This window comes from Budorcas taxicolor, chromosome 24, assembly GCF_023091745.1.
Source record: "Budorcas taxicolor isolate Tak-1 chromosome 24, Takin1.1, whole genome shotgun sequence".
In the NCBI taxonomy this organism is placed as follows: domain Eukaryota; kingdom Metazoa; phylum Chordata; class Mammalia; order Artiodactyla; family Bovidae; genus Budorcas; species Budorcas taxicolor.
In genome coordinates this window covers 36865384-36977177 of record NC_068933.1, presented here as the reverse complement: position 1 = coordinate 36977177, position 111794 = coordinate 36865384, and the positions used below count along the sequence as shown (strand labels likewise).

The following is a 111794-nucleotide window of genomic DNA, read 5'->3' as shown; positions in this document are numbered from 1 at the left end:
AACAGCCTCAACTGCCTGCTGGGGCGGCAGAAGTGAGGTAACTGAGGACCGGAAGGATGGTACAGTCCTGTTCCGCCTACGGCTGCAAGAATCGATACGACAAGGATAAACCCGTTTCTTTTCACAAGTAAGGACCCCGCGTAGCTCGCGGGGCTGGGCCCTAGTGGGGCCGCGGGGGGCGCGCGGCCGCGCTCGGGGGGCGGGGCCAGGCGTTTTTCCGCGCAAGACCTGTGAGAGGGGCGGGGCCGGGCGCGGGCCTGCGCGAGACCCAGTGCTAAGGCCACGCTCGGGGAGCGGAGCCAGGCGCGTTTCCGCGCGAGACCGGTGAGAGGGGCGGGGCCGGGCGGGGCGTGCGCAAGACGCGGTACGAAGGGCGCGCTCGGGGGCGGAGCCAGGCGCGTTTCCACGCGAGACCTGTGAGAGGGGCGGGGCCGGGCGCGGTCCTGCATGAGACCCAGTGCGAAGGCCGCGCTCGGGGGCGGAGCCAGGCGCGTTTCCGCGCGAGACCGGTGAGAGGGGCGGGGCCGGACAGTGGGCGTGTCCCCAAGCCGCCGCCTCAGGCTCGAGTTGCGCGTCCCCGCGGCTGCCCGCCCTCGCGCTCAGGCTGGCGCGCTTCTCCGGGTGGCGGGTTCGAAGTTCGCGGGCGCTGTGTGGAGCCCCCGCTGGTTGTGAAGGTGCCACACCCGGGCCGCGGAGAAGGCAGGTGGTAATAACTCTTAGAAGGGAAGTTGAAGCAGAAGCAAAGTCCCGCGTTTCCCACCCTGCTGGTCCGGCATCGGTGAGGTGAGAACTCACCTTGCGGTGTCAGGGAGCACGTCTTGGACTCAGCTTCTGGGACCCCACCGTTAAGGACAGCTCAGCTCCGGAGAAAGCCTCAGGGACTGCCAAGATGCGCAGTGTAGCCCGGGCGGTGACAGTGCGTCTTGCGTGGTGAGGGGGCCCCTCAGGGTCAGGGTTAGCGCGACCCCGCCCTCGGGGCTGCTTCTCCTGGAAAGAAGCCTCAGTGAAAAGAGCCGCACAACGGAATAATGATCTGATGTCCGCACGATGCCATTTTCAATCGGCCAAATTCAATATTTAAAAATTCTGTTAGGTTTAAAGTGTCTTGCAAAAATTTCCTACTGTAAATGGATGATAGCTAACGGAGAATCGGTGGTAGAGTATACAAATTGTTTGTAGGTGGTTGTTAAGTTGCTAAGTAGTGTCCCACTCTTTGCGACCCCGTGGACCGTAGCGCGCCAGGCTTCCCTGTCCTGCACTGCCTCCCGGAGTTTGCTCAAACTGATCGCCTTTGAGTGGGTGATGCCAATCAACCATCTTATCCGCTGTCTCCCCCTTCTATTACAGTCTTTCCCAGTATCAGGATCTTTTCCAGTCAGTCAGCTCTTCACATCATGTGAGCAAAGTATTGGAGCTTCAGCTTCAGCACCTTCCAGTGAATATTGAGGGTTGATTTCCTTTACGATTAATTGGTTTGATCTCCTAGTCCAAGGGACTCTCAAGAGTCTTCTCCAACACCACAGTTCAAAGGCATCAATTCTTCAGCGCTCATCCTTCTTTATGGTCCAACTCTCACATCCACACGACTGCTAGAAAAACCATAGGTTTGACTAGACGGACCTTTGTCGGCCAAGGGATGTCTCTGCCTTTTTATATATTGTCTAGGTTTTGTCATGGCTTTTTTTCCAGGGAGCAAGCATCTATTTTTTCACACCTTTTAATTTCATGGCTGCAGTCACCATCCACAGTGATTTTGGAGCCCAAGAAAATAAAATCTGCCACGATTTCCTTTTTTTTTTTTTTTGCCTCATCTATTTGCCATGAAGTGTTGGGACCAGATGCCATGATCTTAGTTTTTGGATGCTGTTTTAAATTAGCTTTTTCACTCTCCTCTTTCACCTTCCTCAAGAGGCTCTTTAGTTTCTCTTCACATTCTGCCATTAGGGTGGTATTATCTGCATTATCTGAGGTTGATATTTCTCCTGGCAATCTTGATCGCAGCTTGTGATTCATCCAGCCTGACATTTCACATGATGTATTCTGTGTATAAGTCAAATAAGCAGGGTGACAGTATAACTCCTTTTCCAGTTTTGAACCAGTCAGTTGTTCCATGTCCAGCTCTAACTGTTGCTTCTTGACCTGCATACAGGTTTCTCTGGCGGCAGGAAAGTCTGGTGGTCTGGTATTCCCATCTCTTTGAAAATTTTCCACAATTTGTTGTGATCCACACATCCACATATTTATAGGTAAATAATTACTAAAGCAAAATCTTAAATTTGGGGGGAATAAGGACCTTCCATGTTTAACAGTGAATGTGGGTGCATTTTTATACATTTGTTATGAAAACAAAAATCAGAGTGTGTAGGGTATAGAGAGGTCTCGAGAATGTTGATTTTTTTTTTCCCCTTCTAAGAAACAGATAGAACACTTAACACTTCCTAATGTTGCCTCTTGATTTATTAGAATTTCTGAAAGCTAATGGGGGAACTCCAGCACTTCCAAAGTGAAGGAACAGGTCTGGAGATGGTGACGCGATCACAGACTTTCAGCTCCTCCCCGCACCCCGCACCCCCATTTCTAATGATGTGGCTGAGGGAATCCAGACATAAGGAAAACCCTTCATTGGCCACTGGTTAAGGATGACATTCACATGTTTCAGAAATACTGAGTTTCTGCTTGCGGTTAAATAATTGATTTGACCAAAAGAAGAGCTAATCTGCATCTTATCCCTTATCCAAAAGAACAATTTTGGGAAGGATCTTGACCTCAGAAATAAGCTGCATTGTAATCCTTGGTCAGGAGGCCCTGGGTGTTGAGTTTCCCAGCAGTTGCTGCTGTGTCTACTTCTAGAGGCACTTCCAGCAGGAACATTCTAGGAGTCTTTCTCAGCTTCTACATGGTAGTGGGAACAGATGTTCTGGGCAAAGAGAAGGGTAGATTAGGGCTCCACGACCACAGCAGAGTCAGGCTCGAGCGTATCTCACTTGGTAGAGAAACTGGGACACAGAGTCGAAACACCCTTTTTTGGCTTTTTTCCAATCCCCCCCAACTCACTGAATCTTTTACCTGGAAAAATAAAATAAGTTTAAAAGCTTCGTATCTCTCTTTATCTGGGCCTAATGGATGTATTTCAGTCAATTAAGAGGTAAATTAAAATGAATACTTTTTTTCCTTATCATTATGATTTGGCTACAGTTTGATTCATATTTGTCAAGATGCTTCTCAAGAAAACAGAAAGCTTCTTTGTCTCGGTACATAGTTATAAAGGTGCAGTTTTGTTTTACAGTACACAGAGGATCACTGGTAAAAAATAATAATACAAATTCAGTCTATACCATGTGTATTTTACCCCAGATTTTAGTGTCTTCAGTATAAAAACTTAAGCATTAAAGACTGAGATAGGTGGATGGTGGAGCTATATGGTTTACCCTTGTATCTTAGATGTGTCTGTTTGTGAAGGTTATTTACTGCAAAAGAGGGGAAAACATCACATGGGCCCTTGAACCTACCCTCCTATCACCTGCTCTGCCAGCTGCGTGCATCTGTCCACGTGGCTGCCTTTTAATAAGTATGTTTTTGCATAATGTAAATCCTAATGAGCCTGACATATTTAGATTGTATACATCATTATATCTGACATTCTTATAACTGCTTTGTGATCAATAAGATTCTTATAAGAAATCCTGCTTTAAAAAAAAAAATACCATGCTAGGAGGGGTGACTTATTTTTCACGCTAGTGATGCTCACTTTAGTTACAGGATTTTAAAACAAGTCCATTTTTTAAAAAGTTTACTTTAGGTATAGTTGATTTACAGAGTTTCGTTGGTTTCTGCCGTAGACCAAAGTGATTCAGTTATACATAGCTCTGCATTTTTTTTCCATGTTCTTTTCCATTTGGGTTTATCTCAGGATTTTGACTATGGTTCACTGTGCTACACAGTAGGACCTTGTTGTTTATCCCTTCTCGTATGTAACTCCAAACTCTCAGTCCCGCTCTCCCCAACTCCCCTCCCCCTTGGCAACCACAGGCCTGTTCTCTATGTCCAGACAAGTACATCTGTAACATCTAGGGTGATAAGGGTACACCTGAAAAACTGTCGAGAAAGGATTAGTGGGAGCAGGTGCGTTAAGCAAACGCCCGTGGCGTGTGAACACCGGTGGTTGTAAGCTAATTCTTTTCTAAGCAGGAACGCCTGGGTGTGCCTTTTTGTTTCTGAGTAAGGCTAGAAAACGGAATCATTTCATCTTCTTAGGTTTCCTCTTACTCGACCCAGTCTTTGTAAGAAATGGGAGGCAGCTGTCAGAAGGAAAAACTTTAAGCCCACCAAGTACAGCAGCATCTGCTCGGACCACTTTACCCCGGACTGCTTTAAGCGGGAGTGCAACAACAAGCTGCTGAAAGAGGATGCTGTCCCCACGATATTTCTGTGTACCGAGCCACACGACAAGGTGAGGGGCGTGTAAAGTACTGGGCGGGTCTCTTTCCATAAAGTTAATGTGTTCAGTGGAAAATCTGGAAAAGCCACAGTAGTGTTAAGAATATAAATGTTACCTGGAACCCATCCCTTGTAAATGACCCCTGTTCACAGCAAAATACTTCAAAAAAATACAGAGTGTTTAGTAAAGTTAAATATTCTCACACTAAGACACTTCAGCCTAGCTTTTAACTTACTTTAAGATCAGTCTGTATTCCTGCTTGTGTTTATGTAGCCCACCAGGATCCTCTATCCATGGGATTCTGCAACCCAGGAGTGGGTTGCCATTTCCTTCTCCAGGGGATCTTCCTGACCCAGGGATTGAACCCACGTCTCTTACATCTCCTGCATAAGCAAGCAGATTCTTTACCGCTAGCACCACCTGGAAAGCCCCACGTTCCTGCTTGAAAGTGAAAGTGAAGTCACTCAGTGTCCGACTCTTCGCGACCCCATGGACTGTAGCCTATCAGGCTCCTCCGTCCGTGGGATTTTCCAGGCAAGAGTGCTGGAGCGGATTGCCATTTCCTTCTCCAGGGGATCTTCCCTACCCAGGAATCGAACCCAGGTCTCCCGCATTGCAGGCAGACGCTTTACTGTCTGAGCCACCAGGGAATCCTGGTGTTCCTGCTTATATGTTGATAAGTTTTGATTTTCCTTTATGATGATAGTTAACTTTCAGAGTATTTTCCCCCTCAGTTTTCAGTGCTAGTGTTTAATTAGATCCGATTAATCATTTTGTCTTTTTCGCATCCCATTTCTACTTCAGGTAAAAAAGGAAAATTAAAACTTCTCATTTTAGACTGTTTCTATGCCAAGGAGGCAGAACTAAGGCTAACATTCTTATATTGCACAGGTGCGGAATTTAGTGTGTTCTTTTAATCTGTTACTTTTAATAATGAAGCTGAAACACGCTCTGCGTCTTTGTTCCAGAAGGAAGATCTCCTGGAGCCACAGGAACAGCCCCCGCCGCCTCCTTTAACGCCCCCCATTTCCCAGGTTGATGCTGCGATCGGGTTGCTCATGCCTCCTCTTCAGACCCCCGATAACCTCTCCGTCTTCTGTGACCACAACTACACCGTGGAGGACACCATGCACCAGCGGAAGAGGATCCACCAGCTGGAGCAGCAAGTGGAGAAGCTCCGGAAGAAGCTCAAGACTGCGCAGCAGCGGTGCCGCAGACAGGAGAGGCAGCTGGAGAAGTTGAAGGAGGTGGTGCACTTCCAGAAGGAGAAGGACGGCGCCTCCGAGAGGGGCTACGTCATTCTCCCCAATGACTACTTCGAGATAGTCGAAGTCCCAGCGTGAAAACGTGAGATTTGTATTGGTTTTTCATGGGGCAATACCACCTACCCTCTTTTACCCTAGAGAGGAGTTTCATTTGAAAAGAGATTACACTTGATAACTTGTACAAAAGCAATTCAGAATATTTTTTTAAAAGAATAAATTAGATATATACTGTAAAACTGTAAATTTTTTGTTTGTAATTTCAGGGTTTTTACATTTTAGCAAAATATTTTAAAAGTGATAAACTAACCTCAGAGCTTCAGTGTCAGTTGGTTTCAAGATTGGGGACTTTTGTTTTTCAATTCAAGTATTTATAGATACGATGTGAAAATAAAAAGTAAAGAGAATGAGAACAGTGCAGTAAGGATGATTTAAGTTTCAAGTTAAAAAAATTTAGTGCAGTTTATTGAAAGAACTTCATCACGTTTTAAATCAGAAGCATAGGACATGATGTCTCAGAATATATATATTTACACATTCTTATTTGTAAAGTCGACAGATTCATTTACCTTAATCCCTTATCAGAGTTAACTTGGCAAGTTGTGTCATACCTAATCATAATGGTTAAATTATGTTAAAGAAGGAATTTTTTTGAAGAGTGGGCCCCTTCCTTTCTCACCCCCATCCAGCATTATAGAGTTAGAAGTGTGTCTCCAGGGGAAGACACACTCTACAGTAAGCACACTGTACATCGTTACCAGTGAGCTGAGCAGCGGCCACTGGGGCTGACCCCGGGCTCACCTTCTCTCTCACTGCTCTGAGGTCGGGCATCCGGTCCCCACTGGAGGTGTGTGCACCCACCCAGGTCTCTGCCAGCTGTGTCGTGTGGGTAGAGTGTGACTCATTGCATCAGGTGGGAATCTTGCTCTTGACGAATTGATTGTCAAGACATCACACAAAAGACAATTTCTTCACTTTTACCACAAGCAAGAAGTCACATCCTGTTTACCTAAATGAGTGATTTGTATTCAGAGGCATCCTAATAGGTAATGCTTATTTTACTCAAAATTGAGACTGAAATGCTGCGGTTTCTGTTCAGACTGAGTTGTACTCTTAACTTTGTGAGAAATTTTACATAGGTTTGAAATGAAAACATTTCTGAGTAAACAAGCACTGCCATAGGAATTACCTACTTAGATTTAGAATAACTGCTCCAACTATAATTATTTTGTATTTCAAAGTGCTGCACAGACCTTTGAAGGCAGTATTAAAGATTGGCAGTCATCAGTCCAGGAGTGTCTTTTGTAGACCTGATTCTCAGTGTAGTTCACTGCCATCTTGCCAGTGCTTTGATTCATGGAGATTTGATTTTTTTTTTTTTTTATGAACCAGTATTTCAAAAGTAGAAAATTATGACTACTTGAAATTTTATCATCTGATAAAACTTGGAACTAACTCTAAGGAATCAGAGGACTTTTTCTAGTTATTCATGTGTCTCATCACTGATTTGGAAGCTACAAAATCTCTTAAGTAGTTTGTTTTTACATTTCATCTCTCTAGCAATTCCTGGAGGATATGTGGGTAAATATTTTACAAAATATATATGTGAAAACTAAACTGTCATGAACGTAAAAGAAACCTCTGTGTATGTGTGTGTGTGTCTGTGTGTGTGTGTGTGTCCCTATGTCATCAGAACCGGGAATCCAACATTAATTGTATAAGTGACCGTCATAATCAGTTAGCATCTTAGTATTATGAATTAACCTGAAGCTACTTTTTTTCATGGGACAGACATCCCTAATTGGAGAGAACTGAGCAACAGCATGTGTACCAACTATTTGCATTTAGATCACTTACTATGTTTAACACAGAATTTGAAGTACAGGTGCTTATTTCTGAATTTGAAATGTAACGTTTGTTGAAATGTTTTAAAAATTCATTTTGTCTGTTGTAGTGTTTATGACATTGCCAAGAGAAGGAGAACATTCAGGCTAAAATAGGTCCTGTTTAATCACAGTGACACACGGTCAGAAACAGCAGGCAAGGTCTCCGTCTGGAACAAGTGGGGAGAAGACTGCTGTGAGTTTCATCATAGTATGAAAGATGACGTTTATTTTAAGCACAGATAGTAACATCCTGAAGTTTCCATCTATGAATGAAATAATCTGGCAATAATAGAAGAAATAACTTTTTCCTGATTAGAACTACTAGGAAAACTGTAGAATTTTAGACTTAGAAGGGAGCTAGAAATGACTGAACACTTGCATCACCTCCAAAGCCTGCAGAATCCCCTTGTGAAATATCCCTGACAACTGGACATCTGTTCTCTGTATACCGTTGATGTGTTAAGCAGTGCTGTTTAGATTCTCTGAAATGAGTTTCTGGAATAGAGTAGCATTTGTTGCCACTTTTAAAAATACTTGTTTATAACGCAACTATAAACTTCACTTTGAACTGCTGCATAGTTTGAACTATCAAATTCCAAATTAAAGAAGTTTTAAAATTTTGTAAAATAATTTAAATGTTTATTGTGTGCCTGCTACATGTGCTAAAAATAATTCTGTCATTGCAGTTAAGAAACAGTGGTGTCTAAAGTTAACTAGCAAAACTTTTTACTTGGAAACCTAAATACATGAGATTGTCTCTTTTAACTATAATTTGTGTAATCCCTTTCTTAGAAGGTATAGCCATAATGGTGAAGGCAGATGAAAGTTCCACTTGACACGGGTTTCGTCGTCGTCGTTTTTTTAAAGCTCAAAGTCCTATTTTCTGATCATCTTTAGTTATTTAAAAAATTATGTACACACACATACCCCAAACCTATGGCTTTTATAAAGTCAGTCGTGACCCTTAATATATAAAAGTCCCCTTGATCTATAGAAGGAAAACTTGCAGTTGTGTTCCACACTCTTAAAAGGCCAACCATGAATAGCATTTAAAGGAGAAAGAACAGTTTTGCCTGTTTGGTTATTACTCTTCTGGTACTGGGGACCATGTGAATCTGATACCACTGAATGAAGAAGTATTGCTCTTGATATGGTAACCAATGTTTCTGGACATTATTTTTTCTATGATTGTGTATTAAAATATCAATACAGTCCTTGATGTGGAAGAAAAATATCAAAGCAAACAGTGATTTGCACACAAGCAAAAAAAGAATTGTAAGTTTGTCCTTAAAATAACAATAATTTGCTTGAAGTAATAATATTCTCTTTCAATTCCATGTCAATATATTATTTTTACCTTGGATGTGGCGTTGGTTTACTCAGTTTTCTCCTGAAAAATATTTGTTTAAACTCTCAGAATCTTCAAAATTTTTATTCATCACCAAATTCGTAGCAGTTTGAGTTTTAAGATGATCATAATTTCATTTTTTTAATGTCATAAGGGATAGGAATAAACTTGGATTTTTTTAAACTATTTTTGGTGAGAGAAGCTACAGTATTAACGATCAGTTCAGTTCAGTTCAGTCGCCCAGTTGTGTCCGACTCTTTGCAACCCCCTGAATCGCAGCACACCAGGCCCCCCTGTCCATCACCATCTCCCGGAGTTCACTCAGACTCATGTCCATCGAGTCTGTGATGCCATCCTGGGTCGTCCCCTTCTCCTCCTGCCCCCAATCCCTCCCAGCATCAGAGTCTTTTCCAGTGAGTCAACTCTTCGCATGAGGTGGCCAAAGTACTGGAGTTTCAGCTTTAGCATCATTCCTTCCAAAGAAATCCCTGGGCTGATCTTCAGAGAGGACTGGTTGGATCTCCTTGCAGTCCAAGGGACTCTCAAGAGTCTTCTCCAACACCACAGTTCAAAAGCATCAATTCTTTGGCACTCAGCCTTCTTCACAGTCGACCTCTCACATCCATACATGACCACAGGAAAAACCATAGCCTTGACTAGATGGACCTTAGTCGGCAAAGTAATGTCTCTGCTTTTGAATACACTATCTAGGTTGGTCATAACTTTTCTTCCAAGGAGTTAAGCGTTTTTTAATTTCATGGCTGCAGTCACCATCTGCAGTGATTTTGGAGCCCAAAAAATAAAGTCTGACACTGTTTCTACTGTTTCCCCATCTATTTGCCATGATGTGATGGGACCAGATGCCATGATCTTCGTTTTCTGAATGTTGAGCTTTAAGCCAACTTTTTCACTCTCCTCTTTCACTTTCATCAAGAGGCTTTTTAGTTCCTCTTCACTTTCTGCCATAAGGGTGGTGTCATCTGCATATCTGAGGTGATTGATATTTCTCCTGGCAATCTTGATTCCAGCTTGTGTTTCTTCCAGTCCAGCATTTCTCATGATGTACTCTGCATATAAGTTAAATAAGCAGGGTGACAATATACAGCCTTGACGTACTCCTTTTCCTATTTGGAACCAGTCTGTTGTTCCATGTCCAGTTCTAACTTGCTTCCTGACCTGCATACAGATTTCTGAAGAGGCAGGTTAAGTGGTCTGGTATTCCCATCTCTTTCAGAATTTTCCACAGTTTATTGTGATCCACACAGTCAAAGGCTTTGGCATAGTCAATGAAGCAGAAATGGATGTTTTTCTGGAACTCTCCTGCTTTTTCCATGATCCAGTGGATGTTGGCAATTTGATCTCTGGTTCCTCTGCCTTTTCTAAAACCAGCTTGAACATCAGGGAGTTCACATTCATGTATTGCTGAAGTCTGGCTTGGAGAATTTTGAGCATGACTTTACTAGCATGTAAGATGAGTGTAATTGTGCGGTAGTTTGAGCATTCTTTGGGATTGGAATGAAAACTGACGTTTTCCAGTCCTGTGGCCACTGCTGAGTTTTCCAAACTTGCTGGCATATTGAGTGCACCACTTTCATAGCATCATCTTTCAGGATTTGAAACAGCTCAACTGGAATTCCATCACCTCCACTAGCTTTGTTCGTAGTGATGCTTTCTAAGGCCCACTTCACTTCACATTCCAAGATGTCTGGCTCTAGATGAGTGATCACATCATCATGATTATCTGGGTCGTGAAGATCTTTTTTGTACAGTTCTTCCATGTATTCTTGCCACCTCTTCTTAATATCTTCTGCTTCTGTTAGGTCCAGACCATTTCTGTCCTTTATCGAGCGCATCTTTGCATGAAATGTTCCCTTGGTATCTCTAATTTTCTTGAAGAGATCTCTAGTCTTTCCCATTCTGTTGTTTTCCTTTATTTCTTTGCATTGATCGCTGAAGAAGGCTTTCTTATCTCTTCTTGCTATTCTTGGGAACTCTGCATTCAGATGCTTATATCTTTCCTTTTCTCCTTTGCTTTTCACCTCTCTTCTTTTCACAGCTATTTGTAAGGCCTCCCCAGACAGCCATTTTGCTTTTTTGCGTTTCTTTCCCACGGGGATGGTCTTGGTCCCTGTCTTCTGTACAATGTCACGAACCTCATTCCGTAGTTCATCAGGCACTCTATCTATCAGATCTAGACCCTTAAATCTATTTCTCACTTCCACTGTGTAATCATAAGGGATTTGATTTAGGTCACACGTGAATGGTCTAGCGGTTTTCCCTACTTTCTTCAATTTAAGTCTGAATTTGGCAATAAGGAGTTCATGATCTGAGCCACAGTCAGCTCCCGGTCTTGTTTTTGTTGACTGTATAGAGCTTCTCCATCTTTGGCTGCAAAGAAAAGTAGGAAATGATTTTTGGAATGACTCTGAAAGGAGCTCTAACCTCCCCACCGTAACTACCATAAGTGGAGAAAAACAACCATTTAATGTCTGCCTGTTGTCCTAAGGGCGTACAGCACATGAACCTTCAGGAACATTGAATCTCATAAGAAAGTCAAGACTGGCGTTTATGTCTCCTCTCCAACCTGTTCCCAATTGTGGCCTACAGTATGTGTCTCCCAGGAGGGGAGGCTGCCAGTATTTCTTAGGACCCTCTAGTGTAGCAAAGGCTAAATAAACTCCAGGGAAGTACAGCCAAGAGATCAGGAGTCCCCTCCTCCACCCAGCTCCCATTTACAGGATGGAGGCTCCACCCCAGGTCCCCGGTGTAGCAGGCCAAGAATCCCAGGACCCTGATGCCGTTCCAAAGGGCGAAGTTTCCATGCCAGGAGAGGCAAGTCAAACTGAGCTCTACTCCTAACGCAGGCATATCAGTCCTAGAGAAGCAGGCCTTGGGGCCACTTGCCAGCTCCAGAACAGCGATTCAGGTGTTTTTTTCCCCACTGATGTGGCGGGCTGTGAGCACTCTGAAGTTCTGCCCAAAGGAAACTATTTTATTTGGAGGAGTGTCGGGGGGAGTCCAAGCCTCAGGGTGCTCTCAAGAGTGGGGGACCTGGTGGTTAGCAGCTAGGAGGCTGGTAGCACCAAAAGGGCAGTGAGCCAAGTTGTACCAGCGAGAGCCAGGCAAAGTGCCAGGTAGGAAGAGCCCTCCTGGCATCCTGACTCAAAGACTAGCCTCACACATTGCCTCTGCAGCTCTGCAAAAGGGACCCAAATTAACTGGATCCAATTGCAGAGCAATTCATGCCCCAGGCCATCATCAAAAACAAAGCAGTCCACCAACAACTGGAGCTGATTTCTGAGTATGCCACCATGAAAGGCAGATCATTGAACAGATCGGGAAATTGTTAAAGAAAGATCGGTTAAAATCTGTCACCCCACCTGACTGCCCAAGGCTGCACCTTCTAAGGAATGAAACCAGAGACGTCACTAGAGAGACAGGAACAGAAAGAGAATTTGAAGAAATATTGGCTGAAAATTTCCCAACTTTGAGGAAAAACACTAATCTACCTGGTGACGCATATAGTAAAGAGTCTGCCTCCAATGCAGGAGACCTGTGTTCAATCCTTGGATCGGAAATACCCCCTGGAGAAGGAAATGGCAACCCACTCCAGTATTCTTATTGAAGAATTCCATGGAAAGAGGAGCCTGGTGGCCTACAGTCCACGGGGTTGCAAAGAGGCGGACACAACTGAGTGATGCTTTCTTTCACACACACGAGAAGCTCAACAAATACCACTAGAATAACACAGAGATGGACACCCAGACACGTCATAGTAAAAATGATCAAAACCAAAGATAGAAAAATTAGAAAGCAGCAAGAGAAAAATGACTATATACAAAGGAACACAGCTAAATTCTCATTAGGAAAAATAAAGGCCAGGAGACAGAGGTGGAAGAAAAAACCTATCACCTTCCTGTACAGTAGAAGCTAACACAACATTGTAAAGCAATTATATTTCACTAAAAATTAATTTAAAAAACTTTTAACCAAGAATGTAATTATGTAACTACATGATGTAACAAAACTATCTTTCAAAAATGAAGATGAAGAAAGAGCTTTCTGGGAAGATGGTAGAGTAGGCAGAACCAAGAATCAGTCTCCCAACCAAAGCAACTATAGTACTAGCAGACTCTGATATAAGCGATCAGAACTCGAATCTGATAAAGGCCTGTAACTTCCAGAGGAAGGCTTGGATGGTAAACAGTGGTTCATTTTGGTCAATTTCAACTTTAGTTTGTTATGCCCAAGTCGCGAAATCTCCCAGTGGCCACCAGGGAGCCAATACCCGACGCAAAAGCAAGAGAGTTTTATTACCAAGCTCGAGCTGGGGCTCCCACCGTTACCGACGCAGCGGCTAAGGAGAGGAGCCCCGAGTTTTGGGCTACACTGCTTATATAGGGAATATCCAGGTAAAAGGGTAAAAAGGGGGTGTTCAGGCTGAAGAACTACTGATTGGTTACCCTCTTCTATAGGGTTGTGTGGGGATTTCTGATTGTTTTTTTTCTTACTTCCATGGTAAATCACAAAGGTAAATCATTACTTCCAAGGTAAATCACAAATTCTTGAACTTAGGAGGTTTAACCTAAGGGCTGATTGGCTCATGCACAGTGGGGCAAGTTTAGGCAATATCCAAAGTCTGTTTGCCTGGTACCTTTGCAAAATGGAGTTCTTTTACAAGATGGAGTAGCTTAGGCTCTTCAAGTTCAGTGAAGACTACCCGTGTCACTCCCCCAGCCCATGCAGGTGGAGGAGGAGCTGCAGGAAACCTGGCAAACAGCTTGTGAGAGGTGGGCAAGAAGGATCCTTTCCTCCAAATGTCGGAAGTCTGTGTTCTGACTGCTGATTGCTGCTTCTGATCACGAAGGTGCAGGAACAGAAGTGGGCAGCCATCAGTGCACGCACCTCACTGCTCTGGCAGACGTGCCTTCAGAGGATTTAAAAGACTGGTGTCTTCTCTCCACTTCATTTTTTCTCCCCTTGGAGCCAGGCATTAAAGACTAAGGCACTCAAAAGCAACCTCACATACAATGAAATCAGAAAGTTACTATGCATACCCAGGGAAAGGTTCAGGTTCAGAAAAGACCTGAAAAGACCTTAGGTTTACATGTCATGCTAATCCTTGGCAGATCCTTAGAAGACCGCCTACAACAATAAAAAACAAAAACCGTAAACCCTGAGGAGAGAGTACAATTGATGCTGTGCAGGGCCCTGTGGGGCTTCCAGACTTGGAGGTCTTTTTGTCCCCCATTTCTTGTAGGCAAGACTTCAGCCTCCACGACCTTCTCTGAGCTCCAAAGAGCAGGTTTGAACAGTTGCTGATGGAAGGAGCAGACAACCAGGAAACCACCTGAGGCAGGATTAAAGGGATCAGAGAAGTGAAAGTCGCTCAGTCATGCCCAACTCTGCGACCCCATGGACTGTATGGTCCATGGAATTCTCCAGGCCAGAGTACTTTTTCCCTTCTCCAGCGGATCTTCTCATCCCAGGAATAGAACCGGGGTCTCCTGCATTGCAGGCGGATTCTAGAGAAGCCCATCAAAATTAGAAGACCTGAATAAAGCAGAGCAAAGGCTAAGAGAGTTTTGCCGAGAGAATGCACTGGTCATAGCAAACACCCTCTTCCAACAACACGAGAGAAGATGCTACACATGGACATCACCAGGTTGTCAATACCAAAACTAGGTTGATTATATTCTTTGCAGCCAAAGATGAAGAAGCTCTATACAGTCAGCAAAAAACAAGACTGGGAGCTGACTGTGTCTCAGATCATGAACTCCTTACTGCAAAATTCAGACTTAAACTGAAGAAAGTTGGGAAAACCACTAGACCATTCAGGTATGACCTAAATCAAATCCTTTATGATTATACAGTGGAAGTGATAAATAGATTCAAGGGATTAGATCTGATATAGAGTGCCTGAAGAACAATTGACCGAGGTTTGTGACATTGTACAGGAGGCAGTGGTCAAGACCATCCCCAAGAAAAAGAAATATAAAAAAGGCAAACTGGTTGTCTGAGGAGGCCTTACAAATAGTTGAGAAAAGAAGAGAAGCGAAAAGTGAAGGAGAAAAGAAAAGATATGCCTATTTGAATGCAGAGTTCCAAAGAATAGCAAGGAGAGATAAGAAGGCCTTCCTCAGTGATCAATGCAAAGAAATAGAGGAAAACAATAGAATAGAAATAGAGGAAAATAATAGAAAACAAAAGACTAGAGATCTCTTCAAGGAAATTAGAGATACCAAGGGAACACTTCATGCAAAGATGGGCACAATAAAGGACAGAAATGGTATGGACCTAACAGAAGCAGAAGATATTAAGAGGTGGCAAGAATACACAGAAGAAATATACAAAAAAGATCTTCATGACCCAGATAACCACAATGGTGTGATCACTCATCTACAGCCATACATCCTGGAATGAGAAGTCAAGTGGGCCTTAGAAAGCATCACTACGAACAAAGCTAGTGGCGGTGATGGAATTCCAGTTGACCTGTTTCAAAGATGATGCTGTGAAAGTGCTGCACTCAATATGCCAGCAAATCTGGAAAACTCTGCAGCGGCCACAGGACCAGAAAAGTTCAGTTTTCATTGCCACCCCAAAGAAAGGCAATGTCAAAGAATGCTCAAACTACCACACAGTTGCACTCATCTCACACGCTAGCAAAGTAATGCTCAAAATTCTCCAAGCCAGGCTTCAACAGTACATGAAGCATGAACTTCCAGATGTTCAAGCTGGATTTAGAAAAGGCAAAGGAACCAGAGATCAAATTGCCAACATCTGTTGGATCATCAAAAAAGCAAGAGAGTTCCAGAAAAACATATACTTCTGCTTTCTTGACTACGCCAAAGCCTTTGACTGTGTGGATCACAACAAACTGGAAAATTCTTAAAAAGATGGGAATACCAGACCACCTGACCTGCCTCCTGAGAAATCTGTATGCAGGCCAAAAAGCAATGGTTAGAACTGGACATGGAACAATAGGCTGGTTCCAAATCTGGAAAGGAGTACGTCAAGGCTGTATATTGTCACCCTGCTTATTTAACTTACATGCAGAGTACATCATGGGAAATCCCAGGCTGGATGAAGCACAAGCTGGAATCAAGATTGCCAGGAAAAATATCAATAACCTCAGATATGCAGATGACACTACCCTTTTGGCAGAAAGTGAAGAAGAACTAAAGGGCCTCTTGATGAAAGTGAAATAGGAGAGTGAAAAAGTTGGCTTAAAGCTCTACATTCAGAAAACTAAGATCATGGCATCTGGTTTCATCACCTCATGGGAAATAGATGGGGAAACAGTGAAAACAGTGACAGACTTCATTTTGGAGGTGTCTCCGAAATCACTGCAGATGGTGACTGCAGCCATGAAATTAAAAAACGCTTACTCCTTGGAAGAAAAGTTATGACCAACCTAGATAGTATATTCAAAAGCAGAGACATTACTTTGCCAACAAAGGTCCGTCTAGTCAAAGCTATGGTTTTTCCAGTAGTCATGTGTAGATGTGAGAGTTGGACTATAAAGAAAGCTGAGAACCGAAGAATTGATGCTTTTGAATTGTGTTGGAGAAGACTCTTGAGAGTCCCTTGGACTGCAAGGAGATCCAACCAGTCCATCCTAAAGGAAATCAGTCCTGAATATTCATTGGAAGGACTGATGCTGAAGCTGAAACTCCACCTGATTTGGCCACCTGATGTGAAGAAGTGACTCCTTGGAAATGCCCCTGATGCTGTGAAAGATTGAAGGCAGGAGGAGAAGGGGACAACAGTGGATGAGATGGTTAGATGGCATCACCAACTCGATGGACATGAGTTTGAGTAAACTCCGGGAGTTGGTGATGGACAGGGAGGCCTGGCGTGCTGCAGTCCATGGGGTCACAAAGAGTCAGACAAGACTGAGCGACTGAAATGAACTGAACTGAACTGACTATATAAACTCCCTGTTCTTCAGAGAGTTCTCCCAGTTCTTGGGGCTCTAGCCTACTGTGATCCCTAGCAAAGAAATAAGGTCACTCTTTCTTCTCCATAACTCTCTCCGCATTTCTGTTCAGCATTGGTGCGCGGAGAGCCAAGATTTTGTCAGCAGAATCTGATTCTCATAGTTACCACATCGTTAGATTCAAATGTCCAGTTTTCAACAACAACAAAAAAATCATTTAAAAAGTCAGTGTAATGAATTAATGCCATTTGCAGCAACATGGATGTTGAGTCACTCAGTTGTGTCCAACTCTTTGCAGCCCATGGGCTGTAGCCCACCAGGCTCCACTGTCCATGGGATTCTCCAGGCAAGAATACTGGAGTGGGTTGCCATGCCCTTCTCCAGGGGATCTTCCCAACCCAAAGATCAAACTGCTTCTCTTGTGTCTCCTGCACAGGCAGGTGGACTCTACCACTAGCACCACCTGGAAAGCCAAAAAGAAAAAGAAAAAAAAGGCATTCCAAGCAAAGGAAAAAATAAACCTATATAACTCCCTGAGAAGGACAAGAAAGCTAACCTACCAAAGACTTTACAACTGTGTTAAAGGTGCTCAAGAACTAGCAACGAAGGTATGGAGAAAGTAAGACTATGTCTGAGCGAAATATAAACGTCAGGAGGTAGAAAACATTCACGGAGAAGGCGATGGCACCCCACTCCAGTGCTGTTGCCTGGGGAATCCCGTGGGTGGAGGAGCCTGGTGGGCTGCAGTCCATGGGGTCACTAAGAGTCAGATATGACTGAGCGACTTCACTTTCACTCTTCACTTTCATGCACTGGAGAAGGAAATGGCAACCCACTCCAGTGTTCCTGCCTGGAGAATCCCAGGGACGGGGGAGCCTGGTGGGCTGCCGTCTATGGGGTCACACAGAGTCGGACACGACTCAAGTGTCAGCAGCAGCAGCAGCAGAAAACCTTCAAAGAAACCGAACGTAAACTCTGTTGCTGAAAAGTACAATAAGAGAAATGAAAAATTAACTAGAGGAGTTCAAAGGCAGATTTAAGTAGGCTAAAGAAAGATTCAGCAAGCATGAAGCTAGGACAATTGAAATGACCCAAGTCTGAAGAAGACAAAGAAAAAAGACTGAGGAAAAGTGAACAGAGCCTAGGAGACCTGTGAGATGAGAACTATTAGACCAACATATGCACAGCAAGCACCCCAGAAAGAGACAAGAGAAATCAGGCCTGAGACAGAGAGAAAACAGAAAGCAAAACGCTGGCCAAAAAAATCCAGCCACATCAATAATAGAATTTAATGTGAATGAATGGATTAAACAACCCAGTCAAGAGGCAGAGGTTGTCAGAGTGGATAAGAAAAATAAGCTCCAGGTACAAGCTGTCCCTGGTGGCTCAGATGGTAGTCTGCCTGCAGTGCATGAGACCCAGGTTCGATCCCTGGGTCGGAAAGAAGATCCCCTGGAAGAAGGCATGGTGGACAGTATAGTCCATGGAGTCGCAAAGAGTCAGACATAACTGAGCGACTAACCCTTCACTGTCATAGGCTGCCTACAGGAGACGTGCATGCGTGCTGAGATGCTTCGCTTGTGTCCGACTCTGTGTGACCCTGGATATTTTTGTGCACTATAAAAACATGCAAAACACCAACATCACGTGTGTGTGTGTGTGTGTGTGTGTGCACTGTAAAGTGCGTTAGGATGGCATACATATGAATCAAGCTAATGAATACTTCCGAAGAGAAGGGAGATGCAGTCTGGGAGGGGGAGACAGGAGATTTCAAGGTTTACTGATGGTATTTTGCTTCAAAAGCTGGCACACTAGTGTTTGTGGTGCTTTAGTCTTAGATTTTTCTTTAAATTGCAACCAACAACCAGTAGGTGGCAGGGGAAGCCTGGTATCTGCAGCCTCTGAAAGACACATAAAGATGCCTCCTTTAAAGGTCCCATAATCAACATGTCGCTCTCCAGAGTAAAATGAATTAGCTGAAACCTTTATTTTCCTTTTAGTTTTAGCTGAAACACTTGCATTCTGGTATGTGCGGGCTCAGTCACTCAGTTGTGTCCGACTCTGTGCGACCCTATGGACTGTGGCCCACCAGGCTCCTCTGTCCATGGGATTCTCCAGGCAAGAATACGGCAGTGAGTTGCCATGCCCTCCTCCAGGGGATCTTCCCAATCCTGGGATTGAACCCAGGTCCCCTGCATTGCAGGCACTTCCTAATAATAACACTTTCTTTCAAAACTTATTTAACTTCTCAAGGAGGCCACTCTGGCTTTTACTCTCCTGGTGTCATTGCTGCAATGCGTGGGTGAAACAGGCTCGCTTGGTCCATGCTAACAAGGGTGTGGCAGCAAGCGCGTCCTGCGTGTACACACGCGCAGTGACACCACACAGACACACAGCCCACCCATACACACACCACATGCTACATATACACACACACTGCAAACACAGCCCACCACACATACACACACACACATACACACACCCCACCCATACACACACCACATGCTACATATACACACACACACACACACTGCAAACACACCCTACCCATACACACACCTCATCCTATATACACACACACACACTGCAAACACACCACACCACACACACACCACCCATACACACACCACATGCTACACATACACACACACACTGCAAACACACCACACCACACATACACACACACACCACCCATACACACACTACATGCTATGTATAAACACATACACACACTACAAACATACCACACATGCAACACACATGCAACCACACACACACACCACACATACACACACCACATGCTACACATATACACATACACACACTGCAAAGACACCACACCACACCCGCAACACACATGCAAGCACACACCGCACATACTATACACACACTGTGCATATAATACACACACCACACATACACACCACATGCTACATATATACACATACACTACAAACACATCACACATGCAAGCACACACTACACACACACAGCACATATAATACATACACATATTCACACACTATATACACACAATAACACCACACATACACACACACACCACCCATACACACACCACATGCTACATATATACACCTACACACACTGCAAACGCAACACACCACACATGCAACACACACACAACCACACACCACACATACTACACACACACTGCACATATAATACATACACATATTCACACACTATATACACACTCATACCACACACATACAACACACACTGCACATACCACACACACACTACACACACACTGCACATAAATACATACACACAATACACATACACACACTCATACCACACACACACACAACACACACTGCACATACACTGCCTATACACACCACACACAACATGCAGACTCACTACACACAGAGTAAATCTGCAGCTGTCTTATCACCACCAGTTTCTCAGCACCTTCCTCTCCCCAGGTGCTGAAATCTGCTTTCATGCTCACTTCCAAGAGCTTTTCTTCTCTCTGTTTCTTGGCTCCCAAACTGCACAGAATTCAAGCTTTTATCTTACTTGGTTACGAAGGGCAGCCAGGCAGTGCAGCCTGGCTCAGCACTGCAATCCAGATGTGATTTCTTGAGTGACTCAGCAAACCTCCCCTTGGCTTCCCCCAAGAGCAGAAGTGAAGAAATCGAGGGTTACATCTGATTCTGCCCAGCAGGTATGTTTTGTGGGGCCAGAAACTGTTTTACATGTTTAACATGTCCAAACTAAAAATCAAGAGTGATCATATAGAAATGGCATGTGGTGTTTCTTTTGAACAATCAGAAATACTGACAACTTCATTCCATGTGACCCAAGGGACAGGGCCAAGGAGGATGGTGTGCAGCCTGGCGGGGCCAGAACAGGTCAGTCCGGCCCTTTGCCTCTTGGCTCTAAAGGTGTTTGTGTGGCAGCCCTTGCCTAGAGCAACAGGCTTGAAAACTAAATGTTTTTACTCAGCCATAGAAAAGAATGAAATGATGCCACTTGCCGCAACATGGATGGACTAGAGACGATCATACTAAGTGAAGTAAGTCAGAGAGAGACAAATATAACGTGATATCACATATGTGGAATCTAAAAAAAATGATGCAACTGAAATTATTCACAAAACAGAAGTAGACTCTCACAACAGAGCAAACAAATCTATGGTTCGTTGGTGTTGTTCAGTCACTAGATCATGTCTGACCATTTGCGACCCCACAGACTGCAGCACACCAGGCTCCTCTGTTCTCCACTGTCTCCTGGAGTTTGCTCAGATTCCTGTCCATCGAATCGGCCATGCCATCCAACCATCTCATCCTCTGTCACTCCCTTTTCCTTTTGCCTTCAATCTTTCCCAGCATCAGGGTCTTTTCCGATCAGTCAACTCTTGACATCAGGTGCCCAAAGTATTGTAGCTTCAGCTTCGGCATCAGTCCTTCCAGTGAATATTCAGGGCCGATTTCCTTTAGGATTGACTGGTTTTTCCTTTAGGACTGACTGGTCCTTGTAGACCAAGGGACTCTCAAGAGTTTTCTTCAGCACCACAATTTGAAAGCATCAATTCCTTGGCGCTCAGCCTTCTTTATGGTCCATTCTTTAAAAAGAATGGATTATACGTGTATGTATAATGAGATCACTTAGCTGTATACCTGAAACTAACATAACATTGTACATTAACTATAAGTAAAAATTAAAAGCCAGTAGAAAGGTAGATATCTGCTTGCTTTTAAAAATAGTAAGCATTTTCTCCCCACCACCATACATTTCCCTCAAGAACCCTGTGGAATGCAGCAGGTGGATTCTGTACAGGCTGTCCTCTGTCTTTCTGTCTCTATTAGCCAGGATATGAACAGCTGAAGAATATCGGATCAGGATTTTCAACTGTCTTCCAGTTTTGTTGCCTTAAAAGAAACTCATCTTTTTCAAAAAAAAAACACCAAAGAGTGTAATATAGGTTTCTGCTTTTCTCAGATCACCCATCAACTTTAAAAGCTTAAGAGATTTCCTGTATTCTTTTCTTCTATGAAACTGTGAGTCAGTTCCCCCAGGATGAGGCCTTAAACTCATCAGTTTGCTGATGACAGCAGCATATTTAGGAATGCCTTATTTTGTTGTACATAAAAACTTGGATGTTGCAGAAAAGTATATTTTAACATCAAGGTAAGGGACATTTGTGGGGAAAAGTACTTAAGTGTTTGCACTACTTTTTTGTGTGTAATTTAAGTGTAACCTATTGAGCACTTCTTTTAAAAAAGGAGCCTCTTCATTTCCTTATATTCTTTCTCAATCTACAAGGTTTTTATAGCAGGCAATTCAATAACTATGCCCCTCCATGTTTTTTTGCTTGCTTATTTTTTAAGGCAGTTTGACCATGTTCTCTGTTTAACAAATTGGCCTTCTCTTAAGACTTTATATTAAGTCCAAAGCTTAATGTATGACAAACTTTAATTTCAGACATAAATGTCACTTGATTAAGTTTGTTAGAGGGTCTACTTAATGTCTTATAGAATAAAACTGCATGTGCTAGGTCGCTTCAGTCATGCCTGGCTCTTTGCAACACTATGGACTGTAGCCCGCCACACTCCTCTGTCCATGGGATTCTCCAGGCAAGTATTCTGGCGTAGTTGCTATGCCCTCCTCCAGGGGATCTTCCTGAAAACCCAGGGAGTGAATCTGGGTCTCCTGTGTCTCCTGTGTCTCCCGCGTTGCGGGTGGACTCTTTACCGCTGAGTCACCAGGGAAGCCCATAGAGTAAAATCGGGGGTTTTCAAATGACTATTTCATATACATCTCACATGCACACACACACGCACGCACATGCACATATACGTATATATATATATATGAATTCCACAGTAAACCAAATAACCCAACTTTTTGGTCTAGTCCATTTTGGCCATTGTTAGATCAATATGACTGTAAGACTGGAGTCTTTGAAGTGTTTTGATTCAGTATTTAGCTTGAGAGCTATCCTAAGCCTGTCTTGTAGCTCCTTAACAGTTAAAATGCCTCTTTACACAGAAGGAAAGTGTCACTGGCCCACTCAGCAGGATTCAGGCCATGTAACCACAAGCTCTAAAGCTTTCTTCCTGTGATTCCAGGTCTTGTCTGGGTGGAGCACCTTTACAATTATCTTACCTTTACCATCTCTCTGGTTTATGCATGAATGTAATCTCCATACATTGCATTTACACATTAGATCTTTCCCTTGGTCAAATAAACACCCATGCTCACTGCTAAAGGCAGAGCTGTGAAACATGACCACAGCGTTTAAAAGGGTGTCTTCTAGTTTGGGTAAGTGTTTTGAAGTTGGTGTTTCCAAGCCCTAATTAAGGTTCTTGAGGGTGGATGCTGTGATCTCAAACACCCATCTTGGATTAGGTTCTGAGTCACTAGTCAGTTCCACCTTCTTTGCAGTGATGGGTTTAGGGTTGGGTGGGTGACTTGGTTCTGATGGCCAAGGTGAAGGGGGAAGCCTGCTGGGGGGTGGGGATCTCTCCTCAAGAGTCACGGGAAACAGGCCTCTGAAAGTGAAACAAAGTGAAGTCGCTCAGTCGTGTCCAACTCTTTGCGACCCCATGGCCTGTAGCCTACCAAGCTTCTCAGTCCATGGGATTTTCCAGGCAAGAATACTGGAGTGGGTTACCATTTCGTCCTCAAGGAGATCTTCCCAACCCAGGGATTGAACCCGGGTCTCCCACATTGTAGGCAGACGCTTTACCATCTGAGCCACCAGGGAAGGCCTCTCAGTTCATTTCAGTCGCTCAGTTCAGTTCAGTTCAGTCTCTCAGTCGTGTCCAACTCTTTGTGACCCCATGAGTCACAGCATGCCAGGCCTCCGTGTCCATCACCATCTCCCGGAGTTCAGTCAGACTCATGTCCATCGAGTCCGTGATGCCATCCAGCCATCTCATCCTCGGCCGTCCCCTTCTCCTGCCCCCAGTCCCTCCCAGCATCAGGGTCTTTTCCAATGAGTCAACTCTTCGCATGAGGTGGCCAAAGTACTGGAGCTTCAGCTTTAGCATCATTCCTTCCAAAGAAATCCCTGGGCTGATCTTCTTCAGAATGGACTGGGTGGATCTCCTTGCAGTCCAAGGGACTCTCATGAGTCTTCTCCAACACCACAGTTCAAAAGCATCAATTCTTCGGCGCTCAGCCTTCTTCACAGTCCAACTCTCACATCCATACATGACCACTGGAAAAACCATAGCCTTGACTAGACGGACCTTAGTCGGCAAAGTAATGTCTCTGCTTTTGAATATACTATCTAGGTTGGTCATAACTTTTCTTCCAAGGAGTAAGCGTTTTTTAATTTCATGGCTGCAGTCACCATCTGCAGTGATTTTGGAGCCCAAAAAATAAAGTCTGACACTGTTTCCACTGTTTCCCCATCTATTTCCCATGAAGTGATGGGACCAGATGCCATGATCTTCGTTTTCTGAATGTTGAGCTTTAAGCCAACTTTTTCACTCTCCTCTTTCACTTTCATCAAGAGGCTTTTTAGTTCCTCTTCACTTTCTGCCATAAGGGTGGTGTCATCTGCATATCTGAGGTGATTGATATTTCTCCTGGCAATCTTGATTCCAGCTTGTGTTTCTTCCAGTCCAGTGTTTCTCATGATGTACTCTGCATAGAAGTTAAATAAGCAGGGTGACAATATACAGCCTTGACATACTCCTTTTCCTATTTGGAACCAGTCTGTTGTTCCATGTCCAGTTCTAACTGTTGCTTCCTGACCTGCATACAGATTTCTCAAGAGGCAGGTTAGGTGGTCTGGTATTCCCATCTCTTTCAGAATTTTCCACAGTTTATTGTGATCCACACAGTCAAAGGCTTTGGCATAGTCAATGAAGCAGAAATAGATGTTTTTCTGGAACTGTCTTGCTTTTTCCATGATCCAGTGGATGTTGGCAATTTGATCTCTGGTTCCTCTGCCTTTTCTAAAACCATCTTGAACATCAGGAAGTTCACGGTTCACATCTTGCTGAAGCCTGGCTTGGAGAATTTTGAGCATTACTTTACTAGCATGTGAGATGAGTGAAATTGTGCGGTAGTTTGAGCATTCTTTGGCATTGCCTTTCTTTGGAATTGGAATGAAAACTGACTTTTCCAGTCCTGTGGCCACTGCTGAGTTTTCCAAACTTGCTGGCATATTGAGTGCAGCACTTTCACAGCATCATCTTTCAGGATTTGAAACAGCTCAACTGGAATTCCATCACCTCCACTAGCTTTGTTCGTAGTGATGCTTTCTAAGGCCCACTTCACTTCACATTCCAAGATGTCTGGCTCTAGATGAGTGATCACATCATCATGATTATCTGGGTCGTGAAGATCTTTTTTGTACAGTTCTTCCATGTATTCTTGCCACCTCTTCTTAATATCTTCTGCTTCTGTTAGGTCCAGACCATTTCTGTCCTTTATCAAGCCCATCTTTGCATGAAATGTTCCCTTGGTATCTCTAATTTTCTTGAAGAGATTTCTAGTCTTTCCCATTCTGTTGTTTTCCTCTATTTCTTTGCACTGATCGCTGAAGAAGGCTTTCTTATCTCTTCTTGCTATTCTTGGGAACTCTGCATTCAGATGCTTATATCTTTCCTTTTCTCCTTTGCTTTTCACCTCTCTTCTTTTCACAGCTATTTGTAAGGCCTCCCCAGACAGCCATTTTGCTTTTTTGTGTTTCTTTCCCATGGGGATGGTCTTGGTCCCTGTCTTCTGTACAATGTCACAAACCTCATTCCATAGTTCATCAGGCATTCTATCTATCAGATCTAGACCCTTAAATCTATTTCTCACTTCCACTGTATAATCATAAGGGATTTGATTTAGGTCATATGTGAATGGTCTAGCGGTTTTCCCTACTTTCTTCAATTTAAGTCTGAATTTGGCAATAAGGAGTTCATGATCTGAGCCACAGTCAGCTCCCGGTCTTGTTTTTGTTGACTGTATAGAGCTTCTCCATCTTTGGCTGCAAAGAATATAATCAATCTGATTTTGGTGTTGACTATCTGGTGATGTCCATGTGTAGAGTCTTCTCTTGTCTTGTTGGAAGAGGGTCTTTGCTATGACCAGTGCATTCTTGGCAAAACTCTATTAGCCTTTGCCCTGCTTCATTCCGTACTCCAAGGCCAAATTTGCCTGTTACTCCAGGTGTTTCTTGACTTCCTACTTTTGCATTCCAGTCCCCTATAATGAAAAGGACATCTTTTTTGAGTGTTAGTTCTGAAAGATCTTGTAGGTCTTCACAGAACCATTCAACTTCAGTTTCTTCAGCGTTACTGGTTGGGGCATAGACTTGGATAACTGTGATATTGAATGGCTTGCCTTGGAGACGAACAGAGATCATTCTGTCATTTTTGAGATTGCATCCAAGTACTGCATTTAGGACTCTTTTGTTGACCATGATGGCCACTCCATTTCTTCTGAGGGATTCCTGCCCGCAGTAGTAGATATAATGGTCATCTGAGTTAAATTCACCCATTTAGTTGCTCAGTCGTGTCCAACTCTTTGCGACCCCATGAATTGCAGCACGCCAGGCCTCCCTGTCCATCACCAACTCCTGGAGTTCACTCAGACTCACGTCCATCAAGTCAGTGATGCCATTCAACCATCTCATCCTCTGTTGTCCCCTTCTCCTCCTGCCCCCAATCCCTCCCAGCATCAGAGTCTTTTCCAATGAGTCAACTCTTTGCATGAGGTGGCCAAAGTACTGGAGTTTCAGTTTTAGCATCATTAGTGGTGGGTTAAAATATGCCTCTCATCCAACTGAAACTCCATTAAAATACTAAAAGGGGTTAAAAATTATATAAGCTCATAAGGGCAAAGATGATGGGAGAAAAGGACAACATTTTAGAAACGAGAAGAGAGACAGATGGGTGATAACTGAATTCATGAAACCCAAGCCAGCAGTGGAGAAAGCCCTTGGTCGGTGGCATTGGCAGGGCCCCACAAAGGCCAGGAATTGGAGGCACTGGACACTTCTGAAAGGAGAGGTGCACGTGAGGTAAAAACAGAAAGATTTCTGAGTGTCTGCTCCTCACCTAGCTTAATGGAACAGGAAGTCTATTTCAGAAGGGTGGAGCCAACAAGTCAGGGCCTACGTGGAAGTAAAGTTCCTATATCACTAGAATCACGTTAGTAAAAATCTGAATAGGTTAGGACAAGTTAAATTGTATGTTATAAGCTCTAAATCAACCACTAAGAAAATAAAATATAGCTTCAAAATCATTAAAGGGAATTAAGTGTGACATTAGAAAAATTCACTTAATATAAGATACGACAATGAAGGACATGATAGAAACAAAAAAGCAAATGACAGATGTAATGCCAATAATAACATGAGGTCTAAATGGATTAAGTAATCCGATCAAAAGGCAGAGTGTCAGCCTGGATGAAAAAGAGCACGATCCAACATGTGCTGTCTATAAGAGATGCATTTTAGATTCAAAGATACAAATGGGTTGAAAGCAAAAGAGAGAAAAGATATACTCTGCAAACAACAATCAAAATACAACTGGAGTGGGTATGTTATCATTAGACAAAATAGATTTTAAAACAAAATTTTACCAGAGATAAGGAAATTTAAGAAAGAGAAACTGGCCAATCCATCATGGAGCTCTAACATAAAAACATATATGAATCTAGTAACAGAGCATGAAAATAAATGAAAAAAACTGGCAGAAACAAAGGGAGAAAGATATATATAATTCAACCATAATACTTGGAAACTTAAAATCATACCATGTTTATTGTAGTCCTCTGATGGAAAAAAATATTTCTTTCTTCAAATATCAACACTAACGTCTTCCTTATGAGAGTTTTGAGGGAGCTCATTTTTTCCTGTTGACATTATCCATCTAAGTGTTATGTAATCAAAATTAGTCAAACGTGAAAACACTTTGAGAGATATTTGGCTAATTTTCCAGAGAAAATTCTGGCACCTCTGTTAAGGTCTCCAGCCTTTGACACTGAAATTTTAAACTGTACAAAGTGGTAAGTAGTCACGCAATCTACATGCAACTTTATTCTTGCCTCAACAGACTTATTCTATGTATTTTCTCAAGAAATGTTATTAACTTTACCATGATTTAACATACATCTCAAGAGAGTATTTGAATTAAATGATAAAATTCAGGATTTAAGGTGGCTGCTCTAAGACGTTAAAAAAAAGGCAGAGCCAGATAAGGGATATACCATGGTGGTTGATTCATTTCACTATGTGTGTGTGTGTGTTTACTTTTAGCTTTTCTGGGCATCTGGATGTTACCAACTGATAGAAAGTATGCTCTTACGATGTTCAGAACCTGCTTGGATGGCTTCTTCTCTTTGCTCACCCTGCAAGGCCATGGTGGGGTGGGGGGTTTGGGAATACTTAAGCCCAACCATAATACACCGGTAATATCGCTCATTTAGTTTGCTGACACTTTTGGACGGTCTCATTCTGGATGTGATCCGTGGCAGCTCTGTTGCATGGCTGACTCATATAGCTAATTCTTCATAAGTCTCCAGTATCATTCCCTCTCCAGGTAACGTTTAGGGAAGAGTGTAAAGCATTAGGGCAACCCCATAAACTGCAGCCCACCAGGTTCCTCTGTCCTTGGGATTCTCCAGGCAAGAATACTGCAGTGGGTAGCCATTCCCTCCTCCAGGGGATCTTCCCAACCCAGGGATCAAACCTCATTGCTGGCAGATTCTTTACTGTCTGAGCCACCAGGGAAGGGAAGAAGTGGAACTGATATGGTAGTGCTCTGATGCCTTCTAACAGTAGGCCGCTTCATTAGGCTCTACCAAGGTTACCACCAAGCATCTGCTCTTGTCTCTGCTGGATGCAGCTGAGAGCGGGACAGGGCCTTGTGTCCACTGGCTGTGTCACCTCGTCTTAAGGAAGAAACGGCAGCCTGGACAGGTAAACTCACTCCACCAGGGACTCCCTGCGAAGGGGGCCAGTGGTAGACGTCAGCAGATCTCTCAACTCCACCCGATAGCCTCTAGCATGCTGCATCGATGGCCTCTTTTGGACCACAGTCCACTTCCTTTCCCACAGGTTTGATCTCCTTTAAGAGTTCTGAATATTCATTGCAATCCTAAATATTCAGAGTCCTGAATGTTCATTGGAAAGACTGATGCTGAAGCTGAAACTGAAACTCCAGTACTCTGGCCACATGATGCAAAGAGCTGACTCATTTGAAAAGACCCTGATGCTGGGAAAGATTGAAGGCAGGAGAAAGGGAGGACAGAGGATGAGATGGTTGGATGGCATCGCCGACTCCAAGAACATGAGTTTGGGTGAACTCCGGGAGTTGGTGATGGACAGGAAAGCCTGGTGTGCTGCGGTCCATGGGGTCGCAAAGAGTCAGACACGACTGAACTGAAGAATTCATCTGTGAGCTGGCATAGTGAGTGAGCTGGCAGGGGCCTGCCATCCACCCCGAGAGGACTTCAGTGTCTGCCGTGGATACCCCCTCCTCCCGCTCATCCCTTCCAGTCTCTTCACACGGCTCCCTCTGGACATGCGTCTCCTGGCAGCCTCCCTCTGCCCCAGCTTTCCCAGCCACAGACGGGTACTGGGGCCTCTGCCTTTTTGGGGTGACGAAGAGGCAGGAGTTCTGCTGTGGGGCTCCGGAATAGAAGGTGCCAGGCTTTGCAGATGGAGGCTGCCGCTGGGGGCCGGGGCAGAGGGGAAGGCTCTTTGGGCACCCCTGGCCCGGCCTCCTCCTCCCTGCCCCATCCCTCCAGCTGTCTCCCACGGTCTCAGACTCAGATCTTCTCTGGCTTTGGGGAAGACAGTCGAGCTCAGCAAAGCAGCAGAAATGCCCAGGACGGCTGAGCTCCCAAGGGAGCATCGACAGCAGCCGGGGTGACAGGCTTGAGGGGCACGCTGCCCTCTGCATGGCTGGAGGCAGGTGTCACTGTGCCATCGGGACCTGGGGTTAAGACGATCTCAGTTATGCTCCAGCTGGTGACACCTGAGACCTAAGGGCTCTGTTCCTTATTGGTTTCACCTGCCCCAACCTAAAAAATAAAAGGCTGAGATGATGTTTAACACCTGCCAGAAAGGGACATTGAGGGTCGATGATGGAGTCGATGATGTTCTATTTCACTTTTTCATGGACAGAGAATCTTCTGTATGATGTATATTCTTTGTTACTTGTTGAGATGCTTTTGGTTCCTAATAAGAGGTCATTTTACATTTACATTTTACATTTAAAGTCACTCAGTCGTGTCCGACTCTTTGCAACCCCTTGGACTATACAGTCCATGGAATTCTCCAGGCCAGAATACTGGAGTGGGTAGCTGTTCCTTTCTCCAGGGGATCTTCCCAACCCAGGGATTGAACCCAGGTGTCCCACATTGCAGGAGGATTTTTTACCAGCTGAGCCATAATAAGAAGTCAGTTTTTGTGAATGTGCCATGGGTACTTGAAAAAATAAATATGCATTTTCTATAGGTATATTTCAGTGTCTGTCACTGTGCCCAGAAGGTAGTAGGACTTGGTCAATGCTGAAGTCAAATGAGCCTTTTTTTTTTTACCTCCAACACAGGGCCTGTATGGCAACTTCAGAATAGGTTTTTGCTTTGTGACATACAAATTTGCTGGGATGTGTCTGTCCCAGAAATGTCTGACTCTATAATATCAGAGATGTGTTCTGAGGATCGGCTGTGTGGGAACCTTCCGGCAGCTCTCTGGAGGACTTCCTCAGGGGAGTGGGGTTGACCACCTGCATCGGGATCAGCTTGGGAGCTTTTTAAAGATGCAGCTTCTGGGCCCGACCCCAGGCCTGTGGATCAGAATATCTGAGGATGAGGCCAGAGTCCGACCTTTTAAGACTATCTTCCCACCTGGATTCTGAGGCACTCCGACATTTGAGAACCATAACAGAGGGGCTTGGCAGGCTGCAGTCTGTAGAGCTGTGAAGAGTTGGACCCGATGAAGCGACTTAGCATGCAGTTAACATGCATGTACATCAGGAACCGTCATCTAAGTGACTTCTCAGATTTTCTTCTTTGAAAGAATAAGAAACCTGTATCCCTGTGGGAAAAAGCACTCTTGCTTCCTGGGTCTTCCCACTGCTCCCCCAGGTCTGTTGAACACATGGAAATGTTGCTCTACGAAAGAAGAAAGTGAATGTGCGTTGCCCCTATGGTACATCAGTAGCTGCTATTACATACAACTTCTGATTAGATCCTCATCACAACGCTGTGAGATGCTGTAGTGGGGTACACGGTGGCCCCTAAAACAATGTGCCCATGTCCTGACCCCAGTACCTGTGAATGCGACTGTCTGTCTTTGGTGGGGTTTTTGTTGTTGTTGTTGTTAGCTATAAATCATTAATCTGAAAACTTCTTGAAAATTTATTTATTTTTATTAAAGTATAGTTGATTTGCAATGCATGTGTTAATTTCTGCTGTACAGCAAAGTGAGTATATATACTCAGATATATATATATATAACTGAATTTATTTATATTATATATTCTTTTCTGTTACAGTTCATCACAGGATATTGGATATAGTTCCATGTGCTATACAGTAGGACCTTGCTGTTTATCCATACTCTGCATAGAAGCTTGCATCTGCTAATCCCAACCTCCAACTCCTTTCCTCTCCCAACCCACTTCCCCTTGGTAACCCTTGGTAACCACAAGACTTTTCTACGTCTGTTTTCTGTTTCCATTTCATAGATAGGTTCGTTTGTATCATATTTTAGATTCCACATATAAGTAATATTACATGGTACTTGTCTTTGTCTGAATTACCCCATTTATTATGATACTCTCTAGTTACATCCATGTTGCTGCAGATGGCACTGCTTCGTCCTTTTTATGACTGAGTAGTATTCCACTGTACACATGGACCACATCTTCTTCCTCCATTCATCTGAAATGTGACCTTTTTTTAGAAAGTTTTTACAAGATGTGATTAAAGTGAAGGATCTGGAGATGAGTTTAGCCTGGACTACCCAGTAGGATCTTAATTGTATGACCACTTTCTTTACAAGAGACCAAAAGGGGACAGCACAGTCAGACAGGAAAAGGCCATGTAATGATAGAGGCAGAGGGGGGCGTGCTGGTGCCACAAGCCAAGGAGCACCTGGAGCCCCCAGAAACTGGAAGAGGAGAGGATGGATCCTCCCCTCAAGCCTTCAGAGGAAGTGTGCTCCTGGCCATATCTTGACTTTGGACTGCTGGCCTCGGGAATTATGGAAGAAAAACTTCCGGTTACATTAAGCCACCTAGTTCGTGGTAATTTGTTATAGCAGCCCCTGGGAGACTAATACTGATTGGTATTGTTATTTCTATTTCTAATCATAGAGCTGGGTCTTCTGTAGTGGAATCTATTCTATGACCATAACTGCTGGCCCTTAGACAATGGTCACCTTGAACTGATTCTTCCTCTGAGGGCATTTATGATTTAAGCACATTTCTTTCTCCTGTGTTAGACCCAGAGATCATTGCTACCCATTTAGTGCAGTGAAAAGTCTGGGGAAGTTAGAAAATTCCCAATGTCCTGGGCAGGAATCACTCTGGCTGGAAGAGCATGGTACTTAGTGATGTTCACAGCATAGCCAGCAACAGCACCCCCAAACATGGACGTGGCTGTACCCACGCTCCTGGAGTAGGGAGCTCACCTGAGCCCTAAGCAGGGCAATCCCCTGGGCTTTCACTCGTGTCTGGTCCTGTGTCCATCATTTCAACTCCCTGCACAAATTAGCCTTGACCTTCCCAGCTCACAGGAGGGATGCGCTGGGAATAATAACGAAGTTAGTGCTAACCATGGCCCATTTCAGTAACAACCCTCTAAAAATACATCAGGTTTATAAAGTATTCATGAATCTAAAAGCACTTGAGTGTAGTTTTAAGGTGAAAGCATTACCTCTAGATTTAGACAGACCTAGACTGGAATCCTAACTCAGCCATGTGGCTGCTATGATGGACTGTCTGAGTGCCAACATCCTCACTTAACAAAACTGGGTCTCACTTCTGCTGAATGCCATGTGGATTAAAACAAAACAGAGATGATACAGGGCTTATAGCCTCATGACTGGATAAGAAGTGCTGAGAGAGAGCCATCATTATTACTCAATGTCTGAACATTGCAACGAGGTTCCTGCTTTTACTGCTTGACCCCAGCCCAAGTTCTAAGGCTTTCTCTATTTCTTAAAATTTACATGGACAAAATGTGGGCGATGTACAGTTCATTTGAGCCTCTCTTATGAGCTGTTTATTAAAAGTTTCTCTGTGGTCTAAAATGACCACATAATTTGAATATTACCCTTTAGCTATTTTATTTTTCTTGTGTGGGAAATGTCAAGTGGGGTGGATTTGAAATGCTACTGACTAGGGATATTAAACATGTGAGTGTTTAATGACAGTTTAAAAAAAAAAGTAAAGCCAAGCATATGGGATCATTAAATTATTGAAGATGTTTTGCTGCAGTGGATTTATAAATAATACATGTTTAAAAGGTTATTTCCTTTACATTTCTTTAGGGAAAACTGAAGAGTCTTCTCATTTGAGTTTAAAGAGAACTGACAGCGGGAAAAAGGTCAATGAAATGTTCATTCATGCAGTTTCTATGCCCCAAATCCCTGAAACTTCAAATAAGAACATAACCAATTTTACAGAACCGTATCAAATAGTCTCCCTTATTTGTAGAGCAGAATGAGGCAATAGCTTTAATTTAGCAGCTAGGGAGGGAAAAGCTTAAAATATATTAATAAAAAAGTTTCATATTAACCAGTATCACTTTTATCCCCCCTGAAGAAAACCTCCAAATTGAAGTTTACTTCTATGGATAAAATCCAAAGAGGAAGCCAACAATTAGTCTCTGAAGCCTGTCAGTTTCCTGACACATTAGCTTTTTAAGGTGCTAACCTCTTTTTTTCTGCACCATGATGAAAATCCCAATGACCACAGATTAAACCCCTGCCCCCAGGCATGGAAGCTTGATGTCTTAACAGCTGGACCACCAGGGAAGTCCTAATTTCCTGACACAGTAGCTCTTTAGAATATGTTATTCTGAAAAAAGAGGATGTGTAGATGTTGCATGGCTTGTGGAGTCATGTATATTGTTCAGATAAACTGCCATTTTTTTTTGAGCCCTTAAAACTATTTTGCTCCAACCAAGACCCGCAATGATATTAACAACAGTGCTCAATACGGTGGCACACATGCTATAAGGAGAATATTAATAAATATTTTATTTCTAAATAAATTTATTTATGAATAAAATTAATAAATATTAATAAACATTTAGATCTGCCTGCAGTGCAGGAGACCTGGGTTCAATCTCTGGGTCAGGAAGATCCCCTGGAGAAGGAAATGGCAACCCACTCCAGTATTCTTGCCTGGAAAATCCCATGGACAGAAGAGCCTGGCCTGCTAAATAACATGTCACTAAATAATCAACAACCCAAAAAAAGAAAAACGGAGGATGTGGAGTGACTGGGGACAGATCCTGGGAAGACGATGGAACCAGTTGCAGTTGCTCCCACCCAGGACTGCCCTCCAAAGCTCTGGAACCCCCGGGAATTATATGACACATGGTGTTTGACACATATGGGGGCACAGAATCCATAGTCTTTATCAGATATGGTCTTGAAGAAAGTTAAGATCCACCTCTTCTTCCTTTTTCCCTTTGGAACTGGCCGAGAGGAAGGAGGAGGTGATAGGGTGCAGGTTAAGTGGGGGAAGGAGAAACACCCCAGCTCTTCCCATGTTAATTAACCTCTCACCTCCAGGGAGCCTTTCCACCTCCATAAACCATGATCAGTAACATGAAACATTCAGCTGGTTCAATAAGGCGAAGCAAAAACTAATCACAGAATGTGAAGCTGAAACAGTACAGCAACATCAGAAAAAGACACACTGTCTTTAAACTTTTATTACTTGAATTAAAAAAAAAATTTCTTTGAAACTGTGCTTGTTTTCCCCTGTATGCTTGGTCTTAACCTCTTTCTCTGTAATTTTCAAAAATGGTTTGAAGTCCATAATTCAATGACAAAATTCAAGCATTTTTCTGATAATAAGGGGATAGTTTAAATATTTTCTTTGAATGGGAGAATGCATTTACTTTACAAGCTTTTAAAATATACTCTTCCTGAAAATATTTAAAATATATTTTAAACTATTTTAAACATTTTAAGAAATATTTTAAAAATATGTTCAGGCTGTAGATTCACTTAATCATGTTACTTATTTGTACTGGTAAGAGAGTGAGTAAAAATTCCGTGAAAAATTGGATAGAGAGAGATTAAAGGATTTCTGTTGCCAAATTTAATCACATCTGTCTGATAATGGCAGGTCTCAGGGGATGCTAAGTGCTGGGGCCAGAATCCAAACCTGTCTGACTCTAAAGTCCATGTTCTTTCTTCTGCCTCCTTCACCTCTGGTGAGGTCCCTCTGTGACCCCCTCCCACCCACAAAGTCCCCCCATCCCCCACTCTGCACCTTAGCACCGGGGACAGACATCTGCATGCTCCTGGAAGGAAGAAAGGCCAATTCTGGATGAATCCCATCAGAATCCTTCCTCTAGAGGGGCTCTTTAAGCTGACAGGGGATGGCTACATAGAAGGGTGGTTGGACAAAACAAAAGACATGAGATACCAGCTTTCCTGCGAGGCTGCAGTGTGTGTCTGTTAGAAAGTATGGAAGACAAATCCATCAAAGCCTGAGAAATAGAAACAGTAGAGAATGTTGTTGGTACTTTGAAAATAGCCAACCTGGTTTGGATTCTACCCTAAAAACTAGAGAGGCGTAGCCCCGTTTCGGGGTATGTGATGGCTTTTCATCCATCACGGTAAAGTGTTGTCCAGATACTCTTTCTGCAAACTCCTCATGACATTTTGGCAAAGGACAAAAGGCCCTGTGCTTCAAGGAGACTGACTAACATCTTAAGGAGACATATCTGAGACACCCAGCCCAGTACCTGGTCTAAGTCTGGTGCTAAATAAACGACCGTTCTTCCTGGAGATACAAGGCCAGTGTAATTGAGAGGGAAACCGTTAGTCTGAAGTCTGCACAGTTGCTGAGTGTAGTGGCCGTGATAACGTCATGGAATGCTTGGATGGGAGGACCCTGGGGCATCATCTTCGGTCTTACTCCTTTTCTTTCCCCTCAGCTTTAGCGAGGTGTAATTGACCAATAGAAAGTGTGTATACTTCAGGTGTTCCAAGTGACGGTTTGACATATGTTATATTGTGAAATGAGCACCATGGTTAGCCTAATGCATCATTCACATCATCATGATCCATTTGTGTTGAGGGGGTGGTAAGAACACTTGAGATCTATTTTCTTCGCAAATTTCAAAGATATGGTAACTGTAGTCACCGTGCTATAAATTAGATCACCAGCACTTACCCATCTATGACTGAAAGGTTCTGCCCTTCGACCAACAGCACGTCATCACCCCTGTCCCACTTCCTACCAACATGCCATTCTACGCTCTGCTTCTGTGAGTCTGGAATTTTTTAGATTCCACGTGCACATGAAATCATACAGTATTTGTCGGCCTCTGGATTATTTCACTGAGCTTAATGTCTCCAGGTTCATCCGTGTTGTCGCAAACGGATTTCCTTCTTTTGCATGGCTGAATAATATTCTGTTATATGCACACAGGTATGTGTATCACAACTTCATTCATTCATCCATCGCGGGACAGCAGGTTGTCTCCATATCTTGTGAATAATAATGCTGCAACGATCATGGGAGTTCAGATATTGCTCTGAGAAACTTCTTTCATTTCCTTTGGATGTATTCCCAGAGGTAAGACTGCTAGATCGTATGGTAGTCCTAGTTTTAATTTTTGAGGAACCTTTCTACTGTTTTCCAGAGTGACTGCACCAATTTACATTCCAAACACTGTACAGGGATCCCCTTTTCTCCACTAACACTTATTATCTCTTGTCTTCTTACAACATCATCTTGGTAGGTAGGAGGTGATACCTGTTTGTGGTTAGATTCACATTTCCTGACAATTAGTGAGCTTGAGCCCCTTTTCATATACCCATTGGCCATCTGTGTCTTCTTTGGAAAAATGTCTATTCAGGTCCTTTGACCATTTCTCAACTGGGATTTATTCATTTGCCCTTGAGTTTTATGAGTTCCTTACATATTTTGGATAGGAACCCCTTTTTTGATTTGCCAATAAATTTCCCCATTCTGTAGGCTGTCTTCTCATCTTGCTGCTAACTCACCCTTAACCAACACCAAAATCTGGCCAGAAAGCATAATTCATCAGAGACTTATTGACATAACTTACAGAGGAAAGACGCAAATGATAAGGAAATGAGCTGGTGACAAGGATGTCTAAATAAACGTAGAACAGTCCAGTTGGCATCCTGTGTTCAGTATTCATTCGTCTCGTTCTCAGGAGGCTGATCTCTAGTCCCTGTAGGATGATCTCTGAGCTCAGAAGGACCCAGCACTAGAAGTCAGACAAAACCAAATTAATTCTGTTCTCCCAGAGCCACACCTAACAGGGACTCCTATTTTAGAACGTTTTCTGGTAACAAGGTTAAGCCCCGATGGGCTAGGGAACTCAGTGAATCAGAATACACACACTGGGACCTGGCAGGCACTTTACCTACAGCTGCAGCTCAGGAAAGGTGTGTTCACTGCCCTCAGGACCGTGGCTGGGAAACGATGCTTGGCAAAGATGCACTAACCACGACAGTTTTCCATCCCTGCTCGGGGCTGTCCGCCCAGCCGCCCCTCCCGCTTCTCCTCCTCTTCGCTCCTGCACGAGAAGCAGTCTAGAGTGTCAGGAGATGAGATGACTCATCTGCTATCAGACTGAGTCCTTTGGGTTTGCCCTTTTGGTTGGCTTCAGCCTCTGATATTGGGAACAACTGTGTTATATTTGTGAAGGTTTTCATTTCATGGAAGACACTGGGACTGCAGTGGACTGGTGATTTAAAGTCCAGTGTGAGTGGCTGGCTGAGAGCTCTTTGTTTTCCATAATCCTTTGACTGGGACAAGAAATCAGAGTGTTTTCATCATGCTGCCCTGCGGGGGTCAGGGAGTCCTTCGCTTTGCGCTGTGTGTCTGGTGGTGTGTATTTGCACTGTGCTTTAAAGGTAGGTTTTATTTCTGCTTTTTCTCGTATTCCCTTTTTAGCTGTGTGTATATACGCTTCTATTTGTGTGCCACTGAGCAGAGATGGGATACTCTATGGATAAATATGGAGAGTGTTTGTACAGGAGTTACTCCTCAAACAGCTGTTAATTAACCTATTCATTTTTAATTGATTGACTTAACATGCAAAATGAGATTGGAGGGAATGGGGAGGAGAGAACAAGAAAACTTTGCAAACCATATTTTATTTTATTTTCCCAATGAAAATACACAACAGTAATAGTGGTACAGTTTCCTGTCTATCTTTGCCATGGATGTATTCAATTTCTTTTTCTGTATTTATATGTTTTTTCAGAACTGTGGTTTATTAGCTGATACTATTCCTCAATCTATGGAACCTTTCGTTTTGTAGGTAATTGCCTTTGTTTGGGGAAATATGTTATATTCCTGTCCTGGGGTATGTCTCAAGAGGAAGGTCATTCATTTTCAAAGTTAGGACTTAGACAGCTGCTCCTCTGTCCATGTCTGCAAAGCCACACCTCCACGTATGGTTTCCTTTGCAGGGATTTGCTTGTCAAGACTCATGGAGGGTTCATCTGAAATGTCTCAGAAGAAAAGTAAAATCTTAAAGGAGGAAAATAGGGAACAGGAGGATTTTTGTATTACCTGTTTTATGGAGAAATATCTTTATCATTATTAATAAAGATGGCAGGCAATGTGGTTGCCTAGAGGAAGGGGGAGTTAGGGAGTTTGAGATGGACATGTACACACAGCTGTATTTAAAATCGGTAACCAACAAGGATCTGCTGTCTAGCACATGGAGCTCTGCTCAGTGTTGTGTGGCAGCCTGACGGGAGAGTTGTTTGGGGGAGAATGGGTACGTGTATATGAATGGCTGAGTCCCTTCGCTGTTCCCCTGAAACTATCACAGCATTGTTAATCGGTTATACCCCAACACAAAATAAAAAATTCAAGAAAAAAATTGTTCTCTCCTGCTGAAATCTCAATGTTTCCATGGTTCCAAATGCATTTGGCAAAGAACAGTTTTTATTTAGCCGTGTAACAGCTACCATTCCATTTGCTTTTGCCTAGTAAGTTGTGCAACCCCTTAAATTTTTTTTTCTTTCAGGGCATAAATCCCTTTGGGAAATTTTAGCCTAATATCTCAGGTCTCAAATTTGACTTCTATGAGGAAAAATAGGAAAAGGGTATTAATGAGATGAATTATGTCAAATGAAGGCAAGTAACCTACATTTAATGCATTCTTGGGAGAATACAAAGAAATATGATTATGTTATAGTCTGAAACTGAATGACTGAAAGAGCTATTGCTTAAGAACTTTGGGGGTTCTTTAAAAAACATTTCCAGCAAAATTTCCCTTAGAAACGTTGCGCTCTCACACATCTCCAAGGTAACTGAAGTTGAAAGTTGATTTTTAAAAGGAGGAGGGCTTAAGACCTTAATAAACTTGATAGCTATTTGAGTTTGTTCGATGAAGTTGCCCCAGCTACACACCCTTCTGGTTGTAGAAACAAAGGCCAGTCAGATCAGTCCTTTGTCAAGAAAGAGCAGGACTTTTTTTTTTTTTTTTAATTTAATTCATGAATTAATTTTTGGCTGTGCTGGGTCCTCACTGCTGTGGGTGGGCTTGCTCTAACTGTGGGGCTTCTCAGTGGCTTCTCCTGGTGTGGAGCACAGACTCTAGGGCTCACAGGCTTCAGGAGTCGTGGTGCACAGGCCTAGTTACCTCGAGGCATGCGGGATCTTCCCGGACCAGGGATTGAACCCACGTCCCCGGGATGGAACCCACGTTCCCTGCATTGGCAGGAAGTCTTACCACTATACTGGACCACCAGGGAAGTTCAGGACTGTAGTTACTAGATCAGCGAGCCGGTGAGTTCTATTCAGTGATGGAGCCGACCACCCACTTGGAAGCACTCTTCCCAGCATCACTTTGTTCACCCTCTCACCAGTCCTGAGACACAGGCCCTAATCTTGACATCTCCATGACAAAGGCAAGGAGCCTGGCCAAGAGGGCCAGGTGACCAGGTGACGGTGTCCCGGGGGCCGTTGATGCCCATGCCTGCCTCCTGGGGAGGGAAGGCCCTGGAACCTCCCCATGGGCATGCTCTCTGCTTCTCTAACTCCTCCCTCTGTTTGGCCCAAAGGCTGTGCAGGCTGCGCATCGGAGGAGAGGCTCTTTCACAAGCTGTTCGCTCATTATAACCAGTTCATCAGGCCCGTGGAGAATGTTTCCGACCCGATCACCGTGTATTTTGAAGTGGCCATCACACAGCTGGCCAATGTGGTAAGTGCGAGGGGGTCACCATGTACCACGTGGCCTCAAGGGGCTCCAACTCTGAGGGGTCCGAGCAATTGCCACTCACTGCACGGGGGTAAATAAAGGGATTTAAAGGAATTCTCTGGCAATCCAGTGGGCAGTACTCCATGTTGGACTCCAAGGGCCCAGGTTTGATCTCAGGTCGGGAAACTAAGATCCCACAAGCCATGTGGCTCAGCAAAAAAAAAAAAAAAAAGCAAAAACTTAAAAAAAAAAAAAAAAGAACCAACAAGAATCTACGAAGTACCGGCCCTTCAAAGCTGGCCCATTGCAAGGGGTCCACTCCCCCGAGGATGCTGTCATTATTTCTGTTTAGTTCAGTTCAGTTACTCAGTCATGTCCGACTCTTTGTAACCCCATGGACAGCAGCAGGCCAGGCCTCCCTGTCCATCACCAACTCCCAGAGTCTACTCAAACTCATGTCCATTGAGTGATGCCATCCAACTATCCCATCCTCTGTCATCCCCTTCTCCTCCCGCTTTTAATCTTTCCGAGCATCAGGGTCTTTTCAAATGAGTCAGTTCTTTGCAACAGGTGGCCAGAGTATTGGAGTTTCAGCTTTAGCCTCAGTCCTTCCAATGAATATTCAGGAGTGATTTCTTTTAGGATGGACTGGTTGGATCTTCTTGCAGTCTAAGGGACTCTCAAGAGTCTTCCCCAACACCACAGTTCGAAAGCATCTCAGTTCTTCGGCACTCAGCTTTCTTTATGGTCCAACTCTCACATCCATACATGACTACTGGAAAACCATAGCTTTGGCTAGATGGACCTTTGTTGGCAAAGTAATATATTTGTATCTGTTAAGGTAGTGTATCTCTGGGAATGTTCTCAGAACCAGTTTATGAAGCCAAGAGGCGAAGGGGGGCAGTTGAAGGGGGAATACAAAAGGAGTTGACTTCATTGTGCACTTATTATGTACCAGTGTCTACACTTTGTGGCTGTCCTTTGCATCTTATAGCTGGGGAGAGAGCAGCTCAGGTCAGCCACGTTCCCAGTGACACATGATCACAGATGGCAGCGCTGCAGCTCAGTCAAGCCTGGTTAACCCCGACGCTCACGCCTGCTTTACCCTACAAGCGAATTGCTCTAAGCCTCCTGTGTTACGGGATAAAGAGGAAGTTCACTGTCTTTTATACAGGGTTCCATCAAGTCCTGAGAAGCAGAGGGCTGTTTGGAGGTCTTCATTTAAATTAATTGGTACCCTGTTCAAGGACAGGGAGGATGAGAGTTCTTCGTTTTGAACAATCTTGGCACCTAGGTGCTGGCAGAGGAGGTGTGGGGCCTGGTGCCCCAGTACCGGGTGGGTTCTGGGCTCCAAGGCGTGGCAGGGGCAGGCTGGCCCGAGGCTATGGACGTGGACCAAATTCTAGGAATAGGCAGGCTCCTGAGGGGCATGCGAAGCATCTGTGAGACGGTGGTGTACAGACAGATGGCACATGGATGGGGGTGGGGAGGCAGCCGCAGACAGAGGAGCCCTCCTTCTGCTCAGCTTTGCTTGGGAGAAACGGTGGTGGCTCCAGGCGTGCCTAGGGGGAAGGCCTCAGAGAAGGATCTGAAGTCTTGGGCCCACCCACCATGTTTCTCCAGCCCGTGCTTCCCAGGGGGCCGGGCTGACCCTGGCCCATCCTCTGGCTTCTGGCCCAGGCTGGAAGTGTGTATACGCTGGTAAACACTGATTTTAAAAAAATCAGCCAGATGTTTTCTCCCACCTAGATGGGACCACTCATTTTTATTTTTTTAAATTAGCATTGAGTCCATTGGTCCCTTTTTTAAAAATAATTTTATGCACTTATTTATTTCGGGCTGTGCTAAATGAACTTATTCACTTAGGCTTCATTGCTGCTCGAGCTTTTCTCTAGCTGCGGCTAGCAGGGGCTACTCTAGTTATGGTGCGAGGGCTTCTCAGGGGGTGGTTTCTCTGTTGCGGAGCACGGGCTCTGGAGTGACTCAGCTTCAGCAGCTGTGGCTCACAGGCTCTGGAGCACAGACTAGGTAGCTGCGGCGCATGGGCTTAGTTGCTCCACAGCTTGTGGGATCTTCCCTGATCAGGGATCAAACCCATGTCTCCCGCACTGGCAAGTGGATTCTTTACCACTGAGCCACCAGGGAAGCCTCTGCTCATTTCTTTAGTGTTACAATGTTGTATTAATTTCTGTTGTACAGCAAAGTGTTCAGTTAGATATATATAATATATATACACTTTTAAAAAAAATTCTTTTCCACTATGGTTTATCATAGGATATTGTGCTATACAGTAGAACCTGTTGTTCATTCATTCTATATTGAATAAATTACTTCTGCTAGCCCCAACTTCCCACTTTCTCATTTCTAATGTAAGCATTTAGCTACCAATTTTATTCTCAGAACGGTTTTTATCTGTGTCCCTCATATTCTGATGTCTTATGGTCTTGTTCCCACTCAGTTTTATGTATTTTAAAAGCTTCCCTTTGAGACCTTCTCTTTGACTCATGGCTTATTTAGAAACTTAATTTCCATGGATTTAGAGACTTTCCTGTTGTCTTTTTGTTATTGATTTCTAGTTTGATTCCATTATGGTAAGAAGCACACTATGATTCCAACTTTTTAAATTTTTTGAGGTCTGTTTGATGGCTCATGATAAGGATATGATCTATCTTGGTTAACAGTCCATTCGTGCTTGGAAAAGGGTGTGTTCTGCTGGTTTTGAGTGGCGTGTCTGTATACATCGATTAGATCCTGTTGTTCAGATTTTCCCTATTTTTGCTGATTTCTGTCAAGTAATTCTATTGGTTGCTGGGAATCTCTAACTGTAACGGGATTTATCTGTTTCTTCTTGCAGCTCTATCAGTTTCTGTTTCATATAATTCTGTTTTCGGTGCATACAGTTGGGATCATTATGTCTTCCTATGGGATTACATCTTCTGTCATTACTTAATGCCCCTCTTTGTCTTTAGAAATTTTTTTCCTCTGAGTTACTTTGTCCGATATTACTATCACAGTCCTAATTAGCATTTTGGAGGCTACCTGTTCTCAAGCGGAGCACCAGAAGTCCCTGAGGGCCATATGCATGGTCGCCCCTGAGTCGTGGTGAGGCCTGGGGGTGACTGTGATGCAATAAAGCCCAGGTGTGCAATTACCAACTCCCTTCTAGAAGATTCGAGGCCATCTGCTGCTGTTTGAGCCTCACACTTGGCCTTGGAGCACCAGAGAACTCTACACAGAGGGTGTTTGCTGCTGCAAGGAATGACCTTGGCCGCAAAGTTTACTGACTGAAGGATCTTCAGAGTAGGAGTGTTTCTATGGCCCCCTCTCATGGAGCCAGGACAGAGCCCCTGGCCTGTGTTTTTGGTGGCCTGGCATACCTGAAATGACAAACCGGAAGGCTTTCAAAATGTAGCCCACCTGGCCTTTCTGATCTCAGCCTCTGAACCTGTTGCTGCTGCTCCAGAATCGAGTCCACTTAAAACTGTAATTCCAATCCTTTAATTCAATCAAGGTGTCAACTCACTTATTTTCCCAAGAGAGAGACACAGGGTGATGGTTCCAAGAATGGGGGGTGGCACTGTGGGGGTCTCAGGCATCCTTTGCCTGCACTGTCTGATAGCAGTTCCCATGGCCGTTGGTGTGGTCTGACACTGGATGGAGAATGAGATTTCCCGACCAGGTCCTCATCCATAAATTTGGCTGACATCTCTGGGGATGTCTACCCTCCATGAAACAGGTCCACACCACCTGGAGCTCTGCCAGGCTGTGGAAGTACAGATGGGGAGAAGGGATACTGGATGCTATTGCCAGCTGATTTTAATCCTCTGAACACAGCGTTCTAGCTCACAGTGTGCTCTGGTTCTCTGAGCAGTATATTCGTGGACAGAGAGGAAGAGTCTTTGGAAGATGTTTATAACTGTTACCTCTGAGAGCTTTCTGGGCTGCAGAGCTAGTCTGCTCCCAACTGATAGCCGATGGATTTATTGACAAGGCCCCTGCTGGAATCTGCAGGTCACAAGGTGACCCTCCTATGAACAGAAGGCACTGTCCTTAGACGTGGGTAACTGTAAAGTCATGGACAAGCATAGTCCATTTCTTTGCCTGCTCTGACCAATAGAAAGCCATTAAGGAAACTTTTGAAAACCCTGGGGCTTCCCGTGACTTGACACAAACCTGTTTGGAGGAGGAAGCTGATGAGGTCTCCAGGGAGCGTTTTCTGGGGGCCGTGGAGCCGCAGAGCAGCTCAGCGAAACCCAGTGGGCTGGGGTGCGACGCGGCTGCCGCTCCCCAAGCTGTGAGCTGTTCTCTCTGGAAGGTGCTCATGTGTCTGGGCAGAAACGTTGGTAGGTGCTGGGAACCCACGGCTGCGCTAGTGACCATCAACAGCCTCCTAGCGTTGCACTGTGAGGCTGCTGAAGGTTCTGGATGTGTCTTCAGTATCTACTCCACTGGGAGGTGGTAGCTACTTAGGAGCACATTACATTTGGGATGTCAGCCTGGAATGCATTTCTTCCAGAGAGCTCCGTGACCCTCTGCAGGTCATTTAGGTACTTACTTAAACCATCTCCTCAGAGAAGCCTTCCTGCTTCACCCCGTTTAAAAGGAATGTGTATGCACGTGCGCGCGCACACACACACACACACCACTCAATCCCTCTTTATTTTTTCCCATTAGACTTATCACTGCCCTACATTATGTGTGTGTGTATTGCTCAGTTGTGTCTGACTGTTTGTGACCCCATGGACTGTAGCCTGCCAGGCTCCCCTGTCCATGGGGATCCTCCAGACAAGAACACTGATGGGTTGCCATTCCCTTCTCCAGGGGATCTTTCCAACTCAGGGATCGAACATGGGTCTCCTGCATTGCAGGCGGATTCTTTACCATCTGAGCCACCAGGGAAGCGTCTTACATTGTATCATATATCTATTTTTGATTTTCTGTCTCCTCAGCTAAAAGCTTAGATACACATGTGTGTGTTAGTCACTTAGTTGTGTCCGACTCTTTGCATGGACTGTAGCCCACCAGGTGCCTCTGTCCATGGGATTTCCCAGGCAAGAATACTGGAGTGGGTTGCCATTCCCTTCTCCATTAGACACACGTAGGTAGGGGTACTTTCCAATCCTGGTGATTTCTGTAACCCCAGCATTTATAGAGCACATAGTAGGTACTCAATAAATATTTGTTAATGAATGAGTGAAGCAATCTGCAGTGGCTTGGCTGGGAGTGAGAGATGTGTTGTGGGGATGGCAGGATCCAGCTGGAAGGCTCCGTGGTGAGCTGAGCTGACACCTTGAGGAGTGGCTGGACTCAGGACTGAGAGCCTAGAGGGTGCTGGGGCAGAGCTGGGGAAGAAGATCACGAAAACAGTGATGCCCCCCACCATCTGCTGGATGTCCCCTCCCTCCTCCCACTCTCCATTCTCTCCCTTCTTTTCTTTCATGAGATCAGAAGGCTTTGTGGGCTGCAGAGGTCAGAAAGCCTTCACAGAAAAAGTGAAGCTTCAATCAGATTTGAAAGACAGTAGTAAAGCCACATTTCCTTTCGAAGTCAACAGGGTGGGGACCAGTGTGGAAATATTGTATTTTTGGTTGGTTTTTATAAGTTGCCTGTTCAGTCTTCTTTGTTTTCCTCCATTAGCATGAACTCAGCTCAACTCCTTTTAGTTGTGATTTTTGCTCTAAGATTCACTTCTCTTAGCAGGTACATTTGAGGCTAAAAAAAGCATTGTTTCCTCTTCCCAGGATGAAGTAAACCAGATCATGGAAACCAACTTGTGGCTACGTCACGTATGTGTCTATGTCATTTACTCTTCTCTGGGAACTATGTCACTGACATGCCAGTTCAATAATGTCCAGGGGATAAAATCCACTAGCACGCCCGCTTTCCATCTCCAGTTTATGACAGAGTATAAAATATTATCTATCTCCAGAGCCCAAAGCTCAATCTGGCAACAGCTGCCTGGCTGCAAGCTTCAGGGGCAGAACCTAGGGATAAAGTTCTCATCGACTCTGTCCTTTGAAGGTTTCTGCTCTTGGGTCTCCGATTTTCGTTTGTATCTTGAGCTCCAGAGCCAGATGCTTCCCCGCTCTTTGATTCTGCTGTGGCTTATAGATTCCCACTATTTGGTTTAATCAGTCATGCCATCTTATTCTTCCTTTTGCTCTTAATCTTTTGTGCAGATTTTGTAATAAACCTATCATCCTAGTATCTTTTTATTATCAGAGATGGATTGCTACTAGAGATTGAACATAGTCTATGGAACTTGGACACTGAGTCTATAAACTTGACCAGCTAATCAATAATCAATAGATACATATCTAATATCCAGTGGATAACCTATTTTTGCCCCAATCAGCTGAACCACCTTGTTCCCCTCGAGTTTAATCCACCAGCTTTTGGTAGAAACCAAAGTAAAGTGAAAGTCGCTCAATCATGTCCAACTCTTTGCGACCCCATGGACTATACAGTCCATGGAATTCTCCAGGCCAGAATACTGGAGTGGGTAGCCTTTCCCTTCTCCAGGGGATCTTCCCAACTCAGGGATCAAACCCAGGTCTCCCACATTGCAGGTGGATTCTTTACCAGCTGAGCCACCAGGGAAGCCCAAGAATACTGGAGTGGGTAGCCTATCCCTTCTCCCAGCGGATCTTCCCAACTCAGGGATCAAACCAGGGTCTCCTGCACTGTGCATTTCTACATTCCAAGGACTATGTTCAAACTCCAGTAACAATCCACTTCTAATAGTAAAAGATAGTATGATGATAGGTTTATTGCAAAATCTGCGTGAAAGATTAAGAGCAAAAGGAAGAGTTAGATGGAATGACTGATTAAACCATGTACTCTCCAAATAAAAACCTTTTCAAAAAACTGTTGAGCCAATATAGAATTAACATTAGAAGAAAGTGAACGATTTTTAAAACTTGACTCCTACTTCCTTCAGATCTGGAATGATTATAAACTGCGTTGGGACCCCACGGAATATGACGGCATTGAGACTCTCCGTGTTCCTGCCGAGATGATCTGGAAGCCCGACATCGTTCTCTACAACAAGTATGTGCACCCGACAGCCAGTCTTTTTCCTAAGTTGCCTTTGGCGCAGGCGGACCCGAAGCACGGGGGAGTCACTAACAGTGTCTGATTTACTTTGCAGTGCGGTCGGCAACTTCCAAGTCGAAGGCAAGACAAAAGCTCTTCTTAAATACGATGGCATGATAACCTGGACTCCACCAGCGATTTTTAAGAGTTCCTGTCCTATGGACATCACTTTTTTCCCTTTTGACCATCAAAATTGTTCCCTGAAATTTGGTTCCTGGACTTACGACAAAGCTGAAATTGACCTTCTAATCATTGGCTCTAAAGTGGACATGAATGAGTTTTGGGAGAACAGTGAGTGGGAAATTGTCGACGCTTCTGGCTACAAGCATGACATCAAGTACAACTGTTGTGAAGAGATATACACAGACATCACCTACTCCTTCTATATCAGGAGGCTCCCGATGTTTTACACCATTAATCTGATCATCCCCTGCCTCTTTATTTCATTCCTCACTGTGCTGGTCTTCTACCTCCCTTCTGACTGTGGTGAAAAGGTGACCCTTTGCATTTCAGTGCTGCTTTCTCTGACTGTGTTTTTGCTGGTGATCACAGAAACCATCCCGTCCACGTCTCTCGTGATCCCCTTGGTGGGCGAATACCTGCTGTTCACCATGATCTTCGTCACCCTGTCCATCGTGGTGACGGTGTTTGTGCTGAACATCCACTATCGCACCCCGACCACTCACAACATGCCCACGTGGGTGAAGGCGGTCTTCCTCCGGCTGTTACCCCAGATCCTGATGATGAAGAGGCCTCTGGACAAGATGAAGGAGGCAGGAGCTGATAGAAACCCCAAAGGAGTCTCCAGTAGGCCTGCCAAAGTCAAGTTTGAGCACCACAAAGAGCCCAGACTTCTTAAAGAATGCTGCCACTGTCACAGATCCGGTGGCCCTGCCACCAGCAAGAGAAGATCAAGTCATCAGCCTTTACAGTGGACGGCTGAAAATTCGGAGCTCTCGCCTGAAGTCGAAGACGTCATCGATAGTGTTCACTTCATAGCGGAAAACATGAAGAACCAAAATGAAACGAAGGAGGTAAATGCGTGAGCCCTCTAGCCTGTCCGCCCGTGGCAGTCCTAGGGGCCCTGCGCAGAACCCTAGTCAGAGCTCCAGTGTGAGTTCTGTTTGCAAGACAGTCAGAGAGTGGGTGCCCTGAGATCCAGCTCTGTGAGGCTGCAGTTATGGGTGAACTGCCCTGGTGAAGGGATGGAGTAAGGGGAAGCCTCAGAGCAAATCTTCGCCTCCAGAACTGTCAACTCAAGTGCCATCTGCTTAAAATAAACACTCAGGGAAGTCTTGGTTTAGTTAGACTGAGAGCCCCTGCTTAAGGAAGGCTGGGAGAAGGAATAGCCAGACGAGGGACAGGACGGAATGCTGCAGCTCCAATCACACTCACTAGACCTGATGGGGATGCAGGTGCTGGTTGAATGAGCTTTGGGGATACTTTTAGCATCAACTCAGTTGGCTCCTGCTGCCCAGGGCCTAACTATAGCAGGACAGGCCTCCCCATCCTCCAGAGAGAGAGCTCAAGAAATGTATGCCAACTTTCCATCCCATCACGATGACTAGCTAGGCGCCTCTGGAAACTCATGCCAGGGGTCTGGGTCTGACCTGATGGCAGCTGCCAGCATCCATATCTCCTAACAAAAGGACATCGCAGACCTGAAGTCTGCCCATTGGTGCCAGGGAGGACAGTGAGTGCGTGTCACACAGGTGGAGGGGGGTTTGTATCAGCAGCAGGTGAGCCTGGGACTCCCTTCTGTGAGGACACCTTCGTCAAACCTAGGGGACAGTTGCTCGGACTTCAGCACCACCCGGTAGGGCTTTTGGAGGTTGGGAACAGGAAGGGCAGGAGAAGTGTAAGGAACTCTCCACTCTAGAGTGATGCCAGGGTCTAGAGGGCTGCTGGCTCCTGATGGGGGACCATCATCCTGCAGGGCTTATCCCCCACCCTCTGCTGCCTCAAACCCAGTTCCTGGACTTGCCGCAGGGTCAGGAGGTTCCACGGTGCTCATGACAAGAGTGGGTGAAAAATGTCCCACTCTATCAGTTAACAATGGATGCTGCAGCCGTCAAGCCTTCAGTCACTGCCGTCAACCCCAGCTGTGCACCCTGAGGGGCCTCAGGATGGAGAAAGTGGGATACTGGCCCTAGACAGTTAAGGTGCACATCCAAGGAATGATTTCCGTAGGCCCAGACTCTTGCCTCTTCCCACCTATAGAAAAGCAGTAAATTCATTAACTTGAGATGCCTGATTTTCCTTAATTAACAGTAATCTTTTTAAAAACTTAAAAAACAATTGAAGGATAGCTGATTTACAATGTTGTGCCAGTTTCTGCTGTACAGCAAAGTGACTCAGTTAAACATATACATATACATTCTTTTTAAGTATTCTTTTCCATTATGGTTTATCCCAAGAGATTGGGTAGGGAGGAGCTAGGATATATAGGAGGTTTTGCAACAAAAACTAGGCAGTTGAAACATCAAAGGATGACTGTGGCAGTCAAATGCAACAGAATGTTCTGCAACATCATCTGGTATTCTGACTACCTGGTCTTTGTTGCAAACGTGAACATGAACATGAAGTCGCTCAGTCGTGTCCGACTCTTTGCGACCCCATGGACTGTAGCCTACCAGGCTCCTTGGTCCATGGGATTTTCCAGGCAACAGTACTGGAGTGGATTGCCATTTCCTTCTCCAAGGAATCTTCCCAACCCAGGGAACGAACCTGAGTCTTCCACATCATAGACAGACGCTTTACCGTCTGCGATCTCAGCCAAAAGGCCAATCCCTTATTATCCTGGCTCCTCCCTTACCTCTTCAGGGCAGTCCTTCAGAGCGATCTCAGAGGCTGCCTCCCAGGCTTGAAGTCCTCATAAAATCCACCGAATAAAACATAACTCTCGAGGGGAGGGGAGGGAGGCTCAAGAGGGAGAGGCTTACATTCATATAATTATGAGTGATTCGAGTTGCTGGACGCCAGAAACCAACACAATATTGTAAAGCAATTTTCCTCCAATTAAAAATAAATTAATTCTCAACTTTCAGGTTGTGCTTTTTTCTCAGTTGATGCAAGAATGGAGCAATCTGAGCAGCTCTTTCATTGCTGCTACTTGCAGCCAGGCTGGAGAAGGGAATGGCAACCCACTCTGGTGTTCTTGCCTGGAAAATCCCACAGACAGAGGAGGCTGGGGGGCTACAGTCCACGGGGTCACAGAGTCAGACTTGACTGAGCGACCTACACACACACACACACACACACACACACACACTTGCAGTCAGAAGAAGCCCTGTGTGCCCTGCGGGAGCCTGCTGACTGCAGCCTTCTGCCCCAGGACTGATGGCGCACACGCACCCTCCATCTGCAGGCAAACGGTTGTTCTCTGTGTGCACTACGGAGGAGACACGGGTTAACCAGAATTGTAGGGATACTTGCTTTAAAAATCGTCAGCGAATCTTCTGTGCAAAGGAGGCAGCTTATCTCCCATGGTTTTCAGTTTTTACAGATGCTTGATGTTTTGCCTTTCAGGTAGAGGACGACTGGAAGTACGTGGCCATGGTGGTGGACAGGGTGTTCCTGTGGGTGTTTATAATCGTCTGTGTCTTTGGAACTGCAGGGCTGTTTCTCCAGCCGCTCCTGGGGAACACAGGGCATTCGTAAGCATGGATTTTCCCCTCATCTTCAGAAATGTACGGACGCTGTGTTTATTCCCCCATCACCAGGAAATGGAAAGAAAACCTCCCACCAGGTCCCCATCTAGATAGAAAAAGAGGGCCTTACTGCCAATGGCAAGCCTGGATGGCCCTCCCTTGGGAGTGCAGAGGGGTGCTTTAAGACCCCAGGGTCTGGGACCTCATACCGGAGCCCAGAGCTGGCAGCCCCCACAGGCTTCTCTTGTCTGTACACATTTGGCTTCCAGGGACATGATTGACCCACAGTCCAGCAGTCCAGTGAGACATGGAATCAATGTTGAGCCACGCTAAGAGGTGTTCTTCTGCTTCTCCGGTTTATATACTTCTCAGTATAACGACACCTGCCAGACATGCAACTTTGGATCTTGGACTTGCTGACGCCGGCAGCACCCGTGACCTTGTGTGTGCTTGCTTTCTCGTGCTTGTCTCTGTGACGTGGAGCCCACGCTGCGGCATCATTCGACACAGTAATTGGTAAAAAGGAACAGCGGGTAGTCGGTCTACCCTTTGAAAGAAATCTTATTGAAGTATAGTTGATTTTTAATGTCGTGTGAGTTTCTGCTACACAGCAAAGTGACTCGGTTATACACACACACACACACACACACACACACACACACACATATCTGTTCTTTTGCAGATTCTTTTCCACTATGGTTTATTGTCGGATATGAATATAGCTCCCTGTGATGTACAGTAGGACCTTGTTTATCCATTCTATATATACTCCATTTGCTAATCCCAACTCCCAGTTCTTCCCTCCCCTCCCACCGTTCCCCTGTATGTAATTCGATTCATCTGGCAAGAGACTTCAGCGGGGACCAGCACTGTGGGAGGCATGCCGTGGACTCAGAAATAGGCTCTGTCCACACACAGAGCTTTTTAGGAAAAGTCATAAACACGGAGATCTCCAGGGCCAGGGGTCACGCGGGGAATGTGACCAGAGCAATGCAGAGCATGGTGAGCTCTGGCTGGCGGACCTGGAGCCACCTTTGCTGTGGGTCCAAATGGTATCTCTCCTCCTTAGCCGTTTCCACTTGCTCTGCGTAGCTGAGACTGAAAACAAACGTGTTTCTTCTCGAAGGAATGGTGATCTTGTATCTTTCGGAGTATTTCCTTTCTGTGAGAGGGAGAACCTTGGATATTCTGTTTTATTCTACTCTCACTTATTATTTTATGTTTTGTATACACTTATCATAACAATTTTAAAGATGCATTTTAAAGTAGAAAAAAAAAAACTACCCTGACCCAGGAACTAATTTCATTTTGCCTTTTCCATTGGAGTCCCTGTCTAAAGGCACACGTAATTGGACACCTCAGATCTACCTTTCGGTTTTATATTTCGCTATTTTCTCAACATCATGTCAGCAGCCTTTCTCCGTGATGGTGTGCAGTCTTAAAGTACAATTTTTGTGATTGCATAACCTCTGTTGTGTTGATACACTACAGCTTCTATTTCTGATATCCACCAGGGTTCTTGACCTTCTCTTAATCAATGGAAATTGATGGGAGGCCGGACGAGAAATTTGGGCAAGGCTTTATTGAGGTTTCTGTGGCTGAGGAGGGAGCGCAAACCAGCATCAGGCCCCTGGCTCGCTCCTGGAGGCGCGCCAGGCAGCCGTGGGGGTCCAGGGCTGCTCCTGGTGGGGTGACTTCAGTGGTCTGCCCACCTCTTTGGTGGTGCTGAGTGCGGGGGCAGAGTACCCTGCTTTTGCTTCCGACTCTTCAGAAGTGTCAGTTGAGTTTCTGGTCTGTGTATCTTGTCCAGAATTGGCTCCAACTGCTCACGCATGCAGCTGGTTTTAGTCCCTTGTGTTTTGTTGCTGGAGGAGACGTTTGTCCAGGTGCCAGCCCTACAGCAAAGGGTCCCGGGTCCCAGCCTGACTCATTACCTTGTGCCAGTTCTTCCGTGTCTATCTCATCCCGGGGCTTAAGGCCCGCTCTGGAACCCAAGGCACAGGTCACTCTGTTTGAAAGTCTTTTAACTCATCATGTCATGTGAGTAGAGCGCCTCTGTTTCGTCACCTTTTTTTAAACGATTAAGCCAAATCACTATTTCCTGTCCTTGTTTAAAAGTTTTAATTGTGGTGAATACACATAACAAAGGGCACCTTCTAAACCATTCTCAAGTGTACAGTTCAGTGGAATTAACTAATATTAATCAACATTAATTAATTAATTAACATTCCCACTGATATGCACCATCCATCCATCCCCAAAACACTTCATCTTGCAAAACTAAACTCTTGCAAAACTGCACCCATGAAGCAATACATTTTGAATTTTTTTTAAGGCGCCACCATGCTCTTTTCCATACCAGCTGCACCATTTTACATTCTCCCCACCAGTGCACAGGGGCTCTGTTTTCTCTACACTTTTATCAACATGTGTTGTTATTATTTTTTTAATAATAGCTTTTCTTTAATAACAGCCACCTAATGGGTATAAGGTAGTGTCTTGTGCTTTTGATTTGCTTTTCCCTGATGATTTGTGATGGTAAGCATCTTTTTATATACTCACTGGCCATTTGTCTATCTTGTCTGGAGAAATGTGTATTTAAGTCCTTTGTCCCTTTTAAGATCGGATTAGTTGCCCTTTTGTGGTTGTTGAGTTGTAGGACTTTTTAAAATATATACTATATATTAACCCCTTGTCATATATAAAAATAAAACTTTAAGAACTGCATAACAGGAAGATGGGGGTGTTCTGTGATCCTTGGGGGGGCACTGGGGGGATCTTGTAACAAGCAAACAAACTAGCAACATACATTTAAAAATATGAAATAAGCACTTGAACAAAAGAAGGACCACAGCATGGAGGTGTCTTTGTGTATCTGACCGAAAGAATCAATGCCTTAGTGGCACGGAGCTCATGGATTATTTAGTGTGACTCTCTTTAGCTCAAGAGGCAGAGTGGCTTGCCTGTGATCACGTAGCTAACAAATTCAGCTCTCGAACTCATACCTCCCGACTCTTAAAACGTCTCCCTGCCCCTGGATAGTTCAGTCTCTTTCATGAGACAGAATCGAGAAAGACAGGAAATCAACTGACTTGTTCTGTCTCCTCCCCTCCCCATCCCCAGGTTCTCCCAAAGGCCAGGGAAAAGCTCTTCTCACTGTCAGTGAGTGTTAGTCACTCAGTCGTACCCGACTCTTTGCAACCCCGTGGACTGCAGCCAAACAGGCTTCTCCGTCCATGGGATTCTCCAGGCAAGAGTACTGGAGTGGGTTGCCATTTCCTTCTCCAGGGGATCTTTCCCAAGCCAGGGATTGAACTCGGCTCTCACGCACCGCAGGCAGACTCTTTACCCCCTAAGCTGCCAGGGAAACCCTGTCAGTAATCAGAAAGAAGAAAGCTTTGAATGCAAAGCAGGTAGCTAGAGGAAGCAGCAAATACTCTTAGTTTCGGGAGGTCAGGACTGTTGGGGTCCAAGCTTTCTGTAGCAGGGGCAAGGGACACAGATAACCTGCGGGCAGCATGTTCGTCTTCAGAATGAGATCAGTCAGTGCTGAGCGGAATAGCAGACATTGTTGGGTTTTCAAGTCCCTGGTCCAAGTGAAGCACCCTGAGGGTTTTTTCCCTAACCGCCCTGTATGTTCACGCTTCCCTCGGCTGAGGAACGGAGACAGCGGGCGGAGGAGAGAAGCCTGGACATCAGCAGATGCTGAAGACCGACCATGAGGGGCCCACCCTGCAGGGTCTGCTCGCTGCCACCAGAGGCTGATTTGCCCCCGCTGGGCCCCACGTCCTTCTCATCACGCTAAATGTGGCCTGGGAAGCTTGATCTTCTGGTTTTTCAAGATAAACCAAAAATCCAGCTTTTTATATAAAATCTCCTAACTTTAAAATGTAGGCACTAAAGTAAGCAAACATTAAGTTTCTGTGTCAGCCAAACAAAAGCTGCCTGCAGGGCTGTGAGTGGGCAGCGGTTGGCCAAACACACCAGGGCTTGATCCCTGCTGTCGGGGGCGGTCAGGCAGGAAGGACAGAGTCCAGGGCAGGGAAGGGCCCAGTGGGGCGCAAGAGGTGGACTCAGGGACCTCGGTGTACCACCCAGCGGCCTAGAGAGCGTCTGCGTAGGCTGTCCCCTGGTCCGACGTCCAGAGGCCTGCAGGGTGCCTGTTGGGTGCAGCAGGGGGGGCAGGGAGATGAGGAAGGGGCATCTCCCCTTGCCCAGCCTGCTTTTGACTTGGAAACTATGATCTGAACCCTTTGGTGCTGCTAGAACTGCTACTGCACCCCTTACACACACACACCCCACACACACACTCCACACTCACCACACATACCCTAGTCACCACATCACACCCCCCACCCCCACCACACCCACTGCACACCATGTGCATCACACACACCACTCACCACCCCCACCACACGTGACCTGCGCCACTCACCACACCCACCATACTCCGCACACACCACCCACTTCCCACACTCCATAACCACCACACCTTTGCTCACAGGGCTGTTTAGAGGTGGCCCAAGTCAGTTTTCACAATGCGTCCCCTTCCCACTGACTTCCCTGTGGGACTCCTAATTCTTCTGGCCCGAGCCTTCAGGGCACATCTAATTCCAGGTTACTCTGCCCAGAGGTGTGACGATGCACACCAGTGGATGCTTTTGGTTTACCTAACATTAAGATTGTCCGTGAAACAAAGAAATAATGTTACTTTTATTTTCACTACTATTTTATTGACATATTAAATAGAAAGTCTTATTGAAAAAGAAGGAAGGTATGTCAGGTTAAATATAAGTGGTAATCACCATGGCTATTAGTTAAACAAGTTCATTTTGATACATAATAGTAGGTGCTTCCAAGAAAAAATGATTACATTAGAAAAACCCACCTACCTCAGCATAAAGATATTACTCTTTGAAAATTATAGTGTTCTAATGTAGCTGGTTAGAGACCATTTTTAAAGGGACCAAAGTCACAGGTAAGGGTCTTTGTAACTGTGCTGGGTGTTATGGCCACAGGCTATCCTTCTAAAATTACCAGTAGATTAAGATGGGCAGATCACGTTAATCCAGGCATTAGTTTTAACATGAATGATAAGACAGCTGGATAGGTGCTAAATCGCTTCAGTCATGTCCGACTCTGTGTGACTCCGTAGACGGCAGCCCACTAGGGTTACCCCCATCCCTGGGATTCTCCAGGCAAGAACACTGGAGTGGGTTGCCATTTCCTTCTCCAATGCATGAAAGTGAAAAGTGAAAGCGAAGTCGCTCAGTTGTGCCCGACTCTTAGTGACCCCATAGACTGCAGCCTACCAGGCTCCTCCGTCCATGGGATTCTCCAGGCAAGAGTACTGGAGTGGGGTGCCATCTCCCCTTATATGGTAAATAGGAACTATACACCATCATCTGTGATGTATTCTGCCAACAATATTGAGCTAGATTATAGTAGTAACTTCCAATTTACAGGAAATATAGGACACAGAGGGAAAAGCTAACTGATACCAGAAGCAAGTAACCAGACAAATCCTAAAAATGAGACATTCTTGGGGGAAACTGATCTACTCCTTTCAAGAAGTGAGTGACAAGAAAGAAATTAAAAGATTTAAAAGGCATAGCTCTACGGGTTGAATCCTACTTTAGACAAGCTAGTTCTTAATTTAGGCTATTCTTGAGATAGGTAAACTTCAATATGAAATTAATGATTCTTTTAAGTATGATCATAGCATTTTAGAACTTTTTTAATGTAAGAAAAGATTTCTTTAAGATGCATGCTGAAAATTACATGTGCACACACAGAGTTGGAAATATTGGGAGGGGCTGAGCAAGAATACAAGTTTGTCCTCATTTTAGACAAATAACCAATCCAAACTTTGTGGTTTGAGTTAATCAATCAACAAATATTAATTAAGCCATGATCACATACTCAACTCTATTAGAAGCCACTGGGGATGGAACAGAGGCTATGCTATGGTTTAGCTGAGGAAATAAAATTCACAGAATAAAGCAATAGAGAACAATTATGTTCTAAGCTGTATATCAGAGGCTGAAAACTCCATAGACTCTCAGAGTCAGGAGCTGGGGGAGGGAGGGCTGTGTGTTCTGTGATGACGTCACGAGGAGGGGGTGTGAGCAGAGAGCTGAAGGATGAGAGTAACTGAGGGCTGTCTGTGCGCTCACCTGTGTGTGCCCACATGTGTGCCCTGCATGCTCACACACATGAACGTGTGAGATAGAAAGCTCTACAGGTCTTCAAATGCCCACTTGCTGGAATTAGCTGGAAGGTTTTGCTCATTTTGTCTTGCTACACATTTGGAAGTAAAATTTCTCTGCTTTACAGTCACCTTCTGCAGCGACTTCCTTAGGATTATCGTGCCATATAAATGTTTATCCTTCCCCACATTTGAGGCCATCGTCGCCTCCCAGTTTAGCTGTGATGAGCCTTAAGCTTCACGCACACATAGCAATGCTTGACCTTTGCCGTGTTTGTGTATGGCCAGAAAGAGGCTTGCTGTGGAAAGTGTTCTGTGTGACATTTTTCATAATTTAAAACTGAATTCAAATCTAAATGCATCTTTCCAAGATGGGTACTGCTATTTACCCAGCACACTAAATGAACTAAATCAAGTTAAATAATGAGTTCAGTCAATAGTGTTCTCAATAAAATGAAGAACAGTGACTTGCCCTTTGAGTCCACCATCCCATTAGGGACTAAGGCTGGGAATTCTTGATATTCATCACAATGTATTCCTGCAAATCCTGTCCTAAAGCAGTGATACAGCCGACTACATTTTCCCAAAGGAACAAAATTGCAACGAGAATTTGTGTGGTTTAAAAATTGTTAAAGGTCCAGTATTTAATCTCTGAAGTATAGAATTTGGGAGTAGAAGAGGTCTTCAAAGGTCATGAGTCATAACTCTTGCTATTAACCTGGAAACTAAACTCCAGAGAGGGCAAGTGTCTCACCTAAGGCTGGTCAAGAACCCAAGGTTTCTAGTGACCCAGTTTCTACTTTGTCATGTTGCCTCCCTTTAAAAATCCAGCAAAATGTGAAGAAAAGTGATAAATGTGTGGGTCATACCAGGAGCCCCAATGTTCCCTGATGTGTGCAGGAAGCACATAAAAATACAATTTTGTGGAATAAAATTTTATACCTATTGAAAACAAATGCATGATCACGTTGAACATTATTTAAACACCCAAAATACATAATTGTGATTTGTTTTGAAGTTTAAAATTGCTTTTGAGAGTGATTCAAGTGGAATAAATCTAAAAACACAGTCCAGGCTATTTGAAAAACTTCTGTCATTTCTGTTCACTATGGTTCTCTGCTCAGAACAGAGCAGATCTGGGCACTTGGCAGGAAAGAAAACTACAATACACGGAGGGCAATGAAAAGACCATTTTCCGGAGGCGGGATCAAGGGCACAGGGAAGGAGAGACTGGGCGTGAAGGAGAAGGGCTAGTTGGTGTGGCCAGGATGGTGAGTGCCTCGAGGCAGGAACAGCAGTTTGGAGACTTCAGCAAAGATCCAGAAGGCTAACAGAGCCGGTCTGCAGAGCCCCAAGCTCGTGCCCGCCGTCCCCCTGCCACGTCTGAACACTGACGGGTCATTAAGGTCAAGACACGCCTTACTTCTTCTTGCTGGGAAATTTGCGATTCTATTCCCAACAGAGCCATCTTTCTAGTCTACATTCTCGTCCACCACCCACCAGGCAGCAGAGTCGAGGTCATTCAGTCCTTCAAATAGACCCCACTCTTCTCATGGTGTGATACCACTTTGGGTGACTTTTCAGTGTCCAGTTGCCATGGACAATTGGACCCATCTATAGGGATTTGGATTTAGACAAGAGTTCTAGGATAAAAGGCTGGCCGATGTGCTTCTTTCCTTTTCTTCTTCTTTTCTGTCCTCCATTTCCCACTGATATTTCGGAAGACGTGTAAAATGAACACGAATGCATAGGAGTACTGAAAAGATGGCTGAGGTGCTTTCGTAGACTGGATTGGCGGGGATGGCCGAAAGGTACAGGACAAATGAGACCGGATTTACGGTCAAACCTAACAGAGCAATGGAAGTTGTGGTTCCATGCAGGAGAATTGTGGCCACCAAAGAAATTACATTTTTTTCCAGCAAACCCCCACAGTGCTCCTAAGAGTCTGTGTGAGGGAGACGAGTGGAGGCCGGAGGAGCTGCTGCTGTGGTCGTCCACTCTCCCACTGGCTTCCGTAGCCTGTCCTTACGGGTGTGGTCATTTTGACATATGAAAAACTAGAGTATGCACCGGATCAGAGAACTAGGGCAGTGCCTGCGATCACTTCCAGCCGCCACGAAGGCAGGGGAGTCCCAAATGAAGAGGACGAGCTGTTCTCACACCTTGGAACATAAGATGGTAAAGAAAAGTGACTGGGGCCAGATTTCCTGTAATGAGAAACTGCTTTTACTATCAGGTGAATAAGCACCTTAAAAACTCCGAATATTTGAGTCAAATGACCACAAAAAAGCATCAAAAATCAGCAAACTTAACCCCTGAAGAAAAACTGTTAATGTAAACAATAGAAGGAGACTTTAAAGTAACTATAACTGGTATCCTTAAGATAGTCCAGAGGGTGTGACATCCAAAAGAATTATAGAGTTCTTAGAAAACAAATACATGAGTTATCTACCAACAAACCAATCCCCTACCTGGGTAGGTGAGCTAAATAGAAGAAGACATCATGACGGTCAAGCAAACGAGTCAGCTGCAGCATCAAGCTGACAATGTGAAGAGTTTAAATTAAAAGTATGAGAAAAGAGTTAATAAGACATCTAGGAATACCAAGATCCTCCTATTAGAAATTTCAGAAAGAAAGGGGAAGGAGAATGGAAGATAGGAAATAATAAAGGAAGGAAGACAGGAATATTTATATGAGTTGAAGAAAGACATTATTCACCGAGTGCCAAGACAAGGAGAGATTCAGAAAGGCTAACACACTCAAAACTTCCTATAAAAATGGCTTGGAGATGGAGTCCTCTGAAATTAAATGCATCTGGAAAACCGGATTAGAAAAGTGAGAAAATTTAAGATTTAAAAAAATGGTGAACCAATAAATGAATAATACAATTAATTGTTTATAATGGGGTTGGGCTTCCCTTGTAGCTCAGTTGGTAAAGAATCTGTCTGCAATGCAGGAAACCTGGGTTCGATCCCTGGGTGGGGAAGATCTCCTGGAGAAGGAAATGGCAACCCACTCCAGTATTCTTGCCTAGAAAATCCCATGGACAGAGGAGCCTGGCAGGCTGCAGTCAATGAGGTTACAAGAGTTGGTTGGACATGACTTAGTGACTAAACCAGCACCAACGGGGTTGTGGATAAAATGTGTTGTCAAGACATTATTCAGAAGAAAGAGACACATAATATAGAAAATGAATAATGAATTTTCTAAATTCTGGCTGATTTAGAGGAAACATAAAAGGTGATAAGGAAAGGGGGGAGGTGAAAGTGATTTAGTATCTGGTTTTGTTTAGAGTATAGTGGACAGGTATTAAAATTCTCAACACTGGTAAAAAAAAAACAAGTTCAAATATGTTTATTAATAGATTACTAGGAAAGGGTGCATACGTTTCAATCATTTGAGAAGAAGAAGGAACAGAAATTCAGTCAAGGCTGAAAAGGAGCCAAAAAAAGAATAAGAAAACATCATACAGAAAACACAAACAAAATGGCAAAAATCAGGTTCAACATAGCAGTGGTAAGAATTTGCGTGAAAAGGTTAAATAATTAAATTGGATTTTTAAAGTGCCAGCTGCAAAGAGTTTATAGGAAACATGCCCTGCACAAAATAATCCAGAGAAGGATTTGGATTTTAGAACTGGGAAAGGAGAACAGCTATTTCAAGCTAAAATCCAGGATTTGGCATCTGTGAGAGAAAAATCTGTGAGCCTCTCCCATGAGTCTCAGAGACAGGGTGGGGTGGGGGGGATGAGTGCTCTCAGAGGGCAGGACCAGACAAACGGAATGGGAAGGGTCTTGGTGATGGGTTTTTGTTTTGTTTTTTTTTTTGGATTTGACACCAAAGCAAAGGCAGTAAAAACACAATGAATAAGTGGGACTGCACAGCAGAGGGAACCATCAGCATGAAAGGCGACCTGTAGAAGGGGAGAAAATGTTTGCAAAATACACCTTCAGGAAGAGGTTTCTATCCAAAATATGCAAGGACCATCTCAGTGGCAAAAACCCAAACAACCCAGTTTAAAAACGGGTCAAGGATCTGAAGAGGTATGTTTCCGAAGACGGCAATCTGATGGCCAGCGGGAGGATGAAAGGTGCTCAGCATCAGGGAAACGCAAATCAAAACCACAGCAAGGGACTTCCCTGCTGGTCGAGTGGTTAAGAATCCACCTTGCAATGCAGGGGAGGCGGGTTTGATCCCTGGTCAGGGAACAAAGGTTCCGCATGCCGCAAGCAACTACTCCTGTGACCACAAATAGAGGGTCCGTGCGCCTCAGTGAAAGACCTCACATGAGCAACGAAGACCCTGCATGCCGCGACTAAGACCCAATGCAGCCAAACAAATAACATGAAAAAAAAACACCTTGAGGGATCACCTCGTGCTTATTAGGTTGTCATACGGAAGACAAGATGTTGACGGGAATGTGGAGACAGGAGACTCCTTGGGCACGGCTGGTGGGAATGCAAATCAGTGCAGCTTCTATGGAAAACAGTATAGAGGTCCCTCAAGAAATGAGGAATTGTACACTCCAGCAAGCCAGCTCCTGGAAACCAAATAATTCTCGCGAAGTGATCCTATCTGTACCCTCATGTTCATTGCAGCATTATTGACAACACCCAAGACATGGAACAACTTACTTGTCTGTCTGTCCACAGATTAACGGATAAAGCCAATGTGATATACATGCAATGGAATGCAATTCAGCCATAAAAAGAAGGAAATCCTGTCATTTGCAACAATATAGATGAACCCAGAGGACACGCTGCTTTGAAATAAGGCAAACAGGGAAAGACAATCCTGCATGATCTCATTCATATGTGGAATCTAGAAAAACAAAACAAAACTTGAACTCTTGGAAACAGAGAGAAGGGAAGTGGTTGCCAGGGGCTAGGGGGCGGGGAAATGGGGAGAGGTTGGTAAAAGGGTACACACTTTGGGTTACAAGATGAATAAGGTCAGAGGATCTAATATAAAACATGGTGGCCACTGTTGATAACACGGCTTTGTATAACTGAAATTTGCTAAGAGAGTAGCACTGAAGTGTTCTCAGAGGAAGAAGAAGCAGAGAGGGGAGAGAGAGGGGAAAAAACTGGGTGAGCAGCCCGGAGGACGCTGCTGAAATGGATTAGATTAGATGAGGGGACATAAAAAAACCATTATCAATGCACGTTCAGAATTTCCGTTTTCTAGGAAAAGAGAATGGGCATAATGACTGCCCTCCTGGCAGCCGATCACTCTGTTTCTACTGCGAGTTATTCTGCCATGGCCTTACAGCAAGCCCACTCCACAGCAGCCTCTGGCATGACCACCTGAACACCGTCGTGAGTCTATGACGGAGCCACGAGGAACCTGGCTTAGAGGTGGACCACATTCGAGCCAGACCATGCAGAACGAATGCCAGGTTTGGGGGGCCTTGAGTCACCAGTCTTCCTGCAGTCTCGGTAATGACAGGTGTGCCCTGCCCAGGGTTGCCCTGGTACCAGTGTGATGCCCCAAACGGCTCACCCGCAGGGCAGGCGCATGGCTACAGAAGCAATGGCTACAATGCCAGTGCCAGCTGGCAGCCGGGTAAAACCACCAAGGACACCAGCTGATGCTGGAGTCTTCCCTTTCCTGGAGTTCTTGGCGAAACACAGCAACCGTCCTTGTGTGCTGCAGGCTCGTGATCTCAGGCCCAGGCTCACAATTTCTCCTTGAACGTCTGCAGAAGCCAAAGCCGGGGTCTGAGGAGGGTCTGCTTAATTGACACCCAACTCGCTGTCATGGCAACCGAGGTTCAGCCTCGCTGAGGACGACACAAGACACTGTCCACCCTCGGGGCCTCCTGATGAGCACATGGGTTTGCATGCTGTATACACATGGGGGCTGGATGTCAGCTCTAAGGTGTGATTCTGCTTTAGGGGCATGTGTTAGATAGCTCTGGATTCCTGCTCCTGATGGTAACTGTGTAGCCACATCTTCAAAGCAGGGGTGAAAATCAGAACCGAGCCGGTGACGGATGTGATCAGAAAGAGCCACAGGAAAATCCGATCGAGAACTTGAGCCGCGAACTTCCAGTCTTGCACCACCTGCCAGAGAGAAAAGGACACCTTCCATTCAGCCTGCTGCGCGGCTGTTCTGAGGGACTTCAAAGGAACCCTATTCGGATCACAGCCCTGCAGTTTTCCAAACGCACCTGACACCTCCCCCGAGACATCGACTTCCTGGGACCTCACAGTTGGTGCCCAAGAAAACGGCGCGTAGCTCAAGTTCAGGGGAACGCTTTCATCAACATCGAGGACATAAAATAGAAACAACAAAATCACTGATGCAGTTGTAAACGTTACTAAAACAGAAAAAGCCTGATTTTTACCCAAATAAAAAGGCAGCATCTCCTACTGCAATGCTTCCTGATATGACATAGGAAATAGAGCACAAATTTCTAAATTAAGGATTTTGGGGGTCACATATTTCAGTGACCTCTTTTCCCCCACTCCACAGTTGGGTAGGGCTATGGGGGACACTCCTGGAGGTGTTGACAGGAAGTGGTGAGGGAGACAGGAGACCCAGTCCCTCTGAAGGAAGGGAGGTTGGGAGACTGGTCTGCAGCCTGGGAGGGCCAGGTCAGAGCAAGACAAGCTGCGGGCTGGGGGAGTCTCAGAGACCAGGCCAGAGGTCTTTCAATGGAAAATAAAGGTCCCATTTCTACTACCTGGGGATTTGGTAAAGACAGTGCTGACCAGGGTGCCTGCTGTCCTAGAAGAACATAGATGCTGGTGTGGAACTTGAAAATATTGTGCATGTAGAGGTTTAGAAATAAAACCTTAGGGAAAACCACGAAGAAGGTGAAAATGTTAAGTGTCAAATAACATATGGGAGAAGACAATGGCACCCCACTCTAGTACTCTTGCCTGGAGAATCCCATGGACAGAGGAGCCTGGTGGGCTGCAGTCCACGGGTCGCTAAGAGTTGGACACGACTAAGCGACTTCACTTTCACTTTTCACTTTCCTATATTGGAGAAGGAAATGGCAACCCACTCCAGTGTTCTTGCCTGGAGAATCCCAGGGACGGGGGAGACTGGAGGGGTGCCATCTATGGGGTCACACAGAGTCAGACACGACTAAAGTGACTTAGCAGCAGCAGCAGCAAATAACATATATTAACGCATATATATGGAATCTAGGAAGATGGTACTGATGCACCTATTTGCAGGGCAGCAATGGAGACGTCCCTGGTGGCTTAGCTGGTAAAGAATCTGCCTGCAATGCAGGAGACCTGGGTTCAATCCCTGGGTTGGGAAGATCCCCTGGAGATGGGAAAGGCTACCCACTACAGTATTCTGGCCTGGAGAATTCCATGGACTTTATCGTCCATGGGGTCTCAAAGAGTCAGACACGACTGAGCGACTTTCCTTCACTTTAATGGAGACACAGACTTAGAGATCAGACTTGCGGACACAGTGGGGAAGGAGAGGGCAATGCTTCCCTCTCCTCTTCTGAGTTGAGAGAGTAGCATTGAGACATATACACTACCATATGTATAATTAGACAGCCAGTGGAAATTTACCGTATGATGCAGGAGCTCAAATCTGGAGCTCTGTGACAACGTAGGGGGCGGGATGGGGTAGGAGGTAGGAGGGAGTTTCAAGAGGGAGGGGACATATGCATACCTGTGGCTGATTCATGTTGATATATGGGAGAAACCAGCACAATATTGTAAAGCAATTATCCTCCAATTAAAAATAAACACATTTAATTTTAAAAAGTGTCAGCCTTAAGTGGGGGATTATTAGTGACGTGAATCATCTTAAATGTTTCATATTTTCCAAATTCCTTATGCCAACGATGTGTTTTTTTAATAATTTTTAGAAAGCTACTTTTGGTTTTAAAAATTTTAAAAATATTTTAGTTTTGATGTGACCCATTACTAAAGTCTTTTTGAATTTGTTACGACATTGCTTCGGTGTTGATCTATTTATTTCAAACCCACATCCCCTGCTTTGGAAAGCTTAACCACTGGATCACCAGGGAAGTCTATAAAAAACCATTTAAATCTTTGTGTTAGAATTTCTAAAAGATTTAAATAAAGAAATAGAAAACCTTAAGAATAGCTGACATGCTTGTTCCATAGCAGCATTTTTTTCCCCAGTGCTTTAAAAAAATTTTTTTCAGTGGATTTAAAAAACGACAAACTGTAAGAGAGAGGAGGTACTAGGCTGCTGCTGCTGCTGCTAAGTCACTTCAGTTGTGTCCAACTCTGTGGGACCCCATAGACGGCAGCCCACCAGGTTCCCCCGTCCCTGGGATTCTCCAGGCAAGAACACTGAAGTGGGTTGCCATTTTCTTCTCCAATGCATGAAAGTGAAAAGTGAAAGTGAAGTCGCTCAGTCATGTCCGACTCCTAGCGACCCCATGGACTGCAGCCTACCAGGCTCCTCCATCCATGGGATTTTCCAGGCAAGAGTACTGGAGTGGGGTGCCATTGCCTTCTCCGAGGTACTAGGCAGTACCCATATAAAATACAGAGGCTGTTTCTTGAAAAACCTATTCTTTCTTAAGTTTGTTTATGGCATTAGGCTGTTGGCACTAATTTTCAGTGATTTTAGAGTAAAATAATGAAACTGTATAAACTTGTATAAATATTAACTCTTTTTAAGCAACAGACTCCCGTTTGTGCTGAATATTTATATGTCAAATAATATTTTCCTTCCGCAGGGAAGGACCATTTAGAGGAGGGAGAGATGGAGAGAAGAAAGATGAGGATTAACGTTTATTGTCTGCACATCATGAGACCATGTGTGCTGGGCACATAATACATATTTTGCACTTGATGTCTATAATTCCTCCCTTCAAGGGAGAGTTCAGAAAACAAGTTCAGGTTAAGCAGCTTTTCTCAAGCAAGTGGAACATGGGTAACATCTGCAAGCAGGACTGTTTTGAGTCTTAAATCCAGATCCTTTCCACATCTTAAAAACTAAACCTGAGAACTAAATACTTGCTGTTACATCATGTTTTATGTTAATATAAAGCTTGATTCTTTCTGTTTTCTGATTTCCAGATATTCTGAATAGAGATATCCATCATCCCATAAAAAATGAGAGATAAATGAGCAGAGACCTGGACAAACAACTTCAATGTAGAATTGAATTATTTAAATAGAATCACATCTAACGAGAAGGAGTTGCGCTTAACCTAGAGTTGCTTCTCTTTTGCTCATTCTGTTTTTGTGAAAGTCTCCCTGAAAATTCATACTGAAGTCCCTATGTGTCAGGGCTTGTGTGAAGTTATACGTCAAGCAGGTAGTTGATAAGGTCACATTTGAAACAGGGACCCCATTTGTTGCAAACAGACATTAAAAACCTCAGTCGGTGCTCCCAACCGTTCCCTCACCTGGCTGATGAAATGCTCCTTCTTCACGTGGCTGGAAATGTATCTGATGGAATCCGCCGCCTTTTCCAGGAAAGCGACCAGAACCTTTTCTCCATCACTCATCTGCTTTTGTTTCTTTCTTTCCAGGACTTGACCCCTCAGGGCGGGTTTCCTCTCCTCTCTACCTGGGAGAGAGTAGCGATCCACGTGGTCCTTCATGCAGAGTAACTTGGGAAGGGTTTGCAGAAAGAGCCGCTTAACCCAGGGGGCCATGGGGTGGTAGGCTGAGGAAGATCTGTGGTGGACGTTGATGACAAACACAGTGACGACGATGGAGAGGGTGACGAAGACCATGATGAACAGGAGGTACTCCCCGATGAGCGGGATGACCTTGGAGGAAGACGGGATGATCTCCTCAATCACCAGGAGGAAGACCGTGAGGGAAACCAGGACAGAGGTGGATAAGGAGAGCTTCTCGCCCTCGTCGGAGGGCAAGTAGAAGACCAGCACGGTCAGGAAGGACAGCCCCAGGCACGGGACGATGAGGAAGAGCGTGTAGAACAGGGGCAGGCGGCGCAGCACGAAGGAGTAGCTGATGAACGGGTGCCAGTCGGCGCCGTGCCTGCGGCCCCCAGCCGTGCCCCTGGCGTTCACGATCTCCCACTCTCCGTTGTCGAAGAAGTCCTTCCGGTCCACGTTCTCGTCTGTGAGGACGAGGTCCACCATGGTCCCGTCGTAAGTCCAGGATCCGAACTTCATGGGGCAGTTCTGCCGGTCGAAGGGGAAGAAGGTGACGTCCATGGTGCAGGAGCTCTTGTAGCTGGCGGGAGGCGTCCACACCACGGTCCCGTCCGATTTGACCACAGCCTTGGTCATGAGCGAGCCTTCGAACCGGCCGTCGGCGCTGTGGAAAGACGGTTCGCTCGGCGGTTAGTCCAACACAGATTAGCAGTCTTTTTTTTTTTTCCCCCCACCACCGCTGTCCTATCTGTATTTTATTCCTTTCCTATCACAGCATCAAACAAGATTTCCGAAAGGAACAGTTCTCTCATCAAGGTTGTACCTTTCTCTTAATTATTTTGGCACAATCAAGCTTTTCTATTTCCATTCCTCATCGGACTAGCGGATTTTTCTTCTGTGATACTTACTTTTTTTTTTTTTTGATACTTACTTTTCAAAGAGGACTATGTCAGGAAGCCAGAGAGATTCTGATGGAACTTTAATGGAATGAATCCCACCGTATTCATCCGGATTCCAGCGTAACTTGTGGTCTGTCCATTCCTGTGTGGAAATTAATATAAATTAATACAAGTATTTCAGAATAATTTTATTCTGGAAATTCAGTTCGAGTTTGGAATCAAGTTTATGTTAATTTATGAATCTCATGTTTTATTTTAAAAGAGAAATTCATCTGCTTTAAGCCTATGGCCCTGGTCTGTGACTCAGGGCAGTTAAAGGTATAGCCCGAGCCAGCCTCGTGTTTGATGGTCTAGACTCTCACACCTGTCCAGCCTGGGAATTCCAAAATTGCCACGACGACCTCACAAATGATAGAGGCTCAGCAACAAACTTCACTGATTTGTGACCTATTTGTTTTCAGCCTATTTTCTCTGAAGAAACAAAAGAAATGCAAAGATAGCCCTAACTCAGTTTATTCTTGGAGAGTTGGTCCATCCAGCGATGTTGTTATCTCATGAAAATGGATATAAATGATTCTGAATATCAATCAAGAGTCTTGGACAAAGATCCACACAGTATGCTAATATGAATTATCCAGTATCTGCCGACTACTCTTGAGGACATTATAAGTTTTATCCAACGGAAAAATATTTTCCAAGAATTTTCTTTTACATTCTAATCTGTTCTTATTCTGTGAAGCACCAAATCCAATTTTAAATTATATTTCTAAATGTTGTTAACTTGCATATTTTTCCTCATAATAGAATGAAATCATTTAGCATGGTTTACAGAGGCTGATGGATCCAGATTAACAAAACCATTAATTGATTGGATTATGAAGGTCAAAAGGATGATGTATGGATGACCCAATTGCAGTAGACGTGGACTTAAAAAGATTTGGAATCCAGAATCCTATGAAATCTGACCTGAAAGTGAATTACCCCACCATCTGTCATGTGGACAGTTGAGGAATAATGCAGGATAATATTAAATGACATTTCAGAGAGTCAGGAGGGCATGCCCAGTATGAGGCTCCCTGGAGCCCAGTGATGCCAACTTCGTCATTAAAAAATCAGGAGTCAGCAGATGGATGATTCACTAGATGGTACAATATTGAAATATGCATGATGCCTGGAAAAGGATGGAATGATACACTCCAGATGAGACACCGGCTCTCTTAGACAATATTTGTGAGGCTTGACCCTTGAAAACCAAATTGAAAAAGATAGGGACTTTAGAAAGCTACATTCTAAAGGATTAAAAAAACTTGCATGAATACTTATGGAAAACTATGCAGATGAAGACTGATAGGTTAAGAGCTCAAACGAATAAAGCATTTACCATGCTTATTCGGTACTCACAAGCTTCTCTCTTCCTTCCTCTTCCTCTGCCCACTTTGAAAAGCAAATACAATTTCCTTCCTATGAATAATTTGTCTCCTGCTAAGGAGACTTGGCAACCCACTCCAGTATTCTTGCCTGGAGAAGTCCATAGACGGAGGAGCCTGGCAGGCTGCAGTCCATGGGGTCTCAAAGAGTCGAGCGCGACTGAGCGACTAACGCAAGGAGACTTCTACTATCAGCAGCAAGTCTCGATCTCAGAAATGTTGAAGGGAACCCAGAGCAGCACTTTCGGTTTGTTTTTCACTTTTACGTTTAAAATATTTACATACAATAAAATTCACTCTTTTGCATCTGGTTCTATAGTCAAATAGTTGAATAATCATGATCACCATAAAGATACCAGAACAGCTCCCTTGCCCCCAGTTTTCCTTAGGCTGTGCTTTGTAATCAATCCTCCCACCTCCCCATCCCTGGAAACCACCGCTCACTCCTTGGAAGAAAAGTTATGACCAACCTAGATAGCATATTGAAGAACAGAGACATTACTTTGCCAACAAAGGTCCGTCTAGTCAAGGCTATGGTTTTTCCAGTAGTCATGTATGGATGTGAGAGTTGGACTGTGAAGAAGGCTGAGCACCGAAGAATTGATGCGTTTGAACTGTGGTGTTGGAGAAGACTCTTGACAGCAAGGAGATGCAACCAGTCCATTCTGAAGGAGATCAGCCCTGGGATTTCTTTGGAAGGAATGATGCTAAAGCTGAAACTCCAATACTTTGGCCACCTCCTGCGAAGAGTTGACTCATTGGAAAAGACTCTGATGCTGGGAGGGATTGGGGGCAGGAGGAGAAGGGGACGACCGAGGATGAGATGGCTGGATGGCATCACCGACTCGACGGACGTGAGTCTGCGTGAACTCCGGGAGTTGGTGATGGACAGGGAGGCCTGGCGTGCTGCAATTCATGGGGTCGCAAAGAGTTGGACACGACTGAGCGACTGAACTGAACTGAATGTTGCCTTTCCCAGAATGCCAGAGAATGGAATCACAGTCCATGGTCCTTCCATCCTGACTTCTGTTACCTATTGAAATACATTTTTGGATTCTAGGTAGATTGTTTATTTTTTATTAGTGAGAAGTATTCCATTGTAGGGAGTTACCACGATTTTTCTAATCCATTTACCAGGTCAAATATTTGGATTCATTCCAATTCTTAATGACTATAAATAAAGTGACTATAAAAATTTTGTAGGTTTGGGGGTGAAAAACATTTTCTTTCCTCTTGGGTAAATACCTAGGAGTGGATGGCAGGGTCATAGGGTGAGTGTACGTTTAACTTTATATGACACCAGAGTGGCTGGATCATTTTCTGTTCCCTCTAGCAATGCATGAGCATTCCAACTGTCTGGCATCATCTCCAGTACTGTGTAAAGTCACACTGAAATGTTTATATTATAATAGCTGTAAACTAGTATCTCATTATGGCTTTTGCTATACATTTTCCTAATGACTAAATGACAATGAGCTTTTCTTCAAGTGCTTATTTGTCGTCCATACATTTTCTTTGGTGAAGTGGTTGTTAAGTCCTCTTCATATTCTTTAATCGGGTTGTTGGTTTTCTAATGACTGAGGTTTTAGTTCTTTATATATATGAAAAGTATATTTTAACGTATGAAATAGACCTCAAGCAGGGAACAACAGTGGAAACAGTGACAGATTTTATTTTCTTGGGCTCCAAAATCACTGTGGATGGTGATTGCCACCACGAAATTAAAAGACACTGGCTCCTTGGAAAGAAAGCTATGACAAACCTAGTTCAGTTCAGCTCAGTCCAGTAGTTCAGTCATGTCTGACTCTTTGCCACCCCACGAATCGCAGCACGCCAGGCCTCCCTGTCCATCACCAACTCCCAGAGTTCACCCAAACTCTTGTCCATCGAGTTGGTGATGCCATCCAGCCATCTCATCCTCTGTCGTCCCCTTCTCCTCCTGCCCCCAATTCCTCCCAGCATCAGGGTCTTTTCCAATGAGTCAAGTGTTCGCAGGAGGTGGCCAAAGTATTGGAGTTTCAGCTTCAGCATCAGTCCTTCCGATGAACACCCAGGACTGGTCTCCTTTAGGATGGACTGGTTGGATCTCCTTGCAGTCCAAGGGACTCTCAAGAGTCTTCTCCAACACCACAGTTCAAAAGCATCAATTCTTCAGTGCTCAGCTTTCTTCACAGTCCAACTCTCACATCCATACATGACCACTGGAAAAACCATAGCCTTGACTAGATGGACCCTTGTTGGAAAAGTAATGTCTCTGCTTTTCAATATGCTATCTAGGTTGGTCATAACTTTCCTTCCAAGGAGTAAGCATCTTTTAATTTCATGGCTGCAATCACCATCTGCAGTGATTTTAGAGCCCCCCAAAATAAAGTCTGACACTGTTTCTACTGTTTCCCCATCTATTTCCCATGAAGTGATGGGACCAGATGCCATGATCTTAGTTTTCTGAATGTTGAGCTTTAAGCTAAATTTTTCACTCTTCTCTTTCACTTTCATCAAACTTAGACTGCATATTACAAAGCAGAGACATCATTTTGCTGACAAAGGTCCGTATGGTCAAAGCTATGGTTTTTCCAGTAGTCGTATGGATGTGAGAGTTGGACAATAAAGAAGGTTGAGCATCAAAAAATTGATGCTTTCAAATTGTGGTGCTGGAGAAGACTCCTGAGGGTCCCTTGGACAGCAAGGAGATCAAACCAGTCAAACCTAAAGGAAATCAACGCTGAATATTCATTGGAAGGGCTGAAGATGAAGCTGAAGTTTCAATACTTTGGGCACCTGCTGTCAAGAGCCGATTCACTGGAAAAGACCCTGAGGCTGGGAAAGATTGAAGGCAAAAGGAGAAGGGGGTGACAGAGGATGAGATGGTTGGATGGTATCACCAACTCAATGGACATGAGTTTGAGCACACTCGGGGAGATGGTGAAGGACAGGGAAGCCTGGTGTGCTGCAGTCTATGCGGTCGCAAGGCCTCGACACGACTTCGTGACTGACCAGCAAGAGCAAAGGGAGGAAGCAGCAGGCACACAGGCGACGAGCCTTGGGGACAGATGCGTGTTTGGGCAGACTGACTAGAACTGGTCTCTTACACTCTCGCTCCGTCTTTAATATCAGTGTTAAGGGAGCACAGCGTTAGTGAGTCCAAACCCACAGTGTCTCCGCTTGGAACCTAAAGATCTCCAAATCAATCGCCTGCTTCTGGAATTCAGTCTTCTCTCTTCTACAGGAACTGGTCACCTTTATCGAAGCCCGGCTCTGCAGCCCAGAAAGAAAGTGGGGAGCTCAAATTCCGGGGGCAAATCTCCACAAACACACAGCAGCTGTGCAGACTGTGCTCAGGGAAATGGGCTAAGCCCCAGGGGAGAGACGGTTCTGGTGGAAAGATTTGTCTTGCTCATCGCGCCTCCAGCAGCAGGATGGACAGCTGTGACCCGAGGGAGTCCAGAGGCTGTGCTTCAGGAAGCTTGATATTTGGGGGAAATTAATCCATCCCACAAATATGCAAGGCTTATACCAGCTCTGAGCAGGGCCACCTTGTCCTACCCAGGGCTGCATCAGACCAGAACCCGCGATAGAACATTCAGTCCTCTTTCTGCCCCCCAGACTCACACTCCTTTCTGTGGGAACTCCTGGTGGGGAGTGTGTGTGTCAGTTGCTCAGTTGTGTTGACTCTTTGCGACCCCATGGACTAGGGCGCTGCCAGGCTCCTCTGTCCATGGGATTTTCCAGGCAAGACTGCTGGAGTGGGTTGCCATTCCCTTCTCCAGGGGATCTTCCCGACCCAGGGATCAAATCTGGGTCTCCCGCGTTGCAGGGAGACTCTTTACCTAACTGAGCCACCAGGGAAGATTCTAGAACCCATGAACTAACATCACCCTGTGCTCACTGCCATGAAGGGGACGGTTTGGGTGAAAAGATGGGGGACGCTGAGTGGACAGGGAAGGAGGTTCTGATTAGATGACACTGTAGCTGAGACAGAAGGCAGGAAGGGGGACTGGGTACCAAGGAGGAGGGAGCAGGGCTACTGAGGATGCTGTTCCAGGATGAAGAGCAGATGTGAGTGGATGGATGAATGAGGGGCATGTCTGAATCCTTGAGGAGGATATAAAATCCGCTCCAGTGGATTCAGGGTACGTTCTTGAACAGTAAAGAACAGGGAGCAGGTGGGACTTGTGGTCAGTGGGACTCTTTTGGGGGTACCCGAGAGAGAGAGAGAAAATGCATTGAACATCGAATTAGAGTTCTACCCCTGGACCATCCTTCACTGGCTATGCTCCTTTGTGGGACTGGAGAGACATTCCTTACAACCTCAGTGTCCTTCTGAGGTCAGACCTGGGGAATTAAAGATGCTGTCCCTGCCAGCATGCCATCAGAGGGGCTCACCAAATTTCCAGCAGGATGTGGTCCACTATGATGCTGGCTCAGCCCCACACCACAGCATCATTGCTCATGCTATCTTGATGAAAGTGAAAGAGGAGAGTGAAAAAGTTGGCTTAAAGCTCAACATTCAGAAAACTAAGATCATGGCATCTGGTCCCATCACGTAATGGCAAATAGATGGGGAAACAGTGGAAACAGTGTCAGACTTTATTTTGGGGGTCTCCAAAATCACTGCAGATGGTGATTGCAGCCATGAAATTAAAAGACGCTTGCTCCTTGGAAGGAAAGTTATGACCAACCTAGATAGCATATTGAAAAGCAGAGACGTTACTTTTCCAACAAAGGTCCATCTAGTCAAGGCTATGGTTTTTCCAGTGGTCATGTATGGATGTGAGAGTTGGACTGTGAAGAAAGCTGAGCGCCGATAAATGGATGCTTTTGAACTGTGGTGTTGGAGAAGACTCTTGAGAGTCCTTTGAACTGCAAGGAGATCCAACCAGTCCATTCTAAAGGAGATCAGTCCTGGGTGTTCATTGGAAGGACTGATGCTGAAGCTGAAACTCCAATACTTTGGCCACCTCCTGCGAACACTTGACTCATTGGAAAAGACTCTGATGCTGGGAGGAATTGGGGGCAGGAGGAGGGAACGACAGAGGATGAGATGGCTGGATGGCATCACCAACTTGATGGACAGGAGTTTGGGTGGGCTCCGGGAGTTGATGATGGACAGGGAGGCCTGGCGTGCTGCAGTTCATGGCATCGCAAAGAGTCGGACAGGACTGAGTGACTGGACTGAACTGAACTGAAAGTCAGCTGAATCAGGATGAGGATTCAGAGCCCAAATCCTCTGTCCTGCTCTCTAAGGGGCTGTGAGCGTTTCTGGTCATTTCCCTTCTCTCTCTGAAACCCTGGGGTTGGATATTAACCTCTTGTGTCTGCCTTTCTAAAGCAGGAGATTAGAAACAGTATCCAGTGTTTACACAGCATGTCCCGGGCAAGATTCTCAAAGCTCTGTACAAACATCAGCTCCACTTTGCAGCAGTCCTGGGCTTGAGAGCTTGTTATTATTATAGGATCAGGGGAGCACAGGCTAGGTCAGGGCCAAATACCAAAGTTAATCCCGGACTGAGAAAAAAAATAGAAAAATACTCCCAGTCTAGCTTTCTTAATTCCAAAAAGTGCAACTTCAAATCCATATTATATATATTCCCTTAAAATTTTCTTACATATATTACCTGAAATATCATTCATAAATGTCAAGCTACAGAAAAATCCAGAACCAAATTTTGTTTAAACCTAAATCTTAAGACTTAAAAAAGAAATTGTCATGACTTTAAAAAATAATAAATGAAGTCTTCCAATGATTCTTAATAATTAGAAAAATTATTATTTTAAAAATTAATAATTATTAATCCCAAGACCAAAGGATAGTAAGAAACAAATATTCCCTGCTGGTGCCTTGATTGGCAACCTCTGGGACACCCCTGGGATTTTCAATTACCTCAAAGTCAGGTGTGAAATTCTTAAAACTAAATTAATGTCAGAATTCCCTGGAGAGCCAGTGGTTAGGACTTGACACTTTCACTGCCACAGGCCTGGATTCGATCCCTGTTTGGGGAACGAAGATTCCTCAAGCCATGAAATATGGCCAAAAAAAAAAAATCTAAATTAATGAAATTACTGTTGATTCATTTTAATCTTAAAGACGGCAACATGGCATATTATATGTCTCATGTTCCCACTGGGGCGTCCCTCATAGCTCAGTTGGTAAAGAATCTGCCTGCAATGCAGGAGACCCAGGTTTAATCCCTGGGTTGGGAAAATCCCCTGGAGGAGGGCATGGCAACCCACTCCAGTATTCTTGCCTGGAAAATCCCACGGACAGAGGAGCCTGGCGGGCTACAGTCCACATGGTCGCAAGAGTTGACACAACTAAGCGACTAAACCACCACCATATTCCCATTATATCTGAGTTGTCAAGGCTGAGAAATGGGATTTGTCATTAAGGAAGAGAAAGTCTATGAAGAGGGCACCAGGAAATGACATTTATTGAGTTCCCACTACCTGCCAGACCTCAGAGCAGTCACATGTACACACACAACGCCTTTTAGCCAGCCAGCGACACTGCAGCTGGCTGTTGCCTTATTTCATAAACGAAGAGCCCGGGTCAGAGAGGAAGTGACCTGCCAAGTTTATACAGCAAGACTCTGGATCCCTGACTCACTTCACTCTCACTCAGGGTCCACACGAATCAGAAGACCATACGGCAGGGCCTCCTCTGCTAAGGTCCGAGTGAGGCTATGGAAAAGGAAGGAGATAAGATGGTGACAGAGGTTCAGGGAAAATCCCTAGAAGTATAGGTGCTGTTGCAGGTTGGGGAAGATAAATAACTAGGCTTTGGGGAGATGGCCCAGACCTTACAGCAAGGCCAGCCTTTCCTTAGGTTGTTTTTTTTTTTTTTTTAAAGCCAGTTTCTTGGTTTTCTCCTCCAAAACCAGCTGCAGGGATCCACCCAATGAGGCCTTCATGTTTCTGAACTTACTGTGATCTAAAACAGGAATTCGGGGAATGCCCTGGTGGTGCAGTGGTTAAGACTCTGTGCTGTCAATGCAGGGGACTCAGGTTCAATCTCTGGACAGGGAGCTAGATCCCACGTGCCACAGCTAAGACTTGGCATAACCAAATAAATAGGAGAAGGGGACGACAGAGGATGAGATGGTTGGATGGCATCACTGACAAAATGGACATGAGTTTGGGTGTGCTCCGGGAGTTGGTGATGGACAGGGAGGCCTGGCGTGCTGCAGCTCATGGGGTCGCAAAGGGTCAGACACGACTGAGCGACTGAACTGAACTAATAAAACACACAGGAACCAGCTGTTGGAGAAACCACATTGGTCCAAGGTGCTGTCCTTGTAAGATTCAGGGAGCTCTGTGTCCCCGAGGTTGCCGTGGGCCTGGGACAGCTGCCCACATTCAGTGACAGTAACACCTGGCTGCTCAGAACCTTCTGGCTCATGGACTTTGCCTCCAGAGTTGAGGTCCAGTGCCCTATATGGCCCTGGCAGATAGTAGGTGCTCAGGAAGCGCTAGTTGAGTGAACACACTTGGCATCTGCCTTCAGGGTGATTACTCACAGGGTGACATCCAGGCAAAGGGCTGACTGTCCTATCAGTGAGGAAGGGATGGTTTTCTCTTCCATCCCCTTCAGGTGCTTGCGATGCGGTTTTCCTACCCTTGACAAAGGTGAAGTGGAATCTGAGTGGCTGGGGCGGTGAACACCTTGTCACAGAGTTGTAGTGAGTCGGTGTTAAGAATCTATTTATGACTTGTAGGGTTTAGATTACTCTTTGGAAGTACGAAGACAAACAAGTTTGCAAAATAAAATCAATACCACAAAAATAGCTCTCCATAGAGGACTTTCTCAGGATGTCACTAAATTTGTGCCTGTAAAGGTCTGCGGTTGGGAGGATAGACGAGAAATGTCTAAATATACCAGATGAGATGAAGGAAATAGAAGATAGAACAGAGGAATCGGGTTAAAAAAGAAAACAAAAGACCAATCATCTCACTTGGGTATGCTGCAGGAAACCCGCTTTAGGAGCAAGCAGGCAGAATTTTATTCTCTCCATGGAAATGAACTAAGGAGCATTTTCCAGTGTCTGAGAGGGCAACGAGAAAAGAGAGAAGTTTGGTCATTTTTGTCTTTATTTTTACTGAGGTAGACAGAGGTGATTGGAAAGAGTTTCTTATAGCTTTGCTCTGGTGTGAGAGCTTTGGGAAACAGTGTTTTTGGGAAACCTATACAGGTGGGTTTCTCCACCTTTATGGGTCATCGAACCTCTACTGATCCTGCAAGACCCCACCAAAATGTCTCCTCCCCTTGGAAGCCCTCCATGATTCGTCCCCCATTTCATTGTCATAATTGTAATGACTCAGTGTCTTACGTATATACGTTACTTATGGTGTCTATTATTTTTACACAACTAACACCAGATCCTCTCCTTGAAGGCAGGGTTGTGTCTTACGCCCTGTACATCCTGAATCTAGCAGATTGCCTGACCCCTTAGTAGGTGCTCAATAAGCCCTGTGGAATCAATGGAGTGACTCCCAGCCTCATTCTCTCCTAAATGCCTTTCTAGAACAGCTTCATGAGAGGTCCCAGAGGTTAAGGAACCAAAGCCTTAGAAGGCCAGGATTAGGAGCTAGACTTTACAGGGAGAGCCCCAAGAGGACGGCCGGGTGTCTCCCAGCAGCTCCTCCAGTCTGAGGAGGAAAATGATTTCTTTACACCAGACTGCACTTACTAATGTGTCGCCTGAGACAAGTCACTCCAGTCCTCCAATCCTCAGTCTTCTCGTCTGCAAAATGGGAATCATAACAGACCTTGGAAGGTGGCTGTGAAAATTGAAAGCATTCATTGCCATGACACGTGTAACAGACTGGGCACTTAACAGATGCTCAATAAATCCTAACATTGTTGTTGGCTGCTCTGAAACTGAGGTCTGTGTAAACACTAGTGCTAGTTTTTTTTAATGTCAGTTTTATCTTCTTTTCCCATTTGTTTCCTTTAGTCCTTTCCTTTACTCTTTTACACTTAAAAAGCTAAAACATAAAAAAGAAAGTACATAAGTAATGTCGTGGTGGAGCTCCAATGCCTCCTCTTCCATGCAGCCCTCCCTGCCTGCCACCAGGCCAGAGATTCTCCTATCTTTTTTGCTCCCACACTGTTTGTACCATGACATAGCCCTTGTTGGCTAATACCTATTGTGACATTCCCACTCCAAACTCAATCTGTGTGAGTGGGTTCATAGCGCCATCATGTTCTCAGTGGTTTCTCCTACTCTGAATATTCCTCTAATTTAGAAATAGGGCTGGATGTTTTGCACGGGGCCAGATGTGCAGACAAGGCTCCAGCTGGGGAAAGCTGGTTCTAGCCAGATGAAGCAGACTCTTCTGTCCCTGGTAACAGGCATAATGATACCCACTTTGCTAATTTAGAGAGGTTCAGAAATGTAAATGGATAAGAGCTATGACAACCCACTGCAAATTAATGCAATGAAACCATGTTACCCCTGTTACTTCTACGACATGTGAACCCAAGTTCCCAGCAGGCTTTCCTAAATGTCAGCTAGGCACTCTCTCCCTCTCCCTGTAGATTTCTCTCGCTCTGTTCAGGGATTTTTAGGTGTCGATTCTGTCTTGCCCTGGAGGTGCTCACCAGACCGCGATTCCAGGGGCCTCACTTTGCTGGAGGTCATTTCCAAAGTACAGCTGAAGCCCGAGGAAGACAGTTTCTTCCCTTCACATCTAATCTTGTTCTCTTCGTCTGAAACAACTTCTTGTTTCCAAAATCTCAGGAAAGTGAGAAGTCCCTATACCTCGAAGGCCAAGGCTCATCGACTGCTGTGTTACGTGTAAGGCTGTAACCTCAAGGGGCAGCTGGAGGAGGTGTGTATGGAAGAGTGAGAGTCTGTTTTATTTTTGCCAACGTCCTAAGCTTATTTACACTTCAACAAAGAATTTTTCTTCTCTTCTGTGAAAGTGCAAATCCAGGGCTTCTTACTGACTTTTATGAACTCAAAATACCTTCAAACTCCACAGCCTCTAAAGTGCAAAAGTGGGATAAGTCCCAAGGACTGTATATTGAAAAATACATTTATTCATTTTATTTTTAAAAATTATTACTATTTTTACATTTAAAAAAAATTTGGCCGTCTCAGACTGCGTGTGGGTTGTTAGTTCCCTACCCAAGGATTGAACCCATGACCCCTGCCTCAGAAGCTTGGAATCTTAACCACTGGATAGCCAGGGAAGTCCCTATTTATTTAAATTGTATTTTTATACCTACATTCCCAGCTTATTATTTTCTCCTGAACATTTTTATTTACAAGTAAAATAATATGCTGATCCATTTCATAATACGCTAACATATCTACCAAGTAAAGAATCAGAGAACTAGAAACTAGCAAAATTTATACTAATCACCCAAATCTGATCAAAACCTTTGAGTGGATGAAATCTGATGACCCTCAGATGAGGCCCAGAAAATCTCCTTAGCGTCTTTTATCCATTGTTCCTTATAGACCATGAGCAGGAAGACCTGCATGAGCGTGCGCTAAACTGGAACAGATAACTAACTCATTTCAACATAAGCAAGTGAAGAATGTTATGTACATATGTTAAAATTAAGTGAGATAGCTAACATATCTAGATTTTAAATCTCTGAGAGATTAGGTAATATCTGGACATCTGGTAAAAAAAGGAAAAAAAAAAAGTAATTGCTAACGAAACCAAAAAAGTAAGCAAGTAAATCAACCTTTTCATTTCCTGTCAAAGAAGTGCCAATATTCTCTCCTTTACACGACACAGGTATTATTTGAAGGGTAACCGTTTTCTGGCAACTCTAGAAAGAGCAGGAGGCAGGCTGTGGTCAGGCCAACAGCCGAACATCATTCCTGGGCTTTTGTGGATTCAGCGTCTTGACCTGGGCTTCACCTCGTTCTGAGGTTGATAGTGGGGGCCTCTGTGATCCCTTTTTCTCTTTCTAGAAAAGAGCATTAGGGGAGGGGCAACATCCTAGGGAGGACTGGGGGAGGAAAGGGAATTACCATCACTGATTTTCTTATCCGGTTGTCTTAGCTTCAGTGGGGTGAGCTGCACTCTGGAACTTGGCCCCCTTTTCTCCAAGGAGCCCAGGGACCAGTGCCTGGGACTCACAGTCAGGGTCACCTGCCCACCTGCCTGCTCAGAGACCCCCTCCAGGAGCAAGAAGACAGAGCAAGAAGACAGCGCCTACGGGCTTCCAGACTGACCTCTGACTTCCGTGGAAGAAAATAAAAAAAGAAGAAACCCTTCCCCAAACACTCCCAAGAACTGAATGTCTCCCTGAAGAACTCAATGCACTCTTTAAAATAATTATTTTTCCATGGGAACCTTTCTTAGTGGAAAAGAATGATGACAATTAGACAGGAGGTACAGTCCTTGGACTGACAGTTACCTGTTTGAGCCACACATTTGTCGTCATCAGCTGATTCTTTTCATCCTAAGAAAAGGAAAATTAAATTCAAATTAAGTGAAAATGTGTATGCGATTTTTTTCTTTTTTTTTTTGTCACAGAGACTTCTTGAAATCTTAGTTTTGAGCAGTCCAAAGTGGCAAGGATTCTCAACTTAAGAACAGTTAAATGGCATTGAGTGACTGTTAGTCACTCAGTTGTGTCTGACTCTTTGCAACCCCCCTGGACTATAGCCTGCCAGGCTCCCCTGTCCATGGGATATCCCAGCCAAGGATATTGGAGTGGGTTGCCATTCCCTTCACCAGGGAATCTTACCACCCAGGGATTGAACCCAGGTCTCCTGCATTACAAGGCAGATTCTTTACCGTCTGAGCCACCAGGGAAATCCAACGGCATTGGGACCCTACAATATTAGGCATATTTTGTTTAAAATGAAAATAATAATGAGAGCAAGTAGCAGTTCCTTGTGGTGATATTTGTATAAACTGCGTAACCAAAGGCATAGTAAGGGGGTGAAGTAGAATGAAATACTAGCTAAATGGGAGGTGGGCCTTGTATGATTTTCTAGACGGAATCTTGGGCTTTGAGTCAGTTGAGGGGGGGTGATGATGACTGGATATGGCCAATGGGGGAAGATTGTTCTAGGACTTTGGGGACTGCAGTAGCATGGTTTTGCAGAATTTGGGTTATCAAAGTTCACGGATTTCCCCAGGAACCTCATGGCAGAAATGTGAACTTAATAGGAAAATTAAGGTACGGGGTGTGTCAGGGAAAGGTCTGGGCTCCCCAGGGGATCCAGGAGGGAATGGGGTCACCCAGGGACTGTCTGGGGCTGTCACCACGGCTCTCTCTGCTCCGACCCCTGCCCACCTTGGCTTGGCTCAGGGGACACTGAGTCAGCCCCGGGCTCAGCCCCGTCTGCTCTTCACCTTGGCAGCTCCAGTAAACCCATCAGAGAGATGCCCTCCTAACCACGGCCCACCTCCCTTCAGCAAGAAGTCCCCCCTCCCCCTACAATAGTGTCGCCATGAAAATGACATTCTGTCCTCGGGTCATCTCACTGGCTTCCCGGGGCTGGTTTTTCTCTCAGGCTGAGTTATTTTTAAAACTGAAATGGCAGACACGGGGAAAGAAAACAAAATCAAATCTTAGCCTCGACAGCGGGTGAAGGGATGCATGTCCTTTTCAGCTGAGGGCCGGGGATTACTCACCACATCCACCAGCTGAGAGATTTTCAATCCAAAGTAGACTTTTATGGTGTCGTTCGAGTGCAATACGGGGCGAACCCATTTCTGGTAACCTTGGAATAAGTGTCTGAGCAGCGCATCTTCTTCTTCAGCTATGGACCTGAATCCCACAGCGGCTGGATGAACAGGAGGGGACCCGAATTAACCAGGGAGGCGGGACAGCTGACCCCACAACCCCGAACTGGACCGTCGTGTTTTCTGGACAGCCTGATTCAGCGAGGCAGGACTAAGGCTCCTGAGCTTCTCAGTTAACATTCTCCTATTCCACCTCAGCTCCCTCCCCAACTGCACGTAAATACTCTCCTTGTTTCCTTAATGTGGTCCCTGTCTGAGACCGTGGATGTTCACCAACCATCCTGTGGTCATCCTTCCGTGATGGATATGAAATTGAATCAATATGCTGTATGTCCTAAATTTACACAAGGCTATATGTTGATTACATCTCAATAAAACTGGAAGAAAAAAGAAATAAAGGTAGGCTCTATACTTTTCCCTGGAGGAGAGCATGGCAAACCACTCCAGTATTCTTGCCTGAAGAATCCCCATAGACAGAGAAGCCTGGTGGGCTACAGTCCATGGGGTCGCAAACGGTTGGACAGGACTGAAATGATTTAGCATGCATGCAGACTCTGTACTTTCAGAGCTTTATTTTCTCATAGGACTTTCCCATCATGAGGTCATCACTTGACCCCCGAAGGATCACCCACAGCGCCCACGTTGTCCTGCCTCACCTCCCGAGGATTGCGGTCTCTGCCTGCATGCACCTCCCACCACCGCACCTGGCCTGGCCTCTCCATGTCCCTTTTGAAATCTGTCTATGTTTGTCTTTGTCTGTCCTCCCCTCGGGGTCCACGTTGTTTGATGATGTTCATCCAGCACATAGCACAGTGCTCGGTCACACCAGGAGCTCACCGTATATCTGTCTAATGAATGAGCCAATGGAGGGAGTGGCCAGGCCCATTTCCCATGCACCCAGCCTGTGGTCACAGAACAGCCGCCACGTGGCCTGTCTGCTCTGTCCCTTCCTCCTGCGCAAGACTTCCCTTACGACAGCCAGCTTCTGACAACTCTTCTCTGCCCCTAAATGTTCGAAAGTCCTGATTTCAAGCTTTAACTCTCAAACTGAAGAAATGGTTTAGGAACTTGTTCTCGAGGTCAGTTTTGTTTCTTTTCAGGGCTGTGCTATACAATTTCAAACCAGGAAGATTTTCATTGTTTTATACATATTTTTTAATTTAAAAGATTTTAAAAATTAATTAATTATGGCTGCACCAGCATGTGCAGGATCTTAGTCCCCTGACCTGGAATCAAACTTGTGCCCCCTGCATTAGAATCTCAGTCATAACCACTGGACCACCAGGGATGTCCCTCCTTGTTGTTTAAACTATGCTCCCCTTCCTCTGTCCAGGATGCTCTTCAATCCTACAGTGACTCATTCCACACCCTCTGCTTTCCCGTAGAAAACCTTCTCTTGCCACTGAGAGGCACACACATGATGGGCAAGGTCACGTGCAAGACACACCCCTACATTTGATCAATGAAAACCATGAGATTCTTTGTGGGAAGAAAAGCAAAGTCGCACTCATTCCCCACAGATGTGTGGGACCTCCACTTCACTGGGGAGTGGTGATTCTCAGCGTAGTTGGTGACCTCCTCCCGGGGTGAGCAGGGTGTGGATAATGGGGCTGACGCTCTGGGTGCCACACCCTCTCTGTTCTGTGCCAGAAAGCTGATGAAGATGCATCTGAGTGGTGGAGGTGTGACGTCACATTTGCGCTTACTAACTCAAAGGGTTGGGCTTTCCTGGTGGCTCAGTGGTGAAAAAAAAAAAAAATCCACCTGCAATGCAGGAGACGTGAGTTTGATCCCTGGGTCGGGAAAGATCTTCTGGAGAAGGAAATGGCAACCTGCTCCAGTACTCTTTCTTGCCTGGGAAATCCCAAGGACATAGGAGCCTGATGGGCTACAGCCCATGGGTTTGCAAAGAGTCAGACACAGCTGAGCACACCCACAGACACTCAAAGGGCTAACCAGTCTTAAACTTGGATACTTCATCTATTCTTAGCCAGCAGAACTGCTCTGAAGAGCAGGTCAGCGGGCGGCGGCCAGGACAGCCCTCCAACCAGGCCCTAAAGCCTTCCTGGAAATGTGGGCAGAGGAGAAATAGAGATCGAAATTTCCTGAAGCCTTCTGAGAGAGGAGGCTGCCCTTCACGAATTCCCTACCGGACATCCGGGCTTAGCTTCCTTCCAAACACCAGGCAGCTCTGATGGCTTCCAGGTCCTCTGCGGGTGCCGCCCTGACCTCAGACCCCATCACCGCCCCCGTGGATCCGTGCGCTCTCCGCTCATTGCTGCGCTCACCCCTTCACAGTCCATTTTCCGCCCAGCGGCTGGATCATCGCTTAAAAGCCAGGCAGGATCTTGTCAGCTTCCTGCTCAAATCCTCCCTGTGGTTTCCCATCAAACTTGAGGAAAAACAGCCCAGTTCTTACCATGGCCTCCCAGGCCCTACAGGGCGCCTACCCGCTCCCATCCGGGCCTCGCCTCTCATCCCCAGGGCCTCGGACACACCCCACACACCACACACACACATCACATACACACCACACACACACCACACACACACACCATATACACACATATCGCATTCACACCACACCACACCGCACACCGCACACACACCGCACACCACACATACACATCACATACACACCACACACACCATACACCACACACACACTTTACATACACACACATCACATTCACACCACACACACACCGCACAAATCACACACACCACACACACGCATCACATACACACACATCACATTCACACCACACACACACCGCACACCACACACACATCACATACACACCACACACACCATACACACCACACACAATGCACACCACACAAACCACACACCACACACACCACATACACACCACACACACATCATATCCACCACACACACCACACACGCACAAAACATACACACCACACACACACCACACACACATCACATACATACCACACACACCCCACACACCCCACACACACCACACACACCACACACACATCACATACACACCACACACACCACACACACCACACACATTACATACACACCACACACATCACACACACCATACACACACACCACATACACACCACACACACACATCATATACACACACATTACATTCACACCACACACACCGCACACCACATATACACATCACATACACACCAAACACACAATACACACCACACACACCGCACACCACACACACACCACACACACATATCCACGACACACGCACATCACATACACACCACACACACCACACACACCACACACATCACATACACACCACACACACACCACACACACCACACACACCACACATACACCACACGCACATCACATACACACCACACACACCACATACACACCACACACACACCGCACACATCACACACACCACACACACATCACATACATACCACACACACCACACACACCACACACACCACACACACACATCACATACACACCACACACACCACACACACCACACACACCACACACACACCACACACATCACATACACACCACACACACACCAAACACATCACACACACCACACACACACCAAACACATCACACACACCACACACACACATCACATACACACCACACACACTGCACACATCACATACACACCACACACACCGCACACATCACACACACCACACACATATCACATACATACCATACACACACCACACACACCACACACACACATCACATACACACCACACACACACCAAACACATCACACACACCACACACACACATCACATACACACCACACACACACATCACATACACACACATCACATTCACACTACACACACACCGCACACCACACACACACCGCACACCACACATACACATCACAAACACACCACACACACCATACACACCACACACACACCACACACCACACACACCACACACACACCACACACACATCATATTCACCACACACACCACACACGCACAAAACATACACACTACACACACCACACACACACACCACACACATCACATACATACCACACACACACCACACACATCACACACACACCACACACACCACACACACACATCACATACACACCACGCACACACATCACATACACACCACGCACACACCACATACACACCACACACACCACACACACACATTACATACACACCACGCACACACATCATATACACACATCACATTCACACCACACACACACTGCACACCACACAAACACCGCACACCACACATACACATCACATACACACCACACAATACACACCACACATACACCACACACCACACACACCACACACCACACACACACCACACACACATCATATCCACCATACACGCACATCACATACACACCACACACACCACACACACATCACATACATACCACACACACACCCCACAGACACCACACACACCACACACCGCACACACCACACACACACCGCACACACCACACACACCACACACACATCATATCCACCACACACGCACATCACATACACATCACACACACACCCCACAGACACCACACACACCACACACCGCACATACCACACACACACTGCACACACCACACACACCACACACACCACACACACATCACATACACACCACACACACACCACACACACACTACACACCAAACACACCACACACACCATACACACACATCAGACACACACCACACACACACCGTACACACCACACACACCACACACACACACCACACACACATCACATACACATCACACACACACACCACACACCACCCACATCACATACACACCACACACCACACACACCACACACACATCACATACATACCACACACATGTCACACACACCACACACACACATCACATACACACCGCACACACACATCACACACACATCACATACACACCACACACACACTACACACCAAACACACCAACACCACACGCACCACACACACACATCACACACACACCACACACCACATACATCACATACACACCACACACACACACACACCACAACATATCACATATACACCACACACACACCACACACACCACACACATCACACATACCACATATACACCACACACACACACACCACACAACACATATACACTATACACCCACCACACACACCACATACACACATCATATACACCACACACCACACACAATACACACATCACACATACCACACACATACCCACCACACACCCACCATACACAACACACACCAGACACACACCACACATACAACGCATATAAACACACCACATACACACAACACATACCACAACACACCAGGCACCACATACTACACATATACCCACCACACCCACACCATACCCACCACGAACACTACACACAACATACACACACCACATCCATCACACACAACACACACGAAACACCCACCGCACACATACAACACGCACCACTCATGCATACCGTATGGGCTTCTTGGCTGGAACGGCCTTACGCCATCATGGTTTGGGACGTGTGAGAAGCATCCTAAGAAAGGCAGAGACTGGGCCACGGAACTTTATTCCTGGCAGGATAACCTGTCAGTTTGCAGGCAGTGGGAGCTGCGTGCTGGGAAGGGTCTCCTAAGACTGTGACCTGATCTTCCCCAGCCCCTGTGGCCCCCAAGCCCACTCGCTCTGAGAGGACGGCTGGACCCTGCTCTTCACCAGCTTCTAGAGGGAAGCAAGCAGATGTGCTCTCAGGACTGTGTGGGTTCTGATTCTGTGACCCACGTCAGAAGCTCAGCTCCTCTGAGTTGAGGAGGAAAAGGTGTAATTCTGTCCTGCCTCTTACGGGCTGGATGTTTGTCCTGTAAAATCCATATGTTGAAGCCCAAACCCCCAGCGTGACTGCATTTGGAGACATGTGTGTGCGCCAAGGTGCTTCAGTCATGTCTGACTCATTGTGAACCTACTGGCTATAGCCTGCCAGGCTCCTCTGTCCATGGGATTCTCCAGGCAAGAATCCTGGAGGGGGTTGCCATGCCCTCCTCCATGGAATCCTCCCAGCCCAGGGACTGAACCCGCATCTCTTGCAGCTCCTGCGTTGGCAGGTGGATTCTTTACCGCTGAGCCACCAGGGAAGCCAGCATTTGAAGACAGGACCTAACAAGAGGTAATAAAGGCTAAGTCTGGTTATAGGGGTGGGGCCCTAGTCCGACAGGGTTGGGGTCCACATAAGAAGAGGAGGGGACCCCTGGACTCTCCTCCAGGTAGCACAGAGGGGAGGTCATGTGGGGACACAGCCAGAGGCAGCTGTTAACAGCCAGGAGGGCGCTCTCACCAGACACCAAGCTTGCTGGCACCTTGCTCATGGGTTTCTAGTCTCCAGGACAGTGAGAAAAGAAGTTTCTTTCAAGCACCCAGTCTGTGGTTTTTGTTATGGTGGCCTGAGCTGACTAGTACAAAAGGGTCTTGGCCAAAACAGACCTTACCAATAAAGAGAAGACAAAGGCCAAAGGTTGGATGCTTTCTGCCTAGTATCTTCCCCAAATAGAAACTGAAGTCATCGATGCTATTGAAGCAGATGTAGAGGACAGGCCTGAAAATGTTTCTGGTTTGTTCTTGTAAAATAGGATGTTATGAGGCAGGGCAAGGACTTCCATGTTGATTCTTCAAGGCTAGGGCCTCAATAAACATGAGCTGATTCTAGGGAATGAGTAAATGAATGAATAAATGCACAGAAGGCTATAATTTTCTTGAGGGGTCGGGGCACGGGACCACCTCGTGGCTCCAGAAGATTTAGAACCACAGATGTTCTCAGGATTTCCAGGACGAGTGGTCTCAAGAAATAAATGGATTCCTTCTAATATACAACACAAACGGACTTATTTATGAAACAGAGACAGACTCACAGACATAGAGAAGAGCTTAGTGGTTGCCAAGGTAGGGGGTCGGGGAGGGAAGGACTGGGAGGGTGGGATTAGCAGATGCCAACTGTGATGTATAAGATGGATAGGGACCTCCCTGGCGGTCCAGTGGTTAAGAGTCTGCCTTCCAACGCAGGGAACGTGGGTTTGATCCCTGGTCAGGGAACTTAAGATGCCACATGCTGCAGGGAAACTAAAGCTTCACACAGCAACTACGGAGGCCTCGTGCTCTGGAGCCCATGCACCACAACCGAGAAAAGCCTGCGTGCCACAGCTAGGGGACCTCACACAGCCCAGTGAAAAATCCCACGTGCAGCAAAGAAGGTCCCCTGGGCCCCAACTAAGACCCAATGCAGCCAAATTAATTAATCAATTAATTTAACAACACAGTCCCACTGTTTAGCACAGGGACCTATATGCAATATCCTATGATAAACCATAATGGATAAGAATATGAAAAAGAATATATGCATGTATAATTGAATCCCTTTGTTATACAGCAGAAATTAGCACAACACTGTAAATCAACTATACTTCCATGAAACTTAAAAAACAAATTTAAGAAAGAAACAGATTCCTGAGAAGTTGTGTGTAAACCAGATTTTTGCAAATGGACTTATATCTCAAACTCATTAGATAAGACCACTCTTCTAAGTCACATCTCAGTGATTCACTGACAAGTCAGAAAACTGCTCTTGGAAGATGAGTGAGGCTCCTCCCCGCTCTGCTGTGGGGGTTTCGTTCCCCAGACTCAGCTTCCTGCGGGGAGGGATGGGAGAGCATTTCAGCATTAATTAAAGAGGAGAGAAAGAGGAATGATAAAGACATGAAGACAGTAGAGCTGGAAAGGACTTTCAGGCACGTAAGCCCCTCACTTTACAGGTGAAGACCCAGGAGAACTGGGAGGGGCCACCCACAGAACGAGGGGCGCTGTGGTCTTCTGACTCCCAGCTTGCCATCCTTTCCACCGGCTCATGAAGTTCTTCAGGGATTAAGGAGGCAAAGACTGTGCCCTCCAGCGTGTCTCCCTGCCACATAAAATCTGCTCCAGCAGTTCACGTCTGTGAATGCACACTCAATGTTGCTGCTATTTTTGTTGCTGTGGGGGTAGCACTGTATTTTCCAAACTGTTGTTTCAAGTTGTGTATCTTTGGGGAGCATGGTGTTCTTAAACCAGGTCCCGGGTGGTGTTTGTGCGGTCTTAGGGAGACACTCGACCCTGCTGAGAGTGTTCTGTAACCCCCAACCTCCTCTGCAGCAGGGGGCATCCAGCAGGCTGCTTTGCTGTGGGTTTTGAGGGGCAGGGGTGGGCTTCTTGAACGGGTGCTGCTCTGAGGTCACTCTCTGAGGAAGGGGATGCCCAGCGCTTTACAGTCACAGAACAGAGCCATCCTGCTTCAGACTGGACAAGGTTCTCCCCACGTTTCCCTGTAGCCTCCCCAACATACACACACATTCACACTGTCTAATGCACACATACATCTTCTGAGAGTGCGCGCTGCCTGTTAGAAATGCTTTTCACCATCTCTTCTGGTGAAAAAGAAATTTCGCTTCCCCCTGGAACTTCTTTCTCTCCCTTTCTTCTCTTTTTCTTAATCTTTTTTTTTTTTTTTGCCTGCCATGTGGCTTGTGGGATTTTAATTCTCTGACCAGGGACTGAACCCTTGGCCTCAGCTGTGAAAGCACAGTCTTAACCACTGCACCGCCAGGGAACTCCCATTTCTACTTGACTGTTTTGCCCCAGTTTTCTTTGTCAAAATCTTTCCCCTGGGACCATATAAGCAGCCCCGCAGGCAAAGGGCCAAAAAAAAAAAAAAGGAAGAACCAGAGTGCACCTGAGAGCAATGTGGAGGACAGACAGACAGACAGACAGGGCTGCAACACCCTGCCTGATCCTAGCGGCATCCTCCGCTTGAAACTGGGCAGGGGCCGTGCTGCAGGAGGGCTCACTGCCCTCGGCTCAGGCCACCGAGTCTCTTGCCAAACTCATCACTCAATAGAATGAAGAATCTAATTAATATTTATCCACATGGAGAGGCCCTGAATTCAGACTCAGAGGCGAGAGTCTGCTCCGGATTCCAGGCCGTGAAAGCAGGGCCGTAGATGACGGGGAAAGTGCAGCCACCCACACGCTCTGTGCCTTCAGGGTCTTGACATCCGTGAAACAGCCACAAACGCGACCACTTATTGCCAATATCTGCTGTTCCCCAGAATACAAAAAGAGCCGGCGTGTAAGCTGCACCCTTGATTGGAGAACAGGCCTTCAACCCTGGCTGCAGCGGAGAAGGGATCTGGGTCACGGTAACTTAAGCTACCCCGGGACCGGGCGCTGGCTGTGATGAGCTTAGGGCTCTCTCCACGCCAGAGGGTGGAATCGAGACAGATTTGGATCGCCTGCCCAGAACCAGCTTGAGACCAATTTTTCTTTGGAACCTAGGACTTGAGGCTCTGCTCTCTTTATTCCTCAGGACTGTTTCCTCTCCTTTCTTTGGAGGCTCAGACTCTGTGCCCTACTCACCCCCACAACAATAATCACTTTCATCAAAATTTTGACAAACTCTCTCACACTGAAATATGAATAACCGATAAAACTCAATAGATGATAAAAAGACGACAAAGTAGTGAATATAACTGAAAAGAAGCAGACTCTCAGGTAAAAAGAACAAACCAGTGGTTACCAGTGCGGACAGGGGAGGGTAATATGAGGCAGGGGATGAAGATGAACAAGCCATTAGGTATAAAGTAAGCTGCGAGGACATGTGTACAGCACAGAGAATAGAGTGAATACTTTAGAGTAACTATGGAGGAAGTGTGGCTTTCCTGGTGGCTTAGTGGTAAAGAATCCACCCACCTATGCAGCAGATGTAGATTTTTATCCCTGGATTGGGAAGATCCCCTGGAGAAGGAAATGGCAACACACTCCAGTATTCTTGCCTAGAGAATCCCATGGACAGGGCTACAGTCCACAGGGTTGCAAAGAGTCAGACATGACTTTGCAACTGAACAACAATGTAAAGGGAGTATCACCTTTAAAAATTGTGAATCAGGGCTTCCCTGGGGGCTCACCCTGATGCTGGGAGGGGTTGGGGGCAGGAGGAGAAGAGGACGACAGAGGATGAGATGGCTGGATGGCATCACCGACTCGATGGACGTAAGTTTGAGTAAACTCCCGGAGTTGGTGATGGACAGGGAGGCCTGGCGTGCTGCAATTCATGGGGTCGCAAAAAGTCGGACATGACTGAGCGACTGAACTGAACTGAACTGGGGGCTCAGTGGTGAAGACTCCACCTGCCAAGGTAGGACAGGTGGGTTCAAGCCCTGATCCAGGAAGATCCCACATGCCTCTAAGCCCACAACTACTGAGCCTGTGCTCTAGAGCCTGGGAACCCCAACAAGAGAAGCCACCTCAGTGAGAAGCCCGAGCACCATACCGAGGAGGAGACCCTGCTCGCCGCAACTAGAGAAGAGCCCAGCAATGAAGATCCAGCATGGCCAAAAATAAGCAAACAAATAAAATAATTAAAAAGTTGAGAGTCACCATATTGTACACCTGTAACATATAATATAAATGAACCCTACTTCAAACTTAATAGGTGAAACTTCCCATGATTATTTATGATTTTACTGAAAATGCCACCCCTGTTTATTCTCAGCTAGGAGAGAAAACAGATAACTGAAGAATTTCAGATCTCAGCAAGTATTGTTGAGAGAGGTATATACTTTGTTTGACACCTTTTGGTGTATTTTGGTTTTGCCTTTCATTCATTATTACTACCTCATCCAAAAAAAAAAATTATTCCCACAAATAGCCTCTTCTGCCAACATGTATAGCTAGCCCTCAGGAGGGACTCAAATAATAAATATTTGATGGCTTTTTGCTAGCATGAGAGCTTCTCAGAACAACCATTCATTCCTCCATGCATCCCCCACCCTGGAACAATTCCTAGGATACGGTAGACCTTCAGTAAATATTTTTTTAATGAATAACACATGTCATCTTGAGTTAAGAGTGATGGGAAGGGGAATAAGATTCTGTCCCTATTTCTGGAGTTGACAAAAGTGTGGCCATAGACAGCAATCCTTCCACCAAGAGCAGGAAAACAGAAATGAGGGCTTGTGCCTTGCCATTTGAAAAAGGTAGCTTTGTGTGAGAAAGGGAAACTGTTTTCTTTACGATGAGCAGAGAAGTAGAACTTAAGGAAAGGTGGCACAGATCTAGAAATAGAAAGAGACTCTCCAGCGGATCTAGAAACGCTCACAAACTGCAGAGTGACCACAGGCGACGACATGGACTTGTTACGGATCCGTGACAGGTGCATACAGCTAGGCACACATTTCCAGACTCCCGCAGCACACGTAGGAAAGCCGGGGGCCAGGCTCTCGTCCGATTCCAACCGTCTTACGCAGTTGTCACTGTGTGCAGAGGAGCAGGCATGGGTGAGCCTGCTGAGGGTGAGCCTGAGGGTTTATGCTAACCAGCCCTGTTGACCCGGGAGATGGCTTCCCTGCGGAAAGAGTGCTGGGAATCAATTCCTGCATGGGAAATCGGATGCTCTAGTAACTAAGGCAGAGAAACACCAGACATGAATTGCATAGAAGCTGATTATGTTTATGATTAATTGCATGCTGAAACACACAGAAGTTTATTATTATTTTTATGATTGGCAAGGGGCACTGCAAGTTTAGGATCAGTAGCTGCAAACTATTTAGAATGGACAGACAACGAGGTCCTACTGAACTGCACAGGGAACTATATCCAGTCTCTTGGGATTAAAAATAACGGGAAAAACCCACTTTAAAAAACGTATATATTTGTATAACCGAGTCCCTTTGCTGTACAGCAGAGACTGACCCAGCACTGTAAATCAACTATACTTCAATAAAAAAAGACTTTGAAGAAATCAAGTTTAGTGATATTTCAAACTGGATTCAGTGCTCTCTGCACTTAGAAATGACTCTGTGTGTTTTTGAGCCCCAGGTGTGAGCACAGGCTACGTTTTTGAAGATATAATAATGTTCAGGTGTGTGTGTGAGTCACAGGATTTTAAATCCAAGAGTTATTTCAGGACTTGGGCAAGTCAATCTCAGTGCCTCTGGTTCTCCATCTGAAAATGACAATACTCATATGTGGCCAAAACCCTAGTGACAAATAACTACAAATTGCTACAGGAACTACACTGTTTTCTCTCCATCTGTCTCCTGGCTCTGTATGGAATCTGGTGTCAGGGGAAGAGCTTTCTGCTCTTAAGTCCCAGGAAAAGTGAAATGATTCCCACACCCAGAAAGCTGGCAGATGACGGTGACCACTGTTCCCTAAGCTTCCCAGTTACTTTCTCCCACTTTTCTTTCATGCCCTCTGTCTCCTTTATTTGTCCTCATTCTTTATTAAAAATGCCTTTATTTTCTGGCGGATGATAGTCACAGAAAACTCGCACAGCTTCACGGACATCTGCTTAACTGTGATGTAAAAACATACTAAATATACTTCCACGCACAAATGTATGAATGTACTTCTATATCTGCACGATATCTTGGACAATAAGCATCTATGCACAGCTATAGTGATTGTTAATAAATACGATACTAAAATGTTGACATAATCAATCCCTATGCCAAATATTTTAACAATTCTCTGAGTACCATTCAGTACACTTGATAACATTTCCCCTGCTTTCATATCTTCCTACCAAGCTCATAGTGATTCCAAAGGAATAACGCAGTCAATGGCAAAAGTATAAACATTATGGAATTCATATGATTTCTTTAGCAATATACAGACTTCATGGAATTACTCATTGGAGCTACATTTTTAAAGGTTATCTTAAAGAGTAACCAAAAAATACCTACACATCACATTTTTTAATCCTGACATTATCAGCAGCAGCAACGATCAAGTTTTCATTTGCTTCAACTTGAGCTTACCTGAGTGGGTGACACCAAGGACGCTGAACACCAGGATAAAGTCTGCAAGCATTATGATGTCAGCTGGAGAGAGATAATGCCTTCCTCCTCTTTAACAACAGGATATTTCCATCAGAAAGAGGGGTTTTGAAGAGAAAACGCAGAGCTTCAAAGTCCAGAGTGGAACCCAGAGGATGAGGACACCTGGATAGGGGAAACCAGACTCAAGCTGGCTGGTATCAGCCCGAGGTCTCAGAAAGCACACCTCATTGATTCCCAGTCAGCTGTCAGATCGCGTAAGTCTGAGAACTATCTCTGGGTCCTAACTCCTGACTTATTAATTCACTCTCCCGCTAGGAGACACAGGGCAATGGAGAGGGGGTGAAGGGTGAAGCCGACAGCTCTGAGTGCTCTGTGCTGTTTTGCTCATGCTTGGAGAGCTGTGTAAAAGGGAGAAACCGTGAATGAAGACACGCAACACGAAAGCCACTGCAAGTTTCTCCTACACGTTCTCCATCGTCTTTCGTTTTGGACTTGCAGTTTAAGAACAGTGAATATGAGTCAAAAGCTACAGATCCCAGTTATGAAACAAAGCCTGGGGATGTTTGTACATGGAGACGATAGTTAATAATGCTGCTGTGCTCAGTCACTCAGCCATGTCTGACTCTTTGTGACCCCATGGACTGCAGCCCGCCAGGCTCCTCTGTCCACGGGATTTCCCAGCCAAGAATTGCTGGAGTGGGTTGCTGTGCCTTCCCCCAGGGGATCCTCCTGACCCAGGGATCGAACCTGCCTCTCCTGCATCACAGCTGAATTCTTTACTGCTGAGCCACCGGGGAAGGCCATAGTTAATAATACTGTACTGCATATTTGAAAGTTTCTAAGAGAGTAGATCTTCAAAGCTCTCATCACGAGAAAAAAAAAACCTTTTTGTAACCGCTTGTACTTATGGGTGTTCACTAGACATGGTGGTGGTCATTTCATGAGGTATACAAATACCCAATCTTTATGTGGTGACCCTGAAACTAACACAGTGTTATATGGCAATTGCCCCTCAGTGTTTGAATTTTAATTCTATTTATTTATTGATATCTGGCCGCACTGGATCCTCACCGCTGCTCCCGGGCTTTCTCTAGCTGCATGAGCCGGGGCTACTCCGAGTCGTGTTGCGCGACTTCTCACTGCGGGGCTTCTCTCGTTGCAGAGCACAGGCTCTAGGGTGAGCAGGCTCCGTCGCTGTGGCTCATGGACGTAGTTGCCTCGAAGCATGTGGGATCTTCCCAGACCAGGGATCAAACCTGTGTCCCCTGCATTGCAAGGCAGATTCTTAACTCCTGAACCACCAGGGAGGTTCCACATCTCAGTTTTTAAAATGAATGACTATGTCCTTCATTGCCCTTGTCTAGGGGTTCTGGCGTGCTTCAGGATCAGAGCATCCTCTGCGGTTCCCTGGAGCCCCCAGGGCCCGTAGATAATCCACAAGAGAAAGGACAGTTGGAGTATTGTCTTTTTCTATATCGCTCCCAGGACTTGGAGGCTGAAATCACCACCTCCTCTTTGGATTCATCTTGTTCACAGTTGGTCTGATTCTCACCTAGCTCAGCGCTGTCCACATGCAGCGGGTCCTCAAGGAATGCAAATCTACTGATCGGGCAAGAATAAGTGAGGGCTGGAAGGAGAAGAGGGCCTGGTGGGAGCAGAGTCCCCCGATGGGGCCCCAGTGCTGGAGTAGCACCCTCCGGGCACTGCCAACCCACCCGGGGCCACACTGATTTAATCCAGTTGAAAATTTCCCTCTACATCATTAAGGCTCCTCTGAGAGCAACATGACTTCCAAACACCTGGTGATGCTCAGCAGGGTACCAGCACGGAGTCCAGAGCCCACCGCACGTGAGCAGTTTAGAACGAAGAGGAAGGAAACAATTAGACACTGATCTCCCATCCATGTGAACCGTGTTCCAGGCGGTTTACAACAGTCTGTGAGTTTACAACGGTCTCAGCAATCAATTAGCCACTAACCCAGGGGTGCAGGAAGTGTCGCTTTTCTTCATTTTCAATAAATCAAAGAAAATGGAGCTTGCCATTCTACTGAGCAGGCAGGAAATACCATCTCTGTCATTTCAGGAGCTCCGGCCCCCTGGCTCAGGGCAGCAAAAGCACTGGGAAGGCGTTTGCGGCCCCCAGTCACAAGCAGGCTGTCGCCTCTGGTCCATCTTGACTGCAGCGGAGGGTCGGCGGGCAGCCATGTGGTCCCGGTGGAAGAGGCAGCTCTGTTGCCCTTTCCTAGCCAGGAAGTCCGGGTGACGGGGTCCCCTAGTTGCTGGTCCCTGCTGCTGGAGGGGCCGGCCAGTCTCTGGGGATTTCTGGCCCATCTCCCTTCAGAAGACACTCACCTCATCTCCATCCTGCTCTAAAAACATCAAATAAGCCCTTCAGTGAGTTTACACTTGTGGTGAAAGCTGACGTCAAGCAGGAAGAGAGGTTGTCTTTAATGGCCTCTGCTTTCTGTCTCTGTAAACGTATGGAGCCCTGGCTCCTTTCTTGGGAAATGAGGGGAAAGAAAACTACAGAGAACACAAATTTGTATCCATTCATGTCTCAAAAAATCATCCTGCGCTGAGCCAGTGTGTGCTCTTTCCCTCACCTGTTCTTTGCTAAGTCGTGTCCGACTCCTATGATCGCATGGACTGTAGCCCACCAGGCTCCTCTGTCCATGGAAGTCTCCAGGCAAGAATATTGGAGTGGGTTGCCATTTCCTTCTGCAGGGGATCTTCCCGACCCACCGACGGAACCCATGTGTCCTGGACCGGGAGGTGGATTCTTTACTGAGTGAGCCACCAGGAAAGCTCAAAAAACATGTGCATGCAGGCACACACACCCCTTTAACCAGCTGTTTCTTGGGGGTCTGTCCCAGCAGACAGCCCTCCTACTCAATCACACTCCTCAGCTACGTTGGAACTTTGTGCCGCCCCATGGACTGTAGCCCGCCAGGCTCCTCTGTCCGTGGAATTCTCCACGAGGCTAAAGTACTGGAGTGAGTAGCCCATCCCTTCTCCAGGGGATCTTCTTGACCCAGGGATCGAAGCTGGGTCTCCTGCATTGCAGCTGGATTCTTTACCAGCTGAGCTGTCAGGGAAGCCCCACCTGTTCTATAACCAACAGTAAACATCGACTGGGCCTGGGATGCGGGGCTGGGTCCACAGAGCAGAATAATCAGGTCTCCATCATCAAGGGGACACATTTGCATCCTGGGAGCCAAGGAAAACCGCTGCTCATCCATCACTGACCAAACATGCTTCCCTGTGAGGACTGAGTCTGCTCCTTCCAGTGACTGGGGAACGCTGGCCAGATCGCTTCCAGGAGTGATGTTGTGAGAGCCACACAACAGAGCAGAAGGTGATGGGAAACAGGTGGGCTTTCACTTGAAGGTCTAAAAAGGTATGATCAGTGGGCTTCCCTGGTGGTGTAGTGGATAAGAATCTGCCTGCCAATGCCGGGGACATGGACTCCAGCTCTGGTCCTGGAAGACCATCATGCCTCTCCAACAACGCCTCAAACAATGAAATCCATGTGCCACAACTACTGAGCCCACGTGCTGCAACTACGAAGTCTGTGCACCTAGAGCCTGGGCTCCAGAACAGAAGCCGCCGCAGTGAGGAGCCCGCGCCCCACGATGAAGACTAGCCCCTGCTCGCAGGAACTAGAGAAAGTCCTTCCAGCAGCGAGCATCCAGTGCAGCCACAAAGGAAAACAAAGAGTTATGATTAGTATTTTTTAAATTGTAAAAGTAGTACAATCCTAACAGTACATTGAAAGTAAGATTCACAATCCATCTTCCTCATCTAATCACCATTAAGCTGTTGGTCTATTTCTCGCTAGTGTACCTGCTCCTGCATGCTCACACACACACACAGAGTTGTTATCTACTTTGTATACAACTTCATCCTTCAGTTGAACTGCTACTTGACACCATTATAAAGGGGCATGTTTTGATATCAACTTTGAAAACAGGAAACTTTGATATCTGTTCCACAACTTTTTATCCCTATGTGCATAAAACTGTTATCTCTTTACATCAGAGTCTTGAGAGTGGGCTATCATGTACATTTCAGGCTTGTTCTCTGTTACACTTCTTTCTTATTCAAGAGTCTATTCTACAAAATATCTTACAGAGTTCAAAAAACTAAATTCTATTGAGGCGTTCAGTTAATGAATTGCCTTCCTTGCAAAGAATGACAGTACAGTTACACAGTACTGAGTCGGTAGGTCCCTGTGAGAATGGTGTCCAGACTGTCTGGGACACTGTCTTTGTTTAGGGAAATGCATTTTAAGAAAGTTACATATGTTCATCTGGGTTGTGGGGGCAGGGGCAGGGGGACGGGGAGAGTCAGGAGATCCAGAGTCCAAGAGGAAGGAGTTTAGATCCAAAAATTAAGTCTGAGGAGCCTGCCTTTCTGCTATGAAATGTTTGCACTCGACAGTTAAGTCCTCCATGCCAACACCATTTTACAGGCCAGACACTGAGGCCCAGGGAGCAGGAGTCATTATCCTGGGTCACACGGGTAGAACTGGGCCAGAATCCTGTAAAGAAAGAAAGAAAGAAAGAAAGAAAGTGAAGTCACCCAGTCATGTCTGACTCTTTGACTTTGTGACTCTTTGTGACTCCATGGACTGTAGCTTACCAGGCTCCTCTGTCCACGGGATTCTCCAGGAAAGAATACTGGAGTGGGTTGCCATTTCCTTCTCCAGGGGATCTTCCCAACCCAGGGATCGAACCTGGGTCTTCCGCATTGTAGGCAGATGCTTTACCATCTGAGCCACCAGGGAAGAATCATGTAGGCTGCTATGAACGAGACCATACCAGCTCATAGAGGAACGGCTGTGGAGAGGACACACAGCCGGCCTTCTGAAGACCCATCCACACCCTCCCTCCCTGGCTGTCCATCAAGGAGGTCCCCGCCCTCTTCTCTGGGCCCTTCCTGTGTCCTCAGACATTCCTGCAGCCTGTCTCTGACATTTGGTCACAGTCATTGGAGTTTCAGATGCTCGGCCACCAGCAGTGAGAAGGACTGGTGATGGGAGTTAGCGCTCATAGGAGTCACAGGGTTGAAAGCTCAGTGCCTGAAAAATCTCACTGCCCTCCAACATAACCTCCATTGATGGCTACAGTTTCACTCTAAAGAGAATTCCTTTTTTTTCCCCCTAATTTGCTCATTTTTTAATTCTTAAATTTAAGAATTTCCTAATTTTTCCACTCTAAATTCCTAATTTACTTACAACTTATAAATAAACTTTAAATTAACATATTAAAGTTAACATGGTAAACTTAAGTTAATTCTAATTTGGTTTAAACCTTTACTAAAACCAGGACCCTAATAGGTTTTACTAAACTTACTATAAAACCAGACCCTTTTTCTGGTTCAGCACGTGTGTGACATCCTCGCAGTAGTAACGTTTCTCATTATGCGTAGCGATTTGAAAATCACTGTTTTAAAATTAGTGTCGAATTCTTCTCTGAGCTCAAAGGATGAAAGCCAAGGGCTGCTGGGGGCCTTTGTGCTCCCTCAGGTCCGCGGAGCAGAGCCCGGACCAGCGGGGACTCAGCGGAGCGCGGTGCAGTGGGCACCAACGCCCCCTGCTGGACTGTGCTCAGACTGCAGGTTAGTGCCAACAGGCCCCTTTCCGAAGGGTGTGCACTTTAGATGTCATTTGTTCCTTAAATTTTAAAAAATAAAATAGCAAAAGAAACAGAGCCTGCCTGAACTCATAACTAAGCACTCGAAGACAGTGGGCTGTTGGCCCAACTGTTCCAGAGAACCCATTCGGGGCCTAGTTGATGTCCCCACCGCAGGGAGTCAGCCCAGCCCCAGTGCTGGACGGGTCCACTCTCCCAGTCCAGGCGTTTGTTCAGAAAGAGGGTTTAAGCAGAGGGAAGAAACCATCTGTAAAGTTATCACCCACGCCAGCGCTTCCCAGTCATTCTGGGATGCTTTCCCTGGGCCTTCTGCTTCGGTGGGTCTGGAAGGCGGCCCATGCGGCTTATGGACAACAGACCATTGACCAGCATCCTCTTCCAAGTTCAGGTACCGCAAGGACCCAGAGAAAACACTCAATGACAGGGAACTAACCACATGAAACCACTGAGACGAGGAGGAGCGTGAGAGCAGCCAGACCACGAGGACCCAAAGGCCCAGCAGTCCTAGAACCTCTGTGTCCTCTGGAGGCTGGCTGTAACACCAGAGGGGACACCCCTGGCTTGGGCAGGGGGGAGGTGGATTTCTCATTGTTTTTCTGCTAAAAAAAAATTATTTAAGAAGACAATTCGGATTATACAAATATTTGACCCTTCATGTAGTGGTTGGGTTCCCCTTTTGGCTCAGTTGGTAAAGAATCTGCCTGCAATGCAAGAGACCCCAGTTTGATTCCTGGGTGGGGAAGATCCGCTGGAGAAGAGATAGGCTACCCACTCCAGTATTCTTAGGCTTCCCTGTGGCTCAGCTGGTAAAGAATCCGCCTGCAATGTAGGAGACCCTGGTTCGATCCCTGAGTTGGGAAGATCCTGGACTGGAGAAGGGAAAGGCTACCTACTCCAGTATTCTGGTCCGGAGAATTCCATGGACTGTATAGTCCATGGGGTTGCATGGATAGATCTCGTCTTGGAAAACTGCAAAATAAGGCAGAAGGCAGGGAGCTTTTATGGGATAAAGAACAAAAAACAAGGGAGAGAACAATGGAAGATATCCAATTGGCTGGGGCACCAGGGTCAACCTGATTTGAATGGGAAGCCCAGCGTTGGGTGGTGAGTGGGGTCACTGACTCACTGACTGCATTTACCCCGTGAATCCAGGTCAAGTGGCCTTTAGGGCACACGAGAGTCACCTAAGTTTCTCTTTGCTACGGCGGCACCCCACCCAGGAGCAGCGCCATTGTGGGCCTAGAAATTCCCTCCCACATGTCTCATCTCATGCTTCACCTGCTTGTTTGGTTTCCCATCTGAGGGGTCACTTCATCCTCTTTGAATGACACGAACTGCCTTCACTATTGTCATCATTTTTCAGGGCTCTCTGCCGGTCAGGGTAACAGCTGAGCCACTCCTGGTCTGCTTTTCCAAGGCTCGCACCAGACCGAGGCATGTTACTTCCTCCTAGGCTCTGCATCTCAGTAGTGGGGCTTGCTTAGCTGTAGAACAAGTGGTCAGACAGCCAGGCTCCCCCCTGGCCTGGGGAACAGGATCCTGTGGATTCTGCTTGTTCTACCAAGTAAGCTCTGTAGTCAAAGGAGCCTCCTTGCCCCCCTGGTGGGGGTGCCTCCAGGTGGGCCCTGGACCCAGGCGAGTGGTCCCAGGCGAGTGGACCCAGGCGAGTGGTCCCAGGAGAGTGGACCCAGGCGAGTGGTCCCAGGAGTGCTGAGGGACCTCCAGAGGCTGAAGGGAAAGAAGGCTGGGGGTGGAGGCCAAATTTGTAATCAGGGGCAGAGGGCATCCCCGGGGCAGAGGGCATCCCCGGGCCAGGGCTAGGAATTGGGTCTGAAATCCTCAGGAGCAGCAGGGAGGGAGGAAAATTGGAAGGAAGAAAAGAGAGCATGGGATCTCAGTCGTGGGCACACAGCTGGCCGCTCTGGGATGGCTTTACTGAGGCTCAGACAGCGGTGTGGGGGCGAGTTGTCCTAGTTACTTGCCCTGGGCTAGGGTTAATTGCAGGTAACTCTTCAGTTATCATCTACAAAAGAGTTGCGGTGTGTGGGCAGAACCCTGACCTACTCTTAGGGACCCTGCGTTTGCCCCTCATTAATCATGTGATCTTGGATGAATAATCTGTTTCGGTGGCAGATCCCTCCTCTACTGGGTGAAGACGCTGGATTAGGTTAGTTGTTCTCAATGTTCCCTTGGGGAGCTTTTCAAAAACACTGATCCTTGGTGTTGCACCCAGGCATTTTAGATCAGATTTTAACTGGTTTACTGAGAGGCCCAGGAATCAGATATTTTTTAAGCTCTCTAGGTGACTCTAAGCTATAGCCAGAGTGTTGATCCACAGACCAGAAGAACTCTATGTCCCCTTTGGGTCTGAAATTCTGTGAGTCTGGAAGGTAAGTAGGGTGACCAACCATCCCAGTTTACCCAGGACTCTCCCAGTTTTAAAACTGAAACTCCGTGGCTCCAGCAACCTCTGAATCTCAGGCCATGGTCTACATCACTCCCCGTCTGACATGGTACAAAAAGAGAGAAGAGAGACCTGCTCAGAGCTCTCCACAGTGTCTTGTGAGCGTGGGTTTTGTGTGTGACGCCACCAAGCCTGTTGGTAAGCAAATATATGACTCGGCCACTCACCTGCCTCATAATTGCCGTGTGTGCAGCTAAGTACACATTTGGATAAAGCTTACCTCCTGTGGATTTCTAAAGATTATATACCAACCATCCCAGCCTGTTTCCTGTTCTCCAGCCTGATGCTTTGAGAAAGCATGCTTTATTTTTTCTTTCTGATTCTAGCAAAAGGAAGGAGAAGTAAGAGCAGAATAGTTTTAAAAGACATTCATTCAAATCCCAGCCTCTGCCTTCTCTGCCCCATATCCATTCTACACCAAGTCATATTTTTTCTACCTTCAAGACATCTCAAACATATCCCTTCCAATTGCCCTACGTCTATCACTCTTGGGCAATAGTTCTCATATTTGAGGGACATCAGAGTCATCTGACAAGCATGTTACAATGATGATTCTAGGGCTGGAGTTTCTGATTCAGGAGGTCTGGAGTGGAATGGATCTTTCATGGTTCGCATAAGATCCCAGTTTTCAACAAGGTTCCAGGTGTTACCCACTACATTCAGGGTGATGCGTGGAGATCTGGCAGGTGGGACTCTAGACTTCAGAAGAGGGACATGATTCTTGAGCTGTGGGCTTTAAAAAACAATTGTGGTGAGATACACACAACATAAATTTGCCATCGTGACCATTTTTAAGTGTAAGTTTGGTTGTGTTAAGTACCTTCCCGGTGTTGTGCGGCCGTGACCACCACCTGCCTCCAGAACTCTTAATCTTGCAAAATGGAAACTCTGCTCCCATTAAACTAAAACTCCCCACCCCCAACTCCCATCCCAGCCCTGGCAACCACCGTTCTAGTTCTCTCTGAGGCAGAATGATAGAGCTTGATTTGTCTTTTTGTGACTGGCTTATTTCTCTTGACACTGTTTTTTCAAGGGCCATCCATGTTGCAGCCTGTGTCAGAATTTCCTTCCTTTTTAAGACCCGATAATATTCCATTAAGTGTATAGAAAACATTTTGCTTATTCACTCACCTATCGATGGACATTTGGGTTGTTTCTGCCTTTTGTGAACCATGCTGCTATAAACATGGGTTGCAAATGTCTCTTTGAGTCTCTGCTTTCCATTCTTTCGAGTTGGAAGCGAAACTGCTGGATCATACGGTAGTTCTATTTTTACTTTTTTGAGGACCTTCTATACTGTTTTTCATAATGACTGAACCACTTTACACTCCCATCTGCCATCCACAAGCATTCCAGTTTCCCCACATCCTCACCAACACTTGTTATTTTCTGAATGTTTGATAGTAGCCATGCGGGGCTTTGGCATTTTTAATATACATGATTAAGGAAATTTGAGAAATTGACATTTTAAAAAATCCTTAATGAGAACTTAATGAAGGAGAGAGCATAAACGTATTGGGTTGACCGAAAAGTTCATGCTGGTAACCCAATACTTTGAAACAGAAACCCTCCTACATGTTTTGCTGAGACTTCTTTCATCCTCTCCCCTTGCCTTCACTCTCCCTTCTTTCTTTTTCTCTGTTATTCTGCTCCCATATCTATGCATTCCTTACTGACTTCTGTCCAACCCTCCATGTTATAGGACGGTCGTCTTACCCACAAGGCAAGCCGTGTCCCTCTCAAAATTACTTGCAGCTTTTTTAAGCCAAGAGGCAGAACAAAGCAAATTCTGAATCAGGTTTTAAGCAGTGGATATTTGGGTGAATCCTTGGGAGCTTCTTAAACCACATCCATCTTTTTCCAAAGTGACAAAGCAATTGCACTTTGGCTTATAAAAGGACACAATGGGAGAGTAGGGTACTATTTTTTGTTCTTTGCAACTGCTGACAACAGTTTATAATTTCTTGCCGATCAGAGGCACAGGTTTTAGAATTACCTCTCCTTTGCATTAAACAAAAAAGTAAGATATACATATCAGAGAAACAAAGATACACATGAAAGTGAAGTCGCTCAGTCGTGTCCGACTCTGTGACCCCATGGACTGTAGTCTACCAGGCTCCTCAGTCCACGGAATTTTCCAGGCAAGAGTACTGCAGTGGGTTGCCATTTCCTTCTCCAGGGGCTCTTCATATAGGCTCATAGAAAAGAAAACAGAGATTATCCTTCTCTCTCATGGTTGGTATGCTTTGTTTCATGTTTCTGTGAATTGTAGATTTTGGAGATGAACTGAGGACCCAGCTGACCGCTGAATGGTGAGACTGGAAATATGGAATTTCGTTGCTAACGGGCTAGAAACAAACGCCTCAGTAGTGGGCAAAGGGTCTCAGCAGATGAAGCATCTGGCCCACAGAGAGATCCCCCTTCCCTTCCACAACACAAACCTTTTTGGCCCCAAGAGTGACATGGCAAACATTCAAATAATTGGAACTTGAAGTTCGTGGAATGAGTTCTCGATTTCCATGTGCCATCTACTGGACAGTGTATGCGTGGATAATATTTATTAACTGCTAATTAAATGCTAATATAGGTGTTACAAAGGTAATACTGTCCAAGGACTATAGACTCTAGCAAGTGGCTGCAGACTGGTAGACCCACGACAGGACGGCCCTTTGATGCTTTAAAGACTAACCAGCCTCAGAAGGGCCCTCTGAGGGGAGGAAGGGCACCATGTCCGGCATGTCCGCTGAGCCACCTCGGAGACGAGCAGGGTGCCCTGCTGCAGACAGCATGTCCTTACCCGAGTGCACGGGCCCTCCCAGACAAGGGGAAGGCGTGTGCGTTTGGGGACAGTGAAGCAGGCAGATTTCTGGCTTAGTGAATATTTCAACCACGTGAAGACTATTATTTACAAATTGCCGCTGTTCAGAATAGAATATTCGGTCTTAATCAGTAAGTGTCCCATGGACAGGGGAGCCTGGCAGACTGCAGTTCACTGGCTCACAATGAGTCGGACACGACTTAGCAACTGAATACACAAGCACCGTCTTGAAAGCCCGTTGTGAGGTTCATCTGTGATAGAAACTGTGGCTGATGGACCTCCCTGGTGGTCCAGTGATTCAGAATCCGCCTGCCAATGCGGCGGACGTGGGTTCGACCCCCGGTCTGGGAAGATTCCACAGGCCTCGGGGCAACTAAGCCTGTGTGCCATCACTACTGAGCCCGTAAGCCTAGCGCCTGTCCTCTGCAACAAGAGCAGTCACCGCAGTGAGAATCTACGCGCCACAGCTAGGGGAGTAGCCCCTCTTGGTACAACTAGAGAAAAGCCTGCTCACCACAATGAAGACCCAGCACAGCCAAAATAAATAAATATATAAAAGAAATTGTGACTGATAACAAAAGTGATGAGACAGAGTCCTGTCCTCAATGACATTTCCAGTCTAGAACTGCCAGCCCTTTCTCACTTACAACGGCTATGACTCCAGCTCACACCTGCTTAGAATAAGAAGGTGGGGAGACTTAGTTCAGTGGTCCTGGGGGGTTTGCGGAGTCAGATGAGGCTCTGTGTACTCAGCAAAGCTGTGATCAGGATTTGTGGCAGCGTACAGGCCAGGAGCAGGGCTCAAAGTCAGCAGGACGTCCTCTCCCCAGGTGATGCTCTGGCCTGCCTGAGTGGAGACAGATTTCTCCACGTGATGGACAATATGGCACCTGGTAAGCCAGCCTCACGTGTGCCTTTCAACCGCCCCGACCCGACGGGAAGGAGGCTTCTCTCCTGACTCTGAAGATGTCATAAAGGGATTTTGGCCCCAGGCCACTGTGGCCAGGACCGAGGTGCCACGGTGAACCTGGTCTTGTGCCTCCTCCATAGCTAAGAAGCCAGGCAGGGTCCTTGACGAGAAGCAGAAAGAGTTTGGTGTCAGATGGAATCGTGGTGGCAAGACGACCCCGGGCGCAGAGCAGCCCTAGCAGGGGCAGTCTGCCCCGGGGAGGGCCGCCTCCCAGCCCTCTGTGTCCACTCACTGCAGCCACACCCACTGGGGCTCTCCACCCACCTGGGCACTCTAGCCACGCAGGTCATCTGTGAACCCATGAACTGAATCACCAAAAACACTTAACTGGGGAGGTTTCAGGTTCACTTCCTTCTACATCCGAGTGACCACAAAGGAAATGCTACGGCCCTTAGATTTGATTGAGAAAGCTTGATTAAACGCTCCTCGATTTCACCAGCTCTGTGATTCTGTGTGAATTCTCTGTGGCCTGACTCCAGGCAGAGGAGGCCCTGGACACCAGCCATTGTCGTCATGTTTTTGTTTTGTTACTGTCTTGTATCTGACCCCCTCTACCCCTACCCCACCCAGTGGCTGTCACAGAGTCATGGGGTCCACATCTCACTGATCCCTTCCCAGTGGCTTATCAGGAGGGGGTGTTGGAAGTTCGGGGCAGAGACAAATGGGAGCCAGTTCTTGGGTTTTTAGTACAGGCACTCCCATCTGGTCAGTTTAATTCAGTGCTTCTCAACTGGGGGCCACCTTGGGTGTCATACTGGGACTTCCGACAGGGAGAAACCAGGGACGCTACAAAACACCCCACAGGGCACAGGGACCTGCAGCAAAGGCTCGTTCTGCCCCAAACGTCAGCGTGCTGAGGGCAGGTTCTGCTTCTGACCCAACACGCAGTAGGAGTCCAGTTCTCTGCAGGGTGAAGGACAGGTGTCAGATAAAGTGAGAGACAGTCCTGGATGTGCCAGGAAGTGTCGAAGAGTGGGCATCCATGGAGCTTCTTCAGCCTGTGGCCTCGGGACATCAGTAGTGCTGAAGTGGACAAGCGAGTCCAGAAATGCTCCTGTTCTGACTTGTTGTTGCCAAGCGGGCGGAGAGGGGTCAAATGAGAGCTTGGCGTTAGCAGATGCAGACTGTCACATGTAGGATGGATAAACAACAAGGCCCTTCTCTGCAGCACAGGAAACTCTATTCACTATCCGGTGATCAACCGTAACAGGAAAGAATATGAAGAAGAATGTCAGTTCAGTTCAGCTCAGGCGCTCAGTCGTGTCCGACTCTTTGCAACTCCATGAACCGCAGCATGCCATGCCTCCCTGTCCATCACCAACTCCCGGAGCTTACTCAAACTTATGTCCATCGAGTCGGTGATGCCATCCAGCCATCTCATCCTCTGTCATCTCCTTCTCCTCCTGCCCTCAATCTTTCCCAGCTTCGGAGTCTTTTCAAATGAGTCAGCTCTTCGCATCAGGTAGCCAAAGTATTGGAGTTTCAGCTTCAGCATCAGTCCTTCCAATGAACACCCAGAACTGATTTCCTTTAGGATGGACTGGTTGAATCTCCTTGCAGTCCAAGGGACTCTCAAGAGTCTTCTCCAACACTACAGTTCAAAAGCATCAATTCTTGGGTGCTCAGCTTTCTTTATAGTCCAACTCTCACAACTGAATTACTTTGCTGTACAGCAGAAATATGGATACAGCAGAAAAATGGATGGCATCACCAACTCAATGGACAGTCTGAGTAAACCCTGGGAGTTGGTGATGGACAGGGAGGCCTGGAGTGCTGCAGTCCACGGGGTCGCAAAGGGTCAGACATGACTGAGTGACTGAACTGAACGGAACTGAACAGCAGAAATTAATGAAACGTTGCAAATCAACTATACTTCAAAAAGATAAATTAAAAACACAAACAAACCACTTCAGTTCTAACAAACCCTAGAGACACAGCAGCCTTGAATCAAACAATTCCCTTCATGGTCGCAGGCTAAGCTTTCACCAGCCTGGAAGCAGTTCTCAGTCATCCCACCCCACCTTCCTTGGGTGGAGGGACCTTGATTTTCCAGGCTCCCAGGCTGGGGGGTAAGGGGAGGCTGGTTCTAAAGAGAAATTCATTCTTCTCACGTAGAAAGGCTTTACACATGAAGCCTTTGGTGAAAAACCCAAGTATCTATCTATCTATCTGTATATCTATGTATTATATATATATATATGTATATATAATTTCAAACTGACTTGATTCTTAATGTTGCCAATTCCCATAAGAAGAAAATGTGAGATTAAAAGCCAACTCTTATCCCTGGAAAAATTTCATCATGGGACACAAACCATGAGAACAGGACATATTTCAACCAAGAGGAACCCTGAGAAAAATACCACTTAGATGTAATTATATTTCATCACAGACACAATAGACGTGGAGCAGAGAGGATGAGAGAGGCTTTTTCTAATCACGAAGCCCTGCGGAGGACTCACCACAGAGAAAGCAAGCATTTAGGAAGGATCATTTTTGTTTCTCTTTTTTTGTTGTTGTGCCAGGCGGCATGTGGGTTCTTAGTTCCCTGACCAGGGATCAAACCCATGCCCTCTGCATTGGAAGCACTTAGCCACTGGACTGCAGGGAAGTCCTAGGAAGGACGGTTAAGCTGTTTTACTGGAGACGTAAGGCTTCATACATCTGTCCATCCACCACGCATCGTTCGTTCATTCTGATTCCCTACTCTGTTCAGGGGAGCCAGTGCTGAAGGCATGAAGGAGAAAATAAAACAAGAATCTGAGGGTGACTCCCACCCTTAGAAGCTGAGAAACCAGATGTACGCTTTGCCACGAGGAGGAGGTCCTGCATCACCCGCCACGTTCTAATTTCTGATCCCTGAATTGAGCCAGGCTGTCCTCACTCACGTGGGAAACAGGCTGAGAAATTCCATTTTGCCTGGAATTAAGACACGGGTCTATCTTGTGCTGTAGGGGGCGCTGTTACATAGAACTCACAGGTCTGCGGCTCCTGGCTGATGAAGAACACGGCTCTTCTTTTTTAAAAATATGTTTTAATTAGAGTAGAGCTGCTTTACAATGTTGTATTAGTTTTCTGCTGTACAGAAAAGCAAATCCGCTATATATTTGCACAGACCCCTCTTTTTTGGGTTTCCTCCCCGTTTAGCTCCCCACCGAGTTCTGAGGAGAGTTCCCTGTGCTGAACAGTAGGTTCTTGTTAGTTACCTGTTTTACACATGGCAGTGTGTGCTTTCCCCATGTCAGATACTTGGGGAGTCAGGGAATCTTGGAGAAGTTTGCTGTCCTGGAGGACTCAGGAGGGAAGGTCCTCTGAGATTTTTTTTTAAATTAAATTGTAACATACATCAAGGGAAGTGTGTGAGTACTAAAGACACAACTCAGTGAGTCTTTGCACAGCTGCAACCCAGGTGACCATCTCCCAGCTGAAGATACAATGATCTCCAAGCCCCTGAAGTTTCCTCCTCCGGCTTCCCAAACCACACCCCCTCCCTTAAAGGTTATTCTGATTTTATCACCATGCTTGGCTTTACCTGTCTTGAACTTCATAAAAATGGGAACTATGCCTATATACCCTTTTTTAAAAAAAATCTGCTTCTTTGACCCATGTTCAAGCCTGCATATCATCCATATTGATGTGTTTGGCCCTAGTCTGATCTCTTTATTACCACAGAGAATTCCACCGGAGGGATGCGCTCAGGGATCTGTACCCATTCTCTCACTGGTGGGCCTTTGGGTTGCTGGCAGTTCGGGCTGCTGTGACAAAGACATCACGGACAAGTCTTCTGGTGCTTGTTACTCTTGCCACACACGGGGAGTAGAATCTGAGAGTGTTTTTTCAATTCTAAAAATGTTCCTAGATAAAACGTGCTGGTTTTAAGAGAAAACACACTAGTTTTTAATCTCTGAATATGCATGTAGATGTTTATTAAAGAGAGGTCTATCTGCAGCCCACAGAAAATACATTTTCAATTGTGACCGGCCCCAGTTTGGAGAAGGCAGACTGCTTTCTTCTAAATTCATACAACGAACCACAGCAGCATTTATGCTGTATAGTGGACATGGGAGACCATGAGGAAAGTGGTGTCCTTTGTTCCCTAAAGTTAACTGGTTAAAATTAATTGGCTAGAAATGTGTGCGTGTGTGTATACAGTGGCCTGGCTCTGGAAAGAATGTGTGTCTTTTGAAAATGACAGCTGGGTGCCAGTGGTTAGAGCCTTGAGGTCCCGCTGATCTGTTATCCCGGAAAATGTGAAGACACCGTGATGGTGGAAACGAGAGGCCTGGACGGCCCGTGAGATGGTGCATGGGAAGGAGCGGGGCAAAGCCAGCCAGAGATTCCCATCTAGAAGAGAGGAGGACAGTTATGCTATTAAGAGAAGCAAGAAAACCAAGAAGAAGAGGAGTCGCAACAAAATTGACTTGCCCCCTGCACTGAAATGTAATGAAAACACATCCTGTTCATTTCTCCGTAGCCAAATGTGAGGTTGCACCTTCTGGAAAGTTCAGAAAAGGACGCCCTCCAGCTTGCCCGAGTGCAGTGTCAGTCTCTGGATGAGTCACTCTCTTGAGCAAATGCTCACCACACCCCGCTCCCAGCTTCATTTACTCTGAGAGGCATGTAGGTACCGGGTGTTGAAATTGGCTACTTTGCCGGGGATCTTGATAATCTCATAAAGCTTGTTGTTGGTGGTGGTTTAGTTGCTAAGTCCTGTCCGACCCTTGTGACCCCACAGACAGTAGCCTGCCGGACTCCTCTATCTGGCAAGAATTCCCCAGGCAAGAATACTGGAGTGGGTTGCCATTTCCTCCTCCAGGGGATCTTCCTGACCCAGGGACTGAACCCGCATCTCTTGCTTCTCCTTCACTGCAGAGGATTCTTTACAGCTGAACCCCCAGGGAACCATCATGACAGTTAAATTGATTGTAAAATATATGACCCTAAAAACTATAAAAAGAATAAATAGTTTATTTATTTTGTAGAACATGAAATCAAGACTAGCCAGGAAGCCCCTGAAAAAGAACAACAGGGAAAACAGGAAAATATTATAAAACCCTCTCACTGAATCAGACCCAGAAATAGACACATAGGCCAAGGAACAGACTAGAGAATGTAGAGAAAGATTAATTTGCATGTGAAACTTAGTTTCTAACGAAAGAGGCATCTCAAGTCAATGGGAGAAAA

At 45.7% G+C, this 111794-nt stretch overlaps 3 protein-coding genes and 1 non-coding gene across 4 annotated transcripts in view; 2 read left to right on the top strand and 2 right to left on the bottom strand.

The window, feature by feature from the left end:
* THAP1 (THAP domain containing 1) overlaps positions 1 to 5847 on the top strand; it is a 5995-nt gene extending 148 nt beyond the window's left edge. Inside the window, exons 1-3 of the mRNA XM_052661502.1 lie at positions 1 to 127; positions 4255 to 4450; positions 5407 to 5847. The exon at positions 1 to 127 is cut by the window's left edge and continues 148 nt beyond it. Coding sequence (XP_052517462.1) covers positions 57 to 127; positions 4255 to 4450; positions 5407 to 5781 — 642 coding nt within the window. The 5' untranslated portion in view covers positions 1 to 56 and the 3' untranslated portion in view covers positions 5782 to 5847. The remainder of the gene's footprint in view (positions 128 to 4254; positions 4451 to 5406) is intronic.
* A 32017-nt stretch (positions 5848 to 37864) lies between these two features.
* CHRNA6 (cholinergic receptor nicotinic alpha 6 subunit) lies at positions 37865 to 51001 on the top strand. Its single transcript, XM_052661440.1, has 6 exons — positions 37865 to 37943; positions 40110 to 40249; positions 45988 to 46032; positions 47187 to 47296; positions 47397 to 48375; positions 50870 to 51001. The coding sequence occupies exons 1-6, from the start codon at positions 37865 to 37867 to the stop codon at positions 50999 to 51001; spliced, it is 1485 nt and encodes a 494-aa protein (XP_052517400.1).
* A 12105-nt stretch (positions 51002 to 63106) lies between these two features.
* Positions 63107 to 82551, bottom strand: CHRNB3 (cholinergic receptor nicotinic beta 3 subunit). The gene is made up of 6 exons (XM_052661395.1): positions 82458 to 82551; positions 81719 to 81870; positions 80490 to 80534; positions 67718 to 67827; positions 66568 to 67450; positions 63107 to 63265 (listed from the first exon to the last, which is right to left on the bottom strand). Exons 1-6 carry the CDS (start codon positions 82549 to 82551, stop codon positions 63107 to 63109), a joined length of 1443 nt encoding a protein of 480 aa, XP_052517355.1.
* Positions 82552 to 99418: 16867 nt separating this feature from the next.
* On the bottom strand, positions 99419 to 99490 carry TRNAC-ACA (transfer RNA cysteine (anticodon ACA)). The gene has a single exon. It is a non-coding gene; the product is annotated as a tRNA-Cys (tRNA).
* Positions 99491 to 111794: the final 12304 nt, after the last annotated feature.

Coding starts and splice junctions, on each gene's coding strand:
- CHRNA6 (XM_052661440.1), top strand. CDS start 37,865: ATGCTGCCCTGCGGGGGTCAGGGAGTCCTTCGCTTTGCGCTGTGTGTC. Junction 37,944..40,109: donor ATTTGCACTGTGCTTTAAAG/GTAGGTTTTATT, acceptor TTTGGCCCAAAG/GCTGTGCAGGCTGCGCATCG. Junction 46,033..47,186: donor CCAACTTGTGGCTACGTCAC/GTATGTGTCTAT, acceptor TACTTCCTTCAG/ATCTGGAATGATTATAAACT.
- CHRNB3 (XM_052661395.1), bottom strand. CDS start 82,551: ATGGAGAGGCCAGGCCAGGTGCGGTGGTGGGAGGTGCATGCAGGCAGA. Junction 80,535..81,718: donor TCTCTCAGCTGGTGGATGTG/GTGAGTAATCCC, acceptor TCCTTTTCTTAG/GATGAAAAGAATCAGCTGAT. Junction 67,828..80,489: donor CAAATGTGTGGCTCAAACAG/GTAACTGTCAGT, acceptor ATTTCCACACAG/GAATGGACAGACCACAAGTT.